This window comes from Eucalyptus grandis, chromosome 2 (genome assembly GCF_016545825.1).
Source record: "Eucalyptus grandis isolate ANBG69807.140 chromosome 2, ASM1654582v1, whole genome shotgun sequence".
In the NCBI taxonomy this organism is placed as follows: domain Eukaryota; kingdom Viridiplantae; phylum Streptophyta; class Magnoliopsida; order Myrtales; family Myrtaceae; genus Eucalyptus; species Eucalyptus grandis.
Window position 1 is genome coordinate 24,999,714 of NC_052613.1, and position 144,179 is coordinate 25,143,892.

General features: G+C 39.0%; 5 protein-coding genes and 1 long non-coding RNA gene across 9 annotated transcripts; 1 reads left to right on the top strand and 5 right to left on the bottom strand.

Moving 5' to 3' along the window:
* Positions 1-1,864: 1,864 nt before the first annotated feature.
* LOC108957481 lies at positions 1,865-9,274 on the top strand. The gene is made up of 5 exons (XR_001984247.2): positions 1,865-3,300; positions 4,002-4,099; positions 4,252-5,547; positions 7,671-7,859; positions 8,579-9,274. It is a non-coding gene; the product is annotated as an uncharacterized LOC108957481 (long non-coding RNA).
* Positions 9,275-15,190: 5,916 nt separating this feature from the next.
* LOC104427232 (protein indeterminate-domain 12) lies at positions 15,191-19,860 on the bottom strand. The gene is made up of 3 exons (XM_010040355.3): positions 18,952-19,860; positions 18,395-18,797; positions 15,191-16,276 (listed from the first exon to the last, which is right to left on the bottom strand). The coding sequence occupies exons 1-3, from the start codon at positions 19,190-19,192 to the stop codon at positions 15,463-15,465; spliced, it is 1,458 nt and encodes a 485-aa protein (XP_010038657.1). The 5' UTR covers positions 19,193-19,860; the 3' UTR covers positions 15,191-15,462.
* A 42,741-nt stretch (positions 19,861-62,601) lies between these two features.
* Positions 62,602-82,737, bottom strand: LOC104434812 (probable LRR receptor-like serine/threonine-protein kinase At1g56140). 4 transcript variants are annotated; one of them, XM_039307766.1, is made up of 26 exons: positions 82,513-82,737; positions 82,220-82,367; positions 81,222-81,408; positions 80,966-81,037; positions 77,324-77,395; positions 77,119-77,190; positions 76,223-76,294; positions 75,119-75,190; positions 74,944-75,015; positions 74,740-74,811; positions 74,566-74,637; positions 74,393-74,464; positions 73,662-73,733; positions 73,515-73,580; positions 73,371-73,433; positions 73,189-73,233; positions 72,141-72,202; positions 69,756-70,141; positions 68,991-69,189; positions 68,753-68,905; positions 67,775-67,893; positions 65,005-65,215; positions 64,685-64,916; positions 64,433-64,574; positions 63,351-63,698; positions 62,602-62,975 (listed from the first exon to the last, which is right to left on the bottom strand). In XM_039307766.1, the coding sequence occupies exons 2-26, from the start codon at positions 82,362-82,364 to the stop codon at positions 62,910-62,912; spliced, it is 3,144 nt and encodes a 1,047-aa protein (XP_039163700.1). In that variant the 5' UTR covers positions 82,365-82,367; positions 82,513-82,737; the 3' UTR covers positions 62,602-62,909. The 4 variants fall into 4 exon arrangements, with proteins under 4 accessions (XP_039163700.1, XP_039163701.1, XP_018723707.2 ...); XM_039307767.1 differs by lacking the exon at positions 82,513-82,737 and having other exon boundaries at positions 68,753-68,851; positions 82,220-82,470; XM_018868162.2 differs by lacking the exon at positions 82,513-82,737 and having other exon boundaries at positions 82,220-82,469.
* On the bottom strand, positions 82,476-84,777 carry LOC120290581 (probable LRR receptor-like serine/threonine-protein kinase At1g56140). Its single transcript, XM_039306890.1, has 5 exons — positions 84,748-84,777; positions 84,402-84,612; positions 84,082-84,313; positions 83,853-83,976; positions 82,476-82,868 (listed from the first exon to the last, which is right to left on the bottom strand). Exons 1-5 carry the CDS (start codon positions 84,775-84,777, stop codon positions 82,476-82,478), a joined length of 990 nt encoding a protein of 329 aa, XP_039162824.1.
* A 9,796-nt stretch (positions 84,778-94,573) lies between these two features.
* On the bottom strand, positions 94,574-110,158 carry LOC104427214 (probable LRR receptor-like serine/threonine-protein kinase At1g56140). Its single transcript, XM_039306158.1, has 24 exons — positions 110,062-110,158; positions 109,700-109,886; positions 108,943-109,014; positions 108,213-108,284; positions 108,021-108,092; positions 107,169-107,240; positions 106,581-106,652; positions 106,407-106,478; positions 106,203-106,274; positions 106,030-106,101; positions 105,857-105,928; positions 105,136-105,207; positions 104,989-105,054; positions 104,845-104,907; positions 104,665-104,709; positions 103,631-103,692; positions 101,520-101,899; positions 100,754-100,952; positions 100,515-100,667; positions 99,609-99,727; positions 97,691-97,901; positions 97,372-97,603; positions 97,120-97,261; positions 94,574-96,084 (listed from the first exon to the last, which is right to left on the bottom strand). The coding sequence occupies exons 1-24, from the start codon at positions 110,090-110,092 to the stop codon at positions 95,716-95,718; spliced, it is 2,979 nt and encodes a 992-aa protein (XP_039162092.1). The 5' UTR covers positions 110,093-110,158; the 3' UTR covers positions 94,574-95,715.
* A 12,349-nt stretch (positions 110,159-122,507) lies between these two features.
* On the bottom strand, positions 122,508-134,120 carry LOC104429962 (probable LRR receptor-like serine/threonine-protein kinase At1g56140). Its single transcript, XM_039306159.1, has 11 exons — positions 133,977-134,120; positions 131,959-132,020; positions 129,656-130,041; positions 128,891-129,089; positions 128,662-128,760; positions 127,649-127,767; positions 124,769-124,979; positions 124,450-124,681; positions 124,195-124,336; positions 123,119-123,466; positions 122,508-122,770 (listed from the first exon to the last, which is right to left on the bottom strand). The coding sequence occupies exons 1-11, from the start codon at positions 134,105-134,107 to the stop codon at positions 122,696-122,698; spliced, it is 2,004 nt and encodes a 667-aa protein (XP_039162093.1). The 5' UTR covers positions 134,108-134,120; the 3' UTR covers positions 122,508-122,695.
* Between the last annotated feature and the right edge of the window lie 10,059 nt (positions 134,121-144,179).

Sequence of the window (144,179 nt, forward strand, 5' to 3'; positions counted from 1 at the left end):
ATGTGTTGTCATTATGTTGAATACATATTGATAAAAAGTCTCAAGGTATTATATAAACCTTGAGTGAAGGCTAGGGGCATCCGATTATTAGCCTTGTGTATATGTTTTGCTATACATAAAGAAATGTTAACCGTCAAGACAATGCATATGTGGGTTTATAAATACATTCTTTAGTGACACAAATTTTTTTTTTTTACGCTTAAAGTAAGAGAATGGTGACTGACAAATGGAATCTCTCTATGAGAGATGTTATCCATTTACCACACTATCATATTGAATCCACATCAATAAAGTTGAAATCACTCGTGACCATGTAATGTTATGTGTGTGTATATGCAGTTACTGTTATCATTCGGTATTTGAGACTTTATGAGATATAATTGATTATTAAGAATTATCTATAAATTAATGTGCGCATATACAATACAATTTCATTTAATATAGCCCAAGTGGGAGAATGTAAGAGTTTTCATAATGTGGGCTATATTAATTAATATTGTAATTTACCGTTTTACGAAATTTGGTCTAAGGTAAGATAAAATATTTCTCAATTAGTTTAATATGGGACTGGCTAGTGTAGGTCGAGTTGAGCCTAGCCCGTAATGAGAAGATCTGGTTGAAAACTCTATAAATAGTACTCAATCTCTTCTCTAACCGTAATTCTCACATATATTTTCACATAAAAAGCGTTAACCTAGCACTAAAGGGTGAATGAGCCATCTCATTGAGCTAGTGAAACAGAGGGCAATAGAAAATAAGGACTTGCGCATGCATCATCGTTTTTCCGCTTCCACATCAAGAACGATGAATTCCAAAACATGGGCTCATCTTTCTACTCAAATCATCTATGCTCTTGTTATGGTTATGAAGATTTTAGGATTGCACGTTTTGCATCCAATAAAAATGACATTTTTCACAATTTTTAGACTATTTGCCAAGATTGTGGCAATAAAAAGTTCATGCCAACTTATACACTTCTTGTAGCAAGATACGCCTCGTAGCAAAAAGTTGTCACTACATACAATGTTTTTTGTAATTTAGTACATAATTAGTAAAATTGTCATAAATCTTCTTTATATGGCGAACTTTGATGTACACACATTCAATCTCAAATAGAAAAAGCACACAAACTCAATTAAAAGAAATTTAATTCATGAATACGTGTTTAAGTTATTATATCCCTTCAAAACGTATATTGTTACATATTTAAGGAAAAATATTACAAGTTACGATACATTACATTATACATGAATTCGGTCATTCAATAGATTCATATTTTTTATTTGTCTAAATATTATTTGAATGAAACAGGCTCTCATGCCAATATCAATTTAATCAAGATGATCATGGATGCTATTACTTACATTGCGAGTGTGTATAACTAAGTTCACATAATAACACTGAGTAAAGAAAATACCGTGACCTAATTTTCGATAAATGGCAAATAAATAAATTAAAATATTTTTATTGACTACTTTTTCTTAAAAAATTTCTTAATTCACCCAAAATCAATTTTTTTTCACCACTAAAAGCTCCAAATTAATAAATTTGAGAAAAATTTATCCTTCATTAATTTTTATTAAAATTTGATTAATATCACAAAAAATTATAAACTAATACAAATGTGATAGATGGAGGATAAACCTCTAAACTGATACATTGTCAACTATCACATCTGATCCAACTTAGTATTTTAATAGTAAAAATTTAATAGAAACCAATGAAGAGTCAATTTGTTATAAGTGTAAACGTTTTGGACTAGTTTGGGTATATTTATGATGGCTGCTTTAGTTTGGGATTTTTTTATATTATTAGCTCTTCCTTAAATTGCTTATTTTTAGCGAAAAATTATGAGAGTAATTTTCGCTCCATTCTCCCACTTCACTTCCTTTCCTTTCGTCATACAACAGAAACGAGAGCGATCTCGTCGGGCAAGTTAGGTCGATGAAAATGGCGAGCTCGCGGGAGAATCCCGGCATGGGCAGCGAGAATGCGGGATCCGAGAGCGACGAGACTCCCGCGCCAAATGGGTTGGTCGGCGGAGACGTATCAAGGCGAATTCGAATGCCGAATCATTCACGGGCAGGTGATCTTCATGCTTGGTTCTTCAGTTTTCCGCATTGTTCGGTTACTGTCGTAGGTGAATTCCGAGGATGCAATGGGTCGCGGTGCCTTATGCTGGTGACAGCAGGCATTGTGTGAGCTTGACTGGGTGGATAATGCTGGATGTTGGGATCGAACCCTTTATATCGAACCGTCTGATGCGTGCTTCGTGTGCCGGATAGGCCCTTACCTTGTCATTGATCGGTCATTTGTTCTGAAATGATGGAGCGACGGAAACTGCAGTTGGGAAATGCCAGGGGGATGAATTAGACTTTGTTGCAGTTGGGGAAGATTCCACTTCACATGGACAAAGGGGCTGCCTATGAGCTGAGCTTGCTGTAGTCATGCCCGTCGACACATGGATAGTGCGTGTATAGAGATCAAAGTCAGTCGTCCCTTTGTAGGCAAGGAGACAGTTGCCTGATATAAAGTCAACATTGTCTTCTCACTGGTTTTTTCTCTGAAGTCTAATGATGTTGAGTCATGGAGGATATACAATTTGACTAGAGATGATATTAGCAGGTCAATAAGTGGGAGATTAGATGAGTTGAGCCTCTCATTGTCTTTCCTTTTATTGTAGTAGTGACAAAATTTTCTTCACAGCTTACTCATGAAACTGCTGTGATGGTCTATCAGTTATCATTCAAGATGTAAGAGCTCAGGTTCCTGCATCTTTCCATTAGCGACAAGGTAGTGTTTCTTTTGAAGCGGCAGTATAGGGGCAGTGGAGTCTGAGTACCGATTCTAGAAAGTGTTAAAAATTATATCAATACAGAAAGTCATCTCTACCAACTCCAAATATCTGCCACTGTTTGCCAGTATGCCAATACTTGCTATCTTTGGTATTGGAGGTTGGGCATAACTTTATCAAGGATAGCCTTTCAGGAAGATAGAATGTGGAAAACTGGAAATGATGTTCAAGCAAAAGCTGTGGATAGCTGTCTGACTATTTGAACTCGGCTATTCAACAGTGACATTTCGACTGGTTTCAGATGCAAAGGATATGTGTATTTGCTGCTTGAAAAACGAATAGCCAGAAGGGATCTTATATATTGATTTACAGTGAACAAGTAGAGGAGAACGTGTTTACTTGCATTTGCCTGATCGGGCTGCTTGAGCTGCATGGAGGTTATCAATTCTTTGTCCTACCGAGAGTACAAGAAAAGTTGTTCTTAAGGGGGTCGTCATTTTTAAAAGGTAAGATTTCAGCAGCGAAAGAACATAAGTTTCTGCTAGCACGGCCTTTTGAATTTCTCTGACCTTTTGAGTCTAATCCTAACGCCCAAAAGGCCTGCTAATCTGCACTGCTGCCTACGCCACTCAAGCGAGAAATCCATATGTAAATTGATGCTAACCATGATAGCTGGGTTGGATAGACCCTTTGACTAAAGCTGGATGTGGAACAGACATATCAAATTCAGTATTCAGATTGACCTGCCTACCCAGGCGGGTTGGTTAAGAAAGACGTTTTTCTGATTTATCACTGAATCTCATGTTAGAATCTCTAAGATTTTCTGTTTCTTACGTATGTGTGATGTTTTAGCTTGGAGGGGGACTCTGCTCATGCAGTTTAACAAGATACAATTTCAATCTCAATTTGCATGCTTGTGTTTTCAGGAGTTAGTTGTCATCAACTTAATGGTTACATGCCAAATGGTAGTGAACCTTTATCTATAAACTTAATTGGGGTGATGTTGGGTTTGGGGACCATTGCTGTTGATTTTAATTCTAGCATCCCCTCCTGCAGTCTATAAGATCTAGTTACTGTTTTCTAACTGTAAACAAGCTAATCCGTCAGATGTCCTGTGTTATAATGACTGTATGTGGTGGAAAATAGTGCTTTATGTGATACAAGGGGTCTCTTCTTCACTTCTCTTGACTATCCCTTGTTAATGTAGGATGATTATAGTCGTGGACGTTTATCAGAAATCTGATGAATATTGATATAGGATGGAACTATCTCTTTGGGGTACTCGAGTGTAGTTGACTGTAGCAGGTAATCACACTTGATATGCTGCGCCATATTTTTTTTTCTTTTCATTTGCTCAGTTTCATTTTGAGCTTCAGAAAGAAATGATGCAGGGATCTCTTTCTTAAATCTGCAAATAGGAGATAATTTACTGTTGATTAAGCCTGCTGGCTTGACAGGATATTAAGTGCACAACAATGAGCTTGCTAATGATGAAAGTATTGGTTACAAGTGTTTCTGATAAGGCCATTAGGTGATGTCTGTTGAAGTTGCTCCTTCAAAGTGTTGAGGCGTAAGATGGTTCCTTTAGAAATCTTACTTCTGTTTCTATAATGTTTTTGCCAGATCAGACTTATACTTGGCCATAATGTACATGCTGTGAACCAGGCAATATGTGAGAAGACTTAAAGAGAGAGACGACTACATCCACAAAGGAGAAGTTTGTGACTTGGTCCTTAACATCCAACTCTCCACTCTACACTCCCAGTATGTTGTGCTGTTCTTTTTGCATGATCAAGAGTACAAACATTACATCCGCAGATAATCTTTTTACATCGGAGTATCTGTAGCCAAAATTTTGGGCTTACACCTAGATATCATTTGGATTTTTTCTTGTGAACTTGTGGCAAGTCTGTATTTTTATTGTCCAGCTGTTCATATCAAACTAACTGTTGATATTTATCTCTTAGTTGTTCCGTTGACTCTGTAATATTTCTCTTGAAGCTTAATGAGAACTGCCTCATATGTTATTCAATCATTTAGTACGACAGGACTCTTCTTTTTCTGTTTTCATCCAGCCACTTCATCTCTTATGTAACAGCAAGAAGACGGTCAAATATTTGGAACGATCTTACTTTTCATAATATGATTCCTTATAACTTGTCCATCTGTCTTGCCTCGTTCCTTATTTTAGATCCTGTTTAAGGATGTATGATTCACTTTTACTTGATTGGGCTATGGAGCTTCACATATGACGTTCTCCATGAGACAAGATTCAATTCTTTCTTGAAGATCACTTCGTATATGTCCAAATTATTTTGGACGTACTTGAGTTCTTGTTTGTTTCTTATTTGCTCTTTTGCCTTTGTTCCTTTGCTCTTCTACTGGATGCTGGCTTTGTTGTTTTCTATTCTTTTTTCTTCTGTTTTTTTCCTGGAGAACGAAAGGAATGGATAAGGTGCTAGCCCCAGAAGCAGTGATATATTATCTTCTTTGGGTTACTCTTCTGCTGAAAACTGTTGGTATATCAGCTTTGAAGTCATTCAAATACTCTCTTAACATGTGTGCTATGTTAGTATTTCCATTCCTTCAGCAGCACTATTTGCTTTCATTGGTCAGATATCACTGACGAATATTGGTAGATATGTCATTTGAGAAGTGTTGATTCTCTGGATAATTTCCTCCCTGGAAGATTTTGCTGGTGCTTTTTCAGCTGCTATCAGTGAACTTGTTCAGAAATGGGAGGCCATGAACAGGTAAATGTTACTAGCACTGCAGGTATTTTGGAGCCTTTTGAATTTTGAAAATTTTACTGTCTTGTGATTTTATTGTGAATCATTGACAAATCACCTGCTGTTCAAAGTATGTTGCTTAGATAACAGATTGTTTTGAGTTAAACAAAATGCCATAACATCGGTGGATTACTTGAGTTATTAAGACCAAGGAAGATGGTATAGTTTTTGTCTTGGACCATGATCTCCTAATGTTTTTATGGGACAAGACCCATGGACTGTTATCGGGCCTATAAGAAGATCATCATATAGGCCCTCCAACTGAGCTAATTATTTCCAGAATGAAATGTTTTGTTTAAAACAATGTTTCCTTTGATATCTCAAAAAATTAAATATTGTGCACTTTTGCTAGTATAGCACTAACTATTGTAGTGTTTCTTGGAAACAAAAGGAAGAACAGCCGTCTTCTACATCGATTTGATAATAGCACACTGTTAGCCAATTTGGAGTGCGAAGATTATTTTATCTCTAGCCTGTAGGAGCAACAAGCGAAACCACTAGGAAATCGCATTATTCAGACGGAGCTTATATAGATTAGGCGAAGCATACAAGACCAGAAGGATCTGGTGTCTTCAAGCCTCCTGGTTGCTTGATTTGGAAAATATTGCTAGAGGCAGTAATATATCGTGTAGATGCCTTTTTGTGCATGATATTTTAGCTATGCTTTCTTGACATTGATGTATCCATTATTGAGATTGGATTTTTCTCGAACTTAGTCTCAGACATGACTTTTTAAAAAAAAATTCGTCTGCAATTGTCATTCTTATTTTATGCATGGGAAGCCGCCGCCACCACTAGGGCAGTTCAAATGACAGATTTTAATCAGCCTGTAATTGCACCTTCGCCAAGAAAACAAAACTTTCTATATTACGAGAGCATTTGGTATAGTTCCCACGCAACAATCATAACTATGAAAAGAGATAGTGTAGTTTTTTTCAAGAAGTTTAGCAAACACTTCACAATGCCTGCATTGCGCCCTCATTGTTGTGCCAACTTACAGTGCTGTCAGGTGCTGCAACGTTAGAATATATAGTATCAAATGCATAAGCTACAACACTTTATAGAATGACTATAGTTTGCCATATCTATACCATTCACTTTACCACTTGGATCATATGAATTTGATGAATGTTTGATTAGCAGGTTAATCAATAATTTTACATTTTATACTCTTCAGCACCCAATGAATCACACTTTCCAGTTTTAAGCTTTGATTAGTCTTCCCATTTTGTTCACTGTTCCCTGTACTTACATAATTAAAATATGCTTAATGAGTGTTCAAAAGGGTGATGTGCTGTTATAAGAATCACTGTGCATTAAGGAATGTGTTTTATTCAGATATCTTGGACTGAAACTTTGATGGATTGTGACTGCTGGTAAAATTCGAACGAGAAAGCTTTGTTAAAGAATTTGGTCCCGCGAGATACCATGTGCTGACAAAAGATGCATATCTTATAGGAAGCTTTTTGCCTGAATGGTACTTTTGAATTTCAGCTGTCCATAATTTTGCAGGATACAAGAACTTGGAATTTGGAACATTATCTCCACAGTTATTATCTCTACAGTTCATATTTTCTCAAAAAAAAATTATATGGAGGGTGGAAGTCTGAAACCTACTTGGAAAAAAAGAAAAAAAAAAGCGTGAGTTGGGAAAATGGAGCTGAATGATAAAAAAATTCTGTAGTATTGGGTGCTATAGATGTTCTATGGGGTTGAAAGAACTGATTTCCTGATTTACGGTACTCTGTACTGGTTCTGAACATGCTAAGAGTTACTAGCAATTTCAGTAGGTTTCTTTCTCTTTGTTGTTAAATTGATGTTAGTGTATTCCTCTACCCTTTTACTGCCATGTTATTCATCTTTCTTTGTTATTTTTCTCTTCCATCACATGCCCTAAAAAATTTGGGACGAAGAAAAGTATACATATTAATGGGATGAGTTATTATTATCAGAACTGGCTGGTTAGAATTATATCGGGAGTCTTTCTCAAGTGGTGACAAAAAGATCACCCTTTTCCTTTTTGGAAGTTGCACTGTTTAATTCCAATGGAATACGAGAGAGGACTGTGAAATATGAGTTCTATGTAGGGATTTTGCAGCAGAAGCTTAAAGGAGGGGGGAGCGCCGGGGGGGAAGAGCAGAAGCAAAGGAAGGAAAGAAGGTTTGGCAATGATGAGGATTGGAAGAAAGAAAAAGGTGCAAAAGGAAGGTTTATTGAGAGGAGATGAGATGAGATTCCCTGATGGAAGCTGACACAACTGCTTGTCCGTGAGAAAGGTGAGAGTGGGGAATTTTGCAGAGAAGCTTTTGGTTTGTCTGGTTGTGCCTCATGAGAAGATTATGAGAAAAAAGAAGTTTGGGAAAGAAAGTGACATCTTTTTTATGGGGCAAAATGGCATGTATTTAACCTAAAACCCTGCAACTTATACATGTACTTTTTAAAAGCTAGGATATACCCTAATTCTCACCCTCGAACTTTCTTTCATTAATCCCTAGGTCCCGCCTCCCCTTCTCTCTCTCTCTCTCTCTCTCAGGCGGTGCTGAATATGCATTGTTATTCTAAGAACTTCCCTTTTTGTTATGCCAAAGCTGTAGGCACCTTATGGAATCATATGCTAGCACTTTTCCTTTGCGTGTGAATTGGATATCAGTTAAGGGAACTCTCATTTTATTCACTTACGTTTATATCTAAGTGGCCGAAAAGCTTTCGGTTTTTCAAGAAAATTTGGCATTTTGAATTCTTTACTATTATTTTCTAAATTCAAGCAGACCAACCTACTAAATGGGGCTGGAATTTGGAGGTAAAGCATGTAGAATTAGAATATGCATAGGGTCACACATGTGCAATATTGTCAGCCTTTCTAAAAGAGTTAAGCATCCAAATGGTTGTGGTCCAAGGCGTTAGGTCGATCCCTTCTTTGCCTACTTTTATTTTCTGAAATTTGGTTTCTGCTTATGTGCCAAATTAAGTCTTCTTTTTGTTATCTTGTTTGCAGGTTTTACGCTGCCAACAAAAATCTGTCAAACGTTTTATGGGGAGATGCACGGAAATTGATAAAGTTTGAAGAGGAAAAAAAGAGGACTGGAGAGGAATGTGGGTAATACTTCAGAACTTTTATACTTCTATTGAAGCATCTTTTTCGGATAGCCGTTGACATTTCTCTCTTGTGTGCTTCGTTTCTTTTATCTTTTTTTTTCCTCCTCATCCCTTCTTCTCTCTTTTTCTCTTCTTTTCTTTGCCTCTCTCTTTCTTTTGGTTTTAGTAGTACCACTTTCTTGTCCCGGACCACCACCATCACCAGCACCACTGGGCACAAATTCACATACACCATCAACTTAGTTGCCTTTTTTAACTCACGCTCGCATTACAGCATTTTTTTTTAGCAGCCTCTCTTTACCTCCTCTTTAGAAAAGGTCACATGTCCTTAGATTTTCTTCTTCCGTTATCCCTCTGGCGCTATTTTCAAAAATTCTCGAAAAGAAAGTGGGTGATGAGGAAAAGAATTTCTTGGAATTGGTAAATTCCTAGCATTCAACAAAAAAAAAAGGGCTTGGAGATATAAAAGTGAGATGCTTGGGATATCCAAAGCAGCCATTTTTTTCCCCTTTTGGAACAAAAGGAGGTTAATTTTTCCTTTTTTCTTGCATTATTGCTTCCACTGTGCTGGATTGGGGTCGCGAGAGTGGACATTATGGACTGTCTTATTGCCCATCCATTCAAGGGATCGAGTCACTTAGAGCTAGGTTAGCAGTAGCACTAGTATAACCAAAAGTCAAGATGCTTGTGTCCATGTTTTTATGGGCCATTAGGTCTTGATAACTTTTTGAGCTTATCTTCCAAGGTGATTTGCTGTTTAGTTTTGTGATTCGAAGGTAATCCCCTCTATAGAAATTAAGTGCCAAAAGCAGAATCTCATCACTTCAGGGTATTCACTGAAAATGATTGATTGGCTTATTATTCTTAGAATTAAAGATTCAGGGTTCAAATGTACGTAAATTGAGTTGAAGGTGCAAGCTGACAACCATCTTTAGTTTTTCTGGGACCCCAGTTTTTGTTTGCATTCATATGATATGGAAGCATATGAATGTACCTTGATAACATAGGATACCACGCCCCTCATGGACCCAGTTCAACTCTTTAATTCTCTCTCTCCCACCGCAACCCCTCCCGGGGCTTTTGCGGTTCGGCTTTACTTTAGCGGGAAAACTTTATTTTCAACTCCAACTAATAACACACACAGACAAACAAAACTAATGGCTTCAATTTGCTGTAAGTCCCTATTTACATGCTAGCAATTGCGACACTCAAAATATCGAACCGAAAACAACCAGAAAATCTGATTCTTTCTGTAGAATACGAGTCATGAGATTGATATAGGACCAGTTTGCTGAACCAATAAGCAAGATGTCCAGAAACAAGACCCGCCGAATCCAACTGACCCTACAGAATATAACAGGATGAATAGGCATAGATGTCTAAATAGTTAAAACACATGAAGAACATGCCATCTGCTGCTGCTGCTAATATCCAACTTGAGCCAAACTCCAACTTGTCATCTTGAAAGAAGCTATCTGTAGTTGTAATAAATGATTTTGCCAGTAAAAATCTTAGTTAATTGATTTTTGATTAGTCGCTGAGTTAGGTTGGGTAGAAAAATTATCCAAAAGAGTCCTAAAACTATTGTATAGTGGCTAATTCAGTCCTAAACCTTTCAAATGTGCTAATTTAGTCCTAAAACTATTGTATGACAGTCGATTCGGTTCTAAATTTTTCAATTATGCTGATTTAGTTTTAAACATTTTTGACAATTTGTCAATTTTGTACTAAACATTTTGATGATTTGCATTGTAGTCCTTCTAGCGATTTTGGCCAAAATCACCCGGAGTCATGAAAAAGTTTATAGTTAAATTGACAGCAGTCAATATGTTTGGGACTAAATTGACATAGTAAAAATGTTTAGGGTCAAATTGGTTGTTGTATGATAGGTCTAGAACTTTTTAGACAATTATCCTTAGTTTGAATTCAAATGGTAAATTAAAAGGAAGTTGATATCCCAATAAAAAATACTAAGCTGAACTGAAATGAACCGATTAATCTTTTCGACCAATCAGTGTTTGATCGAACTCCTGTAGCTGGTTTTCTTCTTTGCTTGTAATAAGTAGATTAACTGGATGTAATTGACTTAAACTAGTGATTTTCCTCACAAGTCAAGGCATCGCCACCGTCAAAACCGAAAGTCCTCAATTGCTCTCTTTTCAGCTTTGACTTCCCCCCCAAAAACCCTTGTGGTCCAGTAGAGAGACCACTATGTCACTTCCAGGATTGAAATCCGGTGGTGTCCTTGGAAAATGATGTCTGTATGGAACAACGACGTGTGATTATCACCAAGTACACATAAATATTGGAAAACATGAAATTCTATCACGATATTATTCATAAACTATGTGTAGAAAGTTCAGGAAAATAAAAAAAATTATATGCTTCACATGAAATTCTATCACGATATTTTCTATTGTCACCGCAATGAATCCACTCGGACCAAGATTTTGATTGCACTTAATTCTATATCTGCATGCGATTAGGGAAGAGCTCGTGCCCCTCAACAGTTCTTACACTCCCTCCACCTTGTCCTAGACCATCCCAAGGAAAACTATAACCGAAAATGTCTCATTAACTTCTCGTTGTTCTCCAAATGGGTCTCAAAACTCGTTACCAGCTCAAATGTAATATCCCGAACCCGTCTCACTAAAGTAGTCCAGCTCCTGTTGGATGCCCGCAATTTGCTGTAGAGTTTTGTAATGAACAATAATCTTATGTAAGATATAATACACAACCTCAAATCTTCAAATAATGGCAACCATTTACTCGAAATTTTCGTTGTCAATCTTCATGGAGTCTCAGAATGTTTTTTTTTTTTAAATGAATTTCATAGAAATCAAAGATCTACCAACAATTAGAAGTGAAGTGTGAAATAGTGGCTGGTTGAAATATGTTATATTATGCAAATTTTTTGTGGTTAACGGTCACAAATTTTCGTAGGAACGTTGAGAGTTTTAATAGAGTAAGGGGAAAATGTTTATATTTTCTTTTTTTTTTTTCTTTTTTCATTTTTTGTTAGTCCTACTCTAGCTCTCAATTTAATCTCCAAGCAAAATTTAGTTTTAGACTTTTGTTATATCTCTTTATAAGACATGTGAGTCAAAACTTACACTTAAAACTAATCATCCCTACTTCAGTCTCTTTAGAATGTGGGGTTTCGAACCCCCCACTTTTCTCTTCCCACGCGGGAATGGTGACTATTTGGGCAAACCCTAATATTTATATTTTCAACCACCTATGAAATGTAAAGAAAAGAGGGGGCATTTTAGTAGTTACACATTTCATATTTGATATTAAATCCCGAACTCATCTCGAACTAGGGATATTATCTAAGAATTCCTAAGCCTATTATATTTGTTAATTTAATTTTAAGCATTTTGATTTTGTCAATTGAATACTAAATCTTTTTTATAATTTGCCAATGTAATTTTTCCATTTAATTTTGGTCTAAAATTGCTAATTTGGACACCGGCTATATTACGTGATACGACTAGCTTTAACATTAGTAATTTATATAATATTTAAAAATTTTAAACTTTTGCGAATTTTTTAATAATTTTTTGATTATCTTCTTTTCTTTTTTTCTCTATCTTTTCCTTTTTTTTTTTTCCACTAAGCCTAGCTAGGGTCGTCACAACCCTCACTGATCTTAGAAGATAAGGGAAGAAAAAAGAAAGAAAATAAAAAATCAATAAAAATTATAACGAGATGGTCCATGTTAATATGAGCTAAAACCACCGACATTCATGTCAGTGATTACCGATTAAAATTGATCGGAAAGACTATATAAATAAATCATCAAAAGCTAAAATTAAGTTAATTAAATTAGATAATTTAGAACTAAATTGACATTTCTGTAATAAATTTAAAACATCTTAAATAATTTTTCCTCTTAAACCATATAAGGGTTTTTAGCAATTGGCCTCAACCCGTCTCGCTTCCTCGAACTCGCCAAGCGTTTACGTCCCATCAGGATTTTGGCAGGTCGATGTCCTCTTATCAGATGATGCATTGTAGACCCCCGTGTTTCAGTCCACCTGTCCAATTGCTACGTTACTCCTCTCTCTCTCCTTTTCAAGCTCTCGCAAGAACTTCCCATCAAAATGTGTGTCATAACCCTAAGATGGCCCATGTTACATCACCTTGCAAATAGATTAGGGATGCTAACTTTTTGCGCATTATCTTCTCTATAAAAGTTTTATGGCACTTACATGAATAAATATTTTCTACTAGCCACTGCGGTGGCGTAGTTAGCTTGAGCTTTGTGCTTCCCACGAAATGTGCCAAGTTCGAATCCTAGCGGCGTTACTTGGTAACTTAACCGCCGGCGTGAGTATGGTGGCTAGCTTGCATTAGCCCCAGGTTCTTCCCGCTGGCTGTCGACTTTCGAGATTTCCTGGGTCATAAAAAAAAAAAAATTTCTTAAAAATTATACCATTTAAGATATCGAAAAAAAAGAAGTTATAACACTTAAGTGAATACCGTATGAAATTATGGCATTTTTGATATTTCTATCCCTAGTAACTTGATATTAAATTTGATAATTTAAAGTGAAGTAAGTGAGGGCAAAAACTACAGAATTTCCTTAAGAAGATATGAATTTCAATAGCTTTGATAATTGGCATTTTTTTGCAAGCTTAATTGTTTGGAGGCACTTATTTAACATGTTTAATAGAATGGTTTGCTTTTGAGTTAGACTTATCGACTTCTTTATTGTACATAAGAATTTTGTTTATTATCTTGTAGGATTACTATCTTAGATAGTCATTAGTCCTTACCATAGTCCATCAATCCTGAATATTTCATATGAGTTCATACGGCTTTAGTAGATTTCACTAGAAAGTTGATAGGATGATACCAACGTCTTCAATTAATATTTTAAATATATTATGCAAAGAACATGAGAGCAGTCATTTTCATTGGGACTGGGTGATATTATTGTTATCATCACTATTACTATTATTATCATCCTTGTCAATAATTTGACTAATGTGGATGCATGGGAAAACTTTTTCATTCCTTATTTTCTTCGAATTATTCAAAGAAATGAGGGCAGTCATTGTCACCTTGGCTGGCTTGGATAGGACTGAAGGAGGGGTTAGATCGTCAACCGCTATTATTAGTGTGTAAGTCGTGTGGGGCCCGCTCCACCGACATGCTCACATCACCCCCTCGTACTTGTCTTATCTTGGTCACTTTGCCATCCTCGATTAAATCCCAAGAATATACTCTCTTACTTTTTCTATAAAAAAGTGAAAATTGTCTTTTAATTCTTTTTCATAATTCTTCTTAGACTTCTCTCTCCCTACGTGCTTAGGATAATAAAGATTTTTATAATTTTTTTTGAGATATCGATTCTAAATAATCGAATCACAAGATTGAAAATGAAAATTCAACAATGTATGTTAAAATTCTAAGTTTTTTTTTTCTTTATATGAAGGCACTTTATATTAAAAGTACAAATAAAATACGTTAAAATGAAGTATTGGCCGTTGTAGAGATCTTTAAAGGCCCTCAAAGTGATCTTTAGTAAACTATGAAGTATATTCACCATATTGGAAAGGAGTTGGTGCAATTAAGTACATTGACATATCTTTGTTACAATTAGGAGAATTGAACACATATTATGCTTTAGTTCAACTTGAACTATAGTTATTTCGACTGCTTTGATGGTACTGAACTTGGCATACCCTCTGAATCAATTCTATCTTTTGTCACTATTTTCTTTCTTTTAATTCATGCTTACCTAATCATCTACTCCATACATTATTATGTCATGCCTTGTTTTGGCAAGTTAGAGGCACGAAACTTTTGTAGTAGATTGATAATAGGGACAATAATGTCAACGTGTGTCACTTCAATCTTCTTCTTCTTTTTGAATAATATTTCATGTCCGAATTTTCATCTCAATCAATTTTCATGCATATGCATCGAATTCAGTACCCTCCTAAACTTCTATAGCTTGAAAATGACCTTGAGTTCACGCAAGCACAATTTGAAGTCACATTGTCCGTGAGATGGTTTTTAAACTCTCGAGTCATTTAACTAAATAAATAAAACATAACCTTGCATTTTTATTTTTATTTTATTTTGTGCATGGAGATTATCTAAAAATAAATTCCACAAGTTCGGGCGGATCAACTAATGAGGTTGCAAGAGATAATTAATAATAATTATAATGTCTATACAAGCTCATTGATTTACAAGTATTGTGCAATTTATCCTCATACACACCAGAGGTGTACATAATATAAATTTTACAATATTAAACCCTTAATAAACGCCCATTAATTTTTTACTGCTGAGTGCTGATTGATGAGACATTATAGATAGACATCAATTGAAAAGCAATAATCTCTCTCTGTCACATGTAATTACTCGCATGTTTAGTGGGTGGTCCAGTAAAAGGGTAATTGTCAAGCTTCGAGTATAGAAAGCATTGTTGCTTCCGCTTGGGAAGATAGTTTTAAGTAAAAACAAAGTCTAGACTAAGGAAAATGCATCACTCTTCCACAAGTAACAAAATTATGCATCTAAAAGAATATGAAAATTCCCCAAGAAATAATTAACTCCAACAAGATAATGCCTACTTGACGAGGGAAAAAACCCTAATTTTTTTTTTCTTCCTCTGTGTCTTTTCATTTAGTATTTTCCCAATGACATTAGATGGCTGTCAAACCACCCACCACGCCTTAAAGATTCACCGTAAAGTTAAAAAACACTAAAAACCCACTGAAGATTACTACTGTTTTTGGTCATGCCATATTTCGAATTCAACAATCACTCCAAGTCTGAGAAGCAGCTTGCATTGTTCTGATCCGCAAAGCCAAAACCGTCACTAATCTTCAACGCAGATTGCTCGCGCTTGTACGCCTGTTGAAGCTCCATCCCCTTAGTGAACCCTAGCAAGTCCCCCACGTTGACCCTCCCGCTCCCGGCGTTGACCTCTCCGGTCAGCCCCAGGAAGTCCCTGGTCAACCCGTCGCTCTTCCGCCAAGCCCCAAGGCTCTCCAGTGGTGATGCTGCCAGCTCTTTGACGAGCTCTGGGGGAACACTTGGTGCGCCATAGTCAGCCCCCACACTGAGCGATGCAATGTGGCTGGCCGAGCGAGCTGAGTGATGATGATGATGGTGGCCAATGGCAGAAGTGGCCACCGAGCCCATGGTGGTGGCCTTCTGGAGCAGCGCGGTGGCGGAGAGGTGCGGCGATGTGCCAGCAGCAGTGCCGTGGAGGGCTTGGAAGGGTGTGGTGATCATGGCCTTGTGGCTGGGCCGCTCTTGAAAGATGAGTTGTGGTTGTGAGGAGAGCAGAGGGACTTGGAAACGGAGGGTTTCAGGTTTTACATGGACCCGCGGAGGGTAGCTAGGGTTTTGGGGTGGATCCCAGTTAGGGGCGAGCGAAACGTGGGTTGTTGGCTGCGGTGGCGGGTTGGAGAGGAAGGAGGGGAGAGGGAAGAGAGTGGGCGGTGGGTGAAGGTGGCGGTGGTGAAGAGGGATATTTGGGTCAACGGTGGTAAGTTGACTCGCCGAGAGCCTTGCACTCTCCTCAGCTAGTGCATCACAAAATGCTCTGTGTGTCACAAAGCTGTCCTTCCTGTGTACAACAAAGAATGATTTGGATGAGTTATTCAAACTTTCTATAAAGATAGAGAATGAAGGGCTAATGTAATGGATGAATATGAACCCCTAAAGGTTGTGGAACCATTATTGTCCACACTTCACATCCAACACCGGCAATATGGCTAACTTTATTTTCCATAAATAATAAAACTGCTTATTTCCACGGTGAGGGCTGCAAGATATGCAAAAAAAAGTTATACATGTGTGTGTAAATAATGTGAATTCTGATGTTACTAAAGCAAAACGAACTGAATAAGTGTATTTGCAAGGTTTTTATGATTTTCCATGCATCTTTATAAATAGCACTTCAATTGTCAAGGTGATTGCTGATACAAGAAAACACCACAAGTATCATCCATTCTTAAATGCTAGAAGAACGTTAGGTTCATGTCTTTTTCATCATTGACTTGTATTCTAAGTCGCAATACTTTTCTGCACCATGATCGACTTAATCTTTTACACAAACCCAAGGAAGAACTTCCCAGGCTTCTACAAGGATGTACTAATTATTCAAGGTATGCTCCCGAGTCTTACTGGTGTTATTAGAAGAGCATTAGTAAGTCATAAGTTGAGGAAGCGAGGCACTTATGATGCATCAGTGACGCTGATCTCACTAAGGAGTTTAATTGTAAGTTCCATTCGTGCAACAGTCAATGATACAAAGCACACAAATAATGAAGCTCTCGGGATTTGGGAAGTTCATGCAAAAAGGGAGGACGCAATAAGTGAAAATCTTTCAAAGAAAAAAGAAGAAGAAACAATTAGAAAAGAACTAGACCACCACTGTCAAATGACTTTAGAGAAAGAAATCATCACCATACAGCGAGGGCCTACAGTTTCGCATGAGGATTAGAAAAGGCACCTAAGGACGTCATTAAAGCGTACACAGACACAAAGGAGGAGTTTTCTCGAATGGTCAACATAAAAGGGGAGAGAGAGAGAGAGAGAAAGAGAGAGGATTGTCATGTGCATGCAAAATGTGAATGGGAGTGTGGACATAGACACAGTCGGCTCAAAATCTCGAAATCGGTGCCAAATAATTCGAGTGGATCCACCACCTTACTCAAGATAATTGTGCAACCCCAAAAAGAAAAGAAAGGTGCGTATCATTGTCTATGCAAACCCAAGAAAAGATTTATGTGCAATTCTATTGTTTTCCTGAGTATACGGGCAAACTGGTCAGCATTGGCAATGGCAGATTCGACAGTTTTCATGGTGACGAAAGTTCCACAGTCGTTTAAGAGGATTCTCTGCAAAAAGCATGAATTAATGAATGGCATTTTTTAAAATATAAACTTTTTTTTTTCCCAATGGAGAAAGCAGATCGTCGAGGACTTTTCATGGCTCCAAATAAAGTTGAACTTCTTTTACTTTTTTCACCGAGCAAGAAGAAATCTCTATCATTGCCCTCGTGACTGCAGTTCCTAAGTACCGAAAAGTAGTAATATTACCTCACTTTTCCCTCTTTTTTCTTTTATTTTTTGGCTGATGATACAGAAGAATAGAGCGAGAGTGGGAGAGAGAGAGAGAGAGAGAGAGAGAGAGAGAGAGAGGGTATGCATGCTTCGTTTCTCAGGAACTGCAAGATTCATCAGAAGCTTACATAAGACCAGCTCATTTTTACCCATAAAGGGTCACTGGGGAAATGATTCACTTCAAAAATGAATCATTTCATTAATTACCGAGAATGATACTTATATTTTTCTCTCACTTTTTTCTTGGAATATCACCATAGCAATAGACACTTGGCCTCAGTGGAGGGCATAATCCCCACATAAATCCCATGCAAATTGAAGCTCACCATTATACATTCTTGCAAAAATCAAGATGATGCTAGGCATTCGAAGCGTGTCAACAAAAACTGGGTACGTAACCATCCTATAAATGCATAACAAGAAGGCTGCATGTTTGACCAGAACCATCGGTATTTAATGTTGAATGTCAGTAGCTGCTGAAGCAAATAGCATTTACTAAACGAGACATTATGAAAGAACAATTAAAACAAAATCAGGGAAAATAAGAGATCAATTGTTGAGAGAGATAGAAATAGAGTAATTACAATAATTAATTAATCGAAATGATGATTAATTACCTGGAGAAGAGAGTGCCACAGTCACATCGATACTCTCTGGTTCCACAGGTCTTGGAGTGAGCCTTCCAATCAGACTGGACCGCATAAATCTTGGAGCATTTCTCACACTTCCACTTCTTCTCTCCATGCTTCCTGCAGTAGTGCTTCTTGATCCCTGTGAGGTCACCGAGAGCCCTCGAAGGGTGGTGGTGGACACAGGTAGGCTCAGGGCACACATAAGCCCTCTTCCTAACCACCTGGTCTTTGCCACTCCTCTGCTTCAACTTCCATGGGAGGTTGTGGCCTCTCCTGTGGAGCTGCAGGTTCTGGTCCCTCTGGAAGCCCTTGTTGCAGATCTCGCACACGAACCTGTTCGTGGCCATGAGGGTCTTTGGGGACAGCGCAATCACTTCTGCATCTGGGTCTGCCAAGAAAGGATGAATCTTGATTACCCAACATGTTAATTTTTCTCCTCCTCTTTAATTAATTACGAATGAAGATGCTATACAAGTTTTACTAAATAAAGTGGGTATTCGTTTTTTTTTTATTAAATCTAGTGGCTATTAATAACGACTGACCTGGGTTTCCGGGGAGGCTTCTCTTCTTCCTGATCTTCTTCTGCTGCTGATGCTGTGGAGAGTTGTTGTGAACGGTGGTGATCAGTTGTTGAGGCTGTTGTTGCAGTGAATTTTCTTGGTTGTTCTTGTTGGTAGTATCGGTGTTGTGGTTGAAGCTGCAAAAATCCAACACTCTTGCACCAGAAGAGACACTTGCTTCATCAGACAAAGTAGTGGAATTCGACATGGTTGCAGGAAACATGGTCTTTTAAAGGCAAAGACTGATCCGAGAGAAGGGGGGAGGGGGAATATCAACAAAGAAATCTTTGATCTTGATCTCTCTTTCTTCTGCTTTTCTTTCTATCTCTATCTTGTGTAATTCAAACTTTGGCTCATTATATACTTAAGAGGGTCCTATATTTTGCATATTTGAAAGATTCGAGAGAAGTGGGGAGTGTCGGCTAAGCTAGAGATGAAGAGCAGTTTAGTCAATGGGAGGTGACAAATAGTGCAGGAATATATAGGCCACAGAGGAGAAACAGAAAGGCGTCACTCATTGGGTAGCTAAAACAAAGACATGAATTTAGACCAGAAGAAAACAAAAATGAAAATGAAAGCTCTCTCTCTCTCTCTCTCTCTCTCGTGAAGAGATGGCAATGATGGGCTACTCTCCAAGGTCACTGTCTAACACACATGGATTGCTTGTCTCTAAGCAAAGGCTGAAGCTACGATGGGAGCTCATACGTAACCCTCCGAAGACCCATCAAGAGCTATCAAACTTTAACTCACTCTATCACTCCCTCACACCATGCATGAATCAAAACACGGAAAGAGCAGACACAGTATTAAGATGGTGATGTGCGTTTCCTCAAAAACATCTCTCTCTCTCTCTCTCTCTCTCTCTCTCTCGGCTGCTGCTACTACTTCCCAAAAACCCTCTCGTTTGTGTCGTTTTATATACCGCAAATTTGCATAAAGGGAGAGAGAGAATCTTTAATCTGTAGGTCAAAGAAAAAGAAAAGGAAGTAAAAGAAATTCAGAAGCTTTGTTGCAGATAATTATGTGTGCAGAGAAGGCCCAGACAAAGATCATGATTACAGTGGCAGACCCACGGGGGAGGGCCGGGAGGCTGAGGTTGGCAATTAGCAATACACACACACACACACACATATATATATAAAGAAAAAAGGATGATGTTGCAATAAGACTCAGAAAAGAGGAGTTAAGAAAAACTCCTAAAGAAGCTGCAAAGAGAGACAGAGAATCGCAAGTAAGGATGATATTTCTGACACGACAGGAAGCCCAACATTCGAATACATCATAAATTCTACGAGAGAAATTCAAATTGAACAAAATACAAGACGATATAACTTAATTCAAAATTATCAAGAATTGACACAATTTCTTACAATCAGATTTAAAAACTCCAAGAATCAGATCGAGTAACACAAATGAGGAAGGCATATACGATTTTATAAGTGAAATTTTTATCTTGAGTTACAATAGGAAAATTCCTACCTCGCCATCTTTTATCATTATTTGGTTTTTTGGGGAAATTCACCATCTCATCATAGGCCATGTTTACATTTTTTTTTTTTTTTTTTTAGTTGCTTTTTCTTTTTTTCCCTACTGGATTTTTCCGTATTTTTATTTAAATAATCAATATATAATATGACGTTGGCACTTTCCTGTCTGTTCCTTTGTTCCTGTTATAAAATGCCCAAATGCTAAAGATGATATAAAAGTGTATTGATTTGAATGGAATGATTTATTAAAAAGAAGCCTACGCGAGCATTTTGAGACATCATACCTTGGAGAATGAGCAAGATTATAAAGCTCAAGTGGAGGCAAAGGCATTTGCTAAAGATGAGTGATGCCCTTTGAACTTTTTGGAACCCCACAAAACCATGATTGAATCATCAATTGCCTGAATCTTGTTTTTATTTATAATTTTCTCCAAAAGTACATTATCCGTGTATGATAATTGATACAATATAATATCAAGTTCTTTTAATCTACCTAATGTATCAAATTCTATGTTACCTTTTATAATGCTTATTTAATGCATCATGCCATATATGTAAGATCTTTTATGGAATTGATTTATGAAATGATAGGACGGATTTGTGTAACATATTAAATAAACATAACTCTCAAACCTAACTCTTAGTTTGTCACATCACCATCTCTTTGTGCACATGCTTCTATGTCTAACATTACCCCCATAATATATTTAAGGATTCCATATTTCTTCCTTGGCTAGTTTTAGAGGTTAGGTTTCCTAGTTCTGAAGATATAAACTTACATATCCATATATTTTTACATGAAACATTAGCATCTTCTTCTAGCTTTGCCATTGCTAAACTATGTGAATAATCACCACATTTTATAGATGCTGAAATTTTCCAGCCACTCTCTCTCTCTCTCTCTCTCTCTCTGGTGAAAGTGCACAAGCAAACCCCACCAAGGCAAATTCGGAAGGTCTCTTCCCTCTTTTCTTTCCCCTTCTTCTTTAACTTTTATTATTCCAAACCTCAACCTAAAGCCATGTAAAGAGAGACTGTGTGCAAGACCCTTTTATTCTTCCTGTTCATTTTGTCAACTACCTTTGCATGACAATCTATATCTTCATGAGATTTCATTCTCACATATAGATGACTATATACAATCAAGGTTGCCCAAAAAAGAAAAGTGCAAGAGAGAGATAATATTCCCTTTCTCCAGAGGGCATGCGTGGCCTCAAGCTAACCATCACTTTAGCCCGTAAAGGTTAAAGAGAGGCACTCAAGGGTATATTCAAGCTACCCCCATAAATGATTGCATATCAAGTGATGCATTCCAGATTATGATGTAAGGTTTTGAATAATTTGATGGGAGCTTGCATTTGAATTTTTGGCTCACTCTTGTGAACAATGGAATCCAATGTCGGCTCTTTTGATCTAAATCTTTTCTATATCAAATTGGCTTTTGGGAGTGAGGAAGATTCATGTTGCTTTTCTTTTGTGATAAGATGAAATTTATCCTTCGTGATTCTCCTTTAAGGCAAAAAAAAAAAAAAGGTTCAGGTTGATGCGAGGAACATCTTGCTCGAGTTGGCAAAAGTTTCAGGGTGTCAAAGCTTTAAGGTATACAATCCAACCCAATCATGCTTCAAAGTATCATTAAAAAATTAGATAAGTATCACATAAACCACTTTCCATATGCCATTAATTTAAGGTGCCTAATCAAGACTGGCATATGCTTTTGTTTTGACTAATTATTGGGCGGCTAAAGAGAGACTACCGATGATGTCTTTAAGAGTTGTAAGATCGTCTATCCCCATTTGTGTCGCCATCTCTTGTCTCATTTATCCAAAATCACCAATTTAATTAAGTGATGCTAAAGTACGACAACGGACGAGATTTGTTACGACACGGAACATGGTAGTGGATCTTTCCCTTGTAGAAAAGGCATGCACAAGGATCGCCCTAATCATCCAGGAAGATGGTTGACTTTGCAGCTTCCAAAGAAAAGATGGGATTTCCTTCGGTACTCTGACTAGTTTCCAAATCCGGCGTATATACTTTTTAGTATACCCTAGCACTACCCGTGTGGCCAATAAAATGTACGAGAAAGGTACTCTTCCCCAGCAAACCCCCCCTCCTCCTCTCTCTCCCGGGGGGGAATTTGCCACTTCCTATGTACTCACCAACTGAGAATAATGAGAACAAAGCCCACATCCTGCGCGCAATCCCTTGTCTCATTCTATAGAAAAGTAATTACCCCCACCTAACCAAGTGCTGAAGTCTGTCAAGATCATTAGACATGATCTTGGTCGTGTGTATGCTTGGTCCTCTCATGATTCTTATGAAGGGGAGAGGGAGAGAGAGAGAGAGAGAGAGAGAGAGAGAGAGAGAGAGAGATTAGGGCTTGTGACGAAACAATGGTGACAAAAATCTGTGAGCCTTTGGCAAGTCTATTACAGCTGATCTGGCGACCACATCCACTTACAGCTGTTCACCTGTTCATTATGCCCTTCTTTTATATGATTTTTTGGCTTCGATGTGTCTGAAACAGAGCGACCTTTGCTGTTATTATTATCATTATTATAGGATTCATTCATTCACGAAAGACCCACGATGGGCCACACATACCGTGTTCACGGGTTCTTCTTCTGTTGCCAGATTCTTGCATGCTGCTTCTTCAAAACTCTCTCTCTCTCTCTCTCGCGAAACTCAGATTGCCTTCATGGAAATCATTGACATTATTGCTCTTCCCTCGTACGCGTCTAAGACATTATTGCAATTCCCTCCTACGCGTCTAAGTTATTCTTGCTTTTGCCCCTTTTCTTGTTATTTATTAGAAGCCCTAACTTATTCTGCGAGGTTAAATATGAATTATCTCTTGTGATATCAAATGTGATCTCTAGGGTTCAAGATGCTCCGCTATGCTCCAGGGCTTACGCGCACGAGGGCATTGTCAAGTTACGTAGCGATCCAAAGTAACAAAAAAACCACGAAGCTCGAAAACTAACTAGGGTATATCTTGAAAACGGCATCATCGTAATAAAATTACATGCGGAGATGATTGACGGAACAATCTACCATGGGAACAAGAAATATATGGAACTTGAGATAACAAAATAATAAGAAAGGATAGAGAGGAAAAGACGACGATGCTGTGGGAATATCTCAATCAATGCTCGTGGAACTTAAAATTAACAGCGTAAAAGGAATTTACTTCGATCTTGGCCCTTTTGTTTCTTGCTATATCTCGGTAACACTTTTACTAAGGGAAAAAAACTATTAAAAATCTCAAATTATATCTATTGTGACGCAATTACTCTAACTTTTTTTGATGACATAAAAAATCTCATTATTAAACTTATTGTTGTATATTTATCCTAAACTTTTTTCTGTAACATAAAAAGCCCTAAATTTATATTTATGTGACATATTTACTTTCTATCAAGATTTCGTTAGATGATTTTTTTAGTCAAAATAATATCATTTGTGAGTACCATGTCAACATTGTTTAATTTTTAGAGTCTATGTAGGTAGAGTTTTAACGGTGCTAACTGATAGAATTTTAATGGGGAGTAAATGTATCACATATTATAAATTTAAGATTTCTAAAGTCCAAAAAAATTTAAATAAATATACTATAATTGGTATAGTTATGATTTTTGCTCGTATCTTAATTTCGAATAAATGTTGTCGTGTCGAGATTGTCCCACTATTGACATGATGTTTTTTGTCTGGTTTGGATGTTCTCCCTCCTTTTGGAAAGCTTTTTTTTTCCCTTGTCCATAAGAACAAAAAAATTCGAATGATGCAGCATATCTTTGGAATGCTAAAGAATCGGATGCAGGTTAAACTTTTTATTTTTGCCTCGAATATAATAATGATGGGGGAGATATATATATATATATATAAAGAAAATGATTGTGCGTCAAAATAATATGGACTAAAGACAAAATGTACGACGTGTGAGAGGACAATTCTGATCTGCAATATGATAATTTCACGGTGATGATAACAGTACTTTTATCAAATCGTGGGTTCCTGATATTATTAAATCTAGGATTAACTAGGGTTATGAAGTTAGATCTATATAGAAGAGGTCTATATAGCGCATGTACATATATGCCATGCATGTAAAATGACTTTGTGGATGACACTCTGGGAGACCAAGCAAATAACGTTTACATTTCCTTGATACCAAATAAGCCAATTTGTATAATGTGAACTGTATATGAGTGATCATTAGACCAATCTGACTCTTAACCTTGGTTTGTTTAGAGAAAAATGAATGATTTGAAAATTATATACTTTTTAAAATAATCACGCGTATCTCTTTCAAAAAATGAACGAACAAAAATATTATTATCATTTATGAAAATGTTTTTGTCGAAAATGAAAATATCTATCATTAAACACCTAAAGGTTAGAACAGCTACAAATTTCCAGAGATCATTCAAACATTCAAATCATGATCCTTTGCATTCATTTAAGCTTAGAACACCTTCAAGCACATCTTCAAACATTCCAACAATAGTGAGACTGAGAGTAAGGAAATCACAACTCATTGGGTCACCGAGAATGACTCTATTCACAAGTAAATTTCCTTTCTCATTTCAAGCGATACAAACAATAAATTTATGAAAGTGTTTTGCAAATCATTTATTTTTTGTGAAACAAATGAATCCTTATTAAGCATAACATTTCTTCTGCATACTCAATTGTTAGTCATGTGGCATGTCCTCGAAATCTAGGGTATGTTGAGAAAGTCATATTCAAAGGAGTCAGGATTATCAGGCGGACAAGAATGATGTAGGTAACGATTATTTAGAATCAATGCCAATGTATATTAAATTAAGGGCAATGAGACAAATCATTTGGCAAACAAAATGAGAGGAATAGGAATAACTTCATGGCTTTTCGACTTTTTTCCCATTCGTTTTTTTTTTTGTTTGTATGTATTGAAATTGAAAACGGATCACGAGTTATAGGAAGAAACTGAAATTTGGTTTACACTACCATCATGTTAAATGAATCCCTAACCTTGTCGAGAGACCCATTTTGTCGATTAAATTGTATCTCGGAGATTAAACTAAAAAAAAAAGAGAAAAAAGAAAAAGCAACCAAGTAAAAGATCTGTTATGTCGGAGATAAATAAATATCATTGGACCTTCGAAAGGTTCTTGTATTGGATATCAGCCCATACAATGATTCCGAGTGGAGACTAAAGGGGAAACCCAACAAAAAAGAGCCCAAAAACCAGGACGATGGTGGGCCCATGTTTCGAGATACGACTGAAATGATGGCCCCTCACGGGAAAGGCACGAAGCAGGCTCCTCCCCAGATCACGAGAGCTGGGACGCTGCTCTTCTCGGGTCCCACTTCCGCGATCCACGTGGCGCTCTCAGACCTGAGACATTATTGCCTGCACCTGCAGTAGTAGGCTCGATAGACTTCAGCCGTTGGATCATGTGGGATGCACTTGGGCCAGTGAGGAGATAAGCACGCACTTGACTGCGATAACGTTTTCTTTTTTAATTACTTAAGTACCAACTTCTTAAAAAACGTTTACTTAAGTGTCAAATTTTTTAACTGATTATTTGAGTACATAACTTTACAAAAAAAACTTTTAACACATGTAGAATTCCCAACATTTGTGATAGATCTATTAAAATTTATCATAAACTCATTTATTAACCTATATTTGATGGGGCTAGGTTGTTATATGTGTTAGTTATATTAAATAGATGAGTCATAAATAGATTTAGGATAGTCAAACTCAAAATAATATGGGTATTAAATGGATTCACAAGTAAATTAGACCTAATCCATCTCTCTCTCTCTCTCTCTCTCCTCTCATCCTCACTTGATTTCACATCGCTTACTTTGCGCCCTTACCTTGGTCTAATTGTAAATAATTGAGTCTTAGTAGTTTAGGAATAAATATGTGGCTTATATGCACGAAAATTAGATTAATAAGTAGGGTATTTTTGTAGATTTTGTTGTGCATAAAAAGATTATGTCTTCAAGATTTCATGTTTTTTATCATTATAATCGTAAAGTTAGTGTGTGTGTGTTGGGGGGTGGATTTGATAAAATGTGCAATAACATCTCATCTGCATACTCTTTTTTTATTATTTAGAAATACGACGGCAAAATTGGAAAAAAAAAAACATTGAAAATTGAAGACAAATTAGCATAACCAAAAGAGGTAACCGCGGCAATTGTGTCCACCACTCACTGGGTACGTCCATCCTTGGGCTTGGTTGTCCCGTATGCAAGTCGTTTATGACGAGATTACAAGTTCGGGTCATATTTTGAATGAACCTTTAACTAGCTTTGTGTTGACCGGGTGCTCTTACTTTGCATTAAGAGAGTCGTGCACGGTTGACGGGTCGACAAGGCTATGATGAATGATGATAGGCTTTGCCATCCTTAGATTTTAGGGTCTAGGTTGTTAAATTCTGGACATTTCGTAGCATGAAGAGTAACGTTTAGAGCTGATCATGAATGGAACACTCCATTGAGCCCTTCAGTCGGGACGAAAACATTCGAGTTTCACCTCCTTGCTCATCTTGTCCTTCATCTCTCTTAAGTTTAAATTTACTTTGAGATATTTATTTAAAATTTAGTATCATGCGATCTTTGATAGTGTAACATAAAATCATTGCCAAGCAGTAGACCTAAATTTATAAATGACATATAGTATAGAAACACTGAATTTAGTATGTAGTAGGGATAGCGTGCGGGACAGCATAGGCCTTGGGGGCAAGGATGAGTAAGTTTACTTTTTGTCCCATAGATATCTTTGACCCCATCTCGGTCCCAGAACTTACAAATTGCAATTTTCAAGGTCCATTTTTTTAATATATTAAACAGATTGTTCTAGCAACACGTTTAATATAATTGAACCAAGGTGTGTTTGGATTGTCTAAAAAGACTCCCTTTTTTCGTACTATACATATTTTACGTTCTCATCAAAGTGAAAAAAAAGAAAGAAAGATAATATTCGTTGTTCGTATCCCATACAACAAAAATACTTTATTTAGTTTATTTTAGGAAAAAATAGAAGCACCGAAATATTCATACGGTGCCTTGTTTGGTGCATCAACTTTTCAATTGCTCATTTAATTTCTTAACTTTCAAATTACGTAACATAAGTTACTCCAGTGGCTTCTAGTATTGCAAAAGAAGACGTGAGATTATGTTGATGATAAGTGTGCTTCTACGTGGCTTTTTCAATTTTTCAGCTCGGATGTTGCAAATAAGTGGGGAAATCTCACCAAAACGACCCGATGAGCCGCGGAAAAAAACCCGACTTGCTCTCTTGACTATTGAAATGATTGGCAACCCTAATCTTGATACTATCGTATGCGTGCAAATAGTGAATTACACATTTCCTATATCTGGTGTTGAATTGATTAAAGTGACATCGGTTTTGGCATTCGTCTGTGAATGATAGAATTCTCTGTTTCCTCTATTTTATAGGGTCATCTGGGTCTTTAGTGAAACAAAATTGACTAACGATAAAGTTAGGAAAGAATAAGTGAAAGTGGTTTGTGTTGCCTAGGAGAGATGGGCAAGTTGTGGGATCACGTGACGCCTGAAGTCGAAGAGGACGCTGGAGCTGGTGAAGCAGCAACAAGAACACAGAGGTTTGATATGCATTGATTGAAACGATTGTGCAAATGCCGTGTATTGACGCCCAAAGTTGACCTGGTTATCACGTGCTTGTTATGGGAGAAAAATATAACATTTGGTCAGAAATGAGTTACAGTCAAGTGTATGACATGTGAGTAATGTTTGATACATGCTGGGCCATTGATGGACATGGAGGTAAATACCCAGTGATCGATAAGGAGATAAGGAAATGCACCTTGTCCAATAGTTGAAATACGACGATGGATGGTCGGTGGCTGCTTGTGTGGACTTTGGCTGCAAAATTTTTAGTAAAAGACACTTTAAATATTACTCAGGGAGCTAGGATGGTAAGTACTAAAGGTGTGCGTTATGAAAGAGTGGTTGCTTCATCATCAATTAGATTCCGGTGTGTTCCCCATCATAGTGTTTCGTCATTGATTAAATTCCGGCATTGTACCTCACTATCTTGATACAATGTCGTCTATTATATTTTGGCATTGTATTTTACTATCTTCAATTTGTGTTGTCGATTAACTTATGGCATAATTCGAGACTCGTCTTCTAACTAATGGGACTAGTTGTTGATTAAATTTCAACTTGACCCTTGAATAGTGTTGTTTGAATCAAAGGAGTTGAATTTACTCTTGCATGAGATATCTTTTGTCCGGAGTTGGCACAAAACCCTTGTTCCCTTTAGTAAAAGATATTTCGTCACAGGAGCAATTCCAGTGAAACACCGTGAAATCAGAAGAAATAGATTTTGTCGTCATGATTGATCTCCTTTCCTCTCTTTAAGATTCGAATTGCTACATTGCGCAGCAGGAGAAGTGTGAAGTCGAGGAGGCGGAGAATCGAGAAGCTGTGAGAGCCGAAGTCGTGGGCGATTGCTTGTCCATCAATTTCAATTGTCCCTATGGCAAAGGGCTACCAAATTCTGCTTTCTGGGTAGAAGTGCTAGGACAAGCTGGTGAGCTTTCTTGAGCAAGTCCCATTTGTACACACAAATACCTGTGAATTTGTAGTTCTTGTTCCAACAATTTAAGATAGCAAAAGTACGCATTAGACCAGTGATAAGTGATCGGTCAACTCTTTGTGGTCATTGACTTGAACATTCAATAAGAAGAAATTATACTCTGCTTTGTCTTCGACACTTTGATGCTGGTTACTAGAGCACTTGTTTATATTCCCTTACCTATATATGCAAAATAGCTTTACTTAACAGACGCCCTCACCAGAACTGTAGCTGGATTGATGGAACAATCGGTCAATAATACTATAAAAGAAATGACACATTGTCGACATTCATTTTTATGTGGTCTATAGACGTCAAACAACGCTTCAGATTAATCTTCACATCTCTCGTCCTGTCATGCGATTCCTTCAATTCAATCATCTTCTTCATTGCTAAGCTTTCTGGATCTCCCTGTTTAAGAGGAGAGTTCAGAGCTAAGTTTATACTCCAATTATGTATGTAATTAACAGAAAGGGGCATGCCTATGATTTGCCCAGGTGAGTAGGAACGATTATGAGATTCATGACTTGACGACGGATTTTAATACAAAAACAAGAAAATTATGACTTTTGATGAAGATATATTATCACTCTACGTACCCCCACCAAACCCAAAGCGTCGCCACAAAATTCAGGAAAAACAATGGAAAGGGGCAAAAAAAAAAAAAAAAAAAAAGACTCAGCACTTACAGGAGTTTCATGAGCTTAGTGGAAAGACAAATAAAGGGATCTGACCAACTTAGCAGTTAGGGTAGATACTCACTTCAGGATCGGCTTGACGGCACTTTGTGGCGACTCTTCTCCAGTGTTGGCCAGGCTTATATGTGGAGATGAGTTGTCACTGCGCAACTTTCCCTCCGTCGCTGTTCCGCTCATCATATTGACAAAACTGCCAGACATGTTATCAGTCAGGTGCCCTGGCTTTGAAGGCACAGGTATGACATTGGTACGTCCCAGAAGCATCGCCACTACACTGGACATCCGCGGCCTTAGAGATGGCTGCATCTGGGCGCAGAGGAGGGCCACGTGAATCACTCTTTTAACTTCCTCCTCTTCGAATTTTGATAATCTAGGGTCCACTAATTCGACATGGCGCTCGTTCTCGTACAGGTGCCAGGCCTTAAAAGCAAAAAAATTGCACCAAAATCAGCAAACTAGAGTGCATGACAAAAACCAGAGGACTATTACCAACGAAGAACAAAAGGCCATTCGCCCTCTATTTTTTTCCTGGAAAGGTTGACACATTGGAGGAGTCAATCCCTTCCCAACTATTGTTTTCTTTAGAAAGATGCCCATTTCATTCTGTCAATGCGCAGATTGAAGCGGATTATCTGCACCCTTTCGAATCAAATTTGGTTGCTGATTTTTTTTATTATAATATCATTAATCTAAAAAAATGTTGGTTCTGTAAAAGAGGATATTTATCTGTCGCAACCTCTTTTTTTTCGGCGCCCGCATTCGAGTATGGGCGCCTAAGGAGGCTAATGGCTCGGCTAATTATTAAGCCCGGACTCTTCCAAGTCCACCAATTCACGACTTTAATAGCTTGAGTTTTTAACCTATAAATCAATTTTTAAAATGGAGTCGCCACTAATCGATTTGGAGTGGGTCGATTAGAAACCCAAGCGAAGTATCGGGAGAAATACTCGCTCCTGCGCAACCAGAGAAATTAGGATCGGGGACTTGATTACACTAGTTAATCACTAATGCCCTTTCGGTACCTAATCTTGTTTAAACCCTAACGCTTTTTTGGATGTTTGAGAGATTTTCTATGCATTTTTGGGAGGAAAAACATTTTTTGAGTCATTTTCTAATTTTTGGACGCAAAAGGGATTTTTTTGGAAAAACACAAGTCTTTTTGGCTTTTCTGAATTTTTTTGGCTTTTTCATGAATTTTTGGCTTTTTTTGGATTTTTGGCATATTTTGATTTTTTTTTGGAAAATAAATTATTTTTGATTTTTCTCGATTTTTTAGAAAATAAAACATTTTTCGACATTTTTTAAATATTTTTCGATTTTTTGGAAATTAAAACATTTTTTAATATTTTTTGAAAATAAAAAACTTTTTGATTTTTTTAAAATAAAATATTTATTATTTTATATTAAAATAACAAAATAAAACCGACCCGGGTCGGATCCGCGGGTAGGGTCCGACCCGGGTCGGCGACCCAAACGCGGACGGGCCCGACTCGGATTTTTCATCTTTTTCTTTTTTTTTTTTAAAAACGACGCCGTGGCGGGCGTTTGGGGACGCCCGCCCGGCCCGACGACTGATCCATTGACCCGCTCCGCGACCCGGCTCCCCGCGAACCCTACCCGACCCGGCTCCGATTCGTGACCCGAAACCGCAAAACCCTACCCGACTCGCCAACCCGGCTCCGACTCCACGACCCGGAAAATCGCAAACCCTAGGGTTCGCGAATCCACGGCGCCGAGGGGGAAACCGAGGCATTGCGGCAGCGGCGGCGGCGGCGACGGTGGCGGCGGCGACGGCGACTGCAAAGACAACGACGACAGCAGAATACGACGAATGCGATGAACGGCGAAGGCGTCGGCGAAGGCGACGGCAAAGGCGACGGCGGAATACGGTGAATTCGGCGAAGGCAACGGCGACGGCCCTTTTACCTTTCCTCAAACAGGGACGATGAACGGTGATGGCAGGGATCGATTGACGACGGCCTCACGGGGGAGCACGACAGCAAACCTTCGAAGCAACGGCGTCGGGATTTGGTCAGGGCGAACGATGGCGGTACAGCATCCGACGGCAACAACAGCAGCAAGAAAACTCCAGATCTGAGGTGCCGCAGATCTCGGCCGAACCTTCCTCGGCCTTGGTTCTCTCACTTAGGCCAGATCCGAGCCTCCACCGGCCGGATTTGACCCTCTCGAAGTTGCTCGCCGCCGGCCTTCCTCGAAGTCTCGGTGGAGGGTGGGCCGAGCTCACAACTCGAGTTCCCTCTCGCCGCTCGTCGATTCCTCCCCCGAAGTCTCTCAGTGGGAAGATCTCCAAGCTTGCGATGTCGATCGTCGACGGAGGTGCTCCTCTATTTATAGGCAAGGAGGAGGCCGGTCGACGGAGGTTCGGCCGTCGGCTCTCGCATGCCGATCGGCCCTGGGTGCGGCTGAACCGGCGTCAAATCTTCCCCCTTCCACAGAGGCATGCTCGCCTTCAATGTTGCGTCCTCTTAGCCACCGGCCTACGCTCCTCTCTCTGTTGTTGGTTGTGCTTGAGCGCGTCTTCGTTGCCGCACGTGACCTGCAGAGGCGGAAGAAGGAGGAAGGAAGAAGAAGATGGGAGGAAGAAGACAGAGGAGAAAGAGGGGGCCGGGCCAGGGGAGAAGTAGGTTGGGCCATAAGGGCCCATGCGAGGGGGAGAGAAAAGGAGGGGGCTAGGCGCGAAGGCCCAACCCCGATGGGCTGCCGATTTTGCCTTTTTTTGTTATTTATTTATTTATTTTGTTTTTTTTTCTTTTTATTATCTACTTATCCGAAAAGACAAAATAAATTAAAAACTTAATTAATAAAATTAACCTAATTAAAATTGAGGTGTCAACAGCTGCCCCTCTTTGAAGGTGAGCTCGCAGAGGTTGCATTCAAAGACAGACTGATGCCTCAATTTTATCCATGCCTGCGTAGTAGATTATATTTTATTTGGAACCTATTGTTCTATGCAGAAAAAGAGTAATATAACATTACATATACTAAGACAGATAAGAAGATACCTCTAGTTACTTACCGGGAGTGAGTGAGATAGGGTGTGAACCCCGAGTTTTGGCAAGTATCAAGGCGTCATCTTACCTGGTGATATGAGGAGGTTGCTTTTCCAGGGCTCGAACCATTCTTCGGTCACCTGTTAAAACAATCAATGATTTGTCTAGCACCTGAACCATTCTTCGGTCGCCTTGATGGGAGACTGCTATTCCAGGACCCGAACCATTCTTCGGTCGCCTGTTGGAGTAATCGGTGGTTTGTCTTGGACCCGAACCATTCTTCGGTCGCCGTGACGGGAGACTGCTATTCCAGGACCCGAACCATTCTTCGGTCGCCTGTTAAAACAATCTAAGATTTGTCTAGGACCCGAACCTTTCTTCGGTCGCCTTGACGGGAGATGCACTGACCTTTCTCAAGGCATCTCATTTGTGGGTGCCTGATTTGTATCGAGGACACCAATTGGTACCCGACCTTTCTCGGGGGATGCGCCGACCTTTCTCAGAGCATCTGTTTTGTTGGGGCGTTTGACTTCTGTCGAAGACACCAGTTGGAACCCGACCTTTCTCGGGAGGATGCGCTGACCTTTCTCAGGGCATCTGTTTTGTTGGGGTGTCTGACTTCTGTCGAAGACACTGGTTGGAACCCGACCTTTCTCGGGAGGATGCACCGACTTTTCTCAGGGCATCGATTTGTGGGGCGTTTGACTTTTGTCAAAGACACCGGTTGGAACCCGACCTTTCTCGGGAGGATGCACCGACCTTTCTCAGGGCATCGATTTTGGAAGATACCTGGACATTCACAAGCATATCAAAGAGTACCTAGATATTCACAAGTACTAACATGAAGGATATTTGGGCCTTTGCAGGCGTCGAAATGGGTATTTGGCTGACCATAGGCATTGAAGGGGTATTTGGATGATCACAATTATGAATTCTTGGGGGATACTTGGACATTCACAAGTATCGAAGGGTACTTGATAATTGGAAATATTGAGAACATACCTTGGATATTTGTGAAGGTCTCTCACCTCTTGGTAATGGGAATGTCGAGGGCGTGCCCTGCTTATTCATGAAGGTCTCTCACCTCTTGGTAAAGGGGAATATCGAGGACGTACCTGAGATATTCGTGAAGGTCTCTCACCTCATGGTAATTGGGATGTCGAGGGCGTGCCCCGCTTATTCATGAAGGTCTCTCACCTCCTGGTAATTGGGAATATCGAGGGCGTGCCTCGCATATTCATGAAGGTCTCTCACCTCTTGGTAAATGGGAATATCGAGGACGTGCCCCGAATATTCGTGAAGGTCTCTCACCTCCTGGTAAAGGGAATATCGAGGACGTACCTAGGATATTCGTGAAGGTCTCCCACCTCCTGGTAATTGGGAATATCGAGGGCGTACCTGAGATATTCATGAAGGTCTCTCACTTCCTGGTAATTGGGAATATCGAGGGCGTGCCTCGCATATTCATGAAGGTCTCTCACCTCCTGGTAAAGGGGAATATCGAGGACGTACCTGGGATATTCGTGAAGATCTCCCACCTCCTGGTAATTGGGAATATCGAGGGCGTACCTGAGATATTCGTGAAGGTCTCTCACCTCCTGGTAATTGGGAATATCGAGGGCGTACCTGAGATATTCGTGAAGGTCTCTCACCTCCTGGTAACATAAACTTGAATGTAGCACGAGGCTTACCTAGATGGCCGTAGGCACTTAAAAGGGGTGGAACACCTGGATAGCCACAGGTGTACAAAGTACTGGGATACTTGGATGAACACAAGTATTTAATGATACAACCTGGGACCACTCAGTTGGTCCAAGTGTAGAAAGCATACTGGTAGGCGCAGCACACAAAAGCAAAGGAATGCTTGAACAAACCGCTATTATTTGGGGACAACTCAGGCAAGTTGAGTGTCATGAAAAGGAAGTACCTGGACAATAGTGGGCACTTGACGATATGGGGATACCTAGACAGCAGTAGGTATTCCAAGAGATACTTGGTCAATCACAAGTATCAATACTCTGGGGACAACTCGGACAGGTCGAGTGTCAAAAAAAGGGAGTATCCGAACGGTGACCGGTACTCAAAGATAATAGGGATACCTAGACAGCAGTAGGTATTCAACGATAAATGGATACTTGGTCAGTCACAAGTATCAATACTCCGAGGACAACTCGGACAGGTCAAGTGTCGTTAAGAGGGAGTACCCGGCAAGTGGTGGGTACTCAAAGACAATGGGATACTAAGACAATTGCAAGCACCCAAACTCAAGGGACGACTCGAATAGGTCGAGTGTCAAGAAGAGAGTACCTGGACAGTGATAGGTACCTTTAAACAAATGGATACCTGGACAGTCGCAAGTATCAATATTCTGAGGACAACTCGGACAGGTCGAGTGTCGGGAAAAGGGAGTATCCGAACCGTGGCCAGTACTCAAAGACAATGGGATGCTAAGATAGCAGTAAGAATCGAAACTCCAGGGACAACTCGAATATGTCGAGTGTCAAGAAGAGAGTACCTAGATAGTGATAGGTACTTTAAGACAAATGGGGATAGGGATATGCTTACCTGGCAATATCTCTTATTTCTGAGAGTATGTCTACTATTTGCACAATATGCACACATGATTGTATATGCTATAAATTCATGAGTTCAAATGAGATTCATGCATGATAATTTTGTCAGTTTTGTATCATTCAAATTCCACTAGGGAAGATTTTGAAAGACAACATTTATTCGGAATATAGATGCTTCGAGCATGCCAGATGAGGGACTTTCAGTCTGAAAGGACTTTCCGCTCACTCTTATGGAAAAGGCTATCCTGACCATTCATGCAGGATTCACAAGGACCACATTATCTCACTGTCATCATGTCAGCAGGGGTCTGAGTATTCTCGCAAACGGTACGACTTTACCAATGTGAGAGGTCTTTGTTGAAACTGTGATGAGTTCTTAGTCAGTGGCTCATCAAAGGGGACCATCAAGGTTGAAGCTGATTGACGAAAATGTTGCATGATCATCTCTGGGTTTACAAGTCAAGAACCCTGCGAAAAGAGATAGAGTAATCTTGCTCGTACTTCTCCGAGCGATGCTTATAGACATATGAAATCCTGCGTTAATTGAAGTGCCCCTAGTCCTCAAGAGACTTTTACAATGGGATGCAATGTAGGCTTGATTCATGTGTAAAAAGGTAGAGCTGGTGATTGCCTTGGCATTTGTCACCAGTCTTTTTTCTCACTGTCAAATGGAGGTTCTAAGGACCACAACAGCAACATTTTATTGGCTGCATTTTTTCGGGGCATTGGCCTTGCTTTTACCGGCACATTGCTTCTTTCATGCCCCTATTTTTATTCCAGTTCTTCTTTTATGGGCATTGACCTTGCTCTTACCAGGTACACTGCTTTTTTATGCCCATGTTTTTTTCATTCTTGTTGCTTGAGAGCTGATCTGGACAAATTCAATCGAAGCACCGTTATTAGACTCTTGAGTCTTCATCTTCAGTAGACGCTCCAAGCTATGCTGTTTAAATGGTAGTAACTTCTGTTTTGCCTCAATGTGAGGGTGAATTTACAGACTCAATTGAGTTGTACAATAGATACAAGTGCATAAAGAAAGAATTGCTCTTCGTCATTCTAGGGCACTTAAATTAACGCGAGTGTTCATATGCAATAAAGACACCCAAAGATTGATGCAAGTGCGAGCAAGAAAATTTCTATCTCTCTTCTCACCTTATGATGCTGACTTGCTTTCAACTTGCCCCAGTGTGGGGTAGTTCTTTGACGGGAGCATAGCAGAATTTGTCGTGTATGGGGCTCAATGGGGTGAGCGATGGAATGCCTCTCACTATTTTGGTTATCGTACCATTCGCGAGAGAACTCTTTACCCCGCAGCCATGGAATCTTCTGCACTCATCTCACAAGTGTATAGATGGGGACTGTGTGTAGGATATGGCTTGCCTTTCATCATTCTGACGTACCTCATCCAGCATGCTCAATTAATCTTGTATTCTTCACTTAGCTGTCTATTCTAATAATCCTCAGTGAAATTAGTGACTTAGATAGACGAAATCATCATGCAGAATTCATCTGGAAATGACATGCCACATTTTGAATATGATAGAGTTTGAACTTTTCAAAACAAGTGAATGGTTTTGACTCAAAAAAGACCCTATTGACAACTTTAAGAGTTAACATAATGGTGTTTCCAAATATGTTAAATTTTGAACATCAAAAGGGTTATTCGCAAATGGGTGTCGATAATTGTCCCTATTGATTAGGGATATGACACATGAAGGATCAGTCGGGGTTGGGGATCTGATCGGGCATCTCTATTTTTGCCCCTACAGAAGAGAAAATGGATCAATCAACAGGGCCAAAATTAAAGGTGAATTGAGGCCTGAAGGATCTCTGTCATTTGCTTTGGCAATTACTCAGGATACCATTTCGTTTGGGAGAGTTTGTCATGCCTCTCATTGATTTGTTATCTTTGTTTTTGACAGTAAGGTAAACAAACAAGACATGCTTCTCATTGATTCGTTATCCTTGCTTTTGACAAATCAGGTGATCCCAGTAACAAACAAGAGAGAATGTGTTAGTCATGAACTTTTTCAAGAGTTGAATAACTGGAAGCGATACAACTTTACCCTTCACCGGTTTGCGGACGATTGGGAGAACCTCGAAGTGAGATGGGGACACGAAGTCCTGTGTCCCTTGCTTTGTTAGGTCACCTGATCTCTCATAATTTGCAAGTGCAAGAGAAGCAAAAAAAAATTTATTATTTTTTACCAAGCGGCTAACTGTCGCGTCGGGGATTCGAACCCCCGACTTCGGACCTTTTTGTTTCTTCCCGGATACCACTCGGCTAGAGGCGATGATGGTGTCCGTAGGGCACTTCTTTTTTTTATTTAACCGAACCAGCTCCTGGACGACACTTCCTTTCATACCAAGTTAGGTAAATCAATATGGATCATTTGATTTGCCCAAATTAACCATTAAGCTTGTTTCTTGAATCCTATGCTTCCTGTCAATAGGAGAAAATATGTCAAAAGTGAATTCAAAGAGTGGGGAATATTGGAAACGATACCAAATTACTCTTCTCCAAAGCTTGTATGTGCTACCTCCTAAAGATATTTGAATGTCGATGATGGCCTCTTTATCTTGGCATAGTTTAATGTTTCCTTCAATTGGCCTTCCTCTTTTGTGACCATGTATGCATGATTGTTGGTCGTTGATTCATCTTCAACGCCCTCCTTCTATGGAATTTCTCCTTATGTCTTTAACTATAGCATCATTGGGCAAAAGTCATGTACCTCAAGCTTCTATGGAATCTGAGATCAAAAGTCTCAAGCTTTCTGATGGCAATTACTCCTCGGAAGAATATGTGTCCGGGAGTGAAGTTTCTAGATTCCAACATCATTGTCCGGTGTGGGGGCTATAGATCACTTTGACTGTCTAGATTTTCTCCCCGTTGACAAAAGAATCACTTTAAAGGAAGAGAAGCAAATCCTTCTTTGTGCTTCTTGGCTTGTTGAAGCCGGGAAGTCCTGTCAATGAACTCGGGACATCCTCGCTTTGAGCTATCATGCTATGCATGCTTCAAGTTTGATAATATGCCCGTGCCTATTACATCCCATTTTTCGTTTCTAAAAATAATAGAAGAGAAATGACATCATTTCTAAAATTATATTCAGAGAATAAAACTTACCTTCTTTGAAGTGGGATGATATTTTCTATTTGCCCCATTGTCTTCTTGAAAGGGTATTTTTGAATTTGGCGAGCTCACATGATGTGCCAGTTTCAAATACCTTTTGTCACACTAAATCAAAGAGGATGATGTTCTAAAACATAAAGTGAGAGGGTTAGAAAGACAAACGTGCTTAAATTTATCATCTTGTTTTGACAAAAGCTTTTGGGTGATGAAATTTTTTTTTTTTTTTTCAAAATGCATCTTTGGGGGAGAAAAAGCATGAGGAAGCCCAGCCCTCGCATTCTCCTTGGATGATATATTTTTTTTCATGGTTGGATAGCATCACCGGGCTGGTTTGGAGTACCGCCTCATGCTCTTAAAACAAAATATTATAACTGCACAATAGAGTACTTGGAATGGAACATACAACTGTAGCGCACTAGATAAGATAAGAAACATGAAATTATAAAAACAAGTAAAACCCATGAAAACTCCTGTGTAAAAGAGTGTTTTGATAGTGTTGGTCTTGAAGCTAAGCGTCTTTGAATTCCTCGCCTTCGCAGACTCGGCTCGAAGTATTCGCATGCGATGACTACCTCGTTGAAGTTACGGAAGTGTAACCCACGCAGCCAACAACCGCTTGCAGACAAAACTTCTATGAACTGCTTCATTAACTCCTCTTCAGCCGCTTGAGAGTGGGTTTGCATCATGAAAGCCCTCCACCTCCTCCGCGTATGCTCGGAAATCTTCCATTGGTTTTCTTGTGAAGTGAGCCAAGCTCTCACAAGGCGCTTCGGTTCCGATCCGGCTTTGGTACCGATGCAAGAATGTGGAAGTCAGCTCATTCCAATCCTTTAGAAGATAAATGTTTGCTGTGATAAACCATTGCAATGCAAATCCCGTAAGAGTTTCTTGGAATGCCTGAGTTGTGAATGACATCGAGCCATAGTACCGACTCATTTCCGCATGGAGATACTGCAAGTGGGCCACGGGACAAGCTGTGCCGTTATACTTGCGGAGATTGGGTATCCACATTTCTATGGGGCTCATGATCCTATGAGGGCAAGACGGGCTTGATGTATCTTGGTTAGACCAATGGTTTTCCCACTGCATATCTGTTGTGGTGGTGAATTTTTCTATTTCAGGGAAGCTGGAGTCTATCGAGATTACCCCATTGCTTTCTTCCGGGTTAAAATTACCGAAGGAGGATGAGGCATTTAAGCTATCATCATGGTCAGGTGACAAGCTTAGTACTTCGTTAGGATCGTAGCGGATAAAGACGTATGCTTCCTCTTCTGACGGGCCTTCATCCCCGGATGAGAGTAGGAAACAGATTATACGATGAATCGTCGCCATTGTCGAAATAACGCCGGAAGTCCTTAGGATTGTATTCTAGGGCCGGGAAGTCTTCAAAATTGTATTCTTGGGAATGCTCGAAGCTTTGGTGCGGTGGCTCGTTGACAGATGCTGCATTGATTTGCTTAGGCTTTCTTTTCTTGGCCTTTAGTCCAGACCTTTTGAGTAAGGCCCTTCGTTTTGCCAGCTCGATTCTATCAAAGGAAGTGAGAGACATCAGAGTTTCACTGTCTGATTCGCTTTCCAAGTTGATAAGGGTTGGTATTTTTTGGACCCTAGCTCTTGGAGTAAGCTTGGGGAGTCGTCCAGTCGTGCCCCGATCTTGAACATGCTCTGTGTCTTTGATCTCGTACAAAGGCTCCTTGCCTTTCCTAGTGGGAAATTTTCCAGTAACAGGGTATTGTTTAGCTGCCCATTTATCATGCAAGGCTTTATTGACATGCTCTTCTCCTATCTCAGTGACTAACGGTTCCTCGTGCTCCGCGATCATCAGATCTTCGTAGGGCAAGGCTATGTTAGGGCTGATGTCAATATCATATTCTTGGTGAAAAACATGAATTAGTTCCCTCCAGGTTTTAAGGGGACTAATCTTCCTGACAATGTACCATCGCAAGGCAGGGCTAGTCAAGCTTGATTGGTACGATTGAATCATCCTTCGGACCAAGTAGGCCTGCAGGTAGGTTTCTGGGCGGGAGGTATCAGCATACCTTTCGCATTCAGGTGCTTTGAGTTTTTCAGGGATCTCAATGCTGGCGTAATTGGACAGGTCCATGGGATTATGCTCCTGCAGCTGGTTTAACTTTTTCATGATCCTTTCAAACTGTCTATGGTACTGGCTATTTTCTAGCAAATTTGCAGGTGTCATGACGGTGTTTGAGGCAACTACAGAGTTGGGTTCGACTTGAGTGGATTTCATTTGTTTCGAGAGTTGTTGAAGGACAATGGACATCTGTCCCACGCCGTCTTCAATGCTAATGAGACGATTTTGTACATCACTTTGATCGGGCCCTATTGCATGAGGCCATTCGCAGACGATTAGTGGCCGGCGATCCATAATTACCTGTTCGTGGTGAAAACAATGAATGAGCACGAAAGTAAACAAAGATTGACTCATGGCAATGATCTAACTGCTTTTTTTATTTATCAAAAGAGAATTTATAGACTGCAAACTCCTGACTTGAAATTGAAATGACGGGATGAAATACTAGATATTAAACAAAAGTCCCTAAACAATGGGACAAAACTTTCACACTATTAACACTAAGGGGCACATGATTGCCAATTTATATGCGACGGGGAGTCTTGTGCTTGCGCAGATGCTTGCTTTCTTGGGCCGACTCCGAGGTGTGCATCCAATCCATTCCCAAATCCCTCTCCATGAGCTCTGCTTGCTCGTGCTGGCTGCTCTCGCTGATTGAGTGAGGGACTGATGGCTTCCATTTTGTCGGGATGCGATGGTTGTGGATGTAGGACATGGAGGCGTGGTGGGCTTTTTCTTCTCCTCGAGCCCTTCGGTACCACGATCCTTTGCGATGGCACTTGTCCCAGTTTCCTCAAAGAATAGAAATTTCGATTGCGTAGTCACGGCTTGTGTTGAAAAGAACTGGAGGGATCATCCTCTTGAAAGGCGGTGGGATCTCCTGAAGGGCTCCATATTGTCGTGCTACTCGATACGGGTAATAGGGAATGGCGCCGATGAGGCCGAGCAATGGAATTGGGTGGGTGCGTATGAAAACAAAGCGAGCTCTCTTTTCATGGAACCAACCAGCACACCATTGGAATGCCTCAGGAGCTGGGTCTCTTAGGAAATTTACCCAATTTAAACAACTTTGATTGGGAATGTATGGTCCTAGAACCATAAATTTTTGTAACGGATTTTCGAAAGCATTTGTTTCGTATGATCGCATGAAGTCTCGAAATTCGCTTAGGTGAGAAAAGAACCAGACTTGTAAAATTTCAGGAGAGGCTCGCATGATTTTCTCTGAGTTGTCTTTAAAACGATTAAAGGACAAGAATGTTTCAGTTAAAATCATGTTGACATAATTCCCCCCTCTTAAGATCTGATCAACTATCCATGCCATCTTGGGAGTTATGGCATTTCTTTGATGGGGGAAGATGATGAGCCCGAAAAGGCCAGGGAGGAAAATCTCACTTTTCGGGTCATAGGTTGATTTTGGAAACATGCATTCATAAATTCCAATGGGCAGGTTTTATGGTTATCTTCAAGAATTTGTATCATAGTATGGACTTCGCTTCTTAAAAGCCGTGCTAACCCACGTATCGGGATGATGCCTGTTGATGGTTTGACAAGCTTTTTCTCAAGAGGCATTCCAAAGATGATGCTGTATTCTTCCGGGGTTGGGGTTAGCTCAAACCTACCGAATATAAAAGTAACCGTCTTCGGGCACCGAAAATGTGCCATGGCTTGTATGACTTCGGGCGAACATTGATTTGGATCAACGATAGGAGATGACCGACTTTGGCCTTCACACGCTCTTGGGCAAACTGATCTAATTGACCCCACCATCTGAAGAGCTCTGCCTTGGGAGTAGGAATGAACTGGATATCGTCTTTCCCCATCGCATATAAACTGGGACTTGAAAAGCTTATCTTAAATTGTCATGGGCCAAATAAAAAGATTGAGTAACAGTAAAGAAATTACTTTTTCTTTTTAAAGAAAAATGGCAAACACAAAGACATGCGCGTGAGACGTGCGGCTCGATTTCTAACTGAGAAGGATTGTTGAGATTAAAAGGATATCCGCCCGTCGCAGTCTCGCGTTAGCAGCATATCCTCCTAACCTCGGCTAAGAAATTCGGGGAAAAGAAAGGCAACCTCTACATCGCAGTCTCGCGTTCGAGGTCGTATCTTTCTTAACACCATCCTAGAAATCCTATGGCAGCCCAGGTCTGGCAGCCGGGTTGTGTGTGCCATGTGTAGTGCTAAAACATTTAAGGATGCACAGCAGTTTATAATCACAAAACATTTTATTTTAACAGAATAAAAAAAACTCTAAGCTATTACCCTGCACAAAAGAAAAAAAAGCCAAGTCAGCAAAGCATTTAAACAAAGATAAAATGGCCTAAGTCCTCAAAGTCCCCGAGTCGCCAAGCCGTCGCAACCTCTTTTTTTTTTTTCGGCGCCCGCATTCGAGTACCGGCGCCTAAGGAGGCTAATGGCTCGGCTAATTATTAAGCCCGGACTCTTCCAAGTCCACCAATTCACGACTTTAATAGCTTGAGTTTTTAACCTATCAATCAATTTTTAAAATGGAGTCGCCACTAATCGATTTGGAGTGGGTCGATTAGAAACCCAAGCGAAGTATCGGGAGAAATACTCGCTCTCGCGCAACCGCAGAAATTAGGATCGGGAACTTGATTACACTAGTTAATCACTAATGCCCTTTCGGTACCTAATCTTGTTTAAACCCTAAGGCTTTTTTGGATGTTTGAGAGATTTTCTATGCATTTTTGGGAGGAAAAACATTTTTTTTGGAGTTATTTTCTAATTTTTGGACGCAAAAGGGATTTTTTTGGAAAAACACAAGTCTTTTTTGGCTTTTCTGAATTTTTTTGGCTTTTTCATGAATTTTTGGCTTTTTTTGGATTTTTGGCATATTTTGATTTTTTTTTGGAAAATAAAATATTTTTTAATATTTTGAAAAATATTTTGGAAAATAAATTATTTTTGATTTTTCTCGATTTTTTAGAAAATAAAACATTTTTCGACATTTTTTAAATATTTTTCGATTTTTTGGAAATTAAAACATTTTTAAATATTTTTTGAAAATAAAAAACTTTTTGATTTTTTTTTATAAATAAAATATTTATTATTTTATATTAAAATAACAAAATAAAACCGACCCGGGTCGGATCCGCGGTAGGGTCCGACCCGGCCGGCGACCCAAACGCGGACGGGCCCGACTGGATTTTTCATCTTTTCTTCTTCTTTTTTTTTTTTTAAAAACGACGTCGTGGCCGGGCGTTTGGGGACGCCCGCCCGACCCGACGACCCGGATCCATTGACCCGCTCCGCGACCCGGCTCCCTGCGAACCCTACCCGACCCGGCTCCGATTCGTGACCCGAAACCGCAGAAACCCTACCCGACTTGCCAACCCGGCTCCGACTCCACGACCCGGAAAATCGCAAACCCTAGGGTTCGCGAATCCACGGCGCCGAGGGGGAAACCGAGGCATTGCGGCGGCGGCGGCGGCGGCGGCGACGGCAAAGTCGACGGCGGAATACGGCGAATTCGGTGAAGGCGACGGCGACGGCCCTTTTACCTTTCCTCAAACAGGACGATGAACGGTGATGGCGAGGGATCAATTGACGACGGCCTCACGGGGAGCACGACAAAGAAACCTTCGAAGCACCGGCGTCAGGATTTGGTCAGGGCGAACGGCGGCGGTACAGCGTCCGACGGCAACAACAGCAGCAAGAAAACTCCAGATCTGAGGTGTCGCAAATCTCGGCCGAACCTTCCTCGGCCTCGGTTCTCTCACTCAGGCTAGATCCGAGCCTCCACTGGCCGGATCTGACCCTCTCGAAGTTGCTCGCCGCCGGCCTTCCCCGAAGTCTCTCGGTGGAGGGTGGGCTGAGCTCACAACTCGAGTTCCCTCTCGCTCGCTCGTCGATTCCTCCCCCGAAGTTTCTCAGTGGGAAGATCTCCAAGCTTGCGATGTCGATCGTCGACGGAGGTGCTCCTCTATTTATAGGCAAGGAGGAGGCCGGTCGACGGAGGTTCGGCCGTCGGCTCTCGCACGCCGATCGGCCCTGGGCGGCTGAACCGGCGTCAAATCTTCCCCCTTCCACAGAGGCATGCTCGCCTTCAATGTTGCGTCCTCTCAGCCACCGGCCTACGCTCCTCTCTCTGTTGTAGGTTGTGCTCGAGCGCGTCTTCGTTGCCGCGCGTGACCTGCAGAGGCGGAAGAAGGAGGAAGGAAGAAGAAGATGGGAGGAAGAAGACAGAGGAGAAAGAGGGGGCCGGGCCAAGGGAGAAGTAGGTTGGGCCATAAGGGCCCATGCGAGGGGGAGAGAAAAAGGAGGGGGGCTAGGCGCGAAGGCCCAACCCCGATGGGCTGCCGATTTTGCCTTTTTTTGTTATTTATTTATTTATTTTGTTTGTTTTTTCTTTTTATTATCTACTTATCCGAAAAGACAAAATAAATTAAAAACTTAATTAATAAAATTAACCTAATTAAAATTGAGGTGTCAACATTATCTTTAGTTCAGCATCTCAAATAAGGAGTGCTTCTTTTAACTGAAGCAGAAGCAGTTGAATTGAATACTCTATAAGTGCATTGCCTGTAAAGTTAACACATACAACTTCTCTTCATCATCGGAGAAGGATAAGTATGCAATGACATCTCACACGCCCCCCTTGTAATATGATATATGAAGAAATATGGACAAATGCATGCCTACATGTAATAAAGCGTGAAAATACATGTGCATTACCTCTTATGTATGCACATACAGGGTGCACACATCTACATGCTAAGGAGAACATATGAGGTCCCACATTGGGAACACAGTATAATATGGAGTAATTAATATGTTTTAATTGATCCATAATTAATTGACTTAATCTTTTAAGTGAAGGTGGATCTAATTGAATAAATGAATGAGTTCAAACTTGGGCTCTCTACTAAATATAGGCTCGCATGTGTGAGGGGTAGATTTGTTGAAGTGCACATTTAAGGTCTTAAACGAAATCGGTCCCACGTTAGGAATGTGGTGTAGATTTGTTGAAGTGCACATTTAAGGTCTTAAACGAAATCGGTCCCATGTTAGGAATGTGGTGTAGATTTGTTGAAGTGCACATTTAAGGTCTTAAATGAAATCAGTCCCATGTTAGGAATGTAGTATAACGTGAAGTTCTAACTTAGGCTCTCTTTTGGTGATGTCTTCATGTGAGGATATGGGGCTTCTGCTATGTCAGCTCAATATTTGGTTATCAAATTCTCCTAGTCAATTGAAAGAAATTTAGAAGGGTTCCGAATCCCTCTAAAATTCCGTTGGCCAAAATGAGAAGGAACTTAAACGAACTTAAAAGAGCCATATGCAATAATTCCGCTCATCCTTACCCACTCAAGCAGAGATGCCTCTTCTTCAGATGCACAATTTGGCTTTCCACCAACAATCTCTAGAGCCACACGCCAAAGGCAAAGACATCAGTCTCCTCAATTAGGTGCCCACGCATGGCAGATACCCACTATTCCAGTCCCAATAAATAAGATGCAAAGGTACTCATAAACATAGATTTTTAGTGTGAGAACGTTTATAATAAAAAAATAAAGAGGCTAAGTGTTCAGTATCTTACATTGTCCCTGCAATTTTAGTGCTTATGTGAGTCATTTTATCACTGTAAAGCTTTGCCAATCCAAAGTCCGAAATTTTTGGGTTAAGACTTGAATCAAGCAAAATATTGCCGGCCTTCACATCTCTGTGCACAATTCTAACTCTTGATTCTTCATGAAGGTAAGCTAGTCCTCGTGCTATGCCCAAGCATATATCAAAACGAGTGCCCCACTCAATAAGAAGGCTTGTTTTCCCTGTGCCATTTATGTCATTATAATATTGTGTCTAGCATTTTTGCATCAACGATTCTTGCCAGATAAGGCATGATCGAGGCTACTGTTCTCTGAAACTCATACACAAGCAGACGTTTATCACCATGTACACAACCTCCATATAACTTTACGAGGTTGTGATGTCGAACAGCAGGTATCGTCGCAATTTCTGCTAGAAACTGATTGTTTCCTTGGTCAGATGTCGCAGAGTTTCTTCACAGCAACAAGTCTCCCATCACCAAGTATTCCCTGGAGTACAGAATTTTCTATGGCTTAGGGACACAATCGTTTTTTTAATAAACTATCTTCACGGAACATGCACATATGAGAGAAAACATTATCAGTTACGCCTAGATAAAATTTGAGAATCAATAAGCTACCCTTAGCTTTTACAATTTATCATCTTGAGGCTCAGCTAAAGGTCCATCAGATACAAATGAATCATGAACCTGAGGAATGAAAATTCTTCGGCTATTTATTAGAGTTCCAAGCCTCCAAATACAGTGGAGTTAACAACGTGAGCAGTTCAGACGAAAAGCTTAGCTGAATGTCTCTCTGTGCAAGAGCAAATCCTGCAGAAGCTCATTAAGATAGGCCGTGCTAAGTCAAAAGCATCAACCTGTTAATTTGTTCACCAGCAACTTGGTGGGGGCTCAGGTTAAATACATATATAATAAGCTGAAAGGATCTGACTTGAATGTTTCAACCGAGAGACAATGCTAAGACATGTAATAAGGGCCGTGTAGCAGACAATGATGGTCTAACCTCCTAGAGAATGAGCTTAGGAGAGTGGACACCGTGTTAGTGTTTTAGATTACATGACAAATCGAGACTGATAAAAGAGTTTATCAAAATGTTATGTTGCAATGGAAACATTGAGTTAAATCCGCGTAACAGACATTTCCATGCATACTGCATTAGCATACTTAATTAATAAATTTGGTACGAGAGAGTCATTCGTACTCACAGTTCAGCTATATAACAGGTGGAATCGTTTTTGTAAGAACAATCACAGTTGATGTTAGGGGCTGGAGCCGGTGTCATCGATGCTGGTCGCAGTGAGGGCGATGCGGCTGCATGGTTCTCCGCTAATGTTCCACTCGTTCCACGGTGCAGCGAGGTTCTACTGTTGGAAGGGCTCTATGTTGGATGTAAATCGCGCAATCATAAGATCTCCATAACTAGAACAAGAATATGCATAATTGAGTAGAAAAATTAACGCACTTGTTTTGGGATCCATCGTTCTTGAAGCAAAAGCGGAAACACAATGTTCCACACGCAAGTCCTTCTCCTCTATTGCCCTCCGTATCACTGACTCAATGAGGCGGCCCCCTCACGTTTAGCATTAGGTGAGGATACATATGAGAATTAGGGTTAGAGGAGAGACTTGAGCACTATTTATAGAGTTTCCAGCCAGCCTCCCTATTACGGGCCAAGCTCAACTCGGCTCACACTAGCCAGTCGCATATTAGACTAATTAAGAAATATTCTATCTCACCTTAGACCAATCTTGTTTTACCGTAACCGTAAAAATAATAAATTACAATATCAATTAATTTAGTCAACATTAGGAAAACTCTTACATTCTCCCACTTGCACTATATCAATTGAAATCATACTGTATGTGCGCACATTTGGTCCAGAGATAATTCTTAATAGTCAATCCAATCCCATAAAGTCTTAAACACCGAATCATTACAATAATTGCATGTATACACACAAAGCCTTCTATGGTCACAAGTGCTATCAACTTTATTAATATGGATTCAATATGATAGTTTATCAAATGGATTACATCTCTCATAGAGAGATCCCATTTGTCAGTCACTATTCTCTTACTTTAGACGACAAAAAAAAAAAACTTGTGCCACTAGAGAATGTCTTTATGGTTCCAATGAATCCCATATGTCTTGTCCTTACGGTTAACTTTTCTTTATGTATAACAAGGCATATACACAAGATTAATAACTGGATGCCCCTAGCCTTCACTCAAGGTTTATACAGTACTTTAAGACTTTATTAATATGTATTTAACATAATAACAATACATTCAAAAATATTTTATTGAATGCAAAAGTTAATACATATCAAACCGTTACGAAATGAAACAAACATAGATGAAACATTTATCAGAGTAAAGCCAAAATAGCTCATACTAAACAACATCATCTCATGATGCTCTTAGGCCCATACTAATGACATATCACTTAAATACACATGGGCATAGACTTTTAATTAGTGGATCTGCAACCATATCATCTGTGAAAATATGTTATATTATTACGTCACATTTCTATACCGTTTCTTTATGGTAAAAAATTTTGACTGCCATATATTTAAACCCCTTGAGATCTTTGTAGTAAATAAATAATACTACAAATTTATTATCTCAATACAACCGCATGGGTCTATCCATAAAGTTAAAAACAATCAATTCCTTCATAAGGTTCCGAAGCCTAATGGCCCAAGTAACAGCCTAAAAAAATGTTACAAACTCTGCTTACATAGTAGAAGATGACATAAAACTTTATTTACTGCACTTCCTACTAATATGTATTATGTTATTGATTTCATGTCATCCTAACAGCCAGCAAAATTTACATCTGAATACCTTACTAGCTACAAGAATTGAACATGTCTGTAAATTAACATATAATCTCTTGTCTTATTTAAGTATCTTAAAACCTTCTTGGCAGTCATGAATTTAACTGATATCTGCCTAGAAATCTCGTCGTAAAGACGATATTTAGTCTAGCGCAAGTTTGAGCATATGTTATACTTTTAAATGCACTGACACAAGGTATACCATTTAATTATATTTTCTCAATATCTAAATAAGGACAATGTGATAGATTCAGTCAATCACCCTTAACAACATGAGCAATTCTTGGCTTGCAATGATGTATATTAAATATTTCCAAAATACAATAAGCAAATGTCATCTGAGATAAATCTAATAAAATCCAATATTTATATGGCGAGAACAATCTTTACGGATCTAAGTACAAAAGATAAAAGATGCCTCAAGGTCACTACTTGTAAACAAAATATCATGTACATAGTGTATGAGAAAAATAAATTCCCTCCCACTCACCTTGCAGTATATATATACTGAATTACTTTGTTCCCAATTGAACAAAATAATAACACTATAAAACTTTGATAATATTGTCTATAAACTTTCTTAAGACTATGAATAAGACTTTTCAGTTTACACACAGGTTTATTTAAATCTACTGCAAAATCTTTCAATTGCACTATATAGATTTTGTATCTATTTATTTGGCGTAACTCTATAACAAGAAAAGCTATTAATGCTACGTTCACTCTAAAAAAAATCTTTAAAAATACTAGAAAGAAATAATTATTTCTTCACTATTAACTATCCACCCCTCTTTTAGAGTGAAAATTTAGTTACCAATTTGGTTTTAAATTTTACAATCTTTCTTTGAAATTCTTTTAGTTTTATAAGCCTATTTGCAACTAATGAACTTGTGATTTTTAGGCAAGTCAGTAAGTTTCCAAACACTATGATGTTTCATAGATTATATATCGCCTTTTATGACATCTAATCACATACTTGATTAAGGATAAAAAACAACATTTATTTATGTCGCTAAATTAACCATGTAGTGAATATTGCAGTCATGCTCTCACAAATGGACTATATAGTCTGATGGTATAACTGACCGTCTTTTCCTAATGAATCTCCTGAATAAAACTACAACCACTTCATTCTGCACTTGAGAGGTTCGATAAATTTCATCATAAACTATATCAAGAATAGTACCTTAAAACTCAACAAGTTTAATCTATGGTACATGAGATTCAATAATTGTATATATCACAATTATTTGTATAGGCAAAGACACAATAATTTTCCATCGTACTATTATTCTTAATAGTCTAGGAGCAGCTATTCTCTACAATTATATCGAATTGTAGAAACTTTACAATATGTGATTCCATAATACTTGTACCTTCTTTAGGGTCATAAAATTGATACCCCTTTTAACAATCTGGGTAAGATACAAAATTCCGAGTGTATCTAAATTCCAAGGCACTTAATATTGGATTAAATAACCTCACTTTTGCATGACATCTCTAAATTTCATATGATTCAAGTAATTTATGTCTAGTCTATAACTCAAAAGAAGTTTATGAAACAACTTTTGTATGTGAAAATATTGTTTTCAAAATATCAGCTCATAGAAGATCGGATAAATTAGTCCTACTAATCATACACATCACCATGTTCAATATGGTGCATTTATGTCTTTTGGCCAAATTTTTTTGTCAGGATTTTCAGGCATAGTAATTAAGTTACCACCCCAGAATCTACTAAGTATTTGACAAATGACCCTTTAAGTTATTTCATATTGTCATACTTGCCAAAATACTCACGGTTACTATTAAGCCTAACAACCCTTTAAGAGTAATTGTAATTATTTTATTCTTTATCTCGGTTATTTTCCTTAAATAGAAAACTTTTGGAAACAACCTCTTCAACCATATACGAGATGTATATGCCATGAACTTAAACACAATCTTTGCATATGTGTCCTAATTTCGGTATTAGATAAAACATAACTTCAAGTCATTAAATTTTTCATTATCTTTTAACAGTGCAGTCAGTAGATAAGCCACCTTTCTAGTGTTCCTAAATGGAACGCTTTATGGATAGTAAACAAATTCTATTGCTCTTTTCTCAAACAGCAAATCATATGTCCGCTACTTAAAAATTTGAAGCAGTTAAAACCTCAATAATAATTGAGTTATTAATTACAGAAAATGTGACTAAAAAACAAGCAATGTATATAATTAGTATCATGTGAGCACCGTGTAACTTGACGTACAAGTACACATCCAGAGAGTTATATGTATAATCATATAATCATCTTTGGGCATAATACATGACATGTAGTTGTACACTCCCCATATGATAGCGGTTATGAGAATATATTCCAATCTTCGTGAATTCATTACCTTTGGGCATATGAATCATTAAGATCAGTCACTCATCCACCACACCATCATGTATCCCTCCATGAACTAATACACAATCAACTCCTTTGGGAGTATGACCACATATTAGACCAGGAGGCATTCCAATAAGCATACGAGACCGAAATTTCTCAAACACAATCAAGCGTGCCACTTTGGCGGTCACTATTCAATTGAATCCTTGAAACTTTCTCATACCAGTGATATAAACTTTACTTCTCACATATATTATATACATGTGATTTTAACTTTAGTGATAGGGGTAGTAAATCACTAAAATCACATATCATGCTAATTATATTGCTTTATTCATTAATAAAATTAATCATACATATCTATAAATAAATAAATAAATAAATAAATAAATATATATATATATATATATATATATATATATATATATATATATATAGCGAACCTGAAAGACATATTTCAATGAGATCACCGATCACAGTAACATAAAAAACTTCTCATAATAGAAAAGAAAGCATCTCTTATGCACCCCGATTACAGATTACCAGAACAACATAAAAAGAATGCTGATCTAGAAGGTCTCTCACAAATTAATATCAATAGTAATACATGGTACACCAAATCGACAAGCTCGATAGCTGATTCATTATTACTCATGAGTTTCATAAGGCAAACATGACTCCAAGGCCAACAACTGATTTATTAGCCAATTTTTAAGTAACAAATTATCATTATAATCAATCAGTGGCCTATTAATTGAGTCAAACCAAAGAACTAAATATCTAAACTTTAACAGTAGATACTGTTGCTTTACGTAAAAATTGTCATACTCCTTAATCATAAAAAAATATTCAACTTAATGGACATTACAACTTAATGTACATTAACCAGTGACCAAATGAGTTTAGGTACAATATGTAATAACTTAACTAACATGTATTACTTACATTCAGCAAATGTGTTAATTAGTACAATCAGTTTGGTCACAGATTCTTAAGACGTCCAACATTCAAAAGTTACCAGCATGTAAAAGAGTATGCATGAGCAACAAAAGTTTCATGACTTTTACAATTTTTCATTACCTCAATATATAATTCAAGTATTATTCCATAATGGTTGTATCTCATTAAGCCAACTTTAATGAATCACACCTATATAATATTTATGTGATAACATATCTATAACCCGACACTTGTATTTTCAAAATCACAGAAAATACAAGAAAATACGCAAAAATATACTAAAAATACACGTATTTAGGGCTTTGTATGTATTTTCATAACCAAAAAATCATCAAACATATAAAATAAATACACGATAAGATAGAGGAGGATCATACGAATCCAACGCCACTAACCACGTGCCCATTGGAGCTCCCACGCGCCCGCATGCGCCGCCTAAGCGCGGCGTGTGGATTCCACGCGCGGGTATACCTTGACCGGTCAAAACTGATTCGACTGGTAGCGGTCCGACCGATTGGTCTAGCCGCCCAGTCCGATCGATTGACCGGTTCGGTCAACGGTTGACCCGGGTCGGGTCGATCAACGGGTCGACGGTCCCGAGTCAAGTCAATGGATCGGTTCGGGTCCGGTCGTTGACATTATCGTGACATCAGCAAGGCGCGTGTGTCACATGCACAAGCCGCGCATCATGCGTGAAGGCGCGTGAGGCGCGTCTTCGACACCCAGGCGGCGCGTGGCCGCGCGTGGGGGCGTGTGCGGCCTCCTTCAGCAACGCGCCACCCATGGTTCTGCTCGTCTCGACGAGCTCAATCCAAATTTGTGATTTAATTTTATATTTATTGAACAAAAAATCTCGAAAATCTCAAATTATGGCAAAATCCTATGCGTTCGAGTTCTAGGGTTATGGAGCTCTGATACCACATGTTGGATGTAAATCGCGCAATCCCAAGATCTTCATAACTAGAACAAGAACATGCATAATTGAGTAGAAAGATTAACGCACCTGTTTTGGGATCCATCGTTCTTGAAGCGGAAGCGGAAACACAATGTTCCGTGCGTAAGTCATTCTCCTCTATTGCCCTCCGTATCACTGGCTCAATGAGATGGTCTCCCTCACGTTTAGCGTTAGATAAACGCTCCTTAGGTAATGATACATGTGAGAATTAGGGTTATAGGAGAGACTTGAGTACTATTTATAGAGTTTCCAGCCAGGCCCCCTTATTACGGGCCAGGCTCAACTCGGCCCACACTAACCAGTCTCATATTAGACTAATTAAGATTTTTTCTCACCTTAGACCAACTATGTTTTACGGTAACCATAAAAACAGTAAATTACAATATCAATTAATTTAGTTCACATTAGGAAAACTCTTACACTTTATTGATGGCGGAGACGGCTGAGGAGCATGATTCAATGCGGCTGAGTAGCTGAGAGAGAGCGAGAACCTAGTGATGGGGCCACGGTCAATGTGGTGGTGGTCGTGATGATGGAGGAAGGGGCTGTGGTGCCAGCGTTGATGTCATGGAGAGGTCTGCGTTAATAATTATATTCAAGCTTATCTAGGCACATGATATTTGACATGAGTCGACTTATGGATGAAGGAGGAAGTTTTCCTCGATTAGGTTTGGACGAAAACACGGCCAAAATCATATAATCTTTTGATATTCAACTGAATATTGATATAATTTGAGAACTTATTGGATATATAACAAGTGGCACTTGATAAAATAATATAGAAGACACCAGAAGAGGACATCAAGAAAAAAGTTAACTCATGATCTTCGATATTCCATCATGACAAAGGCTAGTAACATTAAGCATTCCTTATTTGTAATCACCCTTTTTGATAAATTTTAACCTCTTGCATGCATGCACGATTGAGAGAGAGAGAGAGAGAACCTTCAATTGGATCTATAGTCGCTTGAGCCATGGCCATGTCAGGGATTACCCAGAAAAAAGAAGCGAAGAAGAGGAAGAATCTTGGCGGTAGCTGCATGGACTCCATTGATTCTGTCACACAGACAGCCAAACCTACCTTGTACATCAACTCAGCTGAACTAAGATAAGGCGGGGTTCATGTGAAACACACATCATCGAGACCTTATTCTCGCTGCTACTAGATTCAGCAAGTCAATTCAATGAAGTTCTCATCGGCCAAACAGATGGAAAATTCAATGAATGCTACCCAGTCAGTCGTAGTATACAAGGCCACCTTTGCTTCATAGCCAAGGACCACGTCGCTCCACGTTGAGGGCAAAGACCAGCTGGTCAACCAACTGGGCTCACTTTCTGAGCATGCTTGGCCTATTGAGAGTTATACACATGATGACGCGATGTGATGCCACGTGATATCTACGAGGTACAATCGGACGCATTGTACCCACGTATTCCACATCCGCAGCAATATTCACTTCATAATTCTCGAAAATTGTCCTATGATGCGGCGTTCATCTTGGAAATCGTGTACGTACCACTGCCGAATCTCGTGTACAGCAAGAAGCTAATGTTACAACTGCTAAAATTTTCGAAGACATTCGATCATTCTTCTTCACTGGTCTTGCATGATTCAAGACCATTTTTGAATTTCTCACTCAGCTGTAGATGTTATTGAGGCTAGTTTCATCGTATGGCACCTTGAATTTTGTAAAATTAAGTTTGCAATCTGCTAAAAACTAGTAGAATTAATTTCTACAAAATTAAGTGTGCAATCTGCTGAAAACTAGCAGACTTCCCGCGCGCTTGACGGGTTCTCATCTTTTCCATTTTACAGGGGTGTTTCTTGAAAGCAAAATTTTAAAGAGCAATTGGAGTTGATTTTTGTCTTCTCACATTAGAGTTAACAAATTCTGAAACAATCTTTTTCGTCTACTTTTGTTTTTATATTTTACCGTATTACGATTCTCATTCATTAATTTTTATTGAACTTATCTCAGTCACTTTATTGGAATGATGTATAGGTTGACAATTAAAAAAATAAGTGCGTATGATATCTACATTGATGTGTCTATATTTCTTACATTATAAATATATTTTAGAAAAATATATTTTCCTTATGCGTAGGTCAATTTTAAGAAATTTTTAATCTCATTTCAATGTCGGACAATGTTAGGAGCACTTGCCAGTTCCTCATCAACCAAGAGTTCAAGCACGTTCCTATTTCTCAATACCTTCTCAAGAAAATAAAAAGATAGTTACGTTTCATTTATTTTGCGAAAAATGAATAATTTGACAAATATTTTCTTAAAAATAATTACTTATATTGCTTAAAATAATTAATCAATAAAAATTTCATTATTAAGAACAATAGAAAATATTTTCATTATTAACAACAATTTATATCTAAAATTAAAATCTATTGAAGCACAAAAAGGAAGATTTGGGGCAATAGAAAATTGATTGAAGTTCATCATTAAAGCGCTTAAATACGGCTCAATTATTCAAAAAAATATTAAATTTTTATCACACATTTATTATTTGTGGGATTTATATATTTTTTATATACATACGATCTCTCTCCACTAGTAGCTTAATTTTATTTATTTTTTTATTAAACTCTTTAATAGTGTGACATCCATGATTCTAGCCCATATATCGATCATGGGTTCGGTGCATCAATAGTGGGGATCGACCATGGGTCGATCCAAGGATCAATCATGGACTGATCAGTTGATCGAAAAGGGCAACCGAGGGATCAACCATGGTCCGATCAAAGGATTGGCAATGAATCGATCTGCCAATCATACAAGTCAACTAGAGCTATTCGGCCATGGATCAGCCATGGCCATAAGGGTTGGTCGTGAGACAATCACACACCATCATGATGGAACAATCAATGGATGATCATGGATTGATCTTGTGCAATCATGCATTAGCTGTAGGTGACTATGAATCGATCCCGTGCGACCGTGCTTCAATCACGGATTAATTGATCCCACGTGATCGCTTGTCAATCAAGGGTCGACCATGGATTAGTTATGCTCGACCATGGATCGATCGCCAATTGACCATGGATCATTTACGATGGATCATGGATTGGTCACAGATCGGTCGCGGATTGATTCAACAAACCTCACCACTCGGCCACCTCTCAGCCACTCGTCACTATTTTATCAAGTGTAAGTGGAATCCCTAACCTTCAGCTAAGGCAATGAGCTACGATGTTCAGACTTGGTTATGTTCTAATTCGAGCTTAGTTGTGTACATGTTGATAATTGTTTTGTATGGTTTGCTAATATCTTTGCATTTATAAGTCGAATCACACTTCGGGTCACGGACGGGTCTCACTCGACTTTGGATCGGTGTTGAGGCATGTCGATTTGAGCCGTGAGTCATGTGTCGTGCTAGGCATAATACTGTAGTTATGATGTTATAAGTCATGCCACACCACACACACACTCATGAGCATGCCCATGGGCCTTGTTTGCATCGGCTACGATAAAAAGATAATGAACCGGTTTATATGATGTGTGATGTGTGGTCGTATAAAGGAAAGATGAAAACCGTCACCATTTGATGATGGCAACAATGTCTCATTAGTGAGAACGAGATGCTCCCATGTCAACGAGATGTCTTGTGGTGAGTTTGGAAATGCCACTAGGATTGGATGATGCCTCGTAAGGGAAACAAGAGGACCACGAGTTGGATGTTTCGAGATGTCAGATGCCCAGCTTGAGGCTAGAAGCCCCTGAAAGTATGAGAAGAACCGGATGAGATGGTTATGATATAGAATGAAATTCTTTGTGCATGTTCCTATGTTGTTAGGTAAGCTTGTTTGGTGAGCTGAAAGTAGTTTGTGCATTGACAGTAAGTCAAAATTGTTGATATGCATATAGTTAAGTTACTACAATAGTATTGCTATTGATCTGCCATCGATGCATTGGTGTGAGTGGTGTTTACATGCTAGGTTCGACGATGAGACATCCTATTTGAGGATTAGTGATTTTACTTACTAAGTCTTTGACTCACTCCATTGTTTTTTTAGACTTGTATTAATGTCTCACCCGCTTCTCGTCATGGCTTACTAATGTCCTTGGATGTGTCGGTCACTGATGCGGTCGATGTAGAGAATGATGTCACCCACTGTATATATAATTCCATCGTATGCGTTGAAGAAGGCTTGGACGACTAGGTCCCTCATCATTATGTAGCTTGGTATGTGTGGTTAGATGGCAATCTTGTAAGGCCGCTTCGAGGCTTCAATGAACCACCTGGCTTCACTAATGGGTCTGTGTCTCACAAGACAATATGGGTGTGTTGGGTAAAGATTCTGTTCCCGGGAACAGATTTTGATCAGAAATGATTCTTTTTTATTTTGTTTCCAAGAATAATTTCTAAGTATTTTAAGCTGTTTGGTAACTGTCCAAAATTTTTTATTCTAGAATAGAATTGCGTTTGGTACCGTGCTCATTGATTCTGTTCCAAATCAATTTCTTTTAATTGTTAAATAAATTTTTTCCTTTTTTTTTCTTTACTTTTTTCATTTTTTTCTTTTCATTTTTTCCTTTTTCTCCTACTCTTCTTCTTCTTCTTCTTGTGGCTGGTCGCCAGTCCGGTGACCTCACCGGAGTGTTGCCAGCCCTCGGCGAGGCTAGCCCTCGTCGGTCAAGCCTCGCAGGCAGCTGGGCAAGGCTTGCCCAGCCCCGGCGAGGCCGAGCCTTGCTGATGGCTGGGCTTGCCTCCGGCGAGCTCGCCGGACCTCACCCTGGCCTGGCGAGCCTCCGGCGAGCTCATCGGACCGGTTGTCGGTGACTAGCGGCAGCAGACGACAATCGCAGGATGGCGGTCAATGAAGAAGAAGAAAAGAGAAGAAGAAGAGTTGGTTTTGATTTTCAAATTTGTTCCTGGAACAAGAATCAAATTTTTTTTTTTATTCTTGATTTTACTCCAAATCTGTTTCTAAGAACAAAAATTTTACCAAACGCGATTCTGTTCCGAAACTACTCTCGGGAACAAAAAATCAAAATTAGGTACTATTTGGCACGTTGCCAAACAACCCCTAATCAACCTATAGGATACACTACGCAGAGAGGAGGATATCAATTTTGGAGCCGCGGCCACACTAGAGGAGATAGGAATCCCTAGCCTACTTGAATAAAAAGGTTAATGTAAATAAGGAAGTGTATGTAGAAAAAGACCGTGTAAATATACTAACGCATAATAGAAGTAGCGTGTTTTGTGACGTGTTTACCGACTGCTTAATTGTTGTCTGGGTAATTACTTTTGTAAGTGCTTCCGCATGCTCATAAGAATAAGATGAATCGAAAAGAAATGGGTTGGCAACATGCTTGGGACATCGCATCCCCGCCTATTGTGGTGTCGTTCGTCACAAATAGGGTATCAGATCTGATTTTGTCTCGGTTGATATGATATGTATGGAATAAATTATTTAAGTTGCAGAGCACAATGTCTTTTCCATTCACTTTTACTTATTTTCCCCTTAAATTATGCTACTTTGAGTTCAGAATCGCTAAAGATACGAGAACAAATTAAAAAAAATAAAATTATCTATCCTTCTTTTTTTCCATTTCAAGCGGTTCATCTATGACAACTATATCTCCATCAATGTATATTGTCCTGTTGATAGTGGTTTCTTAAAAAAATCAGAAGCAGGATGAACTAATGTGGTAGCTAGAATTGCACTTCACGGATTTTTAGGGAGTTAACTTATTTATATTAGACTAGATTAGATATGGTTTAAGAAAATAAGAAAGAGCGAGAGAGAAGTGTGGTAGGATGGAAATTTTTGGCTCATGTTGAATAATTTATAAAGGCCAATAAGGCATTTAATGAGTTTCGCCTCATTTTTTATTTTTTAGACCAAGACTTAGATTCATGGAACTAGATTAGGAGATAATTGAAAACGGTGTATGTATTTCTTTGACGCGTTCTCACACTATTTCAATAGTTTCAATTCTAACCAAAGGGCCCTAGAGAATATTATAATGTGAAATACTTATTAGAAAATCTAACCTAAAAACTGAAAATCGATCAGGTTCGTGTAAATCCTGTAAACAAGTAATGTGAGGCATGCATTTTAATCACTAGGAGTCGAAACATTGTGATCTTATTCACCAAAGAGTATATTATCTAATTCGCTCGAGCACGAAGAACGAAACACGAAACAGGCATCAATCAACCATTCTTCACAAAGTTCCCACTAGTGCAATAAAAAATGAACGAGTCTCTTACTTTCTCTCTAACTGACTCTCAACAACTAGCTTGGTGGTACTCCTCATGGAACCCTGAAAACAGAGAAGTCAAGTCACACCATTCTTCACAAAACAAGGATCAATCAACCATTCTTCACAAAATCCCCAATAGTGCCATAAAAAATGAACGAGTCTCTTACTTTCTCTCTTATCTTACTCTCAACAACTAGCTTGTTGGTACTCCTCGTGGAACCCTGAAAACAGAGAAGTCAAGTCAAAGCCCATGATGTGTATATATGATAAAATTCAGGTCATGTCATTTAATATTTATGTGCATACTACTGCATATGCAAGATTTCCTCTATGACATCAGTCTCCCAGTGCTGGACTTATAAAAATAACGAGATCCACTTTAATGCAACCAAAAAATCATACTGGATACACTTCAAAATAGTGTCAAGGACTCTTAAGAGCCTGTAACAACAGCTACCGCCCAACTCCGAAGCAGCCACAGTAGTTTGGTACCAAAAAAAAAAAAAAAAAAAGACACATCCAATGGAGGGAAGCACGCTAACATAAAGATTCTAAAATCTGCCAATGCGCCAGTTAAGAGAACTCAATGACAACGCCGATCCTCCGGGAGAAAAGGAAAGAACATGGGCTTTCAAATGATTCTCCTGTTTCGCTTGCGGATGAGAAGCAATGAAGTCAACGGTAGAGCAGCTGGAGGTAGAAAGACAACTGATTGTAAGTGGATGTTCAAGAAGAAGAGATCTGCAGACGGAGAGATAGAACGATAAAAAAAAACTCGTTCAATTGTGAAGGGATACTCGCAAATAGAGTGAATCGATTATGGTGAGGTTTTTTCTCCTCTTGCTCAATTGAATTTCATAAGACTTGTCTTATCTATAACAACTGCATACAATCTAGAGGTAGAATAGCTTGATGTGAAGACAACATTCCTCCATGGTTATTTGGAGGAGGATATTTACATGAAGCAACTATAAGGGTTTATGTTCAAAGGAAAAAAAAATTGTTTGCAAACTAGTAAGTCTTTGTATGGCTTGAAGCAATCTCCACGAAGGTAGTATCGGAAGTTTGACTTATATGTCTTGAAGCTTAGTTTTGTTCATTGTAATGCTGATCATTGTGTCTATGTGAAGAGTTTAGAAGATGATTTTCTTATCTTAACTTCATGTGTTGAGATATGCTGCTAGTAGGGAACAGTTTGAGAATGAGCACTATAAAAGGATTGTTTGCAAAACATATTGAGATGAAAGATCTAGGTCCAACAAACTTCATCTTGAGCATGCACATAAAAAGGGAGCATGAGAATGGAAAGTTGTGGATAAGTCAAAAGAAATATGTTGAAAATGTGTTGACAATGTTCAACATGGCAAGCTATGAACTAGTGAAGACCCCCATGTCCACAAGTTTCAGGTTATTAGCACTCCAGAGTCTCAAGACTAAAAAGAAAACTGAAGAGATGGCAAGGCATGAAAAGTTTAAGGGGACAATGAGTGTTAGAATTAAAGTGCTATGTGGATGTTGATTGGGGAGGTGACATTGATAGTAGGAGGTCAACCTGCAGATATGTTGTTTCTTTATTTGATTGAGTTGTGAGTTGGATGAGCAAGAGACAAGATATGGTGCTTCATCTACTATTGAAACGGAGTACACGAATCTTACTCATGCTGCTAAAGAGGGATCTGGCTACGTAGATTGTGTAAATAGCTTGATTTTACATAAAAAGAAGTAAAGATTGGGTGTGATAGCCAAATTACTATATTTTTGGTTAAAAATCTTGGATTTCAAGCAAGAACAAAACATATTAGCATACGATATCAGTTCATCCAAGATATTTGGAATGAAAGGTTGCAACGCTAGAGAAAGTTGACACACAGGTGAATAATGTAGATCTTTTACCAAGGTAGTGAGTGCAACAAAGTTTGACTGATGTACAACAATGTGGAGTATAAAGAAGCATGTGAAATATTCACCAAGTGGGAAAATGATGGGGTGGTTCATATTTCCCATCAATAGGAAGGCACAGGGGTTTGCGGGAGCCACCTTAGTGGGGGTCACGGAGGCAACGCCTCTAAGCTGCTAGAGGGCTTTTACAATTTGAGCCTATATTTTATCGGTAATTTGAATTTAAAATCATGAATAGTTACTATTTGCTATATATAATCTCTTGATTTCATTTCTGCTTCAAGAAGGTCATCCATAAAGATAGCAAGGGTTGAAATAGAGAGGTAGGATGTGCTATAATTATAGTGGAATCTTTGGTTAGACATAGCTCTAAGTTATGGATGCACTAGTATAAAAACCTTATGTCTCAATTTCTCCTTCTTGTCTTTACTCTCTATTTTGTTGTGTTTATATATGGAATCCTAACATTTTCAAGTCTAAAAGAGACTGATTTCATCAATTAGCTTTTAATTCGGAGATATTGAAGAACTAGGTAGAGCTCTTCACGTAATGAGCGGTGCTTACAAACTATATCCCAATCACCCCACTATTTTTTCGTGTGAGAGCCCCCCTATATTTGCCTCAGCATCATCCTTGCGGAGCAATCGGAGTTCACGGCCTCCATTATTTCATCCGACATTTCTCTTAAGTTCAAACTTAATTTCAGAAACTTATTTAAATTTACTCGCCATGCCACTTATTTTGGCAAACGGTTCTTCCAACAACAAAAAAGTGTATCATGCCTGAATATAACTGGGTTTCACAGTGGCGCAGAGACTGAATCGGAAAAAAGAGAGAGGGGATCTTAGTTGTAAGATACCCAATGAAACCATCACTGAAATTGAGATCTCATTCAAAGAACTATTTTATTCTTTTTTTTCCTTCCTTTTCTTTTGTTTACTGACTCATTAAATTGTGCAGGCATAGAATCGCGAATCCAAGGAGTCGGAGAGTCGCGAAACCATGAGAGCGGAAGTCGTCGGCAATTGCTTCTCCATCAATTTCATTTGTCCCTGTGGCAAAGGCTACCAAATTATTCTGCTTTCCGGGTAGAAGTTCTAGCACCAGCTCGTGGGACTTCTTGACCATGTCCCATTTGTACACACATCTACGTATGAATTTGATGTTCTTGTTCCAACAATTTAAGATTGGCAAATGTACTTCCCCAGTGATAAAGTGGTCGGTCAACTTCTCAATGGTCATTGACTTGAACATCTAATAAGAAGACATTGTAGACACTGCTTTTCTATAAGACTATGCTAGGAACCAGAACAGTTTGATTTCCTTCATCGATTTACACAGAACAGCTTTACTATTCAATGCCCCCTAAACGGTTTCCGGATTGATGAAACAACCGGTTGTTATTATGACAGAAATGACACAATATCGATGTTCATTCTTAATACGGTATCTAGACATCGGACAATGCTTTATATCAATCTTCACATGTCATGTCTCGTCATGCAGCACCTTCAATTCAATCAGCTGCTTCACCACTGAGCTTTCTGGATCTCCCTGTTTAAGAGGAGTTCAAAACTAAGTTTATACTTCATTCATGTACGTAATTGACGAAAAATAAAAGTAGGAAATAGCAAGAGATGATTTGCCGAGGTGACCCGCAAGGATTATGAGATAAATGACTTGACGACAGATTATATTACAAAAACAGGAAAAATATAACTTTTGATGAAGATATATGATCACTTTTAAGTACCACCGCCATACCCAAAGTGTCACCACAAAATTCAGGTAAAACAATGAAAAGAGGGGAAAAAAAGAAAAGAAAAGAAAAGAAACTTAGCACCAGCAGGAGTTTCATTGAGCTTTAACCACAGTGGGAAGACAGATAAAAGACATATGACCAACTTAGCCATTAGGGCAGATACTCACATAGGATTGGTTTGGCAGCATTCCGGAACGCTTTTCTCCAGTGTCGATCAGGCTGCTTGAAGGTGAGTCGTTGTGCAAGTTTATATGCGTCACTGTTTCACTCATCAAATTGACAAAACTGCCAAACATGTTGTCAGTCAAGTAACCTGGCTTTGAAGGCACAGGTATGGCATTAGTACGTCCCAGAAGCATTGCCACTACACTGGACATTGGTGGCCTTAGAGATGGTTGCATCTGGGTGCAGAGGAGAGCCATGTGAATCACATGTTTTACTTGCTCCTCTTCAAATTCTGATAATCTAGGGTCCACTATTTCAACATGGCACTCATTCTCGTACAGTTGCCAGGCCTTAAAAGCAAAAAAATGCACAAAGTAAGCAAACTAAAGTGCATGATTGAAAACCAGAGGACTATTACCAAAGAAGAAAAGAAGTGGATTGGCTCATATTCTTTTCCCCAAAACCAAAAGGTGAAGACAATGGAGGAATCAATCCCTTCCCAACTGTTGTTTTCCCAAGAAACATGCCCATTTTTTTTCAGTTAATCTGCAGATTGAAGCGGATTATCTGCACCCTTTTGAATAAAATGTTCTTGCTGATTTTTCTGATATACATTATTAATCTAAATCCTAAATGTGGTGGTTCTGTCAAAGAAACTATATATCCATAGTTCAGCACATCCATTAAGGTTTGGAGTAGATCTTTTTAATGAAGCAGAATCAGTTAATTAGAAAACTTTATAAGTGCAGTGGCTGTAACGTTGTCACAGATACAACTTGTCTTTATCATCAGAGAATGATAAGTACACAGTGACATCTCACATGCCCCTCATACAAACAAATATGCACAAATCCATACCTACACATAACAAGCATAAAGATACATATGCATTACCGCATATATACAACATGCAGGGTGCACACGCCCATACACATGACACATTTGAAAATTCATTTGCAAATTCTTATACTCATTGAAAGAAACTTGAGAAGGGTTCCGGATCCTCTAAATCCATTGGCCAAAATAAAAATGAGCTTAAACAACTTTAAAAGATCCATATGAAAGTAATTCTACTCATACTTACCCACTCAAGCAGAGATTCCGTTCCTTTGGATGCAAAATTTGGCTTTCCAGCAACAATCTCTAAAGCCACCACACCGAAGGCAAAGACATCAGTCTTCTCACTCAGGTGCCCACGCATGACATACTCTGGTGCCAGATACCCACTATTCCAGTCCCAGAAAAGTAAAATGCAAATTACTTATAAAAATAGAAATATATATTCATAAAAACATTAATAATCAGAAAGCAAAGAAGCTAAGTTTCAGTATCTAACATTGTCCCTGCAACTTTAGTGCTTATGTGAGTCATTTTATCATTGTAAAGCTTTGCCAATCCAAAGTCTGAAATTTTTGGGTTAAGACTTGCATCAAGCAAAATATTGCTGGCCTTCACATCTCTGTGCACAATTCTAACTCTTGATTCTTCATGAAGGTAAGCTAGTCCTCGTGCTATGCCCAAGCATATGTCATAACGAGTGCCCCAGTCAACAAGAAGGCTTGTTTTCCCTGTCCCATTCATGTCATTAGGGATATTGTGTGTAGCACTTGTGCATCGATGGGGAATATCCACTAAAAGCAGAGTATTGACAGTTACCAAATAAGGCATGATTGAGGCTACTGTTCTCTAGAAACTCATACACAAGGAGGCGTTCATCACCGTGTACACAACATCCATACAACTTTACGAGGTTCCGATGTTGAACAGCAGATATCGTTGCAATTTCTGCTAGAAATTGATTGTTTCCTTGGTCAGAGGTCACAGAGAGTTTCTTCACAGCAACAAGTCTCCCATCACCTAGTGCTCCCTAGAGTGTAGAATATTCCACGGCTTAGGGACATAATCAAGTTTGAGAAACAAGCTTCATGGAACATGCACGTATCAGAGAAAACAGTATCAGTTGCACGGAGATTCAATTTGAGAGACAATTAGCTACCCTTTTCTTTTACAATTTATCATTTCGAGGCTCAACTATGGGTCCATCAGACAGAATGGATCATGAACCTGAGGAATGAAAATCCTTCAGTAATCTATTGCAGTGTTCCAGTTGCCAAATACAGTGGAATTAACAATGCAAGCAGTTCAGAGGAAAAGCTGAGTCAATGTCACTTTGTGTGAAGTGCAAATTCTGCAGAACATTAAGATAGTCCGTGCTAAGTCAAAAGCATCAACCTGTTAATTTGGTCACCAGTAATTTGGCAGGGGCTCAGGTCAAATACATATGTAACAAGCTAAAAGGATCTGACATGAAAGTTTCAATTGAGAGAGAATGTTAAGAAGTGCAATAAGGGCTGTATAGCAGACAATGGATGGTCTAATCTCCTAAAGTACAAATTAGGAGAGTGTACTAATGATGAATGATGGAGCATATTTCTAGAGTAGTTTCTGTTCATCAGGCCATTAGCACCACAGCTCAGCCTAAACATCTTTCAATCAATGAACTCTACTTATTTTCTTTTGTTTTCTCCCAAACAGAGCTGACTGCTGCATGACGACAATCTTTCATCACATGTCAATAGTGCAGAAACCACAGCATTTCAACACTGAAAAGTAATTTCTAAGATGATATGAACAGAACTTTTCAAGACAAGGGAACTGGAGCTAGTGCTTATCTCCTCTAATGGTTGACCACCAAGAGAATATTTCTTACTACAAAAGTTCGATGTATGCAGATGAGCATTGTCTTGTCGAGACCACTTAATACTCCACATTCCTGAGTGCATATACAGTATCAAACTTGTGACCAACACGTCCTTTGGCACAAGCCAGTACCACCTTGTCCCGTCTCAATGAAACAATATAGATAAGTGTTCATTCATGATATTCGACCATTTGTTAATCTATAATATTAATGATCCACTGAAGAAGATAATATTCAGTTGCATAACAGACTTGTGTAGTCATGATTCTATCTTAACTATGTAGAGACAACATGAGTGGGCCCATGGGAACCAAATCTTCATATAGTACATTGTCAGCTGATAATTTCCAGTGAGATAATCAAGTGTAGGTTGCTAGCATGCACACAGGGTCTAGGGCTCAGAATGAAGTAGCTGTAAGTTCGGTTATTCTAAAAACTGGAAAGTCTGCATTCATTCGTCATGATGATGCAAATTTATAAGTTAATTGATAAGGAAGCATCCGACTTAAGTCCAACGACAAACTCAGCACAATTGATGTTCATTCAAGTCAAAGCAAATTTCGGTCATAACTTGCTTCAGTGGGTTGAGAATGAAGTTGTCGATAAGGATACTATTGACCCCTATTAAGGAGTTGTCGATTCTTCCCTTGCCGTTTAAAGTTACCAATTCACCAGAATAGTTGCCGATTTCAAAGTTAATCAACAACATATCGATGGGATGCTATTCTGAGCAATTTCCTTATATATTTGTTGATCTTCTAAGATGGTTATTTACTGATCAAGACTGGTGGACGAATTTGGAAGATGAACCACAAGGCTGAAAAGTCAAGATTTCAAGTCTCCATGTCTTTATTGCATTTCCTAGCTCCTGAGTCTTTAATGAGTTTTCCGTTCCTATGTCTTTAATGTCTAGGTAGTTCCCATATCTTTAATGTTTGTCTATTTTCTATGTTGAGTTCTCCTATAAAAGGAGATGAGTTCTTAGCTGTAAGGCAGATTTGATGAATATGTGAGAATTTCTCTGTGTGTGGATATTTATCCCGATTCTTTATCCAACGTCATTGGTGGTGAATTAAACAGTTCTTTATCCTTGGCCGTGAGCTGCCATCTATCTCGGTTCTTTATCCTTGGCTGGTGGCTTGTGCCTTTAAGCTTTGGCGGTGAACCTTCCATATCCTTTGTCCCATATATTTCATTCCATTATCACTTATTATACCCTTTCCATGCACTTAACCAGAAAACCCCATTCTCTGAATCACTCGTCCCACGCACGCATCATTAATAACTCAGCCAAGGGATATCATTGAACTTGTCAACTCCCCCCAGCCCCCCCTCCATGCGGCGACCCCCAAAAAGGAAAGTATCTCCATTTTTGAAAATAAATTCTTAGTCTCAGCTAAAATCTGACAATTTTGCCGTTTAGAAAGAGGGTGCTATCATATTTAGAGACAGTAAAGAGAATGACTTTCTATGCACTTGGGATGGCACTGATGACCGCAGCTCGTAAAATCACATGAACACAATAAGAGAATCGGTATTGACAAAAACACAAACATAACATGACATAATACACTCAGTTCAATATTTGACATGAATTAAACGTAAAAACATTATACTGTGGACAAGAATTACCAGCAAGACCAGGACAGATGAAAAGCATTGCAAAGCCCTCGAGCACAGATAGCTTAGTCTCTAGCCATATTCCAAATATCGATGCAAAATTACCTTATAAACAATACCAAAACCACCCTGGCCCAGCTTATTGGCAAGGCTGAAACCATTTGTTGCACTGTGTAGCTCTGAATAGTTGAAAGTCAATGCCCCTGTAGCAACTCTCAGGGCATCTGCATAACATAGTCAGTAAGAACAAGTTTTGAGTATACTCATCACCCGTCTGCAAAGAAGTGACTCTGCTTCGCAAGGTCACCACCATGCTCTCCCCCTTGGCAGATATATTATTAAATAGATGGACTATTTTCTGAATTCTGGCGCTTCCCTTGGAAATTTTAATCTTGCAGTCCCTAATGTAATGTTTACTTGAAAGGTTATTTGCATTGATGAGCAAGGTAAAGAGATGATAGATATCCTTTACTCACTCTTCGAGGAAATTTTTTTGGAAGCATATCCCTGGTTAAACATTTCCCATCTCCTTTACAGAAGAGGCTCACCAGTGACAGACTACGTTATCCACTTCAAAATAGATATATAACTTTCTAGCAAGATAACTGATAAACCAATCAAAAAAGCAGAGGCCCGCTATACTATAAAAATGGTTGCATTGGCACATTCTACTAAATCAAGCCACTCACGTAAGGAGAAACAGTGGGACTCGCATTGGGCTGAAAAAGGACACATGTTCTTGACTCATCTTTTGGCTATTTCATTGGTTTTTCTGTCAAGTCATCTATAGAATACAGTAGGCATAACTATAGACCTATATGGAAGAGTATCTTCTCCAAGAGTAAAACCATGTGATTGCATTAAGGAATATGACAAACAATTAACACTGGGTAAGTATGTCTGAAATTACATGAGACTACCTTAAACCATAAATGTTGGCATATAAAGCACCATAACAACATTACTAGACACTTCAAAACAACATAACTGCTACTGAGAACCATCAAATAATCATCATGCAGGTAAGCATGCAATATGGCTATTTCGACATTTATTAAACACCCGCGATGCAAATCATTTCACCTGTCTCTTGATTGGAGCTTGGTCTTTTTATTATTCCGAGATAATAACAAGCTACGAAAGTTGATAGAAATAACGCGACTCCAACACCAACTGCAATCCCTGTGACCAAAGGCATCTTATTCTTCCTCTTGTCTGGAAAAGTAGGTGTAAAATCTGTAGAAGCATTTCAGGTGAGTGGACATGTGGTGAATGTGCACTAGTCAGAAAATGACATTTGGTAAGAAATGGAATCTATTACCTGGACTAACACGGATAGCTGAAATAGATGGTCCATATGTACCTCGAGAAGGCATGCAGCACGTCCCTTTTCCAGCCCAAAAGAAGTGAATCTCAACATAGTTTTCAAATACCTGAACATTAAATGCCTTCTCAACAGCTCGGAAGGACTTTCCACCCGCTTCCTTTCTAATGTCAAAGTCCTTTGACATCAAAATCCCCTTAAATAAGCCAAAAAAGATAGATCAGGTTACCTAGTACAATTTGTCGCAATAGATGAATAAAGTTTAACAACGCTTTTTGTGGTGGATTTTCACAAAAACCTTGTCTACCTACTTCTTGAGAAATTAACTGTGGGAATCTCAGAGAAACTCATCTCGAAAATTGAAAGGTTCATCTCTAATTTAAAGGCTGTAATTTATGAGCTTGTACACAAGTATCAACAATTGTAAAAAGTGGTGCACCGAAAACACAAGACAACAAATGATAGTGATTTTTTCTCCCATCACAAACTGGAAAAGATAATTCATTGGAGTGAGGATATAGTTATTCAAGGTACTTATACGATAAGCAATCTTGTGCAAGGATTTTTAAAAAGGTAAATGTCCATCATGAACCTGATGCTGTTGATGAAGAATCGTGAAACAAAGATTGAGCATAGTCTCAGGTAAAGTCATAAGCTCATAAATAGCCATGCCAATGATATTATAGTTGTGCATCCAGGATGTCTTATTGAAGCTTCATGCCACTAAAATATTATATGCAGCATACAGGTCTAAAGACTTGCCTGAATGTATATATCAAAGAGACGCCTCCCCCGACTTGTCCACTGGCTATCATCTGGAAAAGCTGTTTCTGCAAACCCTAGGTTCACTGTGTAGTTGCCATTCTGGAGTCCCAACCCATAGTATCTCAATGATGACGCAGATGTCCTTGCTGTTTGGAAGAGAGCTTGGTCTGGCTCTGGCGTATGCAAGATGGCGTTGGAGGTTGAACATGTGAATTGGTAGTTGGTAGCGTCAGTAAAAATCCCAACATTGCTAAGTGCCCACCTCTTTGTCTCGCTGACAAAGAATGAAGCTGGACCAATGCCGTTGTTGTAGTCACCCTCAAACAGAGTTCCATCAGAAGATTTGACTAGTGGACCCCCGGAATTGATTGCAAAACTAATATCTGCGATGGAATACATAGTTTATCTGTTGGATACTATTAGAATGTCCACTCAAAACCTTAAAATGTTATGTGGAGGGAAACCGTATATAAGGCCCACATAAACTCATGACAAGTAGAGTGGAATACATTACCATCCCTGCTCTTATGCATACATGACCGAGAACAGCAACATGGAAATAAGGAACTGGTAGCCACACAAGTGAAACAAACCAAGGAGAAACCTGACTTAGAATGTCCATCCCAAAAGCTTAAGCTGTTAGGCAGAGGCAAATCGTGTGCATATAATCCTAATATAAACCTCATAGACAAGCGATTTGTGATAATTTAACTGATACTCAACCATCTATGTTACACTCTGAATGGCTTACCAACAAAATTTCTTCTTAGCAATCTTTACCAAGACCACTTGCTCAATTTAACATTGACACATGCATATGCTCACAAGTCCTTTGCCAGTAGGACCAATTCCTTTTGCAAATGCAAAGCAATTCCACTTCATTGCACCATGTCAGCCATAAAAATGAACTTCGATGAGGTTGATTGTAGATGACAAATTGTACATCATGCCATTCATTATTCAAGTAATTATTGCAAAATTAAAAAAGAAACAACATTCTCACCAGTGGCAAGACCACAAATATAATGGCAGGTGGTAGAGTTGATCGAGGTCTCATGCAAGAATGTAAAAGCAGTTATGCTATGCTGGCTGTGCTTGTACTCCAAATATTGTACATGGAGCATGGATAGTTGACTGCACTGGTTGTTTCAGATAGCAACCAATGTCCTCAGTGCCACACAGAGTGCATAATACTACTTTAAGATGAGAAGCAGAGAGAAATAAAAAGCTGCATTAAGTGGCTCCTAAGCTTTTTTAGCAATGTGATACTCAAAAACATTTCTAAAAAGCAAACACGTGACTGTTTAAGCCCTTTCTTCAGTAACTTTGTTGTATTTTGATCTGATGACCCAAAATAATTAGGACAAAACCTGTGAGAAGCACTTGACAAATCTGCAAATTTATCAAGATTCTTCATTAGGAGCAACATTGTGCAAGTCTAAAAATTTTGGTGCCCCTTTATTACGACGTTCTATCTCTTGGTTTGGCTACAACCTACGCAGTGATGCTAGTAGCTTCCAGGAGGTGGCCACATTTTAGAGGAGGTTTATTTGCAATTGCATCAGTGTGCTACCACAAGTCCCACCTGTTCAGACAGTTTTTGAGAAATCATAAATCATAGGTTCAAAAAGGGCTTTTGACTTGTTAAAACGATGATTGATGCTCCTTCTCACTAGCTTCCATATTTACTAAAACCTTCAATAGTAGGGTACGATGACTTATAATAAGGTTAGATTCTCAATTGAGAAGGAAGACGAGTGACAATTTAATGAAGAACTATTTCCTTAGGCCCTCGGAATGGCACAGCCTATGAGATTTTATAAGACCGCTATCAACTATTCTAAAAGCTTAAGCTGTTAGATGAATGCCTGATTTAGTATTTAATTACTCTTAACACTTCCCCTTACGTGTAGGCTAGACTTTGGCCTAAGCCTAAAGCGTGTAAATATATAATTGGGGAGGCAAATAGGGGTTTGAAAAGACTTGAACTTAGGACCTCCTACTCTGATATCATGTGAGATTTTATAAGACCTTTGCTAATTATTCAAAAGCATAAACTGTTAGATAAAAGCGTGATATAGTATTTAATTACCCTAACACAGCCAATCAACTTTTTCATTTTCCAAGGGTCCCATCCATATAAATCCATAGTGGGATGATACTTTGGCACAAAAGAACTAATTATAGGACAGCCAACCGTTCTTATCAACTTCAGAATAACGAAGAAGAGTTCACATTACTCACAACAAAAGTGACAAATCATGAATGCAATATCGAAACAAGATTATTTTGCATTGCGTGTAAAGTTCTTACTGATGACATTTTATTCCCTTAAAATTTATGTTAAGGAAAAATAAAAAATAAAAAATAATTTTAACTTACCGACTCCTGTGTCTCTACAAGGAAATGGTCGTTGAAGGCAAATCCATCCCGAAGGCAAGTCCCTAAGTTCAAAACAGAGAGAGATGATATTTAACAGTACTGGGTAACAAACATACAAGTTCTTACATAGAATCAGGTGTCAGCTTTCATGTAGTGTGCAACATGGAAAAAATAGTTGATTTGCCAAGTGATGTCTTCATTTTTGTTAGCTAAAGGTGCATTTTTCAATTACTCTCTTATACATAGTTTAAGTTTTAGGAGGGTCAGTGGCTTCCAGCAAAAGGCAAACAAAGAGTCTACGACATGAGTGTGCTGTCAAAAGGTCATCTATGAAACTTTTCCAGCAAATGAGTCATTGCTAAATGCAAAGGCCACTAAATGCCAGCAATTTAGAGGAAATGCCACGATCTTTGGCTGAGCTGCTTATATCTTGTACATATTTTTGTATACTTCCCCGTCCTTCCAGTTGTCGTTATGTTATTATCTTGAACCTAAATAATGCCAATATCCATATGTCACACATCTTGACTTTACTTGTCACTATGTATACTTTCCTGGCTGGAGCTACTGGCCACCAGAGCAGATTATAAAAAAGCACACTACAGCAAACATATTGACTCCTAACCAAACAAATAGGAGAATGGTATCACTCTGAGCTAGAAACTTTTCTCACAGTGAAAAATGAGCATAATGCCTTATCAATGAACAATTAAGCACTTTCTCCCACATGGGATCAGCTATGTTGATCGATGTTGATCCTTCCAGATGAAAAGTTTTGTATAAACTATGAAATTCATGATTTATAGGCCCTTTTCCAGTCACAGACTCTACATACTTTGACATGCTCCATTTCTATTAAGTAGTTCATTTTGTAACTCATCATTTTACTTAACTTCTTTCTGAAAGAATCATTTCCTTTTTCTTTTAAATCAGAGAAAGAGCCATCTCTCATCCATCTTGTATGCCAATACAACAGAATAAGACATCATCATAATAATCACCTAGACTAAACGGGAGACCATTAGTAAAATTGACTAGAGGGCCTTACCCACTATTTGAACTTTCTTCTGTGAAGTAGTTGGCAACGAAGTTACTGAATGTGCATGACAAAAGCATAAGGTTAGTCTGGAAGGGATACCAGTAATATGCAGAACACCCTAGACGATCAAATATGCACATTGGGGGCAAAACAAAAAAGAAAGTACATTCAGTTGAAGCTTCTATACTTACCTTTGAATAGTTTCCTTGACCCAAAAAGGAAAGTTGCCAGATAAGTTATTGTAGGAGAGATCTCTGTTACACAAACCTGTTCAGTCAAATTGATCCCACAATGTCCCACAGTTTAGCAGATGCTCATTGGTTTGATTCACTCACATATAAACAAGAGAGGTGCCTTTCTTTGAGGGGAGGGCTCCACTTAACTTATTACTTCCGAGAAACCTTAGCATGAAATAGGCATTATTCAATATTGGATAGAACATCTCAAATGATTTGGATAACTAATTAAAATAGATGCCTTACAAATAAGAAAGTGAATCTAATGTGAATGTGGAATCTGGAATTGATCCATTCAGATTATTGAAGCTTAAGTCTCTGCAAGGCAAAAAATTGTCAATAAGAAATGAGAAAAATTTAATGATTTTCTTGCAGGTGGAATCGATCTATCAGAATCAGTGTAAGTCAACCAAAATTCTGAGACCGCTGGAAATAAGTCTTATTAAACAGAACAGTGTTTGATTATTGAGTGTGACAAAAATAAAGAAATAAAAAAAGAGGTGCTTGATTAAGGCTTCATTTAAAATTCCCCAGAAAGCAAACAAAAATAAATAAATAAATAGAAACAGTATGGTATGTTTGGTAACTAAACAGTTAGCTTAGTGGGTTTCTGGTGGGACATCTGCTTTTAATATTTCACTTTTTCTTTAACCTTTAGAAAGTGTAATTGGACTTATTTATGTGTTAAACCTTCTATATTTTACGAAGACCAGTATCTTAGCATTTAAAGTCACCCCAATTTTTTTCATCTTTTACAAAATATTTCAGGAGGAAATCCAACGTGGCTTAGTTTGTTGGCCTAAAGCAGAAATAAACATTCCCTTTCATGGGAACAACAGCAAAATAAGGGCTTCAAAATGAGCTAATTCTTGCAGGGAATGACAAGATATATGTTTTAGCATCTTTTATTTGTCTCAAAGAACAACCAGAAGAAGCTATTAGTTGCAGATGCTTTCATCAATTGGTAGACAACTTACAGGTGCTCTAATTTTTTGTTATTACTGACATATGGTGGAATAGTACCATGAATATTGTTATTCCTCAGAACTCTGCAAGGAGTTAAACCTATATATGTTAGATACCTCAGATAAAGTACAACTGAATGGAGAAAAACACCGGTAAGTGTCAAATTTGACTAAGGCTGCCTTACAAAGTTGTGAGATTCCTCATGTCAGCCAGAAATTCTAGCGTAGAGATGCCACTAGAAATGTCGGATACTCTCCTAGAATTCAAGTTACATATGAGGTTATCCAAAAATTAACCATATAGAAACAACAAAAAGAAGAAAAAAAGATAGTACCGGGTTAACCATGAACATGCTTACAATTCTTTTAAAGAGGTTAATTTGGAAAAGGTTGATGGTATTGGACCGGCAAAAGAATTGCCTTGCAGCCTCCTACATATACAATTAGGACAAGATGATTATTGATTTGACTTCAGCAGTAAGATCCAGCATAAAAAGAACCCAACCATCTCCATAAGGGTAAGAACAGAAAAACAGATGATAAATCAAACTACGCCACCATACAGCACAGTAAGTTTGAGCCAGTTTCCTATGAAGTCAGGGATGGAGCCTGTGAGATTGTTGTCAGATGCCCACCTGAGGTTCAGAGAGTATCAGAATGCCTGATGTCTGTAATGACTCACATAAAGGTCCTAAGATTACACAGCATTGGGAACAAAAAGGTTTTATAGGCTCTTACAGGATATTTAAATCTGTAAGATCTGCAAAAGATGATGGAATTGCACCGCTGATTCCTGAGCTAGAGAAGTATCTATCCACATGAAAATTTCTCGAAAAGCTAAATGAAAAATATTCATGTTTTCTCTTAATAAAAGAAGACAATTATAATGGATCAACTAAGCAATAAATGGTGATAAAGTAGAAGCAGATGACTATTAAACGAAAGAAGGAACTTTTTCCTCACTTTAATTTGCCAAGAAAACGGTTGATGCGAACTTCATAACATCAATCTATAACATCCACCCTTTCTAGTAAAGTTGGCAAACAAGAAAAGAATACAAACGTGATAAGAGAGAACGGGTTTTAGAGTTAATACCTTGCAAAACCCTAAATTGATACACCTGTGACAAATTTACCCTAAACTAATTTTTTAATTACCAAAAACCCCAAACCAGCACACATTTGACAAATTTATCCAAAATTTGTATATTTGTGATAAATTTATCATCTATTAATTTCTGTTAAATTTTTAAGTTGAATGACATGTGACAGTTGACCGGTACCAATTTGAGATTTTACTCTCCATTTGCCATAATTATAAAGTTTTTCTGGTTTTTGTGGTATTAATCCAATTTAATGGAAGGTATATTTGTTACAAATGCACTAATTTGGAGTTTTTGGTTGCCAAATAAATTAGTTTGAGGTAAATTTGTCACAAGTGTACCAGTTTGGGATTTTTTATGGTCAATTGGAGTAAATTTATCATAGGTGCATCAGTTTGGAGTTTTTTATGGTCAAAAAATTAATTTTGGTAAATTTGCCATATGCGTATCAGTTTTGGGTTTTTTAAGGTATTAACTCTAGGTTTTAAGACAAAATACACATTTTTGAATTAGGGTGTTTCTAGTTCGAAGACATGGAGAAGTAGTAACTGACTTGTCAGCTAACTCCAGAGACCATCACTGATATTTCCATCATCTAGCACGTGTTTTAATTTAGGATGAGTGAGGATCACAATTTAAGGGAACCAAAAAAAAAAAAAGCAACAAAAGTTGGAAGACTATGTGCAATTTCGTCGCATAACAAATTTTGAGAAGGAACTACAGAACGTGGAGAGACTCACAACTGCTGTAACTTTGAGAGATTTCCAAGAGAAAGTGGTAGAGAACCAGAGAAGTTATTTTCTGCGAATGACCTGCAACAAGTGCAAATCTCGAAAGTCATTATATTCAGATGGATCTAATGGAGCAAAAGAGAACAAAGAATGGATTTGTAGTTCTTGTAACTAGGAGGCATTTGATTGAACACGGTACTAACTAATGGGGAAATAAGCAAAGCTTCCATGGCATATCTACAGAAGCATGGACAAACTAATACTATGCAATCATCATAAACCTTTCATGCTTATGTGTTCTGTTACCTCCATATGTGCTTCACTCAATATAGAGGCCAACTACCATTTGCCAAAACTTGCATACCCCACTGGCATTATCTTTTGTCTATTTACAAAAAATTTCTGGAACAAATGCATGCTTTGCTTATGATGATGGAAGAGAACTCACTAACTTTGTCTTCTAAGTTTTAAATTTCACCTTAGCAATAGCTCTAAGACAATTTTACCGATCCAGCATAGAATAAACCCATCCTTTAGCAGTACATATCACTTATAGATTCTCTTATAACAGGGAAGGACCACTCAAACATGGAACTCGATGTCTCCTCTGTAGCAACAGACTATATCATTTCACATTCCTCTTGAGTGTACAAAAATGGAGCTCCACAGTATGCAATCTAAAAGCATGTCCCGAGAATTTAAGGTAGATTAATTTTAATTATCTCCTCAATTCCAACAACTAACACATGCATTAAGAAACGGAATATAAGCAACTCCACGACTACATCTATCGATTCTTAATGATCAAGATACACTCAAGTCACATCAAAACATCAAACTCTGATAGGCCTCAACTAGTCAAAGGAAGATAGACAAACATCAAGTCGGCTACAAGCATGACTTACACTGCTAGCAGCTCATGAAGATTTCCGATCTCATTCGGAAGCTCCCCAGAGAATGCATTGGCATTAAGGCTCCTAACAACAGTAGAATGTGGCAATAATTAGGGACGGACCAAAAACAACTTAACATCACAACTTAACATCATTAAAACATTAAAATCAACCCTTTAATCAAATCACATTGTTCTTGTCACAGTGGGGGAATTACAGGTATTGCATGCGATTCAGATTGCCAATCCCCCCCGGTATTGATCCCGTCAAGAGATTCAGACCCAAGTTCCTGCGATGAAAATAAGTGAAAATTCAGATCATTCAGACATCTACTCATGTGACAAAATGAGAAAAAAAAAACTGTTCCAGAAACAATTATATCGACAAAAACTCATGAATCTTCACTTTAATCAAATCATTTGTCCCTCCTTCGATTCACTTTGTAGGATCCAACCCCACAGGAATCCGTGCTCGCCGACACAAGTTGATTACAGGCGTTTCCCTGCCGTTGCTATTCCGGCGAGCTTTTAGCTTTTTCCATCCGCAAAACTCGCTCGCCGGAGACCACTCTCCGTCGCGTCTCGATCGCGATTTTCACGGTGCCGGTGAACCGGCCCATGCGATTACTTGAACCGGACATTTCGGTCATCGGACCGGTCTAAACTTGTGACTTTGGTTGGAAGGGAAGTCGAAAAGGAAGTAAGGAATCTGCTCTCAGGCAATCGCAATAGCACTTACAGCCCCAAAACTTCTAGGATGTTCAGATGTCATAACTTTTCAAACTGTCGCATTTAAGTGCCATAACATTAAGAAAACATTCACTTAAATTCACTCATGTAACGTCAATCATCTTACTGACTTGAAAATCCTACATAACATTATTTTAATATAACATCTTTTGATGTGGCTTACAAAAGAAATGATGTCATTAGAAGTGTATAGAATAATATCCCTTGAGCTCTTTCCCCGCCTCAAATTGACAAGGCTAATGCAAGCGAAACTATAAGTGAGGTAGAATAACATCACTTATTGAAAGAGGAGGTGGTGTTGGCATTATTGTGACAACACTCCGTCAAGTCCATGATTACTTAATTGAAGACCTCACGCATACATTCGATTTGGTGACTCCAAGTTTCTAACATTGTCATAAAAGAAGCTTCCTCATCCCTTGTTATTGATATTGATCATGTACTCTAAATGGGAAAAGTGTAAAAAAAAAGTTCTAAACCTATTGCACTTGTCCTAATTTAGTTCCAAATATTTTAATAATGTCAATTTAGTCCCAAATGTTTTGATTTGGTCTCAATTTAGTCATTCATGCTAATTTTTGCTAGATATTACTAATGTGGATGTCAATCAACGCTGATGTGAAAAAATTTAATAATATTTTAATTTTTTTCAATTTTTATGATTTTTTATGATTTTTTTTTCTTCTCATTTCTTCTTCTTCCTTTTACTAGTGACTAGCCACTGGCAACAAGCAATGGCTGGCCATTAGCCATGGCGGAGTGGGCTAGCCTTGCCAAATCTGGCCTAGGCGAGGGCTCCCCTCATAGGGTGTCACTCAAGCGAAGGCGATGCCAGTCGAGGTTGCCCTGGCTTGGGCGAGGGCAACCTTTGCTTAGGGGAAGGCAGCCTCGACGATGGAGCGAGGCCGACCCTTGCTAGGGCTCGGCCTTGCCATCCGGCCATCACCTATAGTCAATGGCCAATCGCTGGCAAAAGGAAGAAGAAGAAATGAAAAAAAAAAAATAATCAGAAAACTAATTTAAAAATTGAAAATTTATTAAAACGTTATTAAAAAATTTTCAAAGTCAACGGTGTCACGTAAGCTAGTCAATGTCCGTGTTAGAAATATCCAGTCAAAATTAGCCAAAATGACTAAATAGGCATTAAGTCAATACGTTTAGAACTAAATTGGTATTAGTTCAAAATATTTATGACTAAATTAACTTCATTCAAAGTTTATGACTGAATTGATATCAAGTCAAAAGGTTTATGACTCAATTGGGACAAATACAATAGGTTTAAGGTTTTTTTTTATTTTTTACACTTTTCCCTACTCTAAATGGATAATAATACAAATAAACTTTGAATTTTAATTCAATATATAATGTGGTCAATGAAGTTTAAATTTGTTCAATATGTTCCATAAACTTTAGCCCAATGTACAATGTCGTCCATAAACTTTCAATATGTTCAATGTGGTCCATAAACTTTTGGTACATATTCAAGTTAGTCCTTAAATTATATGAAAATGTTTAGTATTTTCTTTTCATTAATTTGAATTCAAGGATAACATTGAATATTTTCATATAGTTCATGGATTATATTGAACAATTATCAAAAGTTCAAGATTACACTAAAAAAATTATAAATTTAGAGATGCATTATACATTGGGCTAAATTTTATTAACCATATTGAACAAATTAAAATTTCATGAACCACAGTGCACATTAGACCAAAGTTTAAGGATCATTTGAGTCATTGTCTCTACTCTAAAACTAATGTTGGAATGAGAGGATTGATTGGTATGTGTTCGATGTAGTTGAAAGGCATGAAAATGGGGTCCAGGGTATTCAAAAACCAACTTCTCACGGACCAGCCATCTTTAATTTCAGATGAAAATGGTGTCCAAGGCTTTTTTATTGGAACCTAAATTAGGCCTAGATATTCAATTGGGGGCAAGGAAATGGCTCAAACAATGCCGTTCTACATCCCTCCAGCCACATCGGACGATTTTATATTAAGCTAATGTTTTGTAGGATTTTTAAGCAAGAAAAATCACCGACATTACTAAAGTAAATGTTTTTTAAGAGTTATGCCATTTACAAAAAATAGATTTTTTTTTGTTATTTTTCATTTTAAAATTATATAGATAGCACCATTAAAATTAACGTAGCTCTTGAGATTTCAGGGGATCGGTTCTTGTTAAAGCGTTTTTTACTAAATTAACAAATTATTATTGTTCCGTATTTATATGAGGAAGATTGATGGTATTGACAAAAAGAAAAAAGGAAGAAGAAGAAAAGCTGGGCCTTAATAATATCTTGGCATGAGATTTTCTATATTCACTATTGGAACTAATTTCCCGTCATATCTCATCGTAATTAAGGTTCACGTTTACGACAAGGTACAATGGTGGATTCTAAGTCTATATCCATCCTTGTGTACGTCATCTAATCGGTCAATTTCTTGAATGAACCCTCCACATAGACAGCATTAACTCAATTGATATCTAATCAGTCGTAAGTTATGAGTAGGCCCAAGAATTCCCCTCACCTTGATTTCCAAACTACAGAACGAAATAATAATTTTTCCTTTTTGTTTCATTTTTCTTCATTGTCTTTCAATTTTTCACGTATCTTTTATCTTAAATTGCTAAACATGGGCAAGATGCCAGGATGATAAGGCTGTGAGACTGCTAGACCTATTAAAATGGGTCATAAATCCATCCTTTAACCTATATGAGAATTAAATGGGTTGTTTATATTGAGTCACTGAGTCATATATGAGTTTAAACACAATATGGGTGTTAAATGGGTTTACAACTTACTTAGACTCAACCAACATTTATATCTTTCTTCAATCTCTCTCATGTTCACTCAATCTCGTGCTTATTAACTTCACACTCTCACATCAGTTTTCGTAGATTAGATTAACAACAAAATTTGGGGTTGGTGCAGATTGGGTTGAGTATAAGTCACAAGATTTGCATAACATAGTAATAAATCAAAACAAGTTAAATAGATTTATTTGGGTTGAACCATTTATGACTAGACCTAACCCACCCATTTGACAAATCTAAGACTAAATAACAAAAACTTTAGGAAGAAGGAAGCAAAATGGGAATCGTACAGAGATGTGAGGTAACTTAAACTCCATAGCTCCTCCGGAATCGAACCTACAATGTTCAGCGAATAGATCCGCCTGCAAAACGACACTGTTTTAGTGTTTTAGATTATGTGATGAATCGAGACTAATAAAATAGTTGATTAGAATGTCATGTTGCATTTGAATTATCTAATTAAATCTGCGTAGCAAGCATTTCCATGCATACTGCATTAGCGTACTTAATTACTAAATCTGATAGGAGAGAGTCGTTGGTACCCACAGTTGAGTTATATGACAGGTGGAATCGTTGTCGTAAAAACAATTGCATCTGATGTAGGGCTTGTAGCCGGCTTCGTCGATGCTGGTCGCAGAGAGGGCAACCCCGCTGCATGGTTCTCCGCTAATGTTCCACTCGTTCAGCGGCGCAGCCAGGTTCCAATGTTGGAATACACGATTCAAAGCTTTTACTGTGTGATTGAGTAACAAGCACAAAGCAAAATTATTGTCAGGATGTCCGCTAGAAGTTCAAGTGGCAGATGGAGTTCAATACTAAGCCAAACTGGGCTATCTCAGATATTACGCATCCAAGTAACCCTGACATTATCCATCACCATCAGGTCTCTCTCTCTCTCTCTCTCTCTCTCTCTCTTTCCATCAGATCTGGAAACCCCCGTTGTCAATCGATGCTGGTGTTGTGCAGATCTGGGCGACAAGGGCTCTATTGATGGCGGAGACAACGAGGAGCATGAGTCAACGTTGGATGAAACTTGAAGGCGGTGAGGCTAGGCGACTAAGCTGGTGATGGCGAGCGGCTGAGTGGGTGAGATAGAGCAAGAGGCTACTGACGGGGCCATGGTCGGAGTGGCGGTGGTGGTCTTGAAGATGGGGTGGGGGGGTATGGCGGCAGCGGTGGCTTAGCTACGGTGGTGTAGGGGAGAGGTGTGCGTGAAGAATTATATTCAAGCTTGTCTTGGCGCATAATATTTTAGACGAATCAACTTATAACATGATTGAAGGAGGAAGTTTCCCTCATATAATTTGTCAATATTCAACTTGATATTGAGATAATATGGGACCTGATTGGATATACAAGTGGCACTTGATAAAAATAGAATACAAGACCCCACAAGAGGACATCAAGAAAAATTAACTCAAGTTCTTCAATATTCCATCATGATAAAGGCCAGTAACATTAAGCATTCCTTATTTGTAATCACCCTTTTAGATAAATTTCAACCTCTTGCATGCATGAGAGAGAGAGAGAGAGAGAGAGAGAACCTTCAAGTGGATCTGTAGTAGCTTGAGCCATGGCCATATCAAGGAATACCCAGAAAAAAGAAGCAAAGAAGAGGAAGAGGAAGAAGCTGAATCTTGAAGGGAGCAGCATGGACTCCATTGATTTTACAACACGAGAGCCAAGCATTATCTGAAACACACATCAACTAGACGGATGAAATTGGGGGCAAAGACCAGCAGTCGTCATGGCCACAAGATTCAAGTCAAGCCAGACGGATAAAATTGGTGGCCACAAGATTCAAGTCAAGCAGACGGATAAAATTGGGGGCAAAGACCTGCAGGTCGACTTGACGGCACTTTGTGGCGACTCTTCTCCAGTGTTGGCCAGGCTCATATGTGGAGATGAGTTGTCACTGCGCAACTTTCCCTCCGTCGCTGTTCCGCTCATCATATTGACAAAACTGCCAAACATGTTATCAGTCAAGTGCCCTGGCTTTGAAGGCACAGGTATGACATTGGTACGTCCCAGAAGCATCGCCACTACACTGGACATCCGCGGCCTTAGAGATGGCTGCATCTGGGCGCAGAGGAGGGCCACGTGAATCACTCTTTTAACTTCCTCTTCTTCGAATTCTGATAATCTAGGGTCCACTAATTCGACATGGCGCTCGTTCTCGTACAGGTGCCAGGCCTTAAAAGCAAAAAATTTCACCAAAATCAGCAAACTAAAGTGCATGACAAAAAACCAGAGGACTATTACCAACGAAGAACAAAAGGCCATTCACCCCTATTCTTTTTCCTGGAAAGGTTAAGACATTGGAGGAGTCAATCCCTTCCCAACTACTGTTTTATTTAGAAAGATGCCCATTTCATTCTGTCAATGCACAGATTGAAGAGGATTATCGGCACCCTTTCGAATCAAATTTGGTTGCTGATTTTTTTATTATAATATCATTAATCTAAAAAAATGTTGGTTCTGTAAAAGAGGCTATAGATCTTTAGTTCAGCATGTCAAATAAGGAGTGCTTCTTTTAACTGAAGCAGAAGCAGTTGAATTGAATACTCTATAAGTGCATTGCCCGTAAAGTTAACACATACAACTTCTCTTCATCATCGGAGAATGATAAGTATACAATGACATCTCACACGCCCCCTTGTAATCTGATATATGAAGAAATATGGACGAATGCGTGCCTACACGTAATAAAGCGTGAAAATACATGTGCATTACCTCTTATATATGCACATACAGGGTGCATGCATATGAGGTCCCACATTGGGAACGCGGTGTAATGTGGAGCAATTAATATATCCTAGTTGACCTATAATTATTGGCAGTGAAGATGGATCCATTTGAATAAATTAATGGATTTGAACTTGGGTTCTCTACTAAATATCTGCTCACATGTGTAGGGGTCTTAAGCAAAACAATCTCATATTGGGAATGTGGTGTAACATGAAGCAATTAATTGACCAATCATTGGTTTAAGGTTCGAAGCTTCAACCGTGTCGACCCAACATTTCCTTTTCAAATTCTCATAGTCTATTAAAGAAATTCGAGAAGGGTTCTGCATCCTCTAAATTCCGTTGGCCAAAATAAAAAAGAACTTAAACAAACTTAAATGATCCGTATGCAAATAATTCCGTTTATCTTTACCCACTCAAGCAGAGATACCTCTTCTTCAGATGCACATTTTGGCTTTCCACCAATAATCTCTAAAGCCACCATGCCAAAGACAAAGACATCAGCCTTCTCAGTTAGGTGTCCACGCATGGCATACTCAGGTGCCAGATATCCACTATTCCAGTCCCAGAAAATAAGGTGCAAACGTATGCACATAGACTTATATGTATGAAAACATTTATAATCAGAAAGCAAAGAGGCTAAGTGTTCAGTATCTTACATTGTCCCTGCAATTCTGGTGCTTATGTTAGTTATTTTATCATTATAAAGCTTTGCCAATCCAATGTCTGAAATTTTTGGGTTAAGACTTGAATCGAGCAGAATATTGCTGGCCTCCACATCTCTGTGCACAATTCTAACTCTTGATTCTGCATGAAGGTAAGCTAGTCCTCGCACTATGCCCAAACATATATCATAACGAGTGCCCCAGTCGATAAGAAGGCTTGTTTTCCCTGTGCCATTCATGTCATTAGTAATATTGTGTCTAGCATTTTTGCATCAAATGGAATATCCATTAAATGCAAAGTACTGATACTTAACCAAATAAGGCATGATCGAGGCTACTGTTCTCTAGAAACTCATACACAAGGAGACGTTTATCACCATGTACACAACATCCATACAAATTTACGAGGTTGCGATGTTGAACAGCAGATATTGTCTCAATTTCTGCTAGAAACTGATTCTTTCCTTGGTCGGATGTTGCAGAGAGTTTCTTCACAGCAACAACTCTCCCATCATCATGTGTCCCCTACAGTGTAGAATTTTCTATGGCTTAGGGAGATACTCATGTTTGAGGGCCAATTAGCTGGCCTTGGCTTTTATAACTTATCATCTTGAGGCTCAACTAAGGTCCATCAGACAAATAAAATTGTAACTCATGAACCTGAGGAATGAAAATTCTTTGCTGATCCATTACATGCTTCAAGCCTCAAATTACAGTGGAGTAAACAATGCAAGCAGTTCTCTTCTGAGCTGAATGTCACATTGTCTAAGAGCAAATTCTGCAGAAGCTCATTAAAATAGTCCATGCTAAGTAAAAAGCATCAACTTGTTAATTTCGGCACCAGCAACTTGGCAGTGGCTTAGGTCATATGACATGTTAATTTCGGCTCATTAAGATAGTCCGTTTTACATGCTAAAGGGATCTGACATGAATGTTTCCATTGAGAGAGAGCGCCAAGTATAATAAGGGCTGTGTGGCAGAAAATGGACGTTCTAATCTCCTAAAGAACGAGATTATGAAGCGAATGAACGATGAATGATGAAGCATAACAGCCAAAGGGTTAAAGACACTTCCTAGAAAGTTTCTGTCCATCATGGCACTACTACAACCGTGGCTCAGCCAAAATATCTTTCAACTAATGAACTCCACTTATTTTCTTTTGTTTTCTCCCAAACGGAGCTGGCTGCTGCATGATGATACTATCTTCGATCAGACGTGAATAATGCAGAAAGGATAGCATGTGAACACCGAAAAATAATTTATAAGATGATACAAACAGAACTTTTCTAGTTAAGGGAACTGAAAATATTGCAGAGCCCCTCTAATAGTTGACCAACAAGAGAACATTTTTTACTACAGAAGTTCGATGTACGTGAATGAGCATTGGATTGCAAGACCATTTTATACACCGCATTCATGAGTGCATAGAAAATATCAAACTTGTGGCTGACACCTCTTTTGGCACGGGGGAAGGTAGGTGGTGGTTCAGCGGGGCTGAACAATGGTCGGAGGTGGCCGGACAAGGCTGGACAGGGGCGGAACAAGAGCTGGGGTCGCACGGTGAGGACGCCTGGACGGTGGAGAGGGCAGGCGGTCGCACGGCTGCACGCGTGCGCGCGCGAGGAAGGGCGACTGGCGACAATGAAAGCTTCGGCTCCAGGTAGTGTCGGCTGCTGTTTCTGTTTCTGCTTCCGTCGAGGCTTCACACGAAACAGAAAGGAGGAGAAGGAGAGCTTCGACGGTAGCCGAAAGGGGTGAGGGAGAGGCAGAGGCGAGGGGTGAGTGGCGGGTGCACGGGTGAAGCGCGGGTGGCGGAGCGCGGGCGGCGACAGCAAGCTACTCCTGTCTTCGTGCGGCTGCTGCTTCTGTCTTCCATCTTCTGTCTTCGTTTGAACAGAGGGGGAGAGAGAGTGTCGAGTGAGAGAGAAAAGGAGAGATAAGAGTGAGAAGAAGAGGTAAGAATGTTTGACTAGTCAAAAGTAAAAAGGAGAGAGAGAGAGAGAAAGCAAAATTGAAATTGATAAGGGGCAGTCAGTGGAGGGGAATTTGGCACGAGGGGGAAAAGAAAAGAGAGAGAAGGAGAGAGGTTTCGGCCAAGAGGGAGAGGAAAAGAAGAAAGAAGAGAAAAGGAAAAAGGAAAAAGGGTGTTTAGCCAAAAATGGAAAAAGAGAAAAAAGAAATGGGAGGGTACTAAAAAGAACTTCCTAACCTAGAAAATTCTCATCCCACTTTCTTTTTAACAAGCTCATAGATTCCCAAAAGAATTTCAAATTAGAGCATTTGGTCCCCACTTACGATTCTGCATCCAAATTCCCTCTTGATCTTATCTCAATTAACTCTCACAAAAAAAATCAATTGATGTCTTAAATATCAAATTGATTATTTTCCTCATCCAAGAATCCTTCGTGCTTCTCAATTTCACCACCAGATTTAATCCCCGACTTCAACTGAACGGAAATGACCCTAAACTGACTTTTTCCCCAAAAGTCTCGATTGTTAGAAAAATCTTCTGCGACTGAGTCGTGGATCCTAGAATTTATTGTGATATGACAGTCAATTTCTGAAATCGGACTTGAATTGATGGTTAGTTTTCATTTGGCATGTTTTTAGCATGACCTAGGCTACCGGGTAGTTTTCAGAACCTTTTAAGGCAAATGACCCGTGGTCGATTTTTTTCGAACCACTATGAACCCATTTGACTCAATGGCGACTCTCGATTGTCGTGAAAATCTCGAGGATTCAATTATGGACACAGGGTACCAAAACGATATTAAAATCAAATTAGTATCGATCGAGGAGAATTTTCCAATTTAGTGGAGTCACCCATGATCAACCACACATTTCAGTCGAACAGACCTATCTCTGTTCTCAAATCGATTTTTAACTGTGCCGCAATGGCCTCTAAAGATGAGCACGGTTGGGAAGCCGATTCCTGATCAAATTTTCAAATTTATTGCCTTTAAAATTTCTTAATTACTTACCCAGACAGTCTAGTTATCTCAAAAGTGATCGGCTCTGAAAATAGCCCTATAAACGCATCAACGAAATGCCCGACTAATTCAGTAGAAAATAGGTTGAGAAATTCAGGATGTCACAGCCTGGACCCGAGCCCTAAGCACCAAGGCTTGGATCCATTGAGGCTAGGCCTAAACCTTTAGTGCTCGTGCTCAATGCCCCAACATCAAGCCGAGGACCATAAGTGTCACAACCCCTTTACTTAGAAGTTGAGTTGCGGGTTATCTTGCGACATCCTAGGCTTTGTCGATGTCCCGAATTCATTTACTTCTTATTTATGCACATGCAGAAAGCGTAAACATACAATCCCCAATACAAAATAACATTAGGAACATGAGATACAAACACCACTAACATACTTCATATATTACATAAGTAATGATTGTTACAAGCCTATTTTACATACAAAAGTGGCTTGGGGTATCCTTGTCTCCGCTATGGTGGGTACTTTCCAAAATTTGGGAACCCTTGTACTACTACTTGGCTAATACATATGAGCTTAGTCTGAACACTCAGATGGATCCTCGTTATCACTAAGATTCTGATTTGGGTTGTCGAATCCACAGAGGGGTCCTATCCAAGTATTTTCATACAACATACACCATGCTTCAAAATGCATCGGGACAAGCTCATCCAAACCTTTCTCTATCCACACAATTGATGATATCTTGCGATAAGTAATGTCAGTATCTACGTCGAATACATCCGTCATAGTAGTATCTATCTTTACAGGGCAACCAAAGTGCACAGTATCCATGATTCTAAGTACTTGTAAAAAAATAGGGGTGAGTACTTGGAATACTTAGTAAGTATAGCCTCTGGCCTTCCAATAAAACATCGACTCATCATCAACACCAGTCAATCATTTTGTGCAAATCATGGCGAAGGCAAATCAATCGCAAGATGCAACCAAGCTTCAAGCACAAATGAATGATAATTCTCGCAAACATTCATGCACATGATGCATGCCTTGAGCTTATGTATTTTAGCCTTTCTTTTTTGCTCATGCCTGCCATGCTTGTTTAGCTTTTCTCTTGTGCTTGGGACTCGAACCCAAGTCTTCCTGAAGCCGTCTTAGGACTTGAACCCAATTCAATTTGGGTTTTTAAACCGGGCTCCCAGAGTCGTCTTGGGACTCGAACCCAATTCAATCTGGGCTTTTTAACCGGGCTTCTAGCTTTTTGTTGGCTTTTGAGACTCAAACCCAGTTAATATGCTCGGAACTCGAACCCAAGTCTTATGCCCTGGGACTCAAACCCAGTTCTTGTCAGGTTTTCGGGGACTCAAACCCCATTATTATCTTTTATTATCTTTGCTCGAGCACAAATCCCTTCTTGAGGGTGTACTCAAGTTTTATGCACATGCCATGAACTATGCACTTTATGCTCAAATATGATGCACGTGCCATAAAGTCATGAATTTCTTCATCAACAACATTACGAACAAGCCTAAGCCCAAAGCTCCGCTCAAGTAGCAAGCATAAAGAAATCTTGCACCAATCCAATACATGAGTTTGGTACGCCTCAATACCAAATCACATCTTATGGCTATGGGCGAACCTCGACTTGTACCGCTCAAAAGCTATGAACTGTGACTTTGTTCTAGTCATACAAGAAATTCAAGTACATGAACAAGTCATAAAATACATCAATCATCCAAGGATCAATTGACCTACCCTTGGCTTGTTTGCAAGAGGATTTCCTAGGGTTGAAGACATCTCGAATGTTACTAAAAGAAGGGAGAAACTACACTTACTTGGATGAACCTTGAACTAGCGTGCAACCTACAAAGATGGCGGCTTGCTTGAGGGCGAAGGAGAGAGAGGGCATGAGGAAAGAGAGGGGCGACTAAGGAGGAGGGAGGAGGAAATGGAAGCAAGGTGGTAGAAATGAGAAGAGGCTCCTCCTATTTATAGCCCTTGGTGTCATCATTACTAAGCCAAGCGGTCCAATTTTGAGTTTTCATGTGGCCGCCTACTTTCCTTGGATGGCAAGTCTACTTTGTCTCATGATTACACCTAGAAAGTGAGTTAGCCAAGCTAAATGCCTTACTTGGCAATTCAAGCTCCTAGGCGTCATCGATAATGGTCCGCTTTTCATTCTCTCATTGGTTCACCTATATGTTGCAATTAATAGACATTTAATGAAGTTTGACAATAACTGTCCTATAGTTGCTAACTCGGCAATTCTAGAAACTTCGGTTATTAATCAGAGCTCGTGTATTGCTCTCTAATTTGTCCACTTGTATGTTGCCTTTCTCTAGAATCTTCAAAGATATTTTGGCCATCATCATGACTTTTGACTTTTCAAGGGACAACTCAGCCTTCATTTAATGACGGGTTTTTAGAATTTGACAGCCGGGATTTTCTAATTAAATATCAAAATTTCACAATTTTGGAATAAATAACAAAAATTCCAATTACCACTCAATTTGCACAATTTAACACTCAATTGCAAAAACTAAGCACACCATTGCAATTAGCACGAAATTCCGATCACCGACTATCCCGGTATAATTTTCGAAAAATAATAAATAATTAAATAAATGCCAAAAATAATTAAATAATGCAATTTAAATTCAATAAATACTAACTTAGGCCGGAAATGCTAATCTAACCATCTAAACGAGCCTAGAAAATTTCCGAACCTATCTAAATAAATAGTACGATCTAACTAGCCCCTAATTAGTCTATTCTATCCACCTAACATGCATAAATAAGCAATTAAATCACTAATCTAATCTAACTAACCACATAATCCCTAATTAGCTTAAACAAATCAACCTTTAAGCATAATTAACTTCCTAAGCAGAGTTTAGTAAGTAAACTCATCGGTTTAGCAATCCGGTGAGTTCACGATAACATTGACGCAAAGGTGAGCGATAAACAAGCCTGCTGCGACACCAATGGAGGTCTGGATGGGCCTTGAAACGGGCCTAGAAGCTTCATAGCCCTTGCTGGCCTTCGATCTTTGTCCTTGGGCCGAAGGGGCTAGTCGAGGCGACTGGTTGGGCTGGAATGGGCCAGGCAGGCGGAGGAGGCTGCAATAGGCGACAGCAGTGCTCAACGGTGGCTAGACGGTGACGGTGGAGCTCCGGCGAGGCTGCAATAGCGACCAGGGCACACGGGACCGCGGGACGAGTAGGAATGGGCGAACGTGCAGATGGCGCTGGCTTGGGCTCGCGGCTGGCATAAAACAGGTGAAAGGGAGGCGAGGGAAGCGGTCGACGAGCAGGAGGTGTTGTGCTCGGTTTCTTTGGTTCTCTCAAGCTTCAAAATAGCTCAATAATGGATAAAGTGGGGCTGCTGAGGAAGAAGAAGCCGGTTATAGCTTGGAGGGTCCCAATTGCTCCAAAATTCCACACAAATATCTCCAATTGCTCATTGCGAAGGCCCACTACCTTCAGCCTTCAATCCTCAGCCAATTTGCAGCACAAAACTTCCCTTAGGAGCCATTGAAGAGGTCCAAAAGTGGCTGCCCCTTGGTCCTACGAATTTTGGATTAATTTCCCTCCAATTTGGTGCAATTTCAACTCCAATTGAGCACAAATTGGCCTCCATAAAATCAACCAAGGTGCCCTCATTAAATTCAACATTTTTTCTCATCAATTGAACCAATTTAACGGCAAAAAATGCAACCAAAAACGGTCTCTCAAATTTTCTGATCCAAAATAACCCTACTTTGAATTTCTGCCAAAAATTTCAAGTTTGCAGAAAAAATCTTCGGAGAACGAGTCGACGTTTCTAAAATGAATTGTGACATGACAGAACTTTTAATTTTTTGAAATCAGGTTCAAATTCACGGTTAATTTCAATCTGACGCGATTTTAGCGTAACATAACTTATCGGGTAGCTTTTAGGAATTTTTAGTGCAATTGACTCATGGTCAATTATTTTCTAGCCACATTGTACATCTTCAACATATTGGCGACTTTCGGTTATCGTGAAAATCTCGAGGTCTCAAATATGAGCACAGGGTAAAGAAATGATAGAAAAATCGGTCTAGTACCTTTCGACAGAAATTTTGCAACCAGGTGGAATTACCCACACTCTAATCACATACCTCTGTCGAATCGACCTATCTTCGATCTTTGATCGATTTTGATGGTACCGTAATGACCCTTGCAGATTAGCACAATCGAATAGTCGATTCCTGGTCGAATTCTCGAATCTATTGCATTTAGATTCCTTAACGACTTCACCTGATAGGCTAGTTATCTCATGAGTGGCTAATTCAGAGAAAAGAACTATAGGTGTGTCGATGAAAAGCCCAACTTATTCAATTGAAAACAAAACCTGAAAATTGGGCTGTCACATGCTTTGTGATGATCTCAAGTGATTAAGAGTTAGGAATAATTATACAAATGATTCGTGAACTTTAACTTAATGTGCAATGTAATCTTGAACTTTTCTTTTGTTTAATGTGATCCTTAAATTTAGCCCAATGTGCAATGTGTTACTAAACTTTCAATTTGTTCAATATGATCCATTCTCTAAAGATTTACTTCTGATCTAGTTAAGCTCAAGAATGCCAATGAGATTTTTGGGACTTTAACCGGTGGGGATTGCGATGGTTTTCAGATCGATGATGTGGTTGCCACTTTGCCACAGAAGCTCATGTTTAGAATTAATTGGGTTACAGCTACAACTCCTTTGCATGCAAGAAGCTCATGTTTAGAGTATCATACCTGACCACATACCCATCTCTTGTGTTGTACAAGTAAGGTGGAAGCCAACCAAATCTTGCAAATTAAGTCAATGCGAGAGAACCAGAGGTACAAATGAGAAATAATAAAGGACATTAAAGATTTACATAGCTCGGTCCAAGTATAGGTACCTACATCCATGCAAAGAGTCGAATGCAAATAATCCACTATAATTGATGAATCAAAGTTACAATCCTTTACATGCTGGAATATTTCCTACACCTAGATTAAGCCTAAACCTAGAGTGTTCGCAAATAGACAATTTAATTGGATCTAAACTCATAGCATAAAATTACAGAGTGTTCAAGCCCAAAGCAAGAGTTACGTACAGATGAAACCAAGAACATCTTCATACGTCCCTTTTCTTTCCCTCTAATGCCTACTCTTTCACTATGGCTTGACAATGACGAAACCCTTTTCCGTTTAGTCACATTTCAATAGGCAAAGGGATACTACAAGTACCAAAAGTTATATACAATGCTCACTTTAATGTCAAAAGCTTTTGCCAAATCACTTAAGAGCCAGGTCGAAGAAAAAATAATCACTTAAGTGCCTCCAATGAGAAATTCCAGCCAAAATAAGTACATGGCATTTAAAATTTACTTTTTAAAATCATGTGGCCTTTAAAAAAAAAAAAACAGTCTACATCAAAAGATTAAACAGTGTCGCACAATCCTACGTGGTTCAGTGAAGTAAAATGATGTCACACAACCTCTGGGGAAATGACAACTCATGGAAAGGAACAAAAGAGGGCTTGGGGGTCATCGTCCTTCAAGCAATTCCAAAAAACAACTCCTCCTCATTGTTCACTCATCATCACCGTCATTAGTTGCCGTCATCACTCGCATGCCATCTCTATCACTCTCACTCAATACGGTTTGTCATCTTCTCTCATTGGCTCAATTGGCTAGAAAAATCAGGGCTTGTAGGGCAAAATTAGGCTTTAAAGAGAAAAATTAGGGTTCTTGGCGCAGCCGTGGGATGACGATGCTAGAGAAGGAATCACGCAATGGTGAAGTTACGATTGTAGGGAGCTTAATTTGTTAAATCAATTCGGTATTAGCTTTGTTGCTTTTTGTCCACTAAATGACAACTGCTTAGTCATTGTTTAATCAATTAGGTGTAATTGTGGGGACCTCTATGTGAAGTTGTCGTCATTTCTATGTTGTGATCCCAAAAGCTAATTTTTTCTTGAGTATCGTGATGGCATAGGAAACAATGTCGTTGGTATCATTGTCTACTATGGTGGGGATTTGTTATTGGCACCGATAAGTAGGAATATGTTGGTGGAATTGAAGGTACTATCCTTGTCAATAATAAAAGGCTATCATAAATTTATTTCATGAGGGATATAGGGCAACATTTACAATGCAAGATAGAAAAATTGCACTATAATGTTTTTAGGTAGAGCTTGAAGGATGGTTTGAGACACTTTCATCTTCATGGCAAGGAAGTTAAAGTGAATGTTGAGTATTATGGTGATGATGAAGATGATGAGAGCACTCAAGTAGGAGGAATAGGAGATGGAATTGAATTGAACACTCAAGTTGGGGATGAATCTATTTCAGAAGAAGGAGAACAGGAGAGGGAGGAGAGGGAGGAGAGGGAAACAAAGCATATAGTGAGTGTGTTAGAGAGAATTTAGCAAATGGGGACACATCCTAGAGTCTTTGGTGAAGAGATAACCGATGAAGAATTAACTAAATTAGATTGGGAAGTTGCTCTATCCAATGAATCTAACGATGAAGTTTTGCCAAATGTAAATATCCAAGTGATGATGATGACAAGGAACTTACACAATCAATGGTAAAAGACAAAATTATTTCTAGATCCTCTGATTTTTGGGGTCATATGGGTATTGAGTGAAGCAAAATTGACTTACAATTAAGTTAGAAAAAAAAAATAAGTGAAGTGGCTTTAGATTTCTTATATGTTCTCATTTGGTGGTTTGAAAGTCATTTTCTTTAATTGTTTGATTTTTTTTCTTTGTAGTCCAATGCAGCGACAGAAGAGGATGAAGTGTTGCCTAGAAGAGACGGGCAAGAAGTGGGATCGTGGGAGCCTGATGTCGGAGAGGACGATGAACCTGATGAACAAGCCAGCACCAAGATCACAAAGGTTTGATGTGCACAGATTGAAACTATCGAGCAATGCTGTGAAATCAGAAGAAAAAGAATCCGTCATTCCGATTTTTCTCCTTTCTTTTGTTTCAACTCGCTACATTGTGCAGCAGGAGAAATGTGAAGCCAAGGAGGCAGAGAATCGCGAAGTTGTGAGAGCCGAAGTCGTTGGCGATTGCTGTTGCAGAAATTTCAACATTGGGAAGAAGAATGGAGTAATATTTTGAGGCGTAACAACACTCTTTTTAAGGAATTATTTATTTCATAATGTTGCTAATGGTTACTGTTACTAGAATACAACAAAGTCTTAAATGAAAATACCAGATGCAATACTAGTAATTCTTTAGGAACTCTTAAAGGAAAAACAATTAGAAAAAATGTCGTATATATCTTAAAAGAAGCGAAAGTGGAAGTTGAAATATATTGAATACAAATGTTGAATACATAATCACAAATAAAATATATTTGAATGGATAAGGTTGTAAGAGCATCTAATAACTATTAGGCGGAAATAATAAATTCAAAATTAAATAATAATAAAAATCAACGTTGGTTAGTGCCACATCTAATTTTCATGCACACTTGCATATTTTCAATGTGGGACGTAACACCTCTTAACTTGTTTAACAAACAAATTACCAACAATTGCTTGTGCATCAATTTCAATTGTATCTGCGGCTGAGGTACCAAAGTCTGCTCTCAAGGTGGAAATGCTAGAACAAGCTAGTGTGCTTTCTTGAGCAAGTCCAATTTGTACACTCAAATACCAGTGAGTTTGACGTTCTTGTTCCAACAATTTAAGATGGCAAATGTACGCATTAGACGAGTGATAAAGTAATGGGTCAACTCTTTGATGGTCGTTGACTTAAACACCCAATAAGAAGAAACCAGACTCGGCTTTTCTATGACACCACAATGCTGGTAACCTTGAAAACATAACTAAATTGAACAAGGAGCCATATAAGGTAAAAGTCTCGTGTACGGTTCCATAAGAACTGAACAAGGAGCCATATGAGGTAAAAATCTCGTGTACGGTTCCATAAGGTGGCAATAAGAATAACTTATTTGTAAACTTTTCCACTATTACTCCCAAAAAAACCAAACTCTGCCTTACACAAAGTTGCCAAAGCCCAATTAACCTTTGGATTTGAAATCACTGCTTATATACCTGGTATTGGCCATATTTCACAAGAATATTATGTAGTCTTAGTAGGAGAGGGAAGGGTTAAGAATTTACCCAGTGTGAGATATCAACATTTGCTTATTTTCCTTTTATATATGCAAAATACCTTCCTTTAACGGACGCCCTCCCCCAGAACTCTGGCCTGATTGACAAAGCAACTGGCCAATACTGTGAAAGAAATGACACATTGTCGATATTCACTCTTAATGCAGTCTCTATCGAAAAATGCTTCCGATTAAACTTCACATCTCACGTCACGTCATGGGATACCTTCAATAATCAGCTGCTTCATCACCAAGCTTTCTGGATCACCCTTTTTTAAGAGGAGAGTTCAGAACTAAGTTTATACTTCATTCCTGTACGTAATTAACGAAAAATAAAAGCAGGAAATAGTAAGGGAAGCCGGAGAAAAGGGGCATGCTTATGATTTGCCGAGGTGAGTAGCAAGGAGTTCGAGATTTAACTTGACCAAGAATATTATCACTCTACGTTCCCCCACCAAACGCAAAAGTGTCACCACAAGATTCAGGAAAAAACAATCTTAAAGGAGTTTCATGAGCTTAAACCACAGTGGAAAGACAAATAAAAGAGATCTGACCAACTTAGTTAGGGTGGATACTTTAGGATTGGCTTGACGGCACTTTTGGGCGACTCTTCTCCAGTGTTGGCCAGGCTCATATGTGAAGATAAGTCATCACTGCACAAGTTTCCCTCCATCGATGTTCCGCTCATCATATTGACAAAACTGCCAAACATGTTATCAGTCAAGTAACCTGGCTTTGAAGGCACAGGTATGACATTTGTACGTCCCAGAAGCATCGCCAATACACTGGACATCGGCGGCCTTAGAGACGGCTGCATCTGGGTGCAGAGGAGGGCCACATGAATCACTCTTTTAACTTCCTCCTCTTCAAATTCTGATAATCTAGGGTCCACTAATTCGACGTGGTGCTCATTCTCGTACAGGTGCCAGGCCTTAAAAGCAAAAGATTGCGGCAAAATCAGCAAACTATAGTGCATGACAAAAAACCAGAGGAATATTACCAATGAAGAGCAAAAGGCCGTTCACCACCTTTCTTTCTCCTAAAAAGGTTAAGACATTGGAGGAGTCAATCCCTTCCCAACTATTGTTTTCTTGAAAAAGATGACCATTTCTATCTATCAATGCACAGATTGAAGCGAATTATCTGCAGCCTTTCGAATCAAATTTGGTTGCTGATTTTTCTATTATAATATCATTAATCTAAAAAAAAGCGTTGGTTCTGTAAAAGAGGCTACATATCGTTAATTCAGCACATCAAATTAGATAAGGATTACATCTTTAAACCGAAGCAGAAGCAGTTGATTTTACTCTGTAAGTGCATTGCCTGTAAAGTTAACACATGCAACTTGTCTTCATCATCAGAGAATGATAAGTACGCAACATCTCACACACCTCTCATAGTCTGATATATAAAGAAATATGAACGAATGCATACCTACACAAAACAAGCATGAAACTACATGTGTATTACCTCTTATGTATGCGTGTACAGGGTACACACCTACATGTTAAGGAGCACGTGTGAGGTCCCACATTGGGAATATGGTATAATGTGAAGCAATTAAGATATCCTACTTGGCCCATAATTCATGGGCTTAAGCTTCTAAGTGAAGGTGGATCCAACTAAATAAATTAATGGGCTCGGACTTGAGTTCTCTACTAAATATTTGCTCACATGTGTGAGGGGTAGATTTGCTAAAGTGCACATGTAAGGGTCTTAAGTGAAATCAGTCCCACATTGGGAATGTGGTGTAACATGAAGTTCGAATTTAGGCTCTCTTTTGGTGATCTCCTCTCATGAAGGTATCAGGCCTCTGTCGTGTCAACCCATATCTTCTTTTCAAATTCTTAGAGTCAATTGAGAGAAATTTAGAAGGGTTCGGGATCCTCTAAATTCCGTTGACCAAAATAAAAGAGAACTTAAACGAACTTAAGAACCATATGCATATAAATCCGTTCATCCTTACCCAGTCAAGCAGAGATGCCTCTTCTTCAGATGCACAATTTGGCTTTCCACCAACAATCTCTAAAGCCACCACGCCAAAGGCAAAGACATCAGTCTTCTCAGTTAGGTGCCCACGCATGGCATACTCCGGTGCCAGATACCCACTACTCCAGTCCCAGAAAATAAGATGCAAAGGTACTCATAAACACAGATTTTTATGTGTGAGAATATTCATAATTAAAAAGATAAAGAAGCTAAGTGTTCAGTATCTTACATTGTCCCTGCAATTGTAGTGTTTATGTGAGTCATTTTATCATCGTAAAGCTTTGCCAATCCAAAGTCCGAAATTTTTGGGTTAAGACTTGAATCAAGCAAGATATTGCTGGCCTTCACATCTCTGTGCACAATTCTAACTCTTGATTCTTCATGAAGGTAAGCTAGTCCTCGCGCTATGCCCAAACATATATCATAACGAGTGCCCCAGTCAATAAGAAGGCTTGTTTTTTCTGTGCCATTCATGTCATTAGTAATATTGTGTCTGGCATTTTTGCATCAAATGGAATATCCATTAAATGCAGAGTACTGACACTTACCAAATAAGGCATGATCGAGGCTACTGTTCTCTAGAAACTCATACACAATGAGACGTTTATCACCATGTACACAACATCCATACAAATTTACGAGGTTGCGATGTTGAACAGCAGATATCGTCGCAATTTCTGCTAGAAACTGATTGTTTCCTTGGTCAGATTTCGCAGAGAGTTTCTTCACAGCAACAAGTCTACCATCACCAAGTATTCCCTACGGTGTAGAATTTTCTATGGTTTAGGGACATAATCGTTTTTTAAAAAGTATCTTCATGGAACATGCACATATCAGAGAAATCATTATCAGTTACGCGTAGATAAAATTTGAGAACCAATAAGCTAGCCTTAGCTTTTACAGTTCATCATCTTGAGGCTCAACAAAGGGTCCATCAGACACAAATGAATCATAAACCTGAGGAATGAAAATACTTCGGTTATTTATTAGTGTTCCAAGCCTCCAAATACAGTGGAGTTACCAATGTGAACAGTTCAGAGGAAAAGCTGAGCTGAATGTCTCTCTGTGCAAGAGCAAATCCTGCAGAAGCTCATTAAGATAGTTCGTTCTAAGTCAAAAGCATCAACCTGTTAATTTGTTCCCCAGCAACTTGGTGGGGCTCAGGTTAAATACATATATAATAAGCTGAAAGGATCTGACTTGAATGTTCCAACTGAGAGACAATGCTAAGACATGTAATAAGGGCCGTGTAGCATACAATGATGGTCTAACCTCCTAGAGAATGAGCTCCGGAGAGTGGACAAATGATGAACGATGGAGCATAAGAGCCTAAGGGTTAAAAAACTTTCCAGAGTAGTTTCTGTTCATCGTGCCACTGCTACCACGTCTCAGCCAAATATCTTTCAATTAATGAACCCTATTTGTTTTATTTTGTTTTCTCCCAAATGGAACTGACTGATGTACTATGATAATATCTTTGATCTCACATCAATAATGCAGAAAAGATAGCAAGTGAAGACCGAAAAATAATTTTTAAGTGATACGAACGGGACTTTTCGAGAAAGGGGAACTATTGCATTTCCCTTCTAATAGTCGACCAATGAGAGTACTTTTTACTACAGAAGTTCAATGTATGCAAATGACCATTGTCTTGTCAAAACCACTTAATACACTGCATTCCAGAGTGCATATACAATATCAAACTTGTGGCTGACACCTCTTTTGGCACAAGCTAGCAGGACCATTTACCACCTCCATGAAACAAAACAGGGATGTGCTCACTCATGATATTTGACTATTAGCTAATCTAAAATATTAATCATCCCTTGAAGAAGAAAAAATTCAGGAGCAAAACAGACTTATGAGTTCTAGTCATGTTTCTATCTTAACTACCTAAAGATGACAAGAGTGATCCAATGGGAACCAAGTCTTCACATAGTACATTCTCAGCCAATAATTTCCAGTGAGAAAATCAAGTGAAGGTTACTAGCATGCACCTAGGGCCTAGGGCTCAGGAAAAGGATAAATAATAGCTTAGATCAATCAAAACTCAAACGGAATCCAGAAGCGACCCCCAAAAAAGGGCAGTATCTTCATCTTCGAAAATAAACTCTTTTTAGCTAATATCTAACAACTTTGCCATATAGAAAGAAGGTGCTATCACATTTAGAGACAGTAAAATAATGACTTTCTGTGAACTTGGGCTGGCATTAATGGCCACAGCTGGTACAATCACATTAACAGAATAAGAGACAAGAGGTACTGACAAAAACACAGACGGAACACAAAATAATACACTAAATTCAAACTTTAACATGAATTGGCACCCTTTTAGAGTAAATCAACTGTTAAAATGTCATACTGCTGACAAAAATTACATACAAGATCAGGACAGTTGGAAAGCGTCGCAAAGCCCTAGAGGACAGAAAGCTTAGCAATATTCCAAATATCAGGATGCAAAATTACCTTATAAACAATCCCAAAACCACCCTGGCCCAGCTTATTAGCAAGGCTGAAACCATTTGTTGCATTGTGTAGCTCTGAATAGTTGAAGGTCAATGCCCCTGTAGCAATTCTCAGGGCATCTGCATAACATATTAAGTAAGAAAAAGTTTCAAATGTACTCATCGCCCATCTGCAAAACACTGACTATGTTGCAAGGTCACCAGAGTGCTCTCCCTCATTGGCAAATATATAATCAAATAGAATATCTATTTCCTGTATTTCAGGCACTTCTCTTGGAAATTAAGTCTTGCAGTCAATTATATCACATTTATTTGAAATGTAATTACGCATTGATGAGCAACAGAAAAGAGATGATTGATCTCCATTACTCATTCCTTGAGGAAATTCTTTTGAAAGCATATCCCTGGTTAAACACTTCTCATTTCCTTTACAGAAGAGGCTTACTACCGACAGAATAAGTCATAAACTTCAAAAGAGACAGATAACTTACTAGCAAGATAACTGATAAACCAGTCCAAAAATGCAGAGCCCCACTATACTATAAAAATTATTGCACACTAATTGACTTCATTTTTGCTATTTCATTGGTTTTTCTGTCAAATCATCCATGGAATGACACTAGGCATAACAATTTTCTATCTGGTAGAAAATCCTGTCCGAGAGAAAAACCATGTATTGCATTGAGGATTACGACAAACAATTAACACAAGAGAAGTATGTCTGAAATTATATGAGACTACCTTAAGAACCATAAATGTTGGGACAATAAAGCACCATAACATAATTACTAGACACTTTGACACAATGTAAGGCTATTAAGAACCATCAAATAATCGCCATGCATGTAACTTATGCAATATGGCTATTTCAAGAAGGATTAAACACCCATGATGCAAATTATTTCACCTGTCTGTTGATTGGAGCTTCGCCTTTTCCTTATTCTGAGAAAATAAATAGTTACAAAAGTAGATAGAAAGAGCATCACCCCAACACTAACTGCAATCCCTGCGATCAAGGGCATCATATTCTTCCTCTTGTCTGGAAAAGTAGGTGTAAAATCTGTAGATGCATTTCAGGGGAGTGAACATGGTGGTGAATGTGCACTAGTCAGAAAATGATATTCGTTAAGAGAAGAAATATATTACCTGGACTAACACGGATAGCTGAAATAGATGGTCCATATGTACCTTCATCAGGCATGCAGCATGTCCCTTTTCCAGCCCAAAATAAGTGAATTTCAACATAGTTTTCAAATACCTGAACCTTAAATGCCTTCTCAACAGCTCGGAAGGACCTTCCACCTGCCTCCTTTCTAATGTTGAAGTCCTTTGACATCAAAATCCCCTTGAATAAGCCAAAAAAGATAGATCAGGTTACCTAGTACAATCTGTCGTGCTAGATAAAGAAAGTTTGACGATGCTTACTGTGGTTAATTTTTACAAAAACCTTATCCACCTACTTATTGAGTAATTAACTATGGGAAACTCAGAGAAACTCATCTTAAAAATTGAAAAGTTCATCCTGATTCAAAGGCTGTATTTTATGAGTTTGTGCACTAGAATCGACAATTATAAAAAGAGATGCACCAAAAACACAAAGACGACAAATGATAGTAAATCTTTCTTGCATCATGAACTGGAAAAGATGATTCATTGGAGTGAGGATATAATCATTCGAGGTACTTATATGATAAGCAATCTTGTGCAAGGAATTTGAAAAAGGTAAATGTCCATCATGAACCTGACGCTGTTGATGAAGAATCATCAAACAAAGATTAGAGTATTGCTTCAAATAAAGTAATAATCTCATAAATAGCTATGCCAATGATATTCTAGTTGTGCATCCAGGACGTCTTACTGGAGCTTCATGCCAGTAAAATACTTTATGCAGCATACAGGTCTAAAGACTTGCCTGAATGTATATATCAAAGAGACGCCTTCCCCGACTTGTCCACTGGCTATCATCTGGAAAAGCTGTCTCTACAAACCCTAGGTTCACTGTGTAGTTGCCATTCTGAAGTCCCAACCCATAGTATCTCAATGATGACGCAGATGTCCTTGTTGTTTGGAAGAGAGCTCGGTCTGGCGTATTCAAAATGGTTTTGGATGTTGAATGCGTGAATTCGTAGTTGGTACCATCGGTAAAAATCCCAACATTGCTAAGTGCCCACCTCTTTGTCTCACTAACAAAGAACGAAGCTGGACCAATGCCATTGTTATAGTCACCCTCAAACAAAGTTCCATTAGAAGATTTGACTGGTGGACCCCCGCAATTGATTGCAAAACCAATATCTGCAGGAATGCATAGTTTTTCTGATTGGATACTATTGGAATGTCCACTCAAAACCTTAATGTCAGGTGGAGGGAAACCAAATGTAAGACCCATATAAACTTGTGACAAGTAACGTGGAATGCATTAACATCCCCACTCTTATGCAAACGTGACCAAGAAAAGCAATGTGGAAATAAGGAATGGGAAGCCACACGTGTGAAATAAACCGAGGAGAAACCTAACTTAGAAGTCCTTCCAAAAAGCTTAAGCTATTAGGCGGAGGCAAATTGCATTCATATAATGCTAATATAAAACCCATAGACAAGTATTTGTGATAATTTAGAAAATACTCAAACATCTATGTTACTATCTGAATGGCTTACTGACAAAGTTTCAGCTTAGCAATTTTTACCACGACCACATGCTCAAACTTAACATTGACGCACGCATATGGTCACATGTCCTTCGCTAGTTGGACGAATTACGATTGAAAATGCAAAGCAATTCCACTCCATTGCACAAAGTCAGCCATAAAAATGAACTTCGATGAGGTCGATTGTAGATGATACCAAAGAAGAAGAAGAAGAAATAGCAAGACCACATATATAATGGCAGTTGGTAGAGTTGATTGAGGTCTTATGCAAGAACGTAAAAGCAGTTATGCTATGCTAGCTGGGCATGTACTCCAAATGTGGTAAAGAAGAAGAAGAAGAAGAAGAAGAAGCAAGACCACATATATAATGGCAGTTGGTAGAGTTGATTGAGGTCTTATGCAAGAACGTAAAAGCAGTTATGCTATGCTAGCTGGGCATGTACTCCAAATGTGGTACATGGAGCATGGATAGTTGACTGCACTGATTACTTCAGCGATAACACCCCATGTCTCCTTAGTGCTATGCAGAGTGGATAATACCACTTTAAGTTGAGAAGCAGAGACAAATAGAAAGCTGCATGTGATACTCCAAACATTCGAAAGAGCAAACATTATGACTGTTTAAGCCCTTTCTTCAGAAACTTTGTTGTATTTTGATCTGACGACCTAAAATAATTAGGAAAAAACCTGCAAGGAGCACTTGACAAATCTGCAAATTTATGAACATTCTCCACTAGGAGCAACATTGTGCAAGTCTACAAACTTTGGTGCCTCTTTTGTTATGAGGTTTTATATCTTGGATTGACTGTAATAAACAGGGTGATATTAGTAGCTTCCAGGATGTGGCCTCATTTAGAGGAGGTTTGTTTGCAATTGCATCAGTGTACTACCATAAGTCCTCCCTGTTCAGTTAGTTTTTGAGAAATCATGAATCATGGGTGCAGAAGAGGATTTTGACATGCCAGAAAGACTCACTAGCTTCCATATTAAGGAAAACCTTCCACAGTACAGTACAATGACTTATGGTAAGTTTAATTTGTTCAATTGAGAAGGAAGACAAGTCCTTAGGCCCTTGGAATGGCATTTGCTTGCAGCCAATCAGCATTTTTATTTTCCAAGGGTCCCCATCCATATAAATACATAGTGGGATGATACTTTTGCCGAAAAAAACTAATGACAGGGACAGTCAACCGCTCTCATCAATTTTAGATTAATGAAGACGGGGATACATTACTGAAAACAAAAGAGACAAACCACGGATGCAATACTGAAACAAGTATTATTTGGCATTGTATGTAAAGTTCTTACTGATGACATTTTATTCCCTCACAATCTATGTTCAGGAAAAGGTAAAAATAAAAAATAATTTTTAACTTACTGACTCCTGGGTCTCTGCAAGGAAATGGTCGTTGAAGGCAAATCCATCCCGAAGGCAAGTCCCTAAGTTCAAAACAAAGAGAGATGATACTTAACAGTACTGGGTAACAAACATACAAGTTCTTACATAGAATCAGGTGTCAATTTCATATAGTGTGCAACATGGAAAAAATAGTTGATCTGCCGATTGATGTCTTCATTTTTGTTAGGTAAAGGTGCATTTTTCAATTATTCTCTTATACATAGCTAGTTTATGTTTAGGAAGGTCTTCCAGAAAAATGCAAACAAAGAGTCTACAACATGAGTATGCTGTCAAAAGGTCGTCTATTAAACTTTTCAAGCAAATGAGTCATTGCTAAATGCAAAAGCCACTAAACGCCAGCAATTTAGAGGAAATGCCACGATCTTCGACTGAGTTGCTTCAATCTTGTACATAAGTTTGTATACTTCCCCGTCCTTCCAGTTGCTGTTATGATTATTATCTTGTACCTAAATAATGCCAATATCCATATGTCACACATCTTGACTTTACTCATTACCATGTATACTTTCCTGGTTGGAGCTACTGGCCACCAGAGCATATAAAAAAAGCACACTGAAGCAAACATATTGACCTCTAAGCAAACAAATAGGAGCACAGTATCACTCTGAGCTAAAAACTTTTCTCACAGTGAAAAATGAGCATAATGCCATATCAATGAACAATTAAGCACTCTCTCCCACATGGGATCAGCCATGTTGATCCTTCCAGATGAAAAGTTTTGTATAAACTACGAAATTCATGATTTATAGGCCTTTTTTCCAGTCAGAGACTCTACGTACTTTGACATGCTCCATATCTCTTAAGTCGTTCACTTTGTAACTCACCGTTTTACATACCTTCTTTCTGAAAGAATCATTTCATATTTCTTTTAAGTCAGAGAAAGAGCCCTCTCTCATTCATCTTGTATGCCAATACAACAGAATAAGACATCATCATAATAATCATCTAGACTAAACAGGAGACCATTAGTAAAACGGACTAAAGGGCCTTACCCACTATTTGAACTTCCTGCTGTTAAGTGGTTGGCAACGAAATTACTGAATGTGCATGACAAAAACATCAGGTTAGTCTGGGAGGGATACCAGTAATATAAAGAACACCCTAGACAATTGAATATGCACATTGGGGCAAAACAAAAAGAAAGTACTTTCAGTTGAAGCTCCTATGCTTACCTTTGAATATTTTCATTGACCCAAGAAGGGAAGCTGCCACTTAAGTTATTGTAGGAGAGATCTCTGTTACAAAAAACTGTTCAGTCAAATTGATCCCACAATGTCCTGCGGTTCAGTAGATGCTCATTGGTTTGATTCACTCACATATAAACAAGAGAGGTGCCTTTCTTTGAGGGGAGGGCTCCAGTCAAGTTATTACTTCCGAGAAACCTAAGCATGAAATAGGCATTATTCAATATTGGATAGAACATCTCAAATGATTTGGATAACTAATTAAAATAGATGCCTTACAAATAAGACAGTGAATCTAATGCGAATATAGAAGCTGGAATTGATCCAATCAGATTATTAAAGCTTAAGTCTCTGCAAGGCAAAAAGTTGTCAGTAAGAATATGAGAAAAATTTAATGATTTTCTTGCACGTGGAATCAATCTATCAAAATCAGCGTAAGTCAACCAAAACTCTGAGACCACTGGAAATCAATCTCATTAAACAGAACAGCGTTTGATTATTGAGTGTGATAAAAATAAAGAAATAAAAAAGAGGTGCTTCATCAAGGTTTCATTTAGAAATCCCCAGAAAGCAACAAAAAAATAGATAGAAATGGTATTAGTATGTTTGGTACCTATACAGTTAGCTTAGTGGGTTTCTGGTGGGACCTTTGCTTTTAACAATTCACTTTTTCTTTAACCTTTAGAAAGTGAAATTGGACTTATTTATGTGTTAAACCTTCTATATTTTACCAGTATCTTAGCATTTAAAGTCACCCCAAATTTTTTCATCTTTTTACAAAATATTTCAGCAGGAAATCCGACGTGGCTTATTTTGTTGGCCTAAAGCTGAAATAAACATTCCCTTTTATGGGAGCAACAGCAAAATAAGTGCTTCAAAATGAGCTCATTCTTGCAGGGAACAATAAGATATATGTCTTAGCAGCTTTTATTTGTCTCAAATAATGACCAGAGTGAGCTATTAGTTGCAGATGCTTTTCATTAATTAGTAGACAACTTACAGGTGCTCTAAGTTTTCATTATTACTGATATATAGTGGAATTTCACCATGAATATTGTTATTCCTCAGAACTCTGCAAGCAATTAAACCTATACAAGTTAGATACCTCAGATAAAGTATAACTGAATGGAGAAAAACACTGATAAGTGTCAAATTTGACTAAGGCTGCCTTACAAAGTTGTGAGATTCCTCATGTCAGCCAGAAATTCTAGTGTAGAGATGCCACTAGAAATGTCAGATACTCTCCTAGAATTCAAGTTACATATGAGGTTATCCAAAAATTAGCCATGTAGAAACAACAAAAAGAAGAAAAATAGATGGTTCTGGGTTAACCACAACATGCTTACAATTCTTTTAAAGAGGTTAATTTGGAAAAGGTTGATGGTATTGGACCGGCAAAAGAATTGCCTTGCAGCCTCCTACATATACAATTAGGACAAGATGATTATTGATTTGACTTAAGCAGTAAGATCCAGCATAAAGAGAACCTAATCATCTCCATAATGGTAAGAACAGGAAAACAGATGATAAATCAAACTATGCCACCGTACAGCACAGTAAGTTTGAGCCAGTTTCCTATGAAGACAGGGACGGAGCCTGTGAGATTACCATCAGATGCCCACCTGAGGTTCAGAGAGTTTCAGAATGCCTGATGTCTGTAATGACTCACATAAAGGTCCTGAGATTACACACTATTGGGAACAAAAGGTTTTATAGGCTCTTACAGGGTGTTCAAATCTGTAAGATTTGCATAAGACGACGGAATTGCACCACTGATTCCTGAGCTAGAGAAGTATCTGTCCACATGAAAATTTCTCAAAAAGCTAAATGAACAATATTCATGTTTTCTCTTGATAAAAGAAGACAATTTTAATGGATCAACTAAGCAATAAATGGCGATAAAGTAGAAGCAGGTCACTATTAAACAAAAGAAGGAACCTTTTCCTCACTTTAATTTGACAAGAATACAGTCGATACTGACTTCATAACATCAATCTACAACATCCACCCTTTCTAGTAGTAAACAGGAAAAGGATATAGACGTGGTAAGAGAGAAATGGAGTTTAAGACAAAATACATATATTTGAGTTAGCGTGTTTCTAGTTCGAAGATATGAAGTGGTAGTAACTGACTTTTCAGCTAACTCCAGAGACCATCACTGATTTTTCCATCATCATAGCCCGTGTTTTTATTTAAGGTTAGTGAGGATCGCAATTTAAGGAAACCAAAATAAAAGGCAACAACAGTTGAAGACTATGCACTTCGTCGCATAACAAATTTTGAGAAGGACTCCAGAACATGAAGAGACTCACAATTGCTGTAGCTTTGAGAGATTTCCAAGAGAAGGTGGTAGAGAACCAGAGAAGTTATTTTCTGCGAATGACCTGCAACAAGTGCAAATCTCGAATGTCATTATGTCCAGATGGATCTAATAGAGCAAAAGAGAAGGAAGAACGGACTTGTAGTTCTTGTTACTGGGGGGCATTTAATTGAACACGGTACTAACTAATGGGGAAATAATCAAAGCTTCCATTGCATATCTACAGAAGCATAGACAAACTAATGCATACGTAATCTGTTACCTTTATATGTGATTCAGTCAATATAAAAGGGCAACTACCATTTGCCAAAACTTTCATACCCCTCTGGCATTATCTTCTGTCTATTTACAAAAACTTTCTGGCACCAATGCATCCTTTGCTCATGATGATGCAAGAAAACTCACAAATTTTGTTTTCTAAGTTTTAAATTTCATCTAAGCAATGGCTCTTAGAAAATTTTACTGATCCAGCACAGAATAAACCCATCCTTTAGCAGTATATATCACTTATAGATCTCTTACAACAGGGAAAGGCCGCTAAAACATGGAACTCGATGTCTCCTCTGCAGCAACAGACTATATCATTTCAAATTCCTCTTTGAGTGTACAGAAATGGAGCTCCACAGTATGCAATCTAAAAGCATGTATTGATAAATTTAACGTAGATTAATTTTAATGAACTCCTCAATTCTCAAGATCGACTAACACATGCATAAAGAAACAAAGTATATGCAACTCCATGACTACATCTATCGATTCTTCGTGATCAAGATACACTCTGATAGGCATCAACTAGCCTAGGGAAGACAGACAAACATCAAATCAAGCTACAAGCACGACTTACACTGCTAGCAGCTCATGAAGATTTCCAATCTCGTTTGGAAGCTCCCCGGAGAAGGCATTGGCATTGAGGCTCCTGACAACAGTGGAATGTGGGAATAATTTGGGAGAGACCAAAAACAACTTAACATCATAAATCCATGAAAAGCAACCCATTAATCAAATCATATTGTTCTTGTCACAGTGGTTGAATTACAAGTATTGCATGCTACTCAGATTGCCGATCTGTGGCGATATTGATCCCGTCAAGAGATTCAGACCCAAGTTCCTGTAATGAAAATTGGTGAAAATTCAGCTCTTTCAGGGATCTACTTGTGTGATAAAACAAGGGGAAAAAAAACTGTTCCAGCAAAATATTATATCGACAAAAGCTCAAATTAGAAATCAGGGGACCAGTTCTGGTTAAAGCGTTTTACTAAATTAACAATTTATTATTGTTCCATGTTGATATGAAGAAGATTGATTGTATTAATAAAAAAGTCGCCTTTATAATATCTCGGCCTAAGATTTCCCACGTTCACTATGGAACCAGTCTCCCCACATACCTCATCGTAATTAAGGTTCATGCTCACGACAAGGTACGACGGGGGACTCTAAGTCCATGTCCGTCCTTGTGTACGCGGTCTAATCGGTCAATTTCTTAAATGAACTTGATTCACATAAGCCACATGAACTCAGTTGATATCTAATCAGTCGTAATTTATGAGTAGACCGAAGAATTCCCCTCGCCTCGTTTTCCACGCTAGAGAACAATATAATAATTCTCCTTTTTTGTATCTTTTGTTTCATTTGTCTTCATTTTCTTCCGAGTTCTTTGCGTATTTCTGAACTTAAGTTGCTAAACGTGGGCAAGATGCTAAGCTGATAAGACCGTGAGATGAATTAACAAAAAATTTAGGAAGAAGGAAGCAAAATAGGAATCATACAAATATGTGAGGTAACTCAGACTCCATAGCTCCTCCGGAATCGAACCCACAATGTTCAGCATATAGATCCGTCTGCAAAACAACACCGTGTTAGTGTTTCAGATTCCGTGACAAATCATGACTGATAAAACAGCTTATCAGAATGTTAATGTTATAATTTAAATGTGTGTGCGGAAGCATGGTTTTGGTATTAGTTATAATTTTTGGTTAGTGATATGTGCAAGTGTATGGTGTAGTTTATAGAGGATGGACAAGGGACAATATATGATAATTGAAGGATATAAGACATGAGATATGTGAGAAAATAGTTTTATTAGTTGAGCAAACTAGTTTGATGAAAGTACAGTGGAGGTCTAAGACCTCACACGGTGTGGAGGGTTCACCCCACACATAATGTGGAGGTATTACCTCTCACACACTCAAATGATGAACTTACATGCCTATTTATAGGCGTGAGTCACCGCCTTAGAAGATTCTAGTCTTCTCTTGAATGCTAGACTTCTCTAGGCTTCTCTTACATGCTGGACTTTTCTTCTTCTTTTTTCTAGAAAATGTTTTCTTCTTTCTTCTAGAAAATTCATCTAGGGAATTCTAGAAGTTTAGTAACTCTAGAAAATTCTAGAAAATGGATCATGATTTCCAACAGTTAAGTTGCATTCGAACCATCAAATTAAATCCGCGTAACACACATTTTCGTTCATACTGCATTAGCGTACTTAATTAATAAATCCACTATGAGAGAATAGTTGGTTCTCACAGTTCGGTGATATGACAGGTGGAATCGTTGTCATAAGAACAATCGCATCTGATGGAAGGCCCGTAGTTGTCTTTGTCGATGCTGGTCGTGTCGAGGGCGACGCCGCTGCATGGTTCTCCGCTAATGTTCCACCAGCTCGGCCGCGCAGCCAGGTTCCATTGTTGGAATAGACGGTTCAGAGCTTTTACTGTGTGATTAATTACCAAGCACGAAGCAGAATTATTGTTAGGATTTCCACATGAAGTTCGCGATGGCGATTGGAGTTCAATACCAAGCCAAACTGGTCTTGTTTAGTGTCTCTCCCAATTAAGCCTATCTCAGATATTACATTTCAACCTCTGAGAGAGAGAGAGAGATAGAACCTTCAAGTGGATCTGTAGTAGCTTGAGCCATCGCCGTGTCGGGGAATACACAGAAAAAAGAAGCTATGAAGAGGAAGAGGAAGAAGACGAATCTTGAAAGGAGCTGCATGGATTCCATTGATTCTACAACACATAGAGCCAAGCATTATGTGAAACACACATCGACGAGACCTCACCTTCTGCTACTGGATTTAGCAAGTCAAGCCAAGGCCATAAATTTATCACCGGCCATACAGGTGAGGATGGGCTAACCGTGTTGCTTCGGGTGGGGACAAAGACCAGTTGGTAGACCCATTTTCGAGCACGCGCTGGACTTCCGAGCTCCTACGACGATGGTAATAAATAGTGATGTGACTTCAGGTGATATGTTGATGAAATATAATTGGCTGTGTTTTTTGCACGTATCACATTCCGATTGGTTCAGCTTTTGAGGAATATCGTTACAAAAATTCATTTACTTTTGGCTGAAGAAAGTTTTCCGAGATGACCACCCACTTGGGTGGCGTTATTGGAAGCTTCTCCCTAATGTAAGGGGAGGAGTTTGATTCTCGGGCATCAACTTACCCTACAAGGCACGTGTGTGGTGGCTAGCACGTGTTTCTGGGTTTACCCTCGTTACTCGGGCATTTCGGGCTGTGTGCTGGTATAGTGCGCCGGTTCCCTGGATCACCAAAAAAAAAAAGTTTTCCGAGATGTAAATAGCGTTTAGTGAATTGTAATTCTAAAGTGTATTGGGAAATAACTTTAGCCAAAATATTATTTGGTAAAATTTACATTTGTAAAGGACTTTTATTAAATTAAAAAAAAAAAATTGTAGTTTTTTTTTTTTTTTTGTTGAAGTCTAATCATCGATCGGCCAAATCTAGTTGCTAGACTGTCAAATTTAGCGGCCGAATTGCCGGATCTGGCCGCCGAACGTGTGACATCCTGATTTTCGAGCCTGATTTCGATGAGACGAGTTGAGTTTTTCATCGATATGCCTATAGTTTTTTTTACTGAGTTGGCCACTCACGAGTTAACTAACCTATCAGTTGAAGTCGTTAAGGAATCTAAACGCAATAAACATAAGAATTCGATCAGGATTCGACTACTCGACGGTGCTAATCTGCAAGGGTTATTACGGCATCGTCAAAATTGATCAGGGATCGGAGATAAGTCAATTCAATAAAGATATGTAATTAGTGCGTGGGTGATTCCACATAATTGCAAAATTTCTGTCGAACGGCACTAAACCGATTTTTTTGTCATTTTCATACTCGGTGTCCGTATTTGAAATCTCGAGATTCTCACGATAACCGAGAGTCGTCAATGTGTCGAAGATGTATGTTGTGGCCTGAAAATAATCGACCACGGGTCAATTGTATTAAAAATTCCTAAAAGCTACTCGATAGATTGTGATGCGTTAAAATCACGTTGGATTGAAATTAACCGTGAAATTAAAGTCGATTTCAGAAATTGAAAGTTCTACCATATCACGATTCATTTTAGGAACGTCGACTCATCTTCCGAAATTTTTTTGGAGATTTCAGGATTTTTACAAAAAAAAAAATCAATTTGGAAATCAAACAAAAATTCGGACATGGCTCATTTGAAGGAAATTTCGACTTCTAAGCCGAGCTACCGGGTGATGGGAATTTGTGGAAGTGTGTGGGATTTTTCTTCGATAAAATTGGATTTTGAATTTAAGAATTTGAGGATGAAATTGAAGTTTAAACTAAGTCAAATTCGGAATTAAGGTTGAGGGCTATTTTTGGTATCAAATTGGTGATTATTGAGTTTAATTTGCTAGAAAGATTCATCCAGCTGCCCTCCACGGACGCAGCTTCTCTTTCAATTTCTTTCGTGCAGCTCCTTCTACGTCGCTTCTCTCCCCTTCTCTCCCCTTCTTCACGTTGCTGCCCCTGTTTTTATTCCTTTTCCTCGGTGTCTTCATCTCCGTTTTCTTTCTTCCCATCGACACCTACACCACCATCCACCATCACCCTCCACCGAAACCCTTCCCCCCACTCATATACGCACCACCTTCACCCACCGTTTCTTCTCTGGCACCACACGTCCGAAGCCACCTCAACTTCGGTCAACTTTCACCTAAAGAACGAGCAGCCCCTTGCATCTCCACGTCCACGAAGCCCAACGCCAGCATCCCTTGTCAGCCGCAAGCCCAGCAGAAGGCCATCTTCGTGGACTCCAAAGCCTCTTCAGACCGTGATTCCTCTTCAACCCCACGTCCTGCAAGCCCGAGTCAAAGTCTCCCTAGCTGGTTTCAGTTGTTGAACCGCCAACAGCCCTCTCGAAGCCGAGCTTCACTGCCGCGCAAGTTCAGCCGCGGTATTCCAGCGAACTCAGCCGAGTCCGTGAGTTTCTTTTCCGGTTTTTCAGCCGGTCCAAGCTCCCTTGGCCTCGCCGTGAGCTTAAGTCTCGGCCGCCGTCGCGCCACCGTCGCCATGAGTCAATTTTCGTGCTAACCAGTGAGTTGCGTTCTAATCCTTAATTAGTGGGCTAATGACACTTATAGGTGTGTTAATTAGCTAATTAATGGATTAATTAGGTTAATTAGGTTAATTAGGCTTAGGATGGCTTAGTTAGATTAATTATATAGTTAGTATTTAGTTAGTTTATTTAGTTTAGTTAAGTGGATTAGTTAGGAATTAGTTAGTTTATTTAGTTAGTATACTTAGATTAAATTAAATAGGATGGTTATATTTAATTGTTAGTTAGATTATTTAGTTTAGTTAGTTTAGGTTAATTCAATTAAATTCTTTAAATTTATTTATTTTGTAATTTATAAATTTTCGGCAATTTATTTAATTATTAATTATTTTCCGGAAATTAGACCGAATAATTGGTGACCGAAATTTTGTACGATGTAATGGTGTGTTCAATTTATGCAATTGGATGTTAATTTGTGCAAATTGAGTGCTGATTAGAATTTTGAGTATTTAATTCCAAAATTTGTGAAATTCATTATTTATTTAGAAAATCTCGGGTGTCAGGTTTTCACACCAAAAATGGTTTTATATACTATATAAAATAGTGGGATTTTAAATTGGAGGATATTAATTTTTCTAGTGTGAATTGACCGTGCACTCACATACGACTATTTTATCATGTATTTATAATACGAAGAAAATAGGTCAAGTTAACTGTTTTAATTGAGACATTTGAGTACAATGCACAATGTCTTAGGCCGAGATTGATTGGTCATGTGTTGGTTAAAAGAAACCGTCCTGAGCTGTTAAGTCGGACATTACCCATTCATTGGGACTCGGGTCGCAGTAAATTCTAGACCTACGCCCCTTCGGAGAAGTCATCTAATTAAGAGATGTCGCCGTGCTCAAAAGAGGTGAGACGACGCCTGGCAATGCTAGAAGACTGCCAAATTTAGAGTTGGTCGTACCCTTAAGGGTTGTAATTAACAATTGGAATGCATGATTGTTGAGTTGATAATGTGTTCTGATTGTTATGTGCATTGATTATATGTAATGTGATATGAAATGTGCTAACGTGCAGGAAGGAACTGAGGCGAGGTAAGTTCTCTATACTAATGGTGTGATTGTGTGGTTAGGACACTTCTAGGTGTATTTCCCTCTTAATCGGGACTTAGACCATCAAATCGCTGAGATTTATATCTCATCCAGTCATGGGCTTAAAATTTTCAGGGTTGTAGAGGGAGAACCTGGAGCTGAGCTGAAGTGACCTAAAGAGTAGGTCAGATAGAACAGCCTCTTTTTTAGAACTAATCTTTTGGTTATAAACTTGGGTAAATGACTCAGTATGTTTGTAAAAATGTGGTTTGTTTGTGAATGTAATGTCCTGCTTTTCTATTCCGAGATGATTACTGTTAGGGGATTTATTTTCACTTCCGTGTGTACAATAAAATGAAAGGGTCGGCAACTCGTCTGGGAAGTCGCATAATTTTTATTGACTAGAGAATGATAGGCACGCGCTCGAGGATCAAGGCGTGACAAAACGGCTGGATCTAAAGGTTGCGCAACCCTAGGCATCAGCCACCTGGGTTTGCGCGACCTCAGGTGGCGGTCACCTGAGATCACCCAATCCAAGCAACCATCGCATGACTGCCTAAGGTCGTGTGACCTCAGGCAGCCACTTGGGTCGTGCGATTCAAGTCATCGGTCGCCTGGGTCGCGCGAGAGGTCCGGCAATGGTCACTAGGGTTAGCCGACCCTCAAGCAGTGGTTGCCGGCGCATGAACTCCTTGGCCGGCAATTGTCGACCTCTGATCGGCTTGTCCATGCAGTGGTTTTGGAGAAGATGAACAGTAGCCGACTTGTATTCCGAAAATGCAAATTCTCAAAGTATCTCGGGACCTGCTTTGGACTAAGGGTCTTTAGAGTCCTTTGAAGATACAATTGCATTTTCCCAAAGTTGAGCAAAAACACAAACCAAACGCGTTTACATTTGGCCAAGGGACTTTAGAGTCTCAAAGCCCATTCCAAATGCTGAACCAAACGGGGCCATATTCACTTCACAATTCTTTGAAAACCATGTCCATGCCTGTTTACTCCAAAATTGATTGGATCGTCAACACTGGCAAGAACGTGACCAACAAATGAACATAAATAATCACTTGACTAATGTGAGGATTATCATGCACGTGACATCTTGCCGTCCACCATAGAGTTTAATATTGATATTAACAATCAGTATTGACACGCATCAGTGATGCACATTGACTAGAATTGCTAGTCAATTGTTGATATATGATGACTAATGGCTAATAGCTATCGATATGGATACCAGTGAGCAAAGGACGGCAAACTAACAAAACTCTTTGGAGGCATGAAGAACATAGGAACATTATTGCGAATTCAAGGTCACGAGGGCACAAAGCAATTGAGGATCGAAGAGCAATCGGCATGCATATATTTGCATATTTTAAAGGACGATTACTTGGAAGTAGGGTTATAAAGCCGTTTAATTCAGAGGCAAGATAATGGGTGACAAGATCACTAAGTAGTTACCGATGAGCGATCATGGGGTAGTTACCAATGAGCAGTTGGAACAAGATTGTGAGACAATTATTGTTAGGGAGCAAGATCGTGGGACAACAAGGGAAAGTCGGCATACATTTCCGAAGGAACAACTGTTTGGGAGTAAGATCAAGAGATATAAGCACAAGACTTTCGTAAGTGGAGAAGGATATAGGCAATTGCTAAGGAGCAGTTATCATGTGACTAATATAAATAGGGTTAATACCTGTTACAACCCGACCTCAGCGCCTCAAAATGTGAAGGTTTAAAGGTGGGGTTTAGAGGTACTCGACTATGAAAGTTCCCTCACGATATAACTTCAGGGATGTCATCACCTCATTCTTTAGGATCGACTATATGAGTTCGCTTGATCATGATCGTGAGCTCTCCAAGCTCGCACCTTGCGTGACGGCAGGATTTGTCATCTTGATCGGGAGTTTGAAGGTCAAAAGAAAATCGGACACAAAGTGAGTTTAAGAATATTTCAACCATAGTAGCCCACTCAAAGGTTCATCCATCAAATATGGCATTGTTTCATCTCTTGGCTTCACCATTTCGAGTACGCAAAATCATAGCTGTGAACTCTTCCAAAAGTTCATATCTCTCATGATGAATTCATTTATTATTTTTAAGTTGCTTCAAACAACCTAAATAATATCTAGGAGTCACCACTAGCCTCGTTTTTGAGAGCCAGCTAGAATGCTCAATCGATGATTGGGAGTGATCCCTTGATTCCACCGCAACTAGTGATCTAAGGTTCAAGAACTTGAGTTATGCTAATGTATCTATTAACGCCCACTCAGTATCTAATAGTTGACGTGTTACCTATCATGTGTCATGCACTTCTTGACAAAAGGGGCGATCAAGCGTTGATGGTTTCTTCATGTCATTCTATTTTAAGGAGCATGAAAGTAAAACATACAACTTATTGAAATGATAGTGCGGAAAAGTAAACAATCAGAGCAGTTTCAAAGGTAAAGAAAGAACTTAGACGAATTGTTCTAAGAATGAATAAAAGAAACCCACAACTCGTCTAGTATTTATACAACACATGAGGAAACTCAAAACATATATCGAGGGAATGAATGAATATTACAAAAAAAAAATTGGGTCGGATTGGACATCAACCATTCATCATCCTTGTGTCTTCGAATAGTTGCCTTTAGGGATTGCGTTTGGAACCTATTCTAGTTCTACTCTAGTGTTAAAACTAATACATAAAGTACACGAAGAAGCAATTCATAACAATCAAGCAACCACAACGTTTCACATCCAAACATCCAAGAAAAGTAGTCAATTAATCACAAATGGCCTCGAGATCGGCCTTGAAGTTCATGTGACAGCCTTCCTAAAATAGCTAGCCCAATTCATTCTTAATGACTCATGACTATTAGACATCATTTGCATTCGCAAATGGTGACGGAAGTCATAAATTCCCAAGGTCAAGTTCTATGTGACATCCCAAGGGAACTCACGTTGTCATGCATCCCACTTAAGTCATTCATCTAACATTCACATACGAAGCATATAAATTATCAGGCATTCAGGCCATACGGGCTTGATTCTCAATCAATCCAAATCAATGAGTAAAGCAACTAAGGATCACTTATTCAAACACATGCGCCATTCGATATGCTCATACAATACATATGCTCATGACAAATGAGGCAAATGATATGCAATTCACATGATACCCAAAATCGTTTTGTGGACAATGGACAAAAGATAGCATTTCAAAAGATTTGATGAAAAGAGACATAACTTCATTAAATCATGGAACACATCCAGCCGTCAAGATAAGCTTTGGTGCATTGTGGGCACAACTAATCAAGCATAACAAACGTTCTAAATAAGAATCAGTACTCTGATGAAAATCATGTCAAATCATACAACTGCATATGCAAGATTTCCTCTATGACATCAGTCTCCCAGTGCTAGACTTATAAAAATAACGAGATCCACTTCAATGCAACCAAAAAATCATACTGTATACACTTCAAAATAGTGTCAAGGACTCTTAAGAGCACAGAATAGCTACCACCCAACTCCGAAGGAGCCACGTGAATTTGGTACCAAAAAAAAAAAACACATCCAATGAAGGGAAGCGCTAAAATAAAGATTCTAAAATCTGCCAATGCGCTCAGTTAAGAGAACTCAATGACAACGCCCGATCCTCCGGGAGAAAAGGAAAGAACATGGGCTTTCAAATGATTCTCTGTTTCGCTGGGATGAGAAGCAATGAAGTCAACGGTAAAGCAGCTGGAGGTAGAAAGACAACTGGTTGTAAGTGGATGTTCAAGAAGAAGATATTTGTAGACAGACAGATAGAACGATACAAAACTCGTTCGATTACGAAGGGATACTCGCAAATAGAGTGAATAGATTATGGTGAGGTTTTTTCTCCTCTTGCTAAATTGAATTCCGGGATAAGTACACTAATAGTGCCATAAGTTGTGTACGGCGCTCACTTTAGTGTCAAAAGTTTCCGTCGGATCATTTAAGTGCCAAAAAATTTGAAAAACGCTCACTTTGGTGCCAACGCTGATCTGATCTACCGGAAATCTGACGTGTCATTTTTTATTAATTTCTTATGCTGATGTGGCTCGCCGGAGTTTCCATTGGATCACTTAGGCCTTCAAACAACGTGGTTTTAGCATCCTAACACTAAAATGGTGCCGTTTTGTGTCTTTCCTCCAAATTCAAAACCCTAAATCCCCAAACGACGCCGTTTTGTATCGTCTTCTTCCCCGAACAAATCCAACAACACCAACAATGCCAAACCAGCAACACCAGCAACGCAGAACTAGCAACACCGGTATTTTTCCAGAAAAGAAACCACGCATTTGCCTCCGCCCTCCCCAGCAGTTTTCCCCCATTTTCAATTACCTTATCAACCTTTCAAATTCCCAAATCTCAGCCCCACCACTGCCTTTTCCCATGGAATATCATTGGGTGCAGAGGAAACGCAGGCTCGAAGAATCTCTAGAAGCACAAGCGATCTGGCCAATGGTAGCCGCAGAAATCTGGAACGCCACGGAGGTTGTCGGCGAAGCCAGTTGCTACGAAGGCGTCGGTCGTGGCCCCACCATCCCTTCCTCTGCCCTCATCGTCGACACCTCCCTCTCTCTCGGGATTTTCTGTTCATTTTTTTCTTTTGTCTTGCTATGGCAAGCAACTATGATGGAGGTCGAGGGGTGGTGGCTGAGCGACGGTGGTTGAGGGACGGCGGCCAAGTGACGGTAGCCGAGGGACGGCGGCTGAGCGACGGCGGACGAGCAATGGCGGACAAAAAAACCCTAATTTCAATCTCCAAATAAAATTTTTAAAAAAACGGCGTCGTTTTTGTGAGGCTATCCATGTAGGACGGCAAAACGACGTCGTTTTCTTAAGAAAAACAGAAAACAACGTCGTTTAAAAGGCTTCTCGATTTTTTTTTTTAAATATAAAAGCCACGTAATCATTTTGGCCGGAATCGTAAGTCGGTGGCACCAAAATGATTGTTTTTCCTCCGATTTGGCACTTCAGTGATCAAACGGAAACTTTTGGCACCAAAGTGAGCGCCGTATACAACTTATGGCACCATTAGTGTACTTATCCCATTGAATTCCATAAGACTTGTCTTATCTATAACAACTGCATACAATCTAGAGGTAGAATAGCTCGATGTGAAGACAAAATTCCTCCATGGTTATTTGGAGGAGGATATTTAAATGAAGCAACCATAAGGGTTTATGTTCAAAGGAAAAGAAAATTTTGTTTGCAAACTAGTAAGTCTTTGTATGGCTTGAAGCAATCTCCATGAATGTAGTATTGGAAGTTTGACTTATATGTCTTGACGCTTAGTTTTGTTCATTGTAATGCCGACCATTGTGTCTATGTGAAGAGGTTAGAGGATGATTTTCTTATCTTAACTTCATGTGTTGATGATATGCTCTTAGTAGGGAACACTTTGAGAATGAGCACTATAAAAGGACTAATTTGCAAAACATATTGAGATGAAAGATCTAGGTCCAACAAACTTCATCTTGAGCATGCACATAAAAATGGAGCATGCGAATGGGAAGTTATGGATAAGTCAAAAGAAATATGTTGAAAATGTGTTGACGATGTTCGACATGGCAAGCTATGAACTAGTGAAGACCCCATGTCCACAAGTTTCAGGTTATTAGCACTCCAATGTCTCAAGACTAAAAAGAAAACTGAAGAGATGGCAAGGCATGAAAAGTTTAAGGGGACAATGAGTTTTAGAATTAAAGTGCTGTGTGGATGTTGATTGGGGAGGTGACATTGATAGTAGGAGGTCAACCTGCAGTTGTGTTGTTTCTTTATTTGACTGAGTTGTGAGTTGGATGAGCAAAAGACAAGATATAGTTGCTTCATCTACTATTGAAACAGAGTACACGAACCTTACTCATGCTGCTAAAGAGGGATATGGCTACGTAGATTGTGTAAATAGCTTGATTTTACATAAAAAGAAGTAAAGATTGGGTGTGATAGCCAAATTGCTATATTTTTGGTTAAAAATCTTGGATTTCATGCAAGAACAAAACATATCAACATACGATATCAGTTCATCCAAGATATATGGAATGAATGGTTGCAATGCCAAAGAAAGTTGACACACAGGTGAATAATGTAGATCTTTTACCAAGGTAGTGAGTGCAACCAAGTTGATTGGTGTACAACAATGTGGAGTCTAAAGAAGCATGTGAAATATTCACCAAGTGAGAAAATGATGGGGTAGTTCATATTTCCCATCAATAGGAAGGCACAGGGGTTCGCAGGAGCCACCTTAGTGAGGGTCACGGAGGCAACACCTCTGAGCCGCTAGAGGGCTTTTACAATTTGAGCCTATATTTTATTGGTAGTTTGAATTTAAAATCATGAATAGTTACTATTTGCTATATATAATCTCTTGATTCCATTTCTGAAGGTCATCCATAAAGATGGCAAGGGTTGAAACAGAGAGGTATGATGTGCTATAATTAAGGATGCAACGGGATAAAAATCTTGTGTCTCAATTTCTCCTTCTTATCTTTACTCTCTATTTCGTTGTGTTTGTATATGGAGTCCTAACATTTTCAAGTCTAAAAGAGACTGATTTCATCAATTAGTTTTATTTCGGAGATATTGAAGAACTAGGTAGAGCTCTTCATGTAATGAGCGGTGCTTACAAACTATATCCCAATCACCCCACTATTTTTTCGTGTGAGAGGCCCCCTATATTTGCCTCACCATCATCCTTGCGGAGCAATCGGATTTCACGGCCTCATTTATCTCATCCCACATTTCTCTTAGGTTTAAATTTAATTTCAGAAACTTATTTAAATTTACCATCATACGGCTTTTCTAATTCTTGAAAATGTAACAAAAAATTATGGATAAGCAATAAACCTATTTGATAGATGACAAAGTATAAATCACTGAATTTAATACTTGGAAAGGTTTATACTTGCCGTGCCGCTTATATTGGCGAATGGTTCTTCCAACAACAAAAAAGTGTATCATGCTTGAATCTAACTGAATTTCACGGTGGTGCAGAGACTGAATCGGAAAAAAAATAGAAGGGATCTTAGTTGTAAGATACCCAATGAAACCGTCATTGGAATTGAGATCTCATTCAAAGAACTATTTTATTCCTTTTTTCCTTCCTTTTCTTTTGTTTCTGACTCATTAAATTATGAAGGCATAGAATCGCGAATCCAAGGAGTTGGAGAGTCGCGAAACCATGAGAGCCGAAGTCGTCGGCAATCGCTTCTCCATCAATTTCATTTGTCCCCGTGGCAAAGGCTACCAAATTATTCTGCTATCCGGGTAGAAGTGCTAGCACTAGCTCGTGGGACTTCTTGACAATGTCCCATTTGTACCCACATCTACATATGAATTTGATGTTCTTGTTCCAACAATTTAAGATTGGCAAATGTACTACCCCAGTGATAAAGTGGTCGGTCAACTCCTCAATGGTCATTGACTTGAACATCTAATAAGAAGACATTGTAAACACTACTTTTCTATAAGACTATGCTAGGAACCAGAACAGTTTGATTCTCCTTTACCGATTTACACAGAACAGCTTCACTATTCGATGGGAAAAAGTGTCAAAAAGTCCTAAACCTTTTGTGTTTGTGCCATTTAAGTCCTAAATCTTTTTTTTTTTTTGCCAATTTAGTCCTAAACTTTTTTATTTAGTGCCGATTCAATCCTTCCGGCCAATTTTGGCCGGATTTGGCTATTTGGATCGATACCGACCAGCTAATGTGGTCTAATCGATGCGACGTTGATAATTTTTAATAATATTTTAATATTTTTAAATATTATTATTTTATTTTTTTCATTTTTCACTTTTCTTTTTAAATTTTTTTAAATTTTTCTTCTCTCCTCCTCCCTCGGCCGCCGAACTACGGCGACGGCCGGCGAGGCTCGCCCACCACCTCGCTAGTGGCCGAGAGGGTGGCCTCGCATTGGGCGACAAGGCTCGCCCTCATCGGATCTCAGTGAGGGCTGAGCCTCGCCCATGACCGGCGAGGCTCAACCTTGCCGGATCTAGTGAGGACGAGCCGCCGCGCCGCCTGGGCCGCGATTCGGCAAGGTCGACCCTCACGGCCATGGGCTAGGCTCGACCCTCGCCAGATCCGGCGCAAGGCGACCTCCAGCCGGGCTAGCAAGGCTTGCCCTCACTGAATCTGGCGAGGGTCAATCCTCACCCATGGCCGGCGAGGGCAAGCCTTACCCGCGCCGCCTAGGCCGCAATTCAATGAGGTCGAGCCTCACCGGCCATGGGTGAGGCTCGACCCTTACCAAATCCGACACAAGGCAACCTCTCACTGGGCTGGCTCCAATGCCGAGGGGAGATGCGATGTAAGGGAGACGAGATCCTCTGCGCACGGCTCCAACGTCAAGGGGAGATGCGCCCGCCCATGGCTGGCAAGGCTCAACCTTGCCGAATCGCAGCCTGGGCGACTCCAGCGAGGCTTGCCCTTGCCCGATCTAGCAAGGTTGAGCCTTGTTGGCCATGGGTGAGGCTCAACCCTTGCCAACCCGATTGGAGGCCGCCTTGCACTTGGATTTGGCAAAAGTCAAGCCTTGCCCATGGCCGACAAGGCTCGACCTCGCCGAATCGCGGCCTGGGCGGCGCCAGCGAGGTTCGCCCTCGCGGCCATTGGCGAGGTGGTCGGTGACCCTCACTGGCCGTCTCCTAGCTGGTCGCCGTGGTCTGACTAGTGGCGGGAGGGAGGAGGAGAGAAGACAAAAAGAAAAATGAAAAAAGAATAAATAATAAATAATAAATAAAAAAATTAAAATTTTAAAATATTATTAAAAATTGTCCACGTCAGCACCAAGTAGGCCACATTAGCCGGTCGGCGTCCAGTCAGCAAAATCCGGTCAAAATTAGCCGAAATGACTTAATCGACACTAAGTAAAAATGTTTAGAACTAAATTGACACCAAAAAAAAAGTTTATGGCTTTTTGGCACAAACACAAAAGGTTTAGGACTTTTTTGGCACTTTTCCCCCATTCAATGCCCCCCTAAACGGTTGCCGGATTGATGAAACAACCGGTTGTTATTGCGAAAGAAATGACACTATATCGATGTTCGTTCTTAATACAGTATCTAGACATCGAACAATGCTTTATATCAATCTTCAAATGTCACGTCTCGTCATGCAGCACCCCTTCAATTCAATCAGCTGCTTCACCACTGAGCTTTCTGGTTCTCCCTGTTTAAGAGGAGTTCAAAACTAAGTTTATACTTCATTCATGTATGTAATTGACGAAAAATAATAGTAGGAAATAGCAAGAGATGATTTGCCGAGGCGACCCGCAAGGATTATGAGATACATGACTTGACGACAGATTATATTACAAAAGCAGGAAAAATATAACTTTTGATGAAGATATATGATCACTTTTAAGTACCACCGCCATACCCAAAGTGTCACCACAAGAGGGGGAAAAAAGAAAAGAAAAGAAACTTAGCACCAGCAGGAGTTTCATTGAGCTTTAACCACAGTGGGAAGACAGATGAAAGACATATGACCAACTTAGCCATTAGGGCAGATACTCACATAGGATTGGTTTGGCAGCATTCCGGAGCGCTTTTCTCCAGTGTCGATCAGGCTGCTTGAAGGTGAGTCGTTGTGCAAGTCTATATGCGTCACTGTTTCACTCACCGAATTGACAAAACTGCCAAACATGTTGTCAGTCAAGTAACCTGGCTTTGAAGGCAAAGGTATGACATTAGTACGTCCCAGAAGCATTGCCACTACACTGGACATTGGTGGCCTTAGAGATGGTTGCATCTGGGTGCAGAGGAGAGCCATGTGAATCACATTTTTTACTTCCTCCTCTTCAAATTCTGATAATCTAGGGTCCACTATTTCAACATGGCACTCGTTCTCGTACAGTTGCCAGGCCTTAAAAGCAAAAAAATGCAGCAAAGTAAGCAAACTAAAGTGCATGATTGAAAACCAGAGGACTATTACCAAAGAAGAAAAGAAGTGGATTGTCTCATATTCTTTTCCCCAAAAGGTGAAGACAATGGAGGAATCAATCCCTTCCCAACTGCTGTTTCCCAAGAAACACGCCCATTTTTTTTCAGTTAATCTGCAGATTGAAGCGGATTATCTGCACCCTTTTGAATAAAATGTTCTTGCTGATTTTTCTGATATACATCATTAATCTAAATCCGAAATGTGGTGGTTCTGTCAAAGAAACTATATATCCATAGTTCAGCACATCCATTAAGGTATGGAGTAGATCTTTTTAATGAAGCAGAATCAGTTAATTAGAAAACTTTATAAGTGCAGTGGCTATAACGTTGACACAGATACAACTTGTCTTTATCATCAGAGAACGATAAGTACACAGTGACATCTCACATGCCCCTCATACAAACAAATATGCACAAATCCATACCTACACATAACAAGCATAAAGATACATATCCATTACCGCATATATACGACATGCAGGGTGCACACGCCCATATGCATGACACATTTGAAAATTCATTTGCAAATTCTTATACTCATTGAAAGAAACTTGAGAGGGGTTCCAGATCCTCTAAATCCATTGGCCAAAATAAAAATGAGCTTAAACAACTTTAAAAGATCCATATGAAAGTAATTCTACTCATACTTACCCACTCAAGCAGAGATTCCACTCCTTCGGATGCCAAATTTGGCTTTCCAGCAACAATCTCTAAAGCCACCACACCGAAGGCAAATACATCAGTCTTCTCAGTCAAGTGCCCACGCAAGACATACTCTGGTGCCAGATACCCACTATTCCAGTCCAAGAAAAGTAAAATGCAAATGTACTTATAAAAATAGAAATATATATATTCATAAAAACATTAATAATCAGAAAGCAAAGAAGCTAAGTTTCAGAATCTAACATTGTTCCTGCAACTTTAGTGCTTATGTGAGTCATTTTATCATTGTAAAGCTTTGCCAATCCAAAGTCTGAAATTTTTGGGTTAAGACTTGCATCAAGCAAAATATTGCTGGCCTTCACATCTCTGTGCACAATTCTAACTCTTGATTCTTCATGAAGGTAAGCTAGTCCTCGTGCTATGCCCAAGCATATGTCATAACGAGTGCCCCAGTCAACAAGAAAGCTTGTTTTCCCTGTCCCATTCATGTCATTAGGGTATTGTGTGTAGCATTTGTGCATAGACGGGGAATATCCACTAAAAGCAGAGTATTGACAGTTACCAAATAAGGCATGATCGAGGCTACTGTTCTCTAGAAACTCATACACAAGGAGGCGTTCATCACCATGTACACAACATCCATACAACTTTACGAGGTTCCGATGTTGAACAGCAGATATCGTTGCAATTTCTGCTAGAAATTGATTGTTTCCTTGGTCAGAGGTCACAGAGAGTTTCTTCACAGCAACAAGTCTCCCATCACCAAGTGCTCCCTAGAGTGTAGAATATTCCACGGCTTAGGGACATAATCACATTTGAGAAACAAGCTTCATGGAACATGCATATATCTGAGAAAACAGTATCAGTTGCACGGAGATTCAATTTGAGAGACAATCAGCTAGCCTTTTCTTTTACAATTTATCATCTTGAGGCTCAACTATGGGTCCATCAGACAGATGAATCATGAACCTGAGGAATGACAATCCTTCAGCAATCTATTGCAGTGTTCCAGTTGCCAAATACAGTGGAATTAACAATGCAACCAGTTCAGAGGAAAAGCTGAGTCAATGTCACTTTGTGTGAAGAGCAAATTCTGCAGAACATTAAGATAGTCCGTGCTAAGTCAAAAGCATCAACCTGTTCATTTGGTCACCAGTAACTTGGCAGGGGCTCAGGTCAAATACATATGTAACGAGCTAAAAGGATCTGACATGAAAGTTTCAATTGAGAGAGAATGTTAAGAAGTGTAATAAGGGCTGTATAGCAGACTGGATGGTCTAATCTCCTAAAGTACAAATTAGGAGAGTGTAATAATGATGAATGATGGAGCATATTTTTAGAGTAGTTTCTGTTCCTCAGGCCATTAGCACCACAGCTCAGCCTAAATATCTTTCGATCAATGAACTCTACTTATTTTCCTTTGTTTTCTCCCAAACAGAGCTGACTGCTTCACAACAAGATGATCTTTGATCACATGTCAATAGTGCAGAAACCACAGCATTTGAACACTGAAAAGTAATTTCTAAGATGATATGAACAGAACTTTTCAAGACAGGGGAACTGGAGCTATTGCATATCTCCTCTAAAGGTTGACCACCAAGAGAATATTTCTTACTACAGAAGTTCAATGTGTGCAGATGAGCATTGTCTTGTCGAGACCACTTAATACTCCACATTCCTGAGTGCATAAACAGTATCAAACTTGTGACCAACACCTCCTTTGGCACAAGCCAGTACCACCTTGTCCCACCTCAATGAACCAATATAGATAAGTGTTCATTCATGGTATTCGACCATTTGTTAATCTAAAATATTAATGATCCACTGAAGAAGTTAATATTCAGTTGCATAACAGACTTGTGTGTTTAGTCATGATTGCATAACAGACTTGTGTGTTTAGTCATGATTCTATCTTAACTATGTAGAGACGACATGAGTGGACCCATGGGAACCAAATCTTCACATAGTACATTGTCAGCTGATAGTTTCCAGTGAGATAATCGGGTGTAGGTTGCTAGCATGCACACAGGGCCTAGGGCTCAGAAAAAGATAGATCATAACTCAAAGGTAAAACAGAAGATTATGAAGTAGCTGTAAGTTCGGTTATTCTAAAAACTGGAAAGTCCGCATTCATTCATCATGATGATGCAAATTTATAAGTTAATTGATAAGGAAGCATCTGACTTAAGTCCAATGACAAACTCAGCACAATCGATGTTCATTCAAGTCAAAGCAAATTTCAGTCATAACTTGCTTTAGTGGGTCGAGAATGAAGTTGTCGATTAGGATACTATCGATCCCTAATAAGGAGTTGTCGATTCTTCCCTTGCCATTTAAAGTTACCAAGTCACCAGAATAGTTGCCGATTTCAAAGTTACTCAACAACATATCGATGGGATGCTATTCTGAGCAATTTCCTTATATATTTGTTGATCTTCTAAGATGGTTATTTACTGATCAAGACTGGGGGACGAATTTGGACGATGAACCACAAGGCTGAAAAGTCAAGATTTCAAGTCTCCATGTCTTTATTGCATTTCCTAGTTCCTGAGTCTTTAATGAGTTTTTAGGTTCCTATGTCTTTTATGTCTAGGTAGTTCCCATGTCTTTAATGTTTGTCTATTTTCTATGTCGAGTTCTCCTATAAAAGGAGATGAGTTCTTAGCTGTAAGGCAGATTTGATGAATATATGAGAATTTCTCTATGTGAGTGAATATTTATCCCGATTCTTTATCCATCGTCATTGGTGGTGAATCAAACAGTTCTTTATCCTTGCCCGGTGGAGCAATCCTTTACACCTCGGTGGTGAGCTGCCATCTATCTCGATTCTTTATCCTTGGCTGGTGGCTTGTGCCTTTAAGCTTTGGTGGTGAACCTTCCATATCCTTCGTCCCATACATTTCATTCCATTATCACTTATTATACCCTTTCCATACACTTAACCAGAAAACCCCATTCTCTGAATCACTCATCCCACGCACGAATCATTAATGACTCAGCCAAGGGATATCATTGAACTTGTCAACTCCCCAGCCCCCTCCCTTTGCTCTAGTCCATGCAGCGACCCCCAAAAGGAAAGTATCTTCATTTTTGAAAAATTCTTAGACTCAGCTAAAATCTGACAATTTTACCGTTTAGAAAGAGGGTGCTAACATATTTAGAGACAGTAAAGAGAATGACTTTCTATGCACTTGGGATGGCACTGATGACCGGAGCTCGTAAAATCACATGAACACAATAAGAGACAATCGGTATTGACAAAAACACAAAAATAACATGACATAATACACTCAGTTCAATATTTAACATGAATTAAATGTAAAAACAATATACTGTGGACAAGAATTACCAGCAAGACCAGGACAGTTGAAAAGCATTGCAAAGCCCTCGAGCACAGAAAGCTTAGTCTCTAGCCATATTCCAAATATCGATGCAAAATTACCTTATAAACAATTCCAAAGCCACCCTGGCCCAGCTTATTGGCAAGGCTGAAACCATTTGTTGCACTGTGTAGCTCTGAATAGTTGAAAGTCAATGCCCCTGTAGCAACTCTCAGGGCATCTGCATAACATAATCAGTAAGAACAAGTTTGAGTATACTCCTCACCCGTCTGCAAAGAAGTGACTGCTTCGCAAGGTCACCACCATACTCTCCCCCTTGGCAGATATATTATTAAATAGATGGACTACTTCCTGAATTCTGGCGCTTCCCTTGGAAATTTTAGTCTTGCAGTCCCTAATGTAACTTTTACTTGAAAGGTTATTGGCATTGATGAGCAAGGTAAAGAGATGATAGATATCCTTTACTCATTCTTCGAGGAAATTTTTTGGAAGCATATCCCTGGTTAAACATTTCACATCTCCTTTACAGAAGAGGCTCACCAGTGACAGACTACGTCATCCACTTCAAAATAGACATATAACTTTCGAGCAAGATAACTGAGAAACCAATCAAAAAAGCAGAGGCCCGCTATACTATAAAAACGGTTGCATTGGCACATTCTACTAAATCAAGCCACTCACGTAAGGAGAAACAGTGGGATTCGCATTGGGCTGAAAAAGGACACATGTTCTTGACTCATCTTTTGGCTATTTCATTGGTTTTTCTGTCAATTCATCTATAGAATAACACTAGGCATAACTATAGTCCTATATGGAAGAGTATCTTCTCGGGCAAAACTATAGTCCTATATGGAAGAGTATCTTCTCCAAGAGTAAAACCATGTGATTGCATTAAGGAATACGACAAACAATTAGCACTGGGTAAGTATGTCTGAAATTACATGAGACTACCTTAAACCATAAATGTTGGCATATAAAGCACCATAACAACATTACTAGACACTTCAAAACAACATAACTGCTATTAAGAACCATCAAATAATCATCATGCAGGCAACCGTGCAATATGGCCATTTCGACATTTATTAAACACCCGTGATGCAAATTATTTCACCTGTCTCTTGATTGGAGCTTGGTCTTTTCCTTATTCTGAGATAATAAAAAGCTACAAAAGTTGATAGAAATAACGTGACTCCAACACCAACTGCAATCCCTGTGACCAAAGGCATCTTATTTTTGCTCTTGTCTGGAATAAAATCTGTAGAAGCATTACAGGTGAGTGAACATGTGGTGAATGTGCACTAGTCAGAAAATGACATTTGGTAAGAAATGGAATCTATTACCTGGACTAACACGGATAGCTGAAATAGATGGTCCATATGTACCTCGAGAAGGCATGCAGCACGTCCCTTTTCCAGCCCAAAAGAAGTGAATCTCAACATAGTTTTCAGATACCTGAACGTTAAATGCCTTCTCAACAGCTCGGAAGGACCTTCCACCCGCTTCCTTTCTAATGTCAAAGTCCTTTGACATCAAAATCCCCTTAAATAAGCCAAAAAAGATAGATCAGGTTACCGAGTACAATTTGTCGCAATAGATGAATAAAGTTTAACAACGCTTTTTGTGGTGGATTCTCACAAAAACCCTGTCTACCTACTTCTTGAGAAAATAACTGTGGGAATCTCAGAGAAACTCATCTCGAAAATTGAAAGGTTCATCCCTAATTTAAAGGCTGTAATTTATGAGCTTGTACACTAGTATCAACAATTGTAAAAAGTGGCGCACCGAAAACACAAGACAACAAATGATAGTGATTTTTTCTCCCATCTCAAACTGGAAAAGATAATTCATTGGAGTGAGGATATAGTTATTCAAGGTACTTATACGATAAGCAATCTCATGCAAGGATTTTAAAAAGGTAAATGTCCATCATGAACCTGATGCTGTTGATGAAGAATCGTGAAACAAAGATTGAGCATAGTCTCAGGTAAAGTCATAAGCTCATAAATAGCCATGCCAGTGATATTATAGTTGTGCATCCAGGATGTCTTATTGGAGCTTCATGCCACTAAAATATTTTATGCAGCATACAGGTCTATAAAATTTGCCTGAATGTATATATCGAAGAGACGCCTCCCCTGACTTGTCCACTGGCTATCATCTGCAAAAGCTGTTTCTGCAAACCCTAGGTTCACCGTGTAGTTGCCATTCTGGAGTCCCAACCCGTAGTATCTCAATGATGACGCAGATGTCCTTGCTGTTTGGAAGAGAGCTTGGTCTGGCTCTGGCATATGCAAGATGGCGTTGGAGGTTGAACATGTGAATTGGTAGCTGGTAGCGTCAGTAAAAATCCCAACATTGCTAAGTGCCCACCTCTTTGTCTCGCTGACAAAGAATGAAGCTGGACCAATGCCGTTGTTGTTGTCGCCCTCAAACAGAGTTCCATCAGAAGATTTGACTAGTGGACCCCCGGAATTGATTGCAAAACTAATATCTGCGATGGAATACATAGTTTATCTGATTGGATACTATTAGAATGTCCACTCAAAACCTTAAAATGTTTGGTGGAGGGAAACCGTATATAAGGCCCACATAAACTCGTGACAAGTAGAGTGGAATACATTACCATCCCTGCTCTTATGCATACATGACCGAGAACAGCAACATGGAAATAAGGAACAGGTAGCCACACAAGTGAAACAAGCCAAGGAGAAACCTGACTGGCTGTTAGGCAGAGGCAAATCGTGTGCATATAATGCTAATATAAACCTCATAGACAAGCGATTTGTGATAATTTAACAAATACTCAAACATCTATGTTACACTCTGAATGGCTTACTGACAAAGTTTCTTCTTAGCAATCTTTACCAAGACCACATGCTCAAACTTAACATTGACACATGCATGTGCTCACAAGTCCTTTGCCAGTAAGACCAATTCCTTTTGAAAATGCAAAGCAATTCCACTTCATTGCACCATGTCAGCCATTAAAATGAACTTCAATGAGGTTGATTGTAGATGAAAAATTGTACATCATGCCATTCATTATTCAAGTACTTATTGCAACAATTTAAAAAAGAAACAACATTCTCACCAGTGGCGAGACCACAAATATAATGGCAGGTGGTAGAGTTGATCGAGGTCTCATGCAAGAATGTAAAAGCAGTTATGCTATGCTGGATGTGCTTGTACTCCAAATATTGTACATGGAGCATGGATAGTTGACTGCACTGGTTGCTTCAGATAGCAACCAATGTCCTCAGTGCCACGCAGAGTGCATAATACTACTTTAAGATGAGAAGCAGAGAGAAATAAAAAGCTGCATTAAGTGGCTCCTAAGCTTTTTAGCAATGTGATACTCAAAAACATTTCTAAAAAGCAAACTCGTGACTGTTTAAGCCCTTTCTTCAGTAACTTTGTTGTATTTTGATCTGATGACCCAAAATAATTAGGACAAAACCTGCGAGAAGCACTTGACAAATCTGCAAATTTATCAAGATTCTTCATTAGGAGCAACATTGTGCAAGTCTAAAAATTTTGGTGCCCCTTTATTACGAGGTTCTATCTCTTGGTTTGGCTACAACCTACACAGTGATGCTAGTAGCTTCCAGGAGGTGGCCACATTTTAGAGGAGGTTTATTTGCAATTGCATCAGTGTGCTACCACGAGTCTCACTTGTTCAGACAGTTTTTGAGAAATCATGAATCACAGGTTCAAAGAGGGCTTTTGACTTGTTAAAATGATGATTGATGCTCCTTCTCACCAGCTTCCATATTTACTAAAACCTTCTACAGTAGGGTACGATGACGTATAATAAGGTTAGATTCTCAATTGAGAAGGAAGACGAGTGACAATTTAATGTAGAACTATTTCCTTAGGCCCTCGGAGTGGCACAGCTTGTGAGATTTTATAAGACTGCTATCAATTATTCTAAAAGCTTAAGATATTAGATGAATGCCTAATTTAGTATTTAATTACGCTTAACACTTCCCCTTACATGTAGGTTGGACTTTGGCCCAAGCCTAAAGCGTGGAAATATATAATTGGGGAGGCAAATAGGGGTTCGAAAAGATTTGAACTCAGGATCTCCTACTCTGATATCATGTGAGATTTTTTAAGACCTTTGCTAATTATTTCAAAAGCTTAAGCTATTAGATAAATTTGTGATATAGTATTTAATTACCCTAACACAGCCAATCAGCTTTTTCATTTTTCATTTTTCAAGGGTCCCCGTTCTTATCAACTTTAGAATAATGAAGAAGAGTTCACAACAAAAGAGACAAATCATGAGTGCAATATCGAAACAAGATTATTTTGCATTGCGTGTAAAGTTCTTACTGATGACATTTTATTCCCTTAAAATTTATGTTCAGGAAAAATAAAAATAAAATTAAAATTAATTTTAACTTACTGACTCCTGTGTCTCTACAAGGAAATGGTCGTTGAAGGCAAATCCATCCCGAAGGCAAGTCCCTAAGTTCAAAACAAAGAGGGATGATATTTAATAGTACTGGGTAACAAACATACAAGTCCTTACATAGAATCGGGTGTCGGCTTTCAAATTATTTTTGGCAACGATTCGTTCCCGGAACCGATTCTGTTCTCGAACGATTCGAATAAAAGAACGTGTTTGGTAACCGTTTAAAATTTCTAATTGAATAGAATTGCGTTTAATAACGTGTTCATTGATTTTGTTCCAAATTATTATTTTTTATTTTTAAATATTTTTTTCTACTTTTTACTTTTTTTTTTTTTTTCTTTTTTCCTTTTTTCCTTTTCTTTTTAAATTTTTCTTTTCTTTTTTTCCTTTTTCTCCTATTTTTCTTCTTCTTCTTGTGGCCGGTCACTGCACCCGGATCGGCCCAGCCGGACGAGGGCCGGCGACCTCACCAGAGCGTCGCCGGCCCTCGGCGAGGCTGGCCCTCGTCGGCCGAGCCTCGCCGACAGCTGGGCGAGGCTCGCCCGGCCCCGCGAGGCTCGGCCTCGCATCTAGCGAGGCCGAGCATCGCCGATGGACGGCGGGCCTCGCCGAGGCGGGCGAGGCTGCCTGGCCACCGGTCGGGCTAGGCGAGCCCGGCCGATGGCTAGGCGGGCCTCGCCTCGCCGGTGGACGGGCGGGTGTCGCGGGGCTGGGCGAGGCCCGCCTGCCACCGGTCAAGCTAGGCGAGCCCGGCCGGTGGCCGGGCGGGACTCGCCCGGCCCGGCGAGGCTCGTCGGTGGCTCGGCGAGCCTCCGCCGAGCTTGCCGGACCTCGCCTTGGCCAGGCGAGCCTTCGGCGAGCTTGCCGGACCGGCGGCCGGCGACCGGCGGCGGGTGGTGGTGGGCGGCGGCGGACGGCGGCGCGGTCGCGGGATGGCGGAAGAAAAGAAGAAGAGTTTTATTGTGTTGATTCTTTTGATTCTCGGACGTAGAATTAACTTTTGTTATTCTCAAATCTACTCCCAAACTGATTCAGTGAACAAATTTGTTCCCGGGAACAAAAATTTTACCAAACGCGATTCTCATCCCAAATTGATTCTGGGAACAAAAATTAGAATCAGCCACTGTTTGGCATGTTGCTTTGCCAAGTGATGTCTTCATTTTTGTTAGCTAAAGGTGCATTTTTCAATTATTCTCTTATGTATAGTTTAAGTTTTAGGAGGGTCAGTGGCTTCCAGCAAAAGGCAAACAAAGAGTCTACGACATGAGTATTCTGTCAAAAGGTCATCTACGAAACTTTTCCAGCAAATGAGTCATTGCTAAATGCAAAGGCTACTAAACGCCAGCAATTTAGAGGAAATGCCACGATCTTTGACTGAGCTGCTTAAATCTTGTACATATGTTTGTTTACTTCCCCGTCCTTCCAGTTGTCGTTATGTTATTATCTTGAACCTAAATAATGCCAATATCCATATGTCACACATCTTAGCTTTACTTGTTACTATGTATACTTTCCTGGTTGGAGCTACTGGCCACCAGAGCAGATTATAAAGAAGCACACTACAGCAAACATATTGACCCCTAACCAAACAAATAGGAGAAAGGTATCACTCTGAGCTAGAAACTTTTCTCACAGTGAAAAATGAGCATAATGCCTTATCAATGAACAATTAAGCACTTTCTTCCACATGGGATCAGCTATGTTGATCGATGTTGATCATTCCAGATGAAAAGTCTTGTATAAACTATGAAATTCATGATTTATAGGCCCTTTTTCCAGTCACAGACTCTACGTACTTTGACATGCTCCATTTCTATTAAGTCGTTCATTTTGTAACTCATCGTTTTACATAACTTCTTTCTGAAAGAATCATTTCCTTTTTCTTTTAAATCAGAGAAAGAGCCATCTCTCATCCATCTTGTATGCCAATACAACAGAATAAGACATCATCATAATGATCATCTAGACTAAACGGGAGACCATTAGTAAAATTGACTAGAGGGCCTTACCCACTATTTGAACTTTCTTCTGTGAAGTAGTTGGCAACGAAGTTACTGAATGTGCATGACAAAAGCATAAGGTTAGTCTGGAAGGGATACCAGTAATATACAGAACACCCTAGACGATCAAATATGCACATTGGGGGCAAAACAAAAAAGAAAGTACATTCAGTTGAAGCTTCTATACTTACCTTTGAATAGGTTTCTTGACCCAAAAAGGAAAGTCGCCAGATAAGTTATTGTAGGAGAGATCTCTGTTACACAAACCTGTTCAGTCAAATTGATCCCACAATGTCCCACAGTTTAGTAGATGCTCATTGGTTTGATTCACTCACATATAAACAAGAGAGGTGCCTTTCTTTGAGGGGAGGGCTCCACTCAACTTATTACTTCCGAGAAACCTAAGCATGAAATAGGCATTATTCAATATTGGATAGAACATCTTAAATGATTTGGATAACTAATTAAAATAGATGTCTTACAAATGAGAAAGTGAATCTAATGTGAATATGGAATCTGGAATTGATCCATTCAGATTATTGAAGCTTAAGTCTCTGCAAGGCGAAAACTTGTCAATAAGAAATGCAAAAAATTTAATGATTTTCTTGCAGGTGGAATCAATCTATCAGAATCAGTGTAAGTCAACCAAAACTCTGAGACCGCTGGAAATAAATCTTATTAAACAGAACAGTGTTTGATTATTGAGCGTGACAAAAATAAAGAAATAAAAAAAGAGGTGCTTGATTAAGGTTTCATTTAAAATTCCCCAGAAAGCAACCAAAAATAAATAAATAAATAAATAAAAACAGTATGGTACGTTTGGTAACTAAACAGTTAGCTTAGTGGGTTTCTGGTGGGACATTTGCTTTTAATATTTCACTTTTTCTTTAACCTTTAGAAAGTGAAATTGGATTTATTTATGTGTTAAACCTTCTATATTTTACGAAGACCAGTATCTTAGCATTTAAAGTCAACCCAAATTTTTTCATCTTTTACAAAATATTTCAGGAGGAAATCCGACGTGGCTTAGTTTGTTGGCCTAAAGCCGAAATAAACATTCCCTTTCATGGGAACAACAGCAAAATAAGGGATTCAAAATGAGCTAATTCTTGCAGGGAACGACAAGATATATGTTTTAGCATCTTTTATTTGTCTCAAAGAATAACCAAAGGGAGCTATTAGTTGCAAATGCTTTCATCAATTGGTAGACAACTTACAGGTGCTCCAATTTTTTGTTATTACTGACATATGGTGGAATAGTACCATGAATATTGTTATTCCTTAGAACTCTGCAAGCAGTTAAACCTATATATGTTAGATACCTCAGATAAAGTATAACTGAATGGAGAAAAACACTTGTAAGAGTCAAATTTGACTAAGGCTGCCTTACAAAGTTGTGAGATTCCTCATGTCAGCCAGAAATTCTAGCGTAGAGATGCCGCCAAAAATGTCGGATACTCTCCTAGAATTCAAGTTACATATGAGGTTATCCAAAAATTAACCATATAGAAACAACAAAAAGAAGAAAAAAAGATAGTACCGGGTTAACCATGAACATGCTTACAATTCTTTTAAAGAGGTTAATTTGGAAAAGGTTGATGGTATTGGACCGGCAAAAGAATTGCCTTGCAGCCTCCTACATGTACAATTAGGACAAGGTGATTATTGATTTGACTTCAGCAGTAAGATCCACCATAAAAAGAACCCAACTGTCTCCATAAGGGGTGAGAACAGGAAAACAGATGATAAATCAAACTATGCCACCGTACAGCTCAGTAATTTTGAGCCAGTTTCCTATGAAGTCAGGGATGGAGCCTGTGAGATTATTATCAGATGCCCACCTGAGGTTCAGAGAGTATCAGAATGCCTGATGTCTTTAATGACTCACATCATTTGGAACAAAAGGTTTTATAGGCTCTTACAGGATATTTAAATCTGTAAGATCTGCGAAAGATGATGGAATTGCACCGCTGATTCCTGAGCTAGAGAAGTATCTGTCCACATGAAAATTTCTCGAAATGTTAAATGAAAAATATTCATGTTTTCTCTTGATAAAAGAAGACAATTATAATGGATCAACTAAGCAATAAATTGTGATAAAGTAGAAGCAGATGACTATTAAACGAAAGAAGGAACCTTTTCCTCACTTTAATTTGACAAGAAAACAGTTGATGCCAACTTCATAACATCAATCTATAACATCCACCCTTTCTAGTAAAGTTGGCAAACGGGAAAAGAATATAGACGTGATAAGAGAGAAATGGGTTTTAGGGTTAATACCTTAAAAAACCCCAATTTGTTATACATGTAATAAATTTATCCTAAACTAATTTTTTAACTACCAAAAATCCCAAACCAATACACATTTGAAATATTTATCCCAAGTTGGTATATTTATGACAAATTTTTCCTCTACCAATTTCCTTTAAATTTTTATTGTCAAATTACTAAGTTGAATGACACATGATAGTTGACTGGTACCGGTTTGAGATTTTACTCTTCGTTTGCCATAATTATAAAGTTTTTCTAGTTTTTGTGGTATTAATCCAATTTAATGGATGATATATTTGTTATAAATGCACTAGTTTGGGGTTTTTTGCTGCCAAATAAATTAGTTTGAGGTAAATTTGTCACAAATGTACTAGTTTTTTGGTTTTTTATGGTCAAATGGGCTAAATTTATTATAGGTATATCAGTTTGAAGTTTTTCATGGTTAAAAAATTAGTTTGAGGTAAATTTATCACACACGTACCAGTTTTTGGTATTTCAGGATATTAACCCTGGGTTTTAAGACAAAATACACATTTTTGAATTAGGGTGTTTCTAGTTCGAAGAAATGGAGAAGTAGTAACTGACTTTTCAGCTAACTTTAGAGACCATCACTGATATTTCCATCATCTAGCACGTGTTTTAATTTAGGATGAGTGAGGATCGCAATTTAAGGGAACCAAAAAAAAGGCAACAAAAGTTGGAAGACTATATGCAATTTCGTCGCATAACAAATTTTGAGAAGGAACTACAGAACTTGGAGAGACTCACAACTGCTGTAACTTTGAGAGATTTCCAAGAGAAAGTGGTAGAGAACCAGAGAAGTTATTTTCTGCGAATGACCTGCAACAAGTGCAAATCTCGAAAGTCATTATATTCAGATGGATCTAATGGAGCAAAAGAGAACAAAGAATGGATTTATAGTTCTTGTAACTGGGAGGCATTTGATTGAATGGCATATCTACAGAAGCATGGACAAACTAATACATATGCAATCATCATAAACCTTTCATGCTTATGTGTTCTGTTACCTCCATATGTGCTTCAGTCAATATAAAGGCCAACTACCATTTGCCAAAACTTGTATACCCCTCTGGCATTATCTTTTGTCTATTTACAAAAAATATCTGGAACAAATGCATGTTTTGCTTATGATGATGGAAGAGAACTCACGAACTTTGTCTTCTAAGTTTTAAATTTCACCTTAGCAATAGCTCTAAGACAATTTTACGGATCCAGCATAGAATAAACCCATCCTTTAGCAGTACATATCACTTATAGATCTCTTATAACAGGGAAGGACCACTCAAACATGGAACTCGATGTCTCCTCTGTAGCAACAGACTATATCATTTCACATTCCTCTTGAGTGTACAAAAAAGGAGCTCCACAGTATGCAATCTAAAAAGCATGTCCCGAGAATTTAAGGTAGATTAATTTTAATTATCTCCTCAATTGCAACAACTAACACATGCATTAAGAAACGGAATATAAACAACTCCAAGACTACATCTATTGATTCTTAATGATCAAGATACACTCAACTCACATCAAAACATCAGGCTCTGATAGGCCTCAACTAGTCGAAGGAAGATAGACAAACATCAAGTAAGGCTACAAGCATGACTTACACTACTAGCAGCTCATGAAGATTTCCGATCTCATTTGGAAGCTCCCCAGAGAATGCATTGGCATTAAGAATCCTAACAGCAGTAGAATGTGGCAATAATTAGGGACGGACCAAAACCAACTTAACATCATTAAACCATTAAAAGCAACTCTTTAATCAAATCACATTGTTCTTGTCACAGTGGGGGAATTACAGGTATTGCAGGCGACTCAGATTGCCGATCTGTGGCGATATTGATCCCGTCAAGAGATTCAGACCCAAGTTCCTGTAATGGAAATTGGTGAAAATTCAGCTCTTTCAGGGATCTACTTGTGTGATAAAACAAGGGAAGAAAAAAACTGCTCCAGCAAAATATTATATCGACAAAAGCTCAAATTAGAAATCAAGGGACCAGTTCTGGTTAAAGCGTTTTACTAAATTAACAATTTATTATTGTTCCATGTTGATATGAAGAAGATTGATTGTATTAATTAAAAAGTCGCCTTTATAATATCTCGGCCTAAGATTTTCCACGTTCACTATGGAACCAGTCTCCCCACATACCTCATCGTAATTAAGGTTCATGCTCACGACAAGGTACGACGGGGGACTCTAAGTCCATGTCCGTCTTTGTGTAACTCGTCTAATCGGTCAATTTCTTAAATGAACTTGATTCACATAAGCCACATGAACTCAATTGATATCTAATCAGTCGTAATTTATGAGTAGACCGAAGAATTCCCCTCGCCTCGTTTTCCACACTAGATAACAATATATAATTCTCCTTTTTTGTATCTTTTGTTTCATTTTTCTTCATTTTCTTCCGAGTTCTTTGCGTATTTCTGAACTTAAGTTTCTAAATGCGGGCAAGATGCTAAGCTGATAAGACCGTGAGATGAATTAACAAAAAATTTAGGAAGAAGGAAGCAAAATAGGAATCATACAAATATGTGAGGTAACTCAGACTCCATAGCTCCTCTGGAATTGAACCCACAATGTTCAACACATAGATCCGCCTGCAAAACGACACCGTGTTAGTGTTTCAGATTCCGTGACGAGTCATGACTGATAAAACAGCTTATCAGAATGTCACGTCGCATTCGAACCATCAAATTAAATCCGCGTAACACACATTTTCGTTCATACTGCATTAGCGTACTTAATTAATAAATCCACTATGAGAGAATAGTTGGTTCTCACAGTTCGGTGATATGACAGGTGGAATCGTTGTCATAAGAAAAATCGCATCTGATGGAAGGCCCGTAGTTGTCTTCGTCGATGCTGGTCGTGTCGAGGGCGACGCCGCTGCATGGTTCTCCGCTAATGTTCCACCAGCTCGGCCGCGCAGCCAGGTTCCATTGTTGGAATAGACGGTTCAGAGCTTTTACTGTGTGATTAATTACCAAGCACGAAGCAGAATTATTGTTAGGATTTCCACATGAAGTTCGCGATGGCGATTGGAGTTCAAACCAAGCCAAACTGGTCTTGTTTAGTGTCTCTCCCAATTAAGCCTATCTCAGATATTACATTTCAACCTCTCGCATATGAGAGAGAGAGAGAGAGAGAGAGAGATAGAACCTTCAAGTGGATCTGTAGTAGCTTGAGCCATCGCCGTGTCGGGGAATACACAGAAAAAAGAAGCTATGAAGAGGAAGAAGACGAATCTTGAAAGGAGCTGCATGGATTCCATTGATTCTACAACACATGAGAGCCAAGCATCATCTGAAACACACATCGACGAGACCTCACCTTCTGCTACTGGATTTAGCAAGTCAAGCCAAGGCCATAAATTTATCACCGGCCATACAGGTGAGGATGGAATAACTCTGTTGCTTCGGGTGGGAACAAAGACCAGTTGGTAGACCCATTTTCTAATACGCGCTGACTTCCGAGCACATGCGATGATGGTAATAAATAGTGATGTGACTTCACGTCATATGTTGATGAAATATAATTGGCTGTGTTTTTTGTACATATCGTATTTCGTTTGGTTCAACTTTTGAAGAATATCATTGCAAAAATTCAAATATTTTTTGGTAAAGGGAGTTTTCCGAAATGTAAATAGTATTTAGTGAATTGTAATTCTAATGTGTATTAAGAAATAACTTTGACCAAAATACTATTTGGTAAAATTTACATTTGTAAAGGACTTTTATTAAATTAAAAAAAAAACATTTGTATTTTTTTTTTTTTGAAGTCTGACCACCGATCGGCCAAATCTAGTTGCTGGACCGTCAAATTTGGCTGCCAAACCGCCGAATCTGGCCGCCAAACATGTAATATACTGATTTTCGAGTTTGATTTCGATTAGACGAGTTGGGCTTTTCATCGATGTACTTATAGCCTTTTTCTTTGAGTTGGCCACTCACGAGTTTACTAGCCTGAGTTAACTAACATATTAGGTGAAGTCGTTAAGGAATCTAAATGCAATAGACAAGAGAATTCGATCAAAATTCGACTGCTCGACCGTGTTAATCTGCAAGGGTCATTACGGCACCGTCAAAATTGATCAGGATTCGGAGATAGGTCGATTCGATAAGGATATGTGATTAGTGCGTGGGCGATTCCACCTAATTGCAAAATTTCTGTCGAACGGCACTAGACTAATTTTTCTGTCATTTTCGTACCCGGTATCCGTATTTGAAATCTCGAGATTTTCATGACAATCGAGAGTCGCCAATATGTCGAAGATGTATGTTGTGGCTCGAAAATAATCGACCATTAAAAATTTCTAAAAACTACCCGATAGATTGGAACGCGCTAAAATTACGTCATATTGAAATTAACCATAAAATTGAACTTGATTTCAAAAATTGAAAGTTCTATCGTGTCATGATTCATTTTAGAAACGTCAGCTCATCTTCCGAAAAATTTTCGGAGATTCTGGGATTTTTACAGAAAATCGATTCGAAAATCGAACGAAAATTTGAACGAGCTCATTTGAAGGAAATTTCGACTTCTAAGCCGAATTACCAGGTGATGGGAATTTGTGGAAGTGTGTGGGATTTTTCTTTGATGAAATTGGACTTTGAATTTGAGAATTTGAGGATGAAATTGAAGTTTAAACTAAGTGAAATTCGGAATTAAGGTTGAGGGGCTATATTTTGGTGTCAAATTGGTTATTATTGAGTTTAATTTGCTAAAAAGAAATTGGGTGGGTGCGTGGGGACAAGGCTTTAATGCCTAGATATTTATATTTGACCAATTCCTTTGTTCCAATCTCCTTAGCCGATCCATCCAGCTGCTCTCCACGGACACAGCTTCTCTTTCAATTTCTTTCAGTGCAGCTCCTTCCACGTCGCTTCTCTCCCCTTCTTCACATTGCTGCCCCTGTTTTTATTCCTTTTCCTCGGTGTCTTCATCTCCGTTTTCTTTCTTCCCATCGACACCTACACCACCATCCACCATCACCATCACCCTCCACCAAAACCCTTCCCCCACTCACATACGCACCACCTTCACCCACCGTTTCTTCTCTGCACCACACGTCCGAAGCCACCTCAACTTCGGTCTTTTTTTGTTGGAACCAAAAGGACTTGGAGGGAGAGAGTACACACACAAAGAGAGATTATATTACACAATATGCCTTTGTAAAGGCTTAAGAGAGTACACACACTAACTTTGCTAAGCTTAAAACTCTCTCTAAAATCTCACTCTCTCACTCACTAAAAGAAAACTAACGTAACCCTATATCAATAAGCACTTCACCACATGGACTTCAAACATGCAAGAGTTGAAGTTGAACTTTTCTTCTTGGCAGTCAAAAATTGTGGGCTGCGTTTCCTTCACGTGCAAGTTGCAAGCCACAAGATCACCTTCCTTCGTACTTCTTGAGATCTCCAGCAGCTAGTATAATAATATTTTATTGTGTGCCCAAGATACTTGTACTTTCTTCATGATTTTTCTTCTCTGGCGGCTTAGGAAGACGTGGTGTTGTAGCACACATTTCTTTGACGGTTTACAAACCGACTAACTCTTGCTTTCACACACATAACCAAAAAACAATTAAAAGACAAATAAGATAATCAAAACACAAAACCAATTTTACTATTTTCTAACAGCCTCCCTTAAAATTGATTTTGTAAAACTACGACACCAAGCATTTTCTTCAATTTCTCGAACAATTCCGCCTTCAATGGTTTTGTCAAAATATCTGCAATCTGGTCTTCGGATTTACAGAAATCAAGTTCAATCTCACCTTCTTTAATCAGCTCACGAATATAATGATACTTGATGTCGATATGTTTGCTCCTACCATGAAATACGGGATTTTTGGCCAATGCAATCGCTGACTTGTTATCACACATCAATTTAGTAGGACCTTTTTGTTCATGCATAAGCTCAAAAAGCATCCTTCGAAGCCACATCGCGACATGCTGCTGAAGATACTGCAATGTATTCTGCTTCAGCTGTTGAGAGTGCAATAACTTGTTGTTTCTTTGATGACCAAGAAATTATTCCTGATCCAAGAAAGAACGCATATCCGGAAGTGCTCTTCCGTGTTTCAGTATCACCTGCCCAATCACTGTCTGTATACCCCACTAAACTGAAGTTGTCAGTGTAAGAATATAAAATTCCATGATCACGAGTTCCACTGACATACCTTAAAATTCTTTTTGCTGCTTGCAAATGTGATTGGTATGGTTTCTCCATAAACCGACTAATAATTCCCACGCCATAAGTTATATCTGGCCTAGTGGTAGCCAAATATCTTAAACGCCAACAATACTTTTGAAATAAGTGAGATTTACCGCTTCACCGGTTCCTTCTTTCTTCAACTCCAACCGTTCTGCTACAAGAGTTCGAATTGATTTGAGCGTTTCCATATGGAATCGCTTCAAAATATCATTAGCATACTTCTGCTGTGAAACAAATATGCCTTCATTTGTCTGCTTCACTTCAAGGCCCAAAAAATATGACATTAATCCCAAATCTGTCATCTCAAATTGACTTGTCATGGCCTCCCTGAATTCATCAAACATCTTCTCACAGCTTCCTGTCAATATCAAATCATCAACATAAAGGCAAACAATTATAATATCGCCGTTAGTATTTGATTTGATATACAGTGTATGCTCATAAGGGCACTTTTGAAAGCCATGCTCCAACAGGTAAGTATCAATCCTCGTATACCAAGCCCGAGGTGCCTGTTTTAGCCCATACAACGCTTTCTTCAGTTTATAAACTTGATTTTCACGCCCTTTCTTCACATAACCTTGTGGTTGCTCCACATATACTTCCTCATCAAGAAAACCATTAAGGAATGCCGATTTCACATCCATTTGATGGATTTTCCAACGGTTACGAGCTGCAAGTGCCAAGATCATTCGAATGGTATCCATTCGAGCCACTAGTGCAAATACTTCAAAATAATCAATACCTGGCTTTTGCTTGTAGCCTTTCACCACCAGTCTAGCTTTGTAACGGTCCACCTGACCGTTGGGTTTGCACTTTGTTTTGTACACCCACTTGACACCTATAGGCTTCTTACCGGTGGTAAAGAAGTTAGCACCCACGTGTCATTCTTTTCAATGGAGTGGATTTCTTCATCCATTGCTTGGTTCCACTTCTCATCTGCTGCTTTGCATCATCATAGGATATGGGGTCACATTCGGTAAATAAACAAAAGTTTACCATTGTTTCATCGGTGATTTCGTCACTTGTCATTATGATCAACTCTTGTGACCACATAATCCTTGAATTTTACTGGCGTCTTCTGCGGTCGTTGTGAACGACGAATCAATGGTTCTCGGTCGTTGCTGGTGAGGAGGATGAACTACCAGGTGAAAATGATGGATCTTCAATTGAAGATTCTTCGGTCTCCCTCACCAATGGTTCATCTTCCATAGTAATGTCTTTCTGGTCAGCCTTTTGATTCCAGTCCCAGGCTTCATCTTCAAAAAATTGGACATCCCTGCTAATAATTACCTTCTCCGTGACAGGATTATATAGCTTATAACCCTTAGTCACATTACCATATCCAATGAAAATGCACTTCTCACTTTTATCATCCAACTTTTTTCTTCGTTCATCCGGTATATGGGGATATGCTACGCACCCAAATACCCGTAGGAACGAAACATCTGGCTTGTTGCCGCTCCAAGCCTCTTCTGGAGTTCTTCCAAGAACACTCCTTGTTGGACACCTATTCAACACAAATACAGCACAAGCAACGGCTTCCGCCCAAAACTTCTTCGGTAATGCTTTAGCCTTTAGCATACTTCTTGCCATTTCAAAAATTGTTCTATTCTTTCTTTCTGCTATACCGTTTTGCTGAGGAGTATAGCTAGCAGTCAATTGACGTTTCACTCCATGAATTTTACAATAATTGTCAA

Coding starts and splice junctions, on each gene's coding strand:
- LOC104427232 (XM_010040355.3), bottom strand. CDS start 19,192: ATGTTTCCTGCAACCATGTCGAATTCCACTACTTTGTCTGATGAAGCA. Junction 18,798..18,951: donor AAGCCTCCCCGGAAACCCAG/GTCAGTCGTTAT, acceptor CTTTCTTGGCAG/ACCCAGATGCAGAAGTGATT. Junction 16,277..18,394: donor TGTGGCACTCTCTTCTCCAG/GTAATTAATCAT, acceptor TGTTGTACACAG/GAAGGACAGCTTTGTGACAC.
- LOC104434812 (XM_039307766.1), bottom strand. CDS start 82,364: ATGCTTGGCTCTCGTGTTGTAAAATCAATGGAGTCCATGCTGCTCCCT. Junction 73,734..74,392: donor AACAAAAAATTAGAGCACCT/GTAAGTTGTCTA, acceptor TTTGCCTTGCAG/AGACTTAAGCTTCAATAATC. Junction 70,142..72,140: donor TTGTAGAGACACAGGAGTCG/GTAAGTTAAAAT, acceptor ATTCCATCGCAG/ATATTAGTTTTGCAATCAAT.
- LOC120290581 (XM_039306890.1), bottom strand. CDS start 84,777: ATGGATCAGCAAAGAATTTTCATTCCTCAG. Junction 84,314..84,401: donor CCTCGATCATGCCTTATTTG/GTTAAGTATCAG, acceptor TGAATGGCACAG/GGAAAACAAGCCTTCTTATC. Junction 83,977..84,081: donor ACCAGAATTGCAGGGACAAT/GTAAGATACTGA, acceptor GGACTGGAATAG/TGGATATCTGGCACCTGAGT.
- LOC104427214 (XM_039306158.1), bottom strand. CDS start 110,092: ATGGCTCAAGCTACTACAGATCCACTTGAAG. Junction 109,887..110,061: donor TACTACAGATCCACTTGAAG/GTTCTATCTCTC, acceptor TTAATCACACAG/TAAAAGCTCTGAACCGTCTA. Junction 100,668..100,753: donor AGCTATCCGTGTTAGTCCAG/GTAATATATTTC, acceptor ATGCATCTACAG/ATTTTACACCTACTTTTCCA.
- LOC104429962 (XM_039306159.1), bottom strand. CDS start 134,107: ATGTGCATATTTGATCGTCTAGGGTGTTCTGTATATTACTGGTATCCC. Junction 130,042..131,958: donor TTGTAGAGACACAGGAGTCA/GTAAGTTAAAAT, acceptor ATTCCATCGCAG/ATATTAGTTTTGCAATCAAT. Junction 127,768..128,661: donor AAGCTCCAATCAAGAGACAG/GTGAAATAATTT, acceptor TATGTTATGCAG/ATGCCCTGAGAGTTGCTACA.